The sequence below is a fragment of the Aegilops tauschii genome, chromosome 7 (genome assembly GCF_002575655.3).
Source record: "Aegilops tauschii subsp. strangulata cultivar AL8/78 chromosome 7, Aet v6.0, whole genome shotgun sequence".
Classification (NCBI taxonomy): Eukaryota; Viridiplantae; Streptophyta; class Magnoliopsida; order Poales; family Poaceae; genus Aegilops; species Aegilops tauschii.
In genome coordinates, this window is record NC_053041.3 from 81992412 (window position 1) to 82136590 (window position 144179).

General features: G+C 48.1%; 5 protein-coding genes and 4 pseudogenes across 6 annotated transcripts in view; 4 read left to right on the forward strand and 5 right to left on the reverse strand.

Moving 5' to 3' along the window:
* The window catches only part of LOC109739230 (F-box protein At5g07610), a 1895-nt gene extending 444 nt beyond the window's left edge, over positions 1 to 1451 (reverse strand). Inside the window, exons 1-2 of the mRNA XM_020298321.4 lie at positions 1308 to 1451; positions 1 to 1204 (exon numbers count right to left, since the gene is read on the reverse strand). The exon at positions 1 to 1204 is cut by the window's left edge and continues 444 nt beyond it. Of these exons, the coding sequence (XP_020153910.1) occupies positions 1 to 1178 (1178 nt within the window). The 5' untranslated portion in view covers positions 1179 to 1204; positions 1308 to 1451. The remainder of the gene's footprint in view (positions 1205 to 1307) is intronic.
* Positions 1452 to 32843: 31392 nt separating this feature from the next.
* Positions 32844 to 34000, reverse strand: LOC109739161 (F-box protein At5g07610-like; annotated as a pseudogene).
* Positions 34001 to 34385: 385 nt separating this feature from the next.
* Positions 34386 to 36424, forward strand: LOC109739152 (zinc transporter 10-like; annotated as a pseudogene).
* A 1768-nt stretch (positions 36425 to 38192) lies between these two features.
* Positions 38193 to 39502, reverse strand: LOC109739144 (F-box protein At5g07610-like; annotated as a pseudogene).
* Positions 39503 to 57230: 17728 nt separating this feature from the next.
* On the forward strand, positions 57231 to 61763 carry LOC109739073 (protein disulfide isomerase-like 1-5). The gene is made up of 12 exons (XM_020298156.4): positions 57231 to 57975; positions 58052 to 58181; positions 58303 to 58468; positions 58725 to 58843; positions 59027 to 59107; positions 59206 to 59292; positions 59452 to 59523; positions 59601 to 59669; positions 59915 to 59992; positions 60121 to 60255; positions 61224 to 61277; positions 61367 to 61763. Exons 1-12 carry the CDS (start codon positions 57482 to 57484, stop codon positions 61514 to 61516), a joined length of 1635 nt encoding a protein of 544 aa, XP_020153745.1. The 5' UTR covers positions 57231 to 57481; the 3' UTR covers positions 61517 to 61763.
* Positions 61764 to 62267: 504 nt separating this feature from the next.
* Positions 62268 to 62418, reverse strand: LOC120970048 (U4 spliceosomal RNA; annotated as a pseudogene).
* A 316-nt stretch (positions 62419 to 62734) lies between these two features.
* On the forward strand, positions 62735 to 76597 carry LOC109739065 (subtilisin-like protease SBT6.1). Of its 2 annotated transcripts, XM_020298147.4 has the most exons (10): positions 62735 to 63401; positions 63950 to 64078; positions 65236 to 65388; positions 65744 to 65860; positions 66535 to 66719; positions 67438 to 67701; positions 67895 to 68981; positions 70133 to 70645; positions 75827 to 75872; positions 75950 to 76597. In XM_020298147.4, exons 1-10 carry the CDS (start codon positions 62874 to 62876, stop codon positions 76039 to 76041), a joined length of 3114 nt encoding a protein of 1037 aa, XP_020153736.1. In that variant the 5' UTR covers positions 62735 to 62873; the 3' UTR covers positions 76042 to 76597. The 2 variants fall into 2 exon arrangements, with proteins under 2 accessions (XP_020153736.1, XP_045087884.1); XM_045231949.1 differs by lacking the exon at positions 63950 to 64078 and having other exon boundaries at positions 62739 to 63401.
* A 1553-nt stretch (positions 76598 to 78150) lies between these two features.
* On the forward strand, positions 78151 to 79891 carry LOC109739222 (peroxidase P7-like). The gene is made up of 3 exons (XM_020298311.4): positions 78151 to 78423; positions 78528 to 78725; positions 78884 to 79891. Exons 1-3 carry the CDS (start codon positions 78181 to 78183, stop codon positions 79445 to 79447), a joined length of 1005 nt encoding a protein of 334 aa, XP_020153900.1. The 5' UTR covers positions 78151 to 78180; the 3' UTR covers positions 79448 to 79891.
* A 5504-nt stretch (positions 79892 to 85395) lies between these two features.
* LOC109739214 (probable fucosyltransferase 8) lies at positions 85396 to 87682 on the reverse strand. Its single transcript, XM_020298300.3, has 2 exons — positions 87276 to 87682; positions 85396 to 87049 (listed from the first exon to the last, which is right to left on the reverse strand). Exons 1-2 carry the CDS (start codon positions 87505 to 87507, stop codon positions 85560 to 85562), a joined length of 1722 nt encoding a protein of 573 aa, XP_020153889.3. The 5' UTR covers positions 87508 to 87682; the 3' UTR covers positions 85396 to 85559.
* Positions 87683 to 144179: the final 56497 nt, after the last annotated feature.

Genomic DNA, 144179 nt, shown 5'->3' on the forward strand with positions numbered 1-144179 from the left:
TCTGCCAATGCCTCTGAGTACAAGGGAACATAAGGAAGATAAGGCTCCAGGGAATCATGTCCAAGATCGTGGATGAACTGCACTTTCCCACTATCCATTTCATAAGACATCAGTACTTTGTCATGACCATAAACCAAGAAAATCGTGTTTTGTTGTGGGTGGAGGGCGACAATATGGTACTCGTGTCCCAGCTGGACATTCTTCACTCCAAATAGATTCAAATACTTGACACCGTGCTCCAAGACCCACACTTCACTGGTGTAGTCCTCGAGAACCCAGATCGACAGTTTATAAGGATCATGCTGATCACTATTTGCCAAATACAAACGCCCTCGAGACAAATCAATGAACCCGTAATCAACATCTATTATGAGAGCATCCTCATCGTCTGGCATAGGAATAACCCTCCAAGTAGTTCCCTCCACATCCACTGCCAGCACCGCAGACTCGACAGCGAGCAAATGCAGAAAACCATTGACAAAGGCACTTTTAGAATCGCTCACTATCCTAGCAAAGCCCCAACCGTTGTCCTTGTGACTCCAGACCCCGGTTTTGGATGAGTAGATCTCAACCCCTTTGACGTGGCCATCACTATCATCGTCGTCGTCGTCCTCTGTATCTGCATTTGCATCTGCAGCCCCGTCCTCCATGAACTGGAACACATGGAAGTGCGAGGAGACGGCCGAGTCGAACCCCAAGCGAGCTGTCTGCATCTTGCTGAAGAAGCCGGGCAAGGCGACCCATTTCTCCGTGGCAGGATTGCACACCACGTAATCAAATGCCCCCGAACCAAAGGTCTCGAAGCGGCGGCAGAGGAGTAGGCCGTTGCAGCTGTCCAGAAGGTTGAATAGCTCGCAGTCAGGCAGGAAGGGGAGTGAAGGGCGGATACGAGGGCGGCCTCCCGCCGAGACATGGGCGAAATTGCGAAGTAATGAAAAATGGCCAACGCTGCGGTCGCGGCTCGAGTAAAGGAATCCGGCGAGGTCATGGAGATGGAACTGCGGCAGCGCCTTGCGGTGGTCGGGGTGGGAGATGATGCCGCGCCACTGCTTGGAGACGCACTTGAACCGGCACAGCGACTTGTACGGCACGCGCGACAGGATCTCGATGAGGAGGTCTTCCGTGAGCTTGTCCGCTGGATTAAGCCGCCTGCTGATGTCCCTGGAGCCGACCGCCATCGCCGTGGGGAGAGGAGGCGGTCAACCTGCGAACGCGGGCGGAGGAGGAGAGATTGGAGATCCATCGACATCGGTGAGGGGAGCAGGAAGGAAGGAAGAGAGGATCTATGGAGAATGTGGCGTACGTACCGGAGGAGAAGCGAGTGACGGCGAGAGAGCCTATCTGAGGTGCTCCCGTCCCCGCCGGCGAGGCTTTGGGTGCGCGGCGGCGGCGAGGCGAGGTGTGATGTGTGGCGTGGAACTGGAAGATAGGCGAAGTGAATGAGGAGTTTTGATGTATTGGGCTTTGTGTTGCTGTGTTGGGCTTTTGTCTAGTTTTCAGCCTGCACTTCAGCCGTGTTGCTGTGTTGGGCTGAATTTGCGGGATTTATTCGGGCCGGTAAAACGGCCTCCGTCCCGCGAACAGACGGTTTTTGCCGGATGGCACGGTTTGCGGTATCTGTTAGAGATGCTCTAAGCCTGCACTTTAGTTGTTCTAAAGCAAATTCATCAAAATTCTTTTTTTGCGGGGGGAAATTCGTCAAAATTCAACCTAGACGGTGCAGTAGCAACCAATGGTCATCGGTGAGGCTGTCCGCTGGCTTCCGCCGCTTACCAATGTCCTTGGCGCCGTCCGCCATCGCCGTGGGGAGAGGAGGCGGTAAATCTGCGAACAGGGGTGGAGGAGGAGAGATTGCATCGCCATCGGCAAGGGAAGCAGCTGGGAGGAAGAGATGAATCTACAGCGAACGTGGCGTACGTACCAGCAGAGAAGCGAGTAACTGCGAGGGAGTCCGTCCCCACCGGCGAGGTTTCTGGGTGCACGACGGCGGGGCGAGGTTTTGGGTGCCATGGCGGGGCGCGATGTGTTGGCTTTTATCTGGGCTGTAAGAGCATCTCCAACGGGAGCACGGGACTCGAAGACGGCGGGGCGAGGTGCTGAGCAATAATACTAAACATACAAAGGCTTACACGCAATTACACACTAACTAGGATTTTTTTCTTTCTAACTAACCACTCCCCCCTGATTTTCACGGGGGTGGGCCCCTCCTTCCCCTTATTCTCCAATCAAAACTCATCTGTTTGTAAAACCCGTGTAAACCTATGTATGTGTAGCATTACTCGGTGCTGAGTATGGGGTGGCGTGGAACTCAAAGACGGACGGGGGGAGGAGCAATCCGGCGATGTGTTTGTCTCCAACCGTCCAACGGGAGAGTACGGGACTCCCAAATGGGCCTCAAACACCGTTCCAATGGGCCTCAAACACCGTCACTATTCCTTTTTTTAGGATCAAGAGTAAACCTAATTACTCTAGGGGAAGGTTACATTCAGATTTGAAAAGGGAACATAGTTTGGCGTAGACACTCTAGGACGTCTGCAATCATGTATGAGTCCCCATTCTTCCCAGATGACACAGCCATTCATATGCTACTGCGTTGCATTTCCTCCTTGAGTTTTATGTGGGATGCAAATCCTTTTAAGGCCGTTTTAATGTCACTTATCAGGCCAACCAAATAGGGGAGATCTTCCTTGGGCATCAAGTTGTAACTCCCGGCCAATCGTGAGGCAGTCCAATTCATGTATTTTTGAATGTTGGTAGTGGACTGGTGGTCTACCAAATTCATTGATCGGGAGGGAAAAACAAAGTATAGGGGAGTCCCGGGAAAGGCTCAAAGAGGAAAGAAAGGAAAAAAAACCTAACATACATACAGAAACTCAGCCCGGGTCGAAAGGGATCCCAGCACCCGCCAAGTTCCAGAGTTTGACCTCGTCCCTTGTGAGTTGAATGATGAAGGGGTTAGAGCCCAAGGATTCCTTTTTTTAGAACCGGGCTTTACCCCTTTCCATTGCATAGAACGGAAATACAACAAGTTCCAACAGGAAAAGTCAGGGGGGAAAGAGGTAGAGCGAGTTCCAGCACTATCAGGAAACCCACCACACTCGCTCACCATCGAAACGAGTGTTATGGGGCGAAAGCCTGAGTAGCACGACATAAAGTCTAGCCTATTACATTCTCAAAAGATCAAACTAGAACAGACACAGTAACATGCCAGCCAGATAGAATCATCTTTCCCCGGGTAGAAGCAACAAAAGGTAGACGTCTCAAAGCATCAGGCACCTTGGATCGGTTGCTTGGCAGCATCACACATCTTCATCAGCTGCATTGTGCTAGCCCTGTGAGGGAGTCCTGGATTAAGGGGTCCTCGGACAGCCGGACTATGTACTTTTGCCGGACTGTTGGACTATGAAGATACAAGATTCAAGACTTCATCCCGTGTCCGGGTAGGACTCTCCTTTGCGTGGAAGGCAAGCTTGGCAATACGGATATGTAGATCTCCTCCCTTGTAACCGACTCTGTGTAACCCTAGCCCCCTCCGGTGTCTATATAAACCGGAGGGTTTAGTCCGTAGAACGACAATCAGAATCATAGGCTAGCTTCTAGGGTTTAGCCTCTACGATCTCGTGGTAGATCAACTCTTGTAATACTCATATCATCAAGATCAATCAAGCAGGAAGTAGGGTATTACCTCCATCGAGAGGGCCCGAACCTGGGTAAACATTGTGTCCCCCGCCTCCTGTTACCATCCGCCTTAGACGCACAGTTCGGGACCCCCTACGAGAGATCCGCCGGTTTTGACACCGACATTGGTGCTTTCATTGAGAGTTCCACTGTGCCGTCGCGATAAAGGCTTGATGGCTCCTTCGATCATCGACAACGATGCGATCCAGGGCGAGGCTTTCCTCCCCGGACAGATCTTCGTATTCGGCGGCTTTGTAGTGCGGGCCAACTCGCTTGGCCATCTGGAGCAGATCGAGAGCTACGCCCCTGGTCATCAGGTCAGGTTTGGAAACTTGAACTATACTGCCGACATCCGCGGGGACTTGATCTTCGACGGATTCGAGCCCATGTCAGGTGTGCCGCACAGTCACGACGAGCATGACTTAGCTCTGCCGTCGGACAGTGTCCGGGAGATCACACCTGCAGCTACTCCGGCCCTCAATCCGGAGCAGATCGTGCCGTCCGAGGATGGGTGGATAGACCCCGCCACGGAGGCCGCGCACTCAGCGGCGATAGAGCTGAACGTTGACTTCACCTCCTATGAGACCTGTGTTGTCGGACACTTGGATTCGTCCCCAGCCACGGGTTCTGAACCGCCTGCGTCCGTGCCTATCGAATCTGATTGGGCACCGATCATGGAGTTTTCCTCCGCGGATATCTTTCAGCACTCGCCCCTGGGCGACGTGCTAAATTCATTGAGGTCTCTCTCCTTGTCAGGAGACCCTTGGCCGAATTATGTCCGGCTTGAGTGGGAAGCGGACGACGAAGAAATTCGTTCCCCACCCACCACCCACTTAACAGCCACTGTCGACGACTTAACCGACATGCTCGATTTCGGCTCCGAAGACATCGACGGTATGGACGACGATGCAGGAGACGAACAGGAACCACCGCCCACAGGGCGCTGGACTGCCACCTCATCATATGATATATACATGGTGGACACCCCCAAAGAAGGCGATGGCGATAAGGCAATGGAGGATAATCCCTCCGAAGAGCAACCCAAGCACCGGCGTCAGCGGCGCCGCTCTAAGCCCCGCCATAGCAAAAGAAAGGATGCCGGCACAAGAGACAATAACGCTGCAGATAATGCCGAAGACGAAAACAATCCCCTCCAGCCAGGCTTCGAGCAGGAGGACGGGCAAGCTAGCCCTAAGGAACAGGCCGCTGGCGGAGAATCTGAGGACGACAATTACATGCCCCTCTCCGAAGACGAGGTGAGCCTCGGCGACGAAGAATTTATCATGCCCGAGGATCCCGTCGAACAGAACCGCTTTAAGCGTCGGCTTATAGCCACAGCAAAAAGCCTGAAGAAAAAAGCAGCAGCAGCTTCAAGCTGACCAAGATCTGCTAGCAGATAGATGGACCGAGGTCCTGGCGGCCGAGGAATACGAACTCGAACGCCCAACCAAGAGTTACCCAAAGCGCAGGTTACTACCCCAACTCAAGGAGGAAGCAGTAAAACCTACACTACCAGCGTACGATGCGGCTGATCGGCCACCTCGTGGCCGAGACAGAGCGACATATCAGCCCGAAGACCAGCCCGCACCCCGTCGCCTGTCAAACAAAAACACCAAGGCCCGGGGCAACACGCAGGACCTGCGAGACGTATTGGAAAATAAAGCAGGACATAAAAGATCGATCTACGGATCATGAGGGCGCCCCCCAACGCGTGACGACGACCGTCGCGCCGGATATAATAACAAATCCGGCCGGGCCGAATACAGCAGACAAGACTCATATGAACTGCGTCATGATATAGCCCGGCACAGAGGCGCCGCACACCCCCTATGCTTCACCGATGAAGTAATGGATCATGAATTCCCAGAAGGGTTTAAACCCATGAACATTGAATCATATGATGGTACTACAGACCCCGCGGTATGGATAGAGGACTTCTTCCTCCACATTCACATGGCCCGCGGGGATGATCTACACGCCATCAAGTATCTCCCGCTAAAACTCAAAGGGCCGGCTCGGCATTGGCTGAATAGCTTGCCGGCAAACTCCATCGGAAGTTGGGAGAACCTGGCAGACGCATTCCTGGACAACTTCCAGGGCACTTATGTGCGACCACCGGATGCTGACGATTTAAGTCACATAACACAACAGCCCAGATAGTCAGCCAGGAAATTCTGGACTCGGTTCCTAACTAAAAAGAACCAAATTGTCGACTGTCCGGATGCCGAAGCCCTAGCGGCCTTTAAACATAACATCCGTGACAAGTGGCTCGCCCGACATCTCGGCCAAGAGAAGCCAAAATCCATGGCAGCCCTCACGACACTTATGACCCGCTTCTGCGTGGGCGAAGATAGTTGGTTGGCCCGTAGCAACAACACAGCAAGCAAACCTGGCACATCAGAGGCCAAAGATAGCAACGGCACACCCCGACGCAACAAACACAAGCGCCGCAAATATGGTGAAAACGCCGAAGATACGGCAGTTAATGCCTGGCTCTAAGTCCGGTCAGCGGAAAGGGCCACCCTAAAATAACAATTCGGGTCCATCCAGTATGGACCGCATACTCGACCGCCAATGCCAAATTCATGGCACCCCAGGAATGCCAGCCACCCATACCAATAGAGAATGTTGGGTCTTCAAACAAGCCGGCAGGGCAGGCGCCAAAAACAGAGATGGGGGGTCTCAAAGCGATGATGGCGACGAAGAGCCCAGACCACCAAGCACAGGAGGGCAAAAGAAATTTCCCCCGCAAATCCAAACGGTGAACGTGGTAAACAACACCCACATTCCCAACCCGGACCGGATGCGCACCCTTAGGGATGCCGACTTAACGGAACTAGTCGTCCCACAATATAAACTACGGCCGGTCACCTTCAACTGCACGGATCGTCCGGCTAACGCCAAACAGGGCAATCCAGCCGCACTAGTCCTCGACCCAATAATTGACGGGTTCCACCTCACACGAGTCCTTATGGACGGAGGCAGCAGTCTAAACCTGCTTTACCAGGACACAGTGCGCAAGATGGGCATCGATCATTCGGTGATCAAACCCACTAAAGCCACTTTCAGAGGCATTATACCAGGTGTGGAAGCTAGCTGTACAGGCTCCATCGCCCTTGAGGTAGTCTTCGGATAACCAGACAATTACCGTACCGAAGAGTTAATCTTCGAAATCGTCCCTTTCCGCAGTGATTATCAGCCACTGCTCGGACGAACTGCATTCGCTCGATTCAACGCGGTGCCACATTATGCCTACCGTAAGCTCAAGATGCCCGGTCCACGCGGCGTCATCACGGTTAATGGCAAGGCCGAACTTTCCTTCGGCACCAACGAGTAAACCGCTGCCTTAACAGCAGAAGCAACGAGCAGCACCTTGCAGCCGAACCTCGAGTCGACAGCCAAGCTCCCGGACACCGTCAAAGGACTCCGAACTACTTCGCGGCAGGATAGCCCGGCTCGTCCAGAGCTCAATTAACACTCCGGCGAAGGACAGGACAGGCCGCACACAGCGGCTCAACCGCTCTCCGGCACACAAACATTTCTTACATTTCCTTTGCAGGTTCACCTTTGCGCCGACCAGGACGGGCGATATGGAGGCAGCTCGAACGCGCAAGGGAATCCATATATATTCCCCGCGATGACCATCCGACTATACTCCGGATCCGCACGCAGCTTCTTCCCCCCTGGTCTCAGCAGGTTCCACTGTCATATTACTTTTTTATCACATTACCTGTACTCATACGCATCGACGTACTATTCAAATACAACATGTGGATTCATATGACGCTTATTTGCTGTTATTTATTATTAAAATTCTTTTGTCAAGTGGCATCCGTACACCGTGATATGCCTTCAAATATACCAGGGGCTTCGTTTTACCCATAATACGGCAATAAAGTCTGAACACCTTCACGGAAGTTCGGCACCCCGAACCTATAGCATTATATGCATCAGCTCTGAATCATGTCTTGGGTCAATAGTTGGGTTTGCCCGGCTCCCATGTTTTGGTACCTTACATTCCACTATATCGGCTAAGGTAGCACTGGGAGAACTACTGCGATTGTGTCCCGGTTCTTCCGGACGAGCACCTCAGTAGAGAAAGCCGAAAACTGACTGTCATGATACGGCGAGAGCTGGTCAGCTATTCGAGAGGTTGTAAAATCTTTAAGGATGCATAATGCCATAACCAATGCAGCATGCGATGAATCGGTTTTTCTTCCGATCAGGTGCTTATAGAGCCCCTCGTGCGGTCTTCCGAACACCAGGGGCTGCGCCTACCTTCCTAAAGCTCCTATGGCTAAGTGAGAGTGATAAAGCCCTATAGTCCGATTGCCTGGTTCGTTGTGCTGAACACCTCCTTTGAAGGACCCAAAACTGGGATAAAGAGTGATCAGGTTTATCCTGAACACCCCCGTACTTCCTACGTGGGGGCAGAAGCCGACGACTGGCCAACTCTCAGGATTAATATATAAAACGGCAGCGCAGGAGGATAAACTTTTATATAACGGGCAATAAATAATATAAATGACCTTGTTCAAACATTACAAAGGACAACATGATTTGCATTCACGGAAATATAATGTCCTTGGTGCATAGCTCCGTTGCAAGGTAGGATCCTTTCAGGACATTTTCATAATATAATTCAGGCTTGCGGTGCTCCTTCCCCTCTGGCGGTCCCTCGGTCATTAGCTTTTCAGCATCCATCTTCCCCCAGTGCACCTTTGCGCGGGCGAAGGCCATTCGCACACCCTCTATGCAGACCGACCTCTTGATGACGTCAAGTCGAGGGCAAGCACTTACAAGCCGCTTCACGAGCCCGAAGTAGCTGCTTGGAATCGACTCAGCGGGCCATAGCTGGATAATCAAATCCTTCATGGCTAGTTCCGCCGCCTTATGCAGTTCGATCAGCTGTTTCAGTTGATCGGCAAACGGCACCAGATAATTCGGTGCCAGATACTGCGACTAGAAGAGCTTATCCGCAGTGTTCCTTTCTTCGGCTCGGTAGAATTGGGCGGCATCCGATATACTGCGGGGCAGCTCCGCAAATACCCCTGGAGAAATCCGAATTCAAAATTAGAAACATAATTTTCTCCTCAAATACTTGCTTTACATGGAAAAAAGCCTTACCCGCCGCGATCTTCCTCGCCTCTTGGATCCCCTGCAGGGCACTTTGGGTTTCCCCCCGGGCATCGCTCGTGGCCTGATGAGCCTTGGTGAGTTCGGATTCTTTCTCCGTTAAACTCTGCTCCAAGGTCTCACATTTCCTCACTGCCTCTTGAAGCTCCTGCTCAGCTTCAATAACCCTAGCCTCGTTCTTCTCACGAAGAGCCTGCTCTACGGCTGCCTTTTTCTCGGCCTCGGCCACAGCTTTCTTAAGAGCCCCGACTTCGGTCATCATCCCTAGCCTAAATCATGAAACATATTTTATCATACTGAAAAATTTATTCGCAATAAACGCGAACAAGACTTGTGCATACCTTGTTTATCTCCCAACTGCATTTTCAACTGGCCAAGTTCTTCTTTGGCCCGCTCCAGACTTTGATTCAGTCCGGAGACCTCCGCAGTATGAGAGGCAGCAGCCGCTACAGACGCCTGCTTATAAAAGAAGTGAGATAGATGTCATCAAATGAGTCTTCCTGCGAACATAAATTTGATCCTCTGTCTGGTTCTTTCTTTCATCGAACAGTGTATCAGGGGCTACTATCCATACCATGACACTCTTCGAAACCCCATAAAACATACCTCAAAACCTTTTATAAGGCTGATACAGGCTTCATTCAGTCTACTCCCAGCAGACTGAATCTTCTCAATCACCGCACCCATAAGGGCATGGTGTTCATCGACGATGGAGGCGCTCTTCAGCGCCACCAACAAAGCATCCGACACCTCTGGTTGGACAGAGGTTGCCGGTGGAACAGGCACACCCCCCCCCCCCAGCTGAGGGAGGCTGCCTGCTTGATCTGGAGCCGTATTGATCTCCGGAATTGCATCCGGCTGGGAGCCGAATTCAAGATGGCCCCCGCCGTCAGCTCCCATGGGAATCTTCTCCCCCATGTGTCTGGCCCCTGAAGTTTGACCTTCAGGCACCGCCTTCACGGTCTTTTCGTCTCCTCCTTGGCCGGGGTCCTTCTGGGACGAAGCCTCGGTGTTATTCACCTGTTTGGGGGAAGGGGCCTTCGGGGGCGTCCCGCTCTCCATAGCATTCGAGCTCAGCGAATCCTCTGATGAGGATTGTTTGGTACGGGACCTCGCCGGACTACAAAAATATGGCTTAGGTTAAAATATTATGCCATGATGAGTCTGGACGCATAAACGTACTCGGACTTTATATACTCACAAGTTCACCAGGGGTTTGGCCCTGGGATCCCACGTCGGGCCGCTGTCGGCGGCGGCAGTGGACTCCTCCGGAAGAGGAGCTTTTCCTCTTTTAGGCGACTCGGCCTCCAAGTGTGCGGAGGCCGTCCTCTTCTTTCTTCCCCCCGCGGGGGATTCATCTTCTTCCTCCTCCTCGTCCTCTTTGGAGGTGGAACGGGCATTGGAGCCTTCGGATATTGTGTCTGAAGTGCCGCGGCGACGAAGGCCGCCCCCGGTCTTTTTGGCCTCCTTCTCGGCTGTCTTCTTCGGCACCTTGTAAGGCGCCGGGACCAGCATCTTCGTCAGAAGTGGGACGGCCGGTTCTTCGGGCAGCGGGGCCGGACAATGGATCAGCTCCGCCTTCTTCGTCCAGCCCTAGGAGAGTTGTGGAAAACACATTAAGTGTTTCCTTTGGGTTATGCGGATAAAAAGTATGATGACTTACCGAGCTTGCAGGGCGGGACAGTTGGTACCCGCGGTCCTTGGCTGAGTCCGGCCATGATTTGCGGACTTGAAAAGCACCTTCCAGATGTCTTTGTGCAAGGAGCCAAAGAGCTCTCGTAGGGTTTGGTGCTTGGCCAGATCGAATTCTCATAGATTGCAAGTCCGGTGTTGACAAGGCAGGATCCGGCGAACTAACATCACCTGGACTACATTGACAAGTTCGATGTTCTTGTCTTCCATATCTTTAACGCACGTCTGGAGCACCGACAGTTCATCGGACAAAGACCAGTTCAGGCCCTTCTTGACCCAGGATGTAAGCCGCAGAGGGGCTCCGGATCAAAACTCGGGAGTAGCGGCCCATTCCGTGTCGCGCGGCTCGGTGATGTAAAACCACTGCTGTTGCCACTCCTTGATGGAATCATTAAAGGTGCCTGTTGGCCATGTGACGTTGGGCATTTTGCTCACCATAGCACCCCCGCACTCGGCATGCTCGCCGCCCACTACCTTGGGCTTCACATTAAAAATCTTCAGCCATAAGCCGAAATGTGGCGAGATGCGAAGAAAAGCCTCGCACACGACGATGAATGTTGAGATGTTGAGGAAGGAATTGGGGGACAGATCGTGAAGATCGATCCCGTAATAATACATGATGCCGCGAACAAACGGGTGGAGGGGAAACCCTAGCCACGGACAAAGTGAGGGGGAATACAACCCTCTCGTGGGGTTCCGGAGTAGGGACGATCTGTCCCGCCGTCGGGAGATGGTGGCTGATTTTCTTGGCCAGATACCCGGCCTCCCGAAGCTTTTTGATATCCTTCTCCCGGACGGTAGAGGCCATCCACTTGCCTCCTGCTCCGGATCCGGACATTTTTGGAAGGCCTTTGTGGGCGGAGAAGATGAACACTTGGGCGCTGGAGCTCGAGCGAAGGGGAATGGATCGGGAAGAAGAAAGCGTGGGTGCGTAAGGGAGTCCTTATCCCCTTATAAAGGCAGCAGGGATTCTGCGCCTCCCCACTTGCCTAGTAAACTTGCTTATTCCCCAAGCGCCGTGATTGATGGCACGGTTGGGTTACCCACACCCGTATTGATGAGAATCCCGTGATAAGGGGACACGATCTCTGCTTCGACAAGACGTGCCAAGAAAACCGCCTCGCAATATGTGCAGTAGCTGGTTGAGAAAAAGGTTCGAATAATGACCGGGCCGTGGCGTGATGTCATGCTATGAAACTTGTCAGCAGATTAGATTTGTGGAATATTATACTCTCTACGGTGGTATGTGGAATTTGTTTTGCAGAGCCGGACACGATCCTTGTGTTCAAAATCTTCCAGGGAGTATTCGGAGGAAGAACCCGCCTTGCAATGTCGAAGACAATCTGCGCGCCGGACTCATCGTCATTGAAGCCTCGTTCAGGGGCTACTGAGGGAGTCCTGGATTAAGGGGTCCTCGGACAGCCGGACTATGTACTTCTACCGGACTGTTGGACTATGAAGATACAAGATTCAAGACTTCATCCCGTGTCCGGGTGGGACTCTCCTTTGCGTGGAAGGCAAGCTTGGCAATACGGATATGTAGATCTCCTCCCTTGTAACCGACTCTGTGTAACCCTAGCCCCCTCCGGTGTCTATATAAACCGGAGGGTTTAGTCCGTAGAACGACAATCAGAATCATAGGCTAGCTTCTAGGGTTTAGCCTCTACGATCTCGTGGTAGATCAACTATTGTAATACTCATATCATCAAGATCAATCAAGTAGGAAGTAGGGTATTACCTCCATCGAGAGGGCCCGAACCTGGGTAAACATTGTGTCCCCCGCCTCCTGTTACCATCCGCCTTAGACGCACAGTTCGGGACCCCCTACCCGAGATCCGCCGGTTTTGACACCGACACCCTGATCATCTCTGCTCCTGTGCTTAGCTCCCTGGCATCGTCCCCTTGCTGTAGACCTGTCCAATAGAGCAGAAAAGAGCATAGAGAAAACACAATCTCAAAAGGAGTCTTGATTTGTTTCTTTTCAAAAGTAGCTTGATTATGCGCCAACCATATGGCCCAACAAGTGGCCACTAAGCCCACCGTGTAGAAAGTTTCTTCCCAGGGAGAAACTTGTGACACCACACGAAGTATTGCCAGTAATTCTTCCGATAATTGTCGTGCCTAAAACCACCCCAATGGATCGCCAAACTACACTGGCCACTGGGCAGGTAAAAAAGAGGTGTTGAGCTGTTTCCACCCCTTTGCAAAAAGATCAGCAAGGGTTTCCTGGCCATTTCCTTTTTTTCATCACTTGTCTAGTAAGCCCCGCGTCCTGCGATAACTGCCATAGGAACATTTTTATCTTCAGAGGGATTTTAGCTTTCCAAATCCACTTGTAATGGCATCCACTAAGGGGTTTTCCAGCATCTTATAAACTGATTTAGTGGTGAACTTGCCATTCTGATTTAGACCCCAAAAGATTCGATCATTCTTCTCGTTCAGAGGGATATTTTTAACTACAACACGTAGGTCTTCCCACTGTTTAAACAGTTCAGGGGTAAGCCTATGTCTGAATATAAAGGTGTTATCAAGCTCATCTCTCCTGTCCAGGGTGCTTTCCGGATGATTACAAATCTCAAACAGTCGTGGATATTGATCCTGAAACGGTAGCAGCCCATTCATTGAATCTTTCCACAATCTGATTAAGTTTCTAGCCCCAATCTCAATTTTCCTGCCCATCATATAGATGTCTTTTACCTTGAGCAAGGCTTTCCAGCATGGTGAATCAGAGAACTTAGGAGTAACTTCTGCAACATATTTGTTGCGAAGGTATCTGGCCCGGACGATGTCTTGCCATCGACCACTTTAAGTCTCTAGTTTCCACCACCATTTAACCATGAGGCTAATATTTTGCTTCCGAAGGTCTTTTATGCCTAACCCCCCTTAGTCTCTGGACCTACAGATTCTGCTCCACTTGACAAGATAGTATCTCTTTTTTTTGTAGCACCCTTGCCAGAAAAACCTGCGTTTGTGCTTATCTAGTTTCACAATGAAGGTTTTGTTCATGAGCCACATCGACATGTGGTATAAAGAGATATGTGTAACCACAGAGTCAAGGAAGGTGTGTCTACCCCCATCAGGCAGCATTGCCAATCCAGGCTTCGAACCTTTTTAAGTATTTGCTAACAATGAACTCCCAATCAGAAGTTTTCAGATTAGTATATCTGACAGGCATGCCCGGGTATTTGACTCAGAAACTGCCAACCTCACAGTCGAAAATCTCTGCATATTTATTGACAACAGTTTCATCCCCACCTACAGTAAGGATCTCACTCTTCTAAAAATTAACTTTCAGGCCAGACATCATTTCAAACATGTACAACAACAACTTCAGGTTGACTGCTTTGTCTATGTCATCTTCTATGCAAATGATAGTATCATCTGCGTATTGCAGGACGACCGCCACCCCATCAGGAATAATATCAGAAGCTAGACCCACAATCAGTTTATTTTTCTGGGCATTTTTGATCATTTTGGTAAGACACTCAACCGCCAGATTAAACAGGAAAGGGGAGTGGGGATCCCCTTGGCGAACCCCTTTTCTGCTTTGAAAATATGGGCCAACACTGTTGTTGAGTTTAATACTAACAGTCCCATTGTAAAGGATTTGTTTAATCTATCTGCACCAAGTATCAGTAAAGCCCCGCATCTTGTGGCATTCTAGAAGAAAGTCCCAATTAACCTTGTCATAGGCTTTTTCAAAATCTAGCTTAAGGACAATCCCCACTTTTTTCTTAACATAGAGATAGTTAAGAATTTATGGAGGGATAGGACACCATCCATAATGTTTCTGCCCTTCACAAAGGCATTCTGGGCAGAGCTAATGAGTTTGTCTGCGTAGATAGCTACTCTGCAGTCGAGAATTTTAGTAATCAGCTTATATGGGCATCTCAGGAGGCATATAGGCCTATATTGCTGGATTTTCTCAGCCCCAAAAATTTTCGGGAGCAGGGTGATGACTCCGTAATTAAGTCGTTGGACATCCAGTGTCCCTTGATGAAAATGCTTAAACAGGGCCATGATATCTTCTTTGACAATATCCCAGCACACCTGATAAAACTCAGCAGGGATATTATCGGGTCCAGGAGCTCTATTAGAAGCCATATCAAACAAAGCCTCCTTGACCTCCTGTTCCGTGAATTCACGTCAAAGGTCTAAGTTATCCTTCTCATTTAGTTTCTCCTCATCCGACCAGGTGTTTGGATCAAGGTGGATCTGGTTACCAGGTGCTGGGCCAAACAACTCTTTATACAAGTCAGTGGCGTGGGCAATTAAATTTTCTGTGCCCTCAATCACTGTCTCCCCCACCCTAAGCGATTGGATTGTGTTTTTGCGTTTTCGCCTATTAGCAATTTTATGGTAATAATCAGTGTTTAAATCCCCTTTGAGGAGCTAGCGCTCGTGGGATTGTGGAGCCAAAAGATCTCCGCATTCACCAGTTGCTCATAGAGCTCGGCACTGACATCAACTTTTCTACTGTAGAGGTTAGGAGGTAACATATCTTCCTCTTACAATTCCTCCAACATAGAAAGTTCTGTGCCTAATTCCTCTTTTCTTTCTTTATCGTGGCCATACCTATCCGAGCACCACCCCTTGAAGTAAGTCTTAAATATTTTCAGTTTGATATTCAGGACATCTATGGGGTCTGACGATGCAACTTTCCTAGCCCAAATTCTCCTAACTGTGGGCAAGAAGTTGTCATCTTTGATCCAGGATAAATAAAAGTGAAATTCACGAGGTTTCGGTGCTTCATGCCCTTCTTCCCCAGAAGAGAGTAGCAAGGGGTTATGGGCAGAAATTCCCCGGACTAATTTCCTCACAGAGACAAATGGGAAAGCATCTTCCCAACTTTCAGACATAAGGATGCGATCCAGCTTCTCTAGTGTTGGGTGGGCCTAATTGTTGGTCCAAGTGTATTTACCCCTGCTAATGTGGATTTCCGCAAGGGCTACGGTATTGATAATGGAGTTGAACAGATCAGTAGCTTTGTTGTTCACCATTTTCTTATTCTTCTCTCCAGGGTGCCTCGAGATGTTAAAATCTCCCCCCACTATGTAGGGTACACTCATGCCACTACAGGTAGCCAGCTCAATCAGAAATTCATCTTTGAATTCATCACGTGCCAATCCATATACCACTAGTAACCCCCATTGCATATATTTTTTGTCATGGAGCACCATTTAAAGCACATATTTGCCCTTAGAACAGGAAACTACATCTAGGGTATCTCTCCTCGCACCACACAGTATGCCCCTGGATTTGCCCATAGAAGGCACCCAATTCCACTGAAACATTTAGGAGTGAATTCTTTTTTCATAGTTTCTTGCAGACCCAGGAACTCCAGGGAATGGTCACTAATCATGTCTGAGAGGCAGGTGCCCATTCCTTTTTTTCCTACCCCCCGACAGTTCCAAATGAGACCTCTCATTTGGAATGCTTTTTATGGAATTTGGACCGAGTAACCCTACTAGGAGCCGGGGTAGGGTTACCTAACAGATCTTTTCTGAAGTATTTTTCTTCTGACTCCTAGTCACTGTTGGGGACGTAGTAATTTCAAAAAAATCCTACACACACGCAGGATCATGGTGATGCATAGCAACGAGAGGGGAGAGTGTCGTCCACGTACCCTCGTAGACCATAAGCGGAAGTGTTATGACAACGCGGGTGATGTAGTCGTATGTCTTCACGATCGACCGATCCTCAGTACCGAATGTTCGACACCTCCGCGTTCAGCACACGTTCAGCTCGGTGACGTCCCGCGAACTCACAATCCAGTAGAGCTTCGGGGAAGAGCTTCATCAGCACGACGGCGTGGTGACGTTGTTGATGAAGTTACCGACGCAGGGCTTCGCCTAAGCACCTCTACGATATGACCGAGGTGGATTATGGTGGAGGGGGGCACCGCACACGGCTAAGAGATCAATGATCAATTGTTGTGTCTTGGGGTGCCCCCTGCCCCCGTACAAAAAGGAGCTAGGGGGGAGGCGGCCAGCCAAGGAGGAGGGCGCGCCAAGGGGGAAGTCCTACTCCCACCGGGAGTAGGACTCCTTCTTTCTTAGTAGGAGTAAGAGAAGGGGGAAGGCAAGGAGAGAGGAGGAAGGAAAGGGGGGCGCCGCCCCTCCCTCCTTGTCCAATTCGGACTAGAGGGGGAGGGGGCGTGCGGCCTGCCCTGGCAGCCCCTCCTATTCTCCACTAAGGCCCAATAGGCCCATTACACTCCCCGGGGGGTTCCGGTAACCCCCCGGTACTCCGGTATATGTCCGAAACCTCCCGAAACACTTCCGGTGTCCAAACATAGTCATCCAATATATCGATCTTCACGTCTCAACCATTTCGAGACTCCTCGTCATGTCCGTGATCATATCCGGGACTCTGAACTACCTTTGGTACATCAAAACACAAAAACTCATAATACCGATCGTCACAGAACTTTAAGCGTGCGGACCCTATGGGTTCGAGAACTATGTAGACATGACCGAGACATGTCTCCGGTTAATAACCAATAGCAGAACCTGGATTCTCATATTGGTTCCTACATATTCTACGAAGATCTTTATCGGTCAAACCGCATAACAACATACGTTGTTCCCTTTGTCATCGGTATGTTACTTGCTCGAGATTCGATCGTCGGTATCTCAATACCTAGCTCAATATCGTTACCGGCAAGTTTGTTTACTCGTTTCGTAATGCATCATCCCACAACTAACTCATTAGTCACTTTGCTTGCAAGGCTTATAGTGATGTGCATTACCGAGAGGGCCCAGAGATACCTCTCCGACAGTCAGAGTGACAAATCCTAATCTCGATCTATGCCAACTCTACAAACACCATCGGAGACACCTGTAGAGCACCTTTATAATCACCCAGTTACGTTGTGACGTTTGGTAGCACACAAAGTGTTCCTCCGGTATTCGAGAGTTGCATAATCTCATAGTCATAGGAACATCTATAAGTCATGGAGAAAGCAATAGCAGTAAACTAAACGATCAAGTGCTAAGCTAACGAAATGGGTCAAGTCAATCACATCATTCTCCTAATGATGTGATCCCGTTAATCAAATGACAACTCATGTCTATGGCTAGGAAACTCAACCATCTTTGATCAACGAGCTAGTCAAGTAGAGGCATACTAGTGACACCATGTTTGTCTATGTATTCACACATGTATTATGTTTTTGGTTAATACAATTCTAGCATGAATAATAAACATTTATCATGATATGAGGAAATAAATAATAACTTTAATATTGCCTCTAGGGCATATTTCCTTCAGTCTCCCACTTGCACTAGAGTCAATAATCTAGATTACACCGTAATGATTTTAACACCCATGGAGTCTTGGTGCTGATCATGTTTTGCTCGTGGAAGAGGCTTAGTCAACGGGTCTGCAACATTCAGATCCGTATGTTCCAAATCTCTGTCTCCCACCTGGACTTGATCCCGGATGGAATTGAAGCGTCTCTTGATGCGCTTGGTTCTCTTGTGAAATCTGGATTCCTTTGCCAAGGCAATTGCACCAGTATTGTCACAAAAGTTTTTCATTGGACCCGATGCACTAGGTATGACACCTAGATCAGATATGAACTCCTTCATCCAGACTCCTTCATTTGCTGCTTCCGAAGCAGCTATGTACTCCGCTTCACATGTAGATCCCGCCACGACACTTTGTTTAGAACTGCACCAACTGACAGCTCCACCATTTAATATAAACACGTATCCGGTTTGCGATTTAGAATCGTCTGGATCAGTGTCAAAGCATGCATCGACGTAACCACTTACGACGAGCTCTTTGTCACCTCCATAAATGAGAAACATATCCTTAGTCCTTTTCAGGTATTTCAGGATGTTCTTGACCGCTGTCCAGTGATCCACTCCTGGATTACTTTGGTACCTCCCTGCTAAACTAATAGCAAGGCACACATCAGGTCTGGTACACAGCATTGCATAGATGATAGAGCCTATGGCTGAAGCATAGGGAACACTTTTCATTTTCTCTCTATCTTCTGCAGTGGTTGGTCATTGAGTCTGACTCAACTTCACACCTTGTAACACAGGCAAGAACCCTTTCTTTGCTTGATCCATTTTTAACTTTTTCAAAACTTTATCAAGGTATGTGCTTTGTGAAAGTCCAATTAAGCGTCTTGATCTATCTCTGTAGATCTTGATGCCCAATATATAAGCAGCTTCACCGAGGTCTTTCATTGAAAACCTCTTATTCAAGTATCCTTTTATGCTATCCAGAAATTCTATATCATTTCCAATCAACAATATGTCATCCACATATAATATTAGAAATGCTACAGAGCTCCCACTCACTTTCTTGTAAATACAGGCTTCTCCAAAAGTCTGTATAAAACCATATGCTTTGATCACACTATCAAAACGTTTATTCCAACTCCGAGAGGCTTGCACCAGTCCATAAATGGATCGTTGGAGCTTGCACACTTTGTTAGCACCCTTTGGATCGACAAAACCTTCTGGTTGCATCATATACAACTCTTCTTCCAGAAATCCATTCAGGAATGCAGTTTTGACATCCATTTGCCAAATTTCATAATCATAAAATGCGGCAATTGCTACATGATTCGGACAGACTTAAGCATCGCTACGGGTGAGAAAGTCTCATCGTAGTCAACCCCTTGAACTTGTCGAAAACCTTTCGCAACAAGTCGAGCTTTGTAGACAGTAATATTACCGTCAGCTTCAGTCTTCTTCTTGAAGATCCATTTAATCTCAATGGCTCGCCGATCATTGGGAAAGTCAATCAAAGTCCATACTTTGTTCTCATACATGGATCCCATCTCAGATTTCATGGCCTCAAGCCATTTTGCGGAATCTGGGCTCATCATCACTTCCTCATAGTTCGTAGGTTCGTCATGGTCAAGTAACATGACCTCCAGAACAGGATTACCGTACCACTCTGGTGTGGATCTCATTCTGGTTGACCTACGAGGTTCGTAGTAGATCTGAAGTTTCGTAATCAATATCATTAGCTTCCTCACTAATTGGTGTAGGTGTCACAGGAACCAGTTTCTGTGATGAACTACTTTCCAATAAGGGAGCAGGTACAGTTACCTCATCAAGTTCTACTTTCCTCCCACTCACTTCTTTCGAGAGAAACTCCTTCTCTAGAAAGGATCCATTCTTAGCAACGAATGTTTTGCCTTCGGATCTGTGATAGAAGGTGTACCCAACAGTTTCCTTTGGGTATCCTATGAAGACACATTTCTCCGATTTGGGTTCGAGCTTATCAGGTTGAAGCTTTTTAACATAAGCATCGCAGCCCCAAACTTTAAGAAACGACAACTTTGGTTTCTTGCCAAACCACAGTTCATAAGGCGTCGTCTCAACGGATTTCGATGGTGCCCTATTTAACGTGAATGCAGCCGTCTCTAAAGCATAACCCCAAAATGATAGCGGTAAATCAGTAAGAGACATCATAGATCACACCATATCTAGTAAAGTACGATTACGATGTTCGGACACAACATTACGCTGTGGTGTTCCGGGTGGCGTGAGTTGCGAAACTATTCCGCATTGTTTCAAATGAAGACCAAACTCGTAACTCAAATATTCTCCTCCACGATCAGATCGTAGAAACTTTATTTTCTTGTTACGATGATTTTCCACTTCACTCTAAAATTCTTTGAACTTTTCAAATGTTTCAGACTTATGTTTCATTAAGTAGATATACCCATATCTGCTCAAATCATCTGTGAAGGTGAGAAAATAACGATACCTGCCGCGAGCCTCAATATTCATCGGACCACATACATCAGTATGTATGATTTCCAACAAATCTGTTGCTCGCTACATTGTTCCGGAGAACGGCGTTTTAGTCATCTTGCCCATGAGGCATGGTTCGCAAGTACCAAGTGATTCATAATCAAGTGATTCCAAAAGTCCATCAGTATGGAGTTTCTTCATGCGCTTTACACCAATATGACCCAAACGGTAGTGCCACAAATAAGTTGCACTATCATTATCAACTCTGCATCTTTTGGCTTCAACATTATGAATATGTGTATCACTACTATCGAGATTCAACAAAAATAGACCACTCTTCAAGGGTGCATGACCATAAAAGATATTACTCATATAAGTAGAACAACCACTATTCTCAGATTTAAATGAATAACCGTTTCGCATGAAACAAGATCCAGATATAATGTTCATGCTCAACGCTAGCACCAAATAACAATTATTCAGGTCTAAAACTAATCCCGAAGGTAGATGTAGATGTAGCATGCCGACGGCGATCACATCGACTTTGGAACCATTTCCCACGCGCATCGTCACCTCGTCCTTAGCCAATCTTCGCTCAATCCGTAGTCCCTGTTTTGATTTGCAAATATTAGCAATAGAACCAGTATCAAATACCCAGGTGCTACTACGAGCTTTAGTAAGGTACACATCAATAACATGTATATCACATATACCTTTGTTCACCTGGCCATCCTTCTTATCCACTAAATACTTGGGGCAGTTCCGCTTCCAGTGACCAGTCTGTTTGCAGTAGAAGCACTCAGTCTCAGGCTTAGGTCCAGATTTAGGTTTCTTCTCATGAGCAGCAACTTGTCTGCTGTTCTTCTTGAAGTTCCCCTTCTTCTTCCCTTTACCCTTTTTCTTGAAACTGGTGGTCTTGTTGACCATCAACACTTGATGCTCCTTCTTGATTTCTACCTCCGCAGCCTTTAGCATTGCGAAGAGCTCTGGAATTGCCTTATCCATCCCTTGCATATTATAGTTCATCACGAAGCTCTTGTAGCTTGGTGGCAGTGATTGAAGAATTCGGTCAATGACACTATCATCTGGAAGATTAACTCCCAGTTGAATCAAGTGGTTATTATACCCAGACATTTTGAGTATATGTTCACTGACAGAACTAATCTCCTCCACCTTGCAGCTGTAGAACTTATTGGAGACTTCATATCTCTCAATCCGGGCATTTGCTTGAAATATTAACTTCAACTCCTGGAACATCTCATGTGCTCCATGACGTTCAAAACGTCGTTGAAGTCCCGGTTCTAAGCCGTAAAGCATGGCACACTGAATTATAGAGTAGTCATCAGCTTTGCTCTCCCAGACGTTCTTAACGTCGTCAGTTGCATCTGCAGCAGGCATGGCACCCAGCGGTGCTTCCAGGATGTAATTCTTCTATGCAGCAATTAGGATAATCCTCAAGTTACGGACTCAGTCCATGTAATTGCTACCATCATCTTTCAACTTTGCTTTCTCAAGGAACGCATTAAAATTCAATGGAACAACAGCACGGGCCATCTATCTACAACAACATAGACAAGCAAAATATTATCAGGTACTAAGTTCATGATAAATTTAAGTTCAATTAATCATATTACTTAAGAACTCCCACTTAGATAGACATCTCTATTATCATCTAAGTGATCACGTGATCCAAATCAACTAAACCATAACCGATCATCACGTGAAATGGAGTAGTTTTCAATGGTGAACATCACTATGTTGATCATATCTACTATATGATTCACGTTCGACCTTTCGGTCTCAGTGTTCCGAGGCCATATCTGCATATGCTAGGCTCGTCAACTTTAACCCGAGTATTTTCTGCGTGTGCAAAACTGGCTTGCACCCGTTGTATGTGAACATAGAGCTTATCACACCCGATCATCACGTGGTGTCTCGGCACGATGAACTTTGGCAACGGTGCATACTCAGGGAGAACCCTTGTACCTTGAAATTTAGTGAGAGATCATCTTATAATGCTACCGTCAATCAAAGCAGAATAAGATGCATAAAGGATAAACATCACATGCAATCAATATAAGTGATATGATATGGCCATCATCATCTTGTGCCTTTGATCTCCATCTCCAAAGCACCGTCATGATCACCATCATCACCGGCGCGACACCTTGATCTCCATCGTAGCATCGTTGTCGTCTCGCCAACTATTGCTTCTATGACTATCGCTACCGCTTAGTGATAAAGTAAAGCAATTACAGGGCGATTGCATTGCATACAATAAAGCGACAACCATATGGCTCCTGCTAGTTGCCGATAACTTTGTTACAAAACATGATCATCTCATACAATAAAATATAGCATCATGTCTTGACCATATCACATCACAACATGCCCTGCAAAAACAAGTTAGACGTCCTCTACTTTGTTGTTGCAAGTTTTACATGGCTGCTACGGGCTGAGCAAGAACCGTTCTTACCTACGCATCAAAACCACAACGATAGTTCGTCAAGTTAGTGTTGTTTTAACCTTCTCAAGGACCGGGCGTAGTCACACTCGGTTCAACTAAAGTTGGAGAAACTGACACCCGCCAGCCACCTGTGTGCAAAGCACGTCGGTAGAACCAGTCTCGCGTAAGCGTACGCGTAATGTCGGTCTGGGCCGCTTCATCCAACAATACCGCCGAACCAAAGTATGACATGCTGGTAAGCAGTATGACTTGTATCGCCCACAACTCACTTGTGTTCTACTCGTGCATATAACATCTACGCATAAACCTGGCTCGGATGCCACTGTTGGGGAACGTAGTAATTTCAAAAAAAATCCTACGCACACACAAGATGATGGTGATGCATAGCAACGAGAGGGGAGAGTGTCGTCCACGTACCCTCGTAGACCATAAGCGAAAGCGTAATGACAACGCGGTTGATGTAGTCGTACGTCTTCACGATCGACCGATCCTCAGTACCGAACGTACGGCACCTTCGCGTTCAGCACACGTTCAGCTCGGTGACGTCCCGCGAACTCACGATCCAGTAGAGCTTCAGGGAAGAGCTTCATCAGCACGACGGCATGGTGACGGTGTTGATGAAGTTACCGACGCAGGGCTTCGCCTAAGCACCGCTACGATATGACCGAGGTGGATTATGGTGGAGGGGGGCACCGCACATGGCTAAGAGATCAATGATCAATTGTTGTGTCTTGGGGTGCCCCCCTGCCCCCGTATATAAAGGAGCTAGGGGGGAGGTGGCCGGCCAAGGAGGAGGGCGCGCCAAGTGGGGAGTCCTACTCCCACCCGGAGTAGGACTCCTTCTTTCCTAGTAGGAGTAGGAGAAGGGGGAAGGGAAGGAGAGAGGAGGAAGGAAAGGGGGGCGCCGCCCTTCCCTCCTAGTCCAATTCGGACTAGAGGGGGAGGGGGCGCGCGGCCTGCCCTGGCCGCCCCTCCTCTTCTCCACTATGGCCCAATAGGCCCATTACACTCCCCGTGGGGTTCCGGTAACCCTCCGGTACTCCGGTATATGTCCGAAACCTCCCGAAACACTTCTGGTGTCCGAACATAGTCATCAAATATATCGATCTTTACGTCTCGACCATTTCGAGACTCCTCGTCATGTCTGTGATCATATCTAGGACTCTGAAATACCTTCGCTACGTCAAAACACAAAAACTCATAATACCGATCATCACAGAACTTTAAGCGTGCGGACCCTACGGGTTCGAGAACTATGTAGACATGACCGAGACATGTCTCCGGTCAATAACCAATAGCGGAACCTGGATGCTCATATTGGTTCCTACATATTCTACGAAGATCTTTATTGGTCAAACCGCATAACAACATACGTTGTTCCCTTTGTCATCGGTATGTTACTTGCCCGAGATTCGATCGTCGGTATCTCAATACCTAGCTCAATCTCGTTACTGGCAAGTCTCTTTACTCGTTCCGTAATGCATCATCCCGCAACTAACTCATTAGTCACTTTGCTTGCAAGGCTTATAGTGATGTGCGTTACTGAGAGGGCCCAGAGATACCTCTCCGACAACCGGAGTGACAAATCCTAATCTCGATCTATGCCAACTCTACAAACACCATCGGAGACACCTGTAGAGCACCTTTATAATCACCCAGTTACGTTGTGACGTTTGGTAGCACAAAAAGTGTTCCTCCAGTATTCGGGAGTTGCATAATCTCATAGTCATAGGAACATGTATAAGTCATGGAGAAAGCAGTAGCAGTAAACTAAATGATCAAGTGCTAAGCTAACGAAATGGTTCAAGTCAATCACATCATTGATCCCGTTAATCAAATGACAACTCATGTCTATGGCTAGGAAACTCAACCATCTTTGATCAATGAGCTAGTCAAGTAGAGGCATACTAGTGACACTATGTTTGTCTATGTATTCACACATGTATTATGTTTCCGGTTAATACAATTCTAGCATGAATAATAAACATTGATCATGACATGAGGAAATAAATAATAACTTTATTATTGCCTCTAGGGCATATTTCCTTCAGTCACAGGCCTAGGAACCTTGACAGCTGATTTATATTGCTTTTTCTTTTTAGTTTTAACAGAAGAGATATGTTCATATATATGTTCTTCTTGGTCTAACCATTCTAAATTCACAGGGGTGTTCCTACCCAAACCATCAACCACAACTAGGTCATCATGTTCCCGACTTGTAGTAGCATTCTTCTGTTTATCTTCTAATTCCCTTCGGACACATTCTAGCTCTCTAATAATGTCAACAGCAGTAAAGTCATCATCAGGTATATCTACCCCCCCCCCATCCTATTAGCCCTACTAATCAACTCATTGTTAGATAGGACATCAAAGGAGTTTTTGTGAGCAGGTGTTTCGTTACCTTCCAGATTTTTCTTGCTAGCAAGCTTTTTGGCCTTGTCCTCCACCTTGTCCTGCATTCCAGAAGCGTTACGCTTGCTGAATCTTAGTGGAGCCTTAGGTGCTAGTGGAGGAGTAAGGATGATCTCCTCAACGCTTTCAGGAGGTGGAAGTTGTACCATGTAACTGCTTGAAGTCTTTAGCCCAGGGTCCACCTCACCAGTTACCTCCACAATCTGAGATGAGTTAGTAGCAGTTTGGCAAGGCACAATTTTTTATATTATGGGCAACATTTTCACCTGAATATCTTGGACAGCAGTCTCAATAGTATCAGGGGTCCCGGAAACAATCCAGTTTGAGGAGTCCACAGCCTTTTCTTGAATTTTTTCATCAATTCTCTCTGCATTGTTTCGATAAGTAGGGAATTGTCTGCATCACTTTCAGAGGAGATAGATCCATCTTTTTCATCGCATAGCAGGCGACAGGCCTTGCCACTACGATAAGAACTCCCAAGGATGCCACGTCCAGCGGACTCAGAGTGTGTCTCTGCTTTATCTTGTTCAGCACACTTCCTTTTAGGGGTTTGGTCTGGTTTGGTTCTTTCATCAGGAATGGGGCCCACAATCTCTTCCTCAATAGGATTTCTAACCAAAACCTCCTAGATCTCATAAGTGAACCTGTAAAAGCGTCCTGCTAGCACTCCTTCAGCAGTGGCAGGAAGTTGGGCTACCCATCGACATCCAATTTTAGCTCTAACTGAAGAAGGACGATTTATAGTTGACATGTCTACTTCCAGGGTAATCCCAACCAAACCTCCCACATAAGCTACAGTCCTATCACATCTCTTGTTAAGTGGAATTTTTCCAATCCTAACCCAGGCAATCTCCAACAGTCCCTCGGAGTCGATGTCCTCGGACCAGGGGGAAAATTTGACACTGACACCACATTTTTCAGCTTAATATTTTCAACAAAAAGAGCTCTGTGTACCTCCCTAGGATTCAGCATTCTCATCACGAACTTTTGTGGAGCAAAGAATCTGGCAGAACAGCGCCATCCTTGTCCAACGTACACACTTAACTCGTGCTCAATATCTTTGGTTTGAGCAGAGCCATCAGTTATGGTAACCACAATGTTGTATACGTTTTCCCTAGTTTGCCTATCCACACTGAAATCAGGAATGTAAAAGAACCCCTGTCCCTTAGAGTGAAATGCACACATCGCAGGTGTGTGATCCCAAGGAAAGAATTCATTGCACACAATGGACAGGTGGCCTCTCTTCTTACATCTCTCACAAAAAGCTTGTGGGCATCTGACAGTAAAGTGACCAGGCAAGTGGCGGATCTGGCAAACATCACAGGGAGGAGCGATAGTACCAGAGGAGGAGTACTCGCGGTTCCTTGGAGAGGTGTTCTTCTTGTCGAAGACGCGAGGGACCTTGCCATTGTCGTTGTCCCCTCCACGTCTCTCTTGACGGTGAGGAGGAGCTGCCTGCTGCCCCTCGATCGCCGCCGGCTCGTGCGACTCCTGCAGATCACCATCGTCCCCATCCCATCGGGTTTGCCGAGTTCGAGTTGCCTGCAGACCACCGGCCACCTCCTCCCACTTGTCATTGGTCGTGGAGGAGCTCCCCATCTCCGTCTTGCCCTTCCACACATGGGAATCGAAACCGCGGCCGCGGCCACGATCGAATCGCCCAGCACCGCGACCCTGACGGCCCGCACCAAAGCCATCCCCTCTCATCTCAACAGGCGTGCTTTCTTTGGATCTATCAGGAGGATTTGTGGGGGAATGAGAAGCAACTACTTGAGCAAAAGAGTGGAGATCTCCATGGATTTTGCCTTCCCACCAGGAGAAGTTTGGATGAACCCTAGATCTGGCGAGAGGCGGAGCGCTCTAGAAGTGGGCAAAGCTCTCGTCGAGATCCAAAATGGAGGAAGGGGTAGCAACCGCACGTTTAATACCCGCGGCGCCCCAGAAACCCTAGGTCCATCCCTCTCATGGCGGTAGAATCCCCCCTCACCCACGTGGCACGCATCTGACCCATGGCGGACCGGTCCACGCCCTAACACCCCGGGGCCATCTGTCATATGTGGCGGTCGACGGTGCGCGCCCAGATCCATGCGCCCGCACCCGTGTACCGTGTAAGACCTCGGTGGGCCATACAGCGGCGCACCCTCGCCGGAAACCACATCGCTCGTCGGAAGTCGGTCACAAACCCTAGCAAAGTGGCAGGGGAACGAAACAATATCCCCGATGTCGACCGACTCACCAGATTTGAGGTAGCATGCATCCACCATGTGCCCTGTTGAGTCGATGAGCACGATCCGGAGCGCCTCCCTGCGCAGCCACAGTTCGTCGTCGTCGAGCGTGACGTGCCGCGCGGCCGCCAAGTCCGCCACGAACCGGACTCTCCAACTGACGTCACTCTCCATCGGGTCCTCTAGCCCAAGGATTCCTGTTGAAAGAGCTGTCTATTCCACTTGCGCGAAATCTCCCGAGTGACCAGGTGAATTAGCGATAACATTCCCTTCTTCCTTTCCTTCGTAGTGTGCGTGTAGCAAGTAGCAACCTTCCATCCAGCTCGCGATGCTTCTCATACGCGTCCATGATTGGGGCTACATCGCCGGCATTTTGGCCAGGGAAGCGATCGAGTCCCAAACGGTATGCGAAAATGACACTCGATGATGAGATGGGCGGTGTTTCCGGATTTCTCTCAGAGTGGGCAGAAATAGTTGTTCTCCCATCCTTGTCACGTCAGAGCATCCGCCGTTAGGATCTTCCCAATTATCGTCGTCCAGATAAAGAAGCGGCATTTGCCCGACGACCATGCTGACCAAATTAGCTTGTACCCCTGCATGGGAATCGTTCCTTCAAATTGCAGTAGGTAGGTTGATTTGGCGTTGTATTCACGATCCGCCGTGAAGCACCACAGGATGGTGTTGGGCTATCCGTCTTGCAGTACCACCTCATCCAGGAGCGCTGCAAGTTTAGAGAGTTTAGTGAGGATGTCATCTGAAAGCCCTGTCGCCAGGTCGGACAGCCAAGTCTCATTTAGCATCGCGTCGCGAACACAACGATTTTTGTGAGTGGAGATCTTGAACAGCATGGGGGTAACCACCTTGGGGAAATGGCTGTGCAGCCAACGGTCGCTCCAGAAATTAGCCAAGTGACAATCCCCAAGTGTGACCTCTGTTGCCATGGAGAACAACAAACGGCCAGCCTTGTCGCAAGGGAGTGTCGGCCGCGCCCATGGCCGCGTCGAAGAGCTGCACCAAATTTGGCAAGGTCGAGCACGCCTAGTCCACTTTTCAAACGTGCTTTGGCCGGCAAATGAGGCTCTAGGCCACTCTGCACTTTCCGGTGTTACAATCTAAAAAAGAACTCCATAGCCAAGCCCGACAGATTTGCACCAAGCGCTTAATCACCCAAGCCGACATCTTACGGACTGTGAGGTTAGTCCCAATTTTAATAGCACGAGGCGGCCAGATTTCGCCATCAGCCCTCCTTTCCGTCCAGCCGCCCTGTGTTTCAAACCTGGTCAGCAAAGGGTCAAGGTCGATCTTTGTGAGGTTTCTTAATGAAAGAGGCATTTCAAGATCCGCCCAGTGGAGCCAGAATGCGATGGTGGTCTAAAGCGTCATAACTCTGATTGTAAGTTCCCTTTGTGTAAAGAATCGGATAACAAGTTCTAAAATTCTACGGAACAAGACCTTGTATTCAAAAATCCACTTACAGCCTATGAGCTTCCGGTTGTCCGTAGTTGATATTAATAACCTTAAGCCCTTGTATATGACTTCAATTTTTCTAACACATATAATTCATTCTATAGTTACACCTGAACTCACAATCTGCAAAGTCTGTTATTTAATACACAATTGGACCAGTGGCACCAGCACATACATGGTCAGGGAGCACGGGGGCTGAAAGTCTGAGAGTTCTAATGTTATTATCCCAATAAATTAGCTGAATAAACTGTAGGTGACTCACCAAAAAAGATGGTACCAAACCTTGCGCGTTAATTAATCTACAGTTCGAACTTCAAAGCATCCACGGGCGAAGATCAGACATTGGCCCTAAATACAGCAGGAAGTGAATCGGGCAATTTTCTAGTAAAAACAACAAAAGGTTAATTAGTTTCAGACTTAGGATCCGACACTCCAACTGAATATGACACAGAGTGAGTCAAACAATTTTAATGATGGAATGGATAAAAAAAAATTAGAATCAGACTTATGATGCTTTAGACCCCTTATTACAACATCTGTTAGAGTTGTGTCGAATATTGTGTACAAGGTAGATTACAGTTGGACTCTGAGTAGTATTGTGTTTAGATAGGATATGGAGTCGTGTCATAATAGGACACTTATATCCTAGGCCTCTCATATATAGTGGGAGTAGACACACGATGTAACCTATGCCAACATAATAGCACATGCGCGCAGGGGGAGCCGGTGGCATGTGCCGGCGCCCGGGTGGCCGGTGTGCGGTATTGTGACGGTGTCACGGGGAGGAGCGCTCGTAGTCATGCCCCGATGATGTAGCCATATCGGTGGACCTCGTCAACAAATCTCGGTGTCGTGCTCGTGTGATTGCTTGGTCCTCAGATGATCGATGGTATGCCTCGGATTTATTCTAACAAGTGATATCATGAGCTAGGTTATTCGAAGGCTGTGGATTATTGATCTAAAGGTTGAAGCGAAACGTCAAGTTGGATCGTGGTTGCCAAGGCTTCCCACCCGAGCCATGAAGCTGAGACACGGCGACTTTGACGACGTGAAAAGCAGGGACCGGGAGATCGGAAGCGGCGACGTGATTCATGTCAGTGACGTAATAGCAACATACGGGCAAGAGGCAACATATCCGATTGAATCGGACGCGTACAGGCGGCTGCAGGACCAGATCAATCGTTTCGATCGGTGGCAATCTCGGCGATCTGTGTGGATGGCGAAGGCGGATTTGGCCGCGCGAGGCCGAACACAGAAGGTTGCGGTGCGCAGGCTGGGCGAGGGGTAGTGTGGCGCGCTGGCCCAGGCCGGGCAAGGAGGCTGGCCGAAACTAGGTCGTGGTCGTTGTGCTTGTGCATGCTGGCCGAGTAGTGCACATTGCAGGGTACGTGCGAGATTTGTTTGGACAAAAAGAATCGGCACAAGGACCAAAGGTCTGATTGTGAAGCCTGTCAAGAAAGAAAGAAAAAAGGAAAGTCCAGAAGCTACATACGTGTGGTTATTAGGACTATGCTGATCTCCTTTGGAGTATTCACACACGGGAAAAGCATGAAGGTTTTCTTTGGTTTTTTCTTTGGTGGTACATATTTGTGTATGGATGGCGATGGTCACAGAGACGACTTGAAGAGTCTGGAGTGTGTCGTGCAGCCAAAAAAGTTCAGCTGGGTTAGACTAGATAGTCTGACGGATCGACGTGAGTCGGTTGGAACAGAAGACAGTGATGGGATCGGCGATGACGAGATAGAAGCGTGATGCTGATGGTAACCGACTTCTGGGGCGTGGAAACACGTGGCGCAGGCCCGAGGGCTTGTGTAGCTTTGACAAGACTATGGCGCGAGGTTGATTCAAGACGGTGCACACGGAGCTTGAAGTTGACGGGGCACGGGGGTGGACTGATCATCTATCATGGAGTCATGTTGAAGGTGGAGCTGGATTGAGGGGCTACGGTGTAAGGATCTAGGGAATCGAAGCCTATTCAACAAGGGGGAAAAGCGAGTACACGTAGTTTGGACTGGAGCCCAGTGGTCTGATGGAAGCGTGAACCTCGTCATCGGTCGGTGATGATCGATGGTACTCTGCAGTGGGGGTTGAGTGGTGTGGGTTCGCAACCCTTGAGACTTGACCGAGACAGCAGAGGCTCGACGCGGTAATAGCGGCGAGGTGTGCGGTACGCACGGGACATGAAGACGGGCTAGGGCTTTGGTGGTCATACATGTGGTGAGACAACTGCGAATTTGACTCGGGATGACTACAAGCAACGGTGTAATTCTTTCAAGTTTCAGACAGACGGTCAAGAAAGGAGCGGTGATGTTGAGTTCAAGTAACTCTTATGTGTGACACCCAATATGTGAGTTGTTCATTTTTCACGCAGGTCAGTGATCAGTGTGATTGCGTTGCACGGATACTTTGGAAGTTGGGAGCACAAACTAGAGTAACAAGGAACTTAATTTTGCTCGAGTGTTGACTGTGGTCAAGAAAAGAAGGGACTATAATTAAGTTGCAGGTGGAGTCATATGGAGTCTTTGGAGTAGCAGCGGTGCTCATGCGATAAACTCAAGTCCAATGTACATGAAAGTTTGACGCATTGACGAATTCATGGCGGTGGAGAATATTCGCCAAGGTGGGGTTTGTTAGAGTTGTGTCGAATATTGTGTAAAAGGTAGGTTACAGTTGGACTCTGAGTAGTATTGTGTTTAGATAGAATATGGAGTCGTGTCCTAATAGGACACTTGTATCCTAGACCTCTCATATATAGTGGGGGTAGACACACGATATAACCGATGTCAACATAATAGCTCAGACGTGCAGGGGGAGCCGGTGGCGTGTGCCGGCGCCCGGGTGGCCGGTGTGCGGTATTATGACGGTGTCACGGGGAGGAGCACCCGTAGTCATGCCCCGAGGATGTAGCCATATCGGTGAACCTTGTTAACAAATCTCGGTGTCGTGCTCATGTGATTGCTTAGTCTTCGGATGATCGACGGTATGCCTCGGATTTATTCCAACAACATCTAATAGAAAATAGCTTTGCTTTTCTAACACATCTTATTCATTCTATAGTTACACCTGAACTCACAATCTGCAATGTCTATTATTTAATATCAAATTGGACCGGAGGCACCAGCAGGCACAAGGTCAGGGCACATGCAGGCTTAAAGTCAGAGAGTTCTAATGTAATTATCCCGATAAATTAGCTGAATATACTGTAGACGCCTCCGAAGAAGATGGTACCTACCCTTCTGTGTTAAATTAACCTCAAAGCAACCACAGGCGAAGATCAGACATTGCAAATAAATAAAGCAGGAAGTGAATCGGGCAATTTTCTAGATAAGATCAACAAAATGCTAGTTTCAGACTTTAGATCTGACACTCAAACTGAATATGACACACAGTGAATCAAGCAATTTTAATAATGAAATCGACAAAAAAAATTAGAATCAGACTTATGATGCTCCAGACTCCTGAGAGCATCTTATAGAAAATAATAACTTTGCTTTACCAGTGCTGATCATTTCAACATTTACAGGAGCAAAAAGGAACATAAACTCTCCCGCGCTCTCTTGTTCACTAGTATATCAAAGGTAGAAAAAGATGTCACTGCATTGACAAGAGGAAATGAACATATATTCCCTCCCATGTTTCATGGTATATATGATTACATAGTAGTTTGAATGCACGATAAAGTTCAACATAGAACACAGATACAATAATTGTAAGAGGGCATACGCCAACATCCCAGCACAACAATCTTGACAATCACAGACATCAATCATGGTATAAATAAACTATAGCTCCATAAAGTTAATAGTAAAGGCTGTTACCAACCATAAACACATATATGTTTACATAAGACAAGCAGCTAGCATTACCAAGTTAACTGGAACAGGTAGCCCCGTAAAGTGAGGTTACAGTGTACACTCGAGACCAAAGGAGAAGTAACACAACATGAGAAAGATCTAACCAAATAGCTGACGATATTACTTCAGACCTATGATTCAACATTATCTGAAAGGTCAACAACGGAGCAGTGATATGGGAGCCAGATTAACAATGCCAATCCGCCAATTCCTCTGAGTACAAGGGAACATAAGGAAGGTAGGGCAGCACGGAATCATGTCCAAGATCGTCGATAGACCACACTTTCCCACTATCCATGTCATAAGATATGAGTTCTTTGCGACGCCCATAAATGAAGAAAATCATGTTTCGTTGCGGGTGGAGAGCGACGATATCATACTTGCTTCCATGATGGGCATACTTCACTTGAAATAGATGCATATATCTCACACTGTGCTTCAAGACCCAGATTTGACTGTCATAGTCCTCAAGAACCCAGATCGATAGTTTATACTTATCATATTGATCAGTATGCGCCAAATACAAAAGCCCTTGAGACAGATCAATGAACTTGCCGCCAAGATCTTTTGGGGCATCCGGATTGTATGGGATAGGAATAACCTTCCAAGTAGTTCCCTCCACATCCACTGCCACCACCGCATCCCGGAAGGTAAGCAAGTGCAGAAAACCATTAAAAAGGTGCTTTTAGAATGATTCACTATCTTAGTTGGGAAGCCCCAACCGCTGTCCTTGTGACTCCAGGCCCCGGTTTCGGACGAGTAGATCTCAACCCCTTTGACGTGTCCATCACTCTCGTAATCATCACCGTCAGGATACCCAGCTATTTCGTGCTCCAGGAAGTGAAACACATGAAAGTGCGAGGAGACAACCGGGTCGAACCCCAAGCGAGCTGTGTGCCACATGCTGAAGAAGCCGGGCAAGACGACCCACTTCTCCGTGGCAGGATTGCACACGACGTAATCAAATTCCCACGACTCAGGGGTCTCGAAGCGGCGGCAGAGGAGCAGGCCGTTGCAGCTGTCCATGAGGTGGAAGTGATCACAGCCAGGCAGGAAGGGGAGGGAAGGGCGGATACGAGGGCGGCCTCCCGCCGAGACACGGGCGAAATTGCGAGCTAGGTAATGGCGCTCGTAGAGGAAGCCGGCGAGTTCATGGAGATGGTACTGCGGCAGCACCTTGCGGTTGTCGGGGTGGGAGATGATGCCGCGCCACCGCCTGGAGACGCACTTGGAACGGCACAGCGATCTGTACGGCACGCGCGACAGGATCTCGATGAGGAGGTCTTCGGTGAGGCTTTCTGCTGGTTTCTGCCGCTTATAGATGTCTTTGCGGCGGTCCGCCATCGCCGTGCGGACAGGAGGCGGCCAACCTGCGAACGGGGCCGGAGGAGGAGAGATTGCATCGCCATCGGTGAGGGAAGCAGCAAGGAGGAAGAGATGAATCTACAGCGAGCGTAGCGTATGTACCAGCAGAGAAGCGAGTAATTGCGAGGGAGTCCGCCACCGCCGAGGTTTTGGGTGCGCGACGGCGGGGCGAGGGGCGATGTGATGGCTTTTATCTGGGCTGCAAGAGCGTCTCCAACGGGAGTACGGGACTCCCAAATCGGTCTCAAACACTGTTCCTACGGCCCTTCTTAAACCGCAACTATTCCTTTCTTACCGCAGTTCGGATAAACTCAAATTTGTTCTAAATATGAGGAGGACATAGGGCTGTCCGAACATATCTGCCATGTTGACCCTGACAGGCCTCGCCACCGGGTTCGTGCACATGCTGCATGACGCTGAGCAAAAGTTGTCCAACCCGTGCCTCCCGAGTCCCGACCACGCCCTGGCGCTGGTTCCCCTTCCCGGGCTTCATCGGCATGCTTGCTGCCCTGGGGACGTTCATCATGGAGTTCGTCGGCACCTGCTTCTACAAGCGCAGGCACGGCGAGGAGGCTGCTGCCGCGGCCAAAGCCGGGCATGACGACACTGTTAGAAGGGAGAGAAAGGGAATTGGTGGAATATGATGGATGTATTATTGAGCCTCGAGGGCGAGTATATATTGAGTACAAGACTTGGAGGGCAAGACGCCTCTCCTGAAGATAAGGTAGGAGACAGATTACAAATTCTAGACTACCAAATACAAGTATCTCAAATATATCCCTAACAGACACGACGGCGCTGCTCGAGGACAGCTCTCTCGCAGGAGCCACTGCCGCCGCGATGAGCGGCGACGACGAAAAGCACACACGCGCCATGCACATAGTAGGGATGCGCGCATGCGGCGGCGCACCAGCATAGCCATGCACATGGCCATGACGCGTGTGATGGAGAAGCCGTGTATGACGCCCACGCGCACGCCCATGGGAGCGAGGAGAGGCCGTGCCAAGCTCGTTATGTGGTTGTCTCGCAGGCACGGACAATTTGTACATGGTAAAAAAAACGCATGCATGTCACATCTTGTATGCAAATCAAAATTTCAGAATCCAATAATATTGTAAAGTCAACCTCCCAAAGAAATTCAGTTATCCCAAAGAATTCGCATAATCGTTGTATTATTGTAATGGAGCAATTTGCATGTTGATGTTGAATCAGACATCCTTGAAGCAGTGAAGATGATTCATATTGGAGATATGAATAGATCAAAATATGCTTTTCCAATAGAGGAGATCAAAGCTAGTTTGATCGAGCATAATTCTTGTATTACTCATATTGTGCGCAGCAAAAATAATGCTAGTCACTTTTTGGCAAAATTTGGACGATCACAATGCCGAACTATTGTGTGGCTTGGATCAGGTCCTGATGAACTCCTCGACATTGCCGGTCATGATTGTAACCCTGGATAGTTTTGAGTAATACAAGTATTACCTGCAAAAAAGAAATTCTACCTTCCTATGGAGGTTATATATATAGCAGTGTATAGTGTATAAACACACAGTACACATGCTTAGTCTCTTATGTTTGAATTCTGGTCAGTGCAATTTCCTTTGCTTTATCTGAAATGCGCTATCTTGATAGATGATTTGAGTTTGGAAATCTGCAACGTATATGCTAAATAGTGATTTCCTATATTGTTAGCAAGATTCTAGAAATGGGGATTGTATCACATTCGGTGATCATTGGGCTCTCTTTGGGCGTTTCACAGAGCCCATGTACCATTAAACCTCTTGTTCTTCATGTCAATGTATGATTTTTGGGTCCGGTTTCCCTTATTAACCGGGCCAACTCACTTCTTCTTAATGCAATGCGGGAGCTCCCCGCTCTCTGACGAGGTTCCGTCAAAAAAAAAATTAAACCTCTTGTTGCTGCTCTCTCCTTCCACCAGTTCTTCGAGGGTTTTGCCTTGGGTGGCTGCATTTCTGAGTTAATTGTCCGCTTCATTTCTGCTTTATGGTGAGCAGTTCCTCACTTGAAGTTGGCACTCATGAACCCTTCATCTCAATTGCATCAATTCATTACATTTTGCATAAACAAATGCAGGCTCAGTTCAAGAATTTCACTGCACTCCTGATGGCTTTCTTCTTTGCTATCACAACACCTGTTGGGATCGCCGTGGGGGCGGGGATCGCTTCGTTCTACAACGCCAACAGCCCCAGGGCATTGGTCGTGGAGGGCATTCTTGATTCAATGTCGTCTGGAATACTGATATATATGGCTTTAGTGGATCTCATTGATGTTGATTTCCTTAGCCGGAGGATGAGCTGCACCCCGAGGTTGCAAGTGTGCTCATATGTTGCCTTGTTTTTTGGGGCTATTGCCATGTCAGCACTTGCTATCTGGGCTTAGTGAGTACTCTTGAAGAGGTGGCTTGGGACAAGCTAATTGACGTTCAATGCACTAGGATTTTTCCCTAGCTGCAAGTAATTCTGTAATTGAGTACAGGAATATACACGAGGCCTTTTATTTCTCTGTCCATTCTTCTGTTTGTTCTTCTCATGGTGGTGGACCGTGTGAGTTCTCATTGTGGTGGTAGAGAATTGAGGCGTGTCTATTAATACAAGGAGTTTTTGAGTCTGACCAGTCTTTGCAGATGTACATTTGATCCTCAGTGTTAGATAAGAGGACTGGTCTATCCCCAGGTATAATCTTGCATATATATATCAATGTGGATCTCCCGAACGCTGCTTCAACTGTTTGACTCCAATGGCAGGTGCTGTTTGAAACGAGGATGGTTGATATTGTAATGCCTTATGTTTAACATGTTTCGCGTATTAACTTTGTCAGAGAGGAGTAGCCAACCGAAGACCTATATTCTGAGAATGCTTTTGGATTTCCAGAGCCATTTGTATGCCTCATGCACTACGGTAATAACCCACTATGCCGACGGCTTTTTCTACACGACGGCTTTTTGTCGGGGCCGTTGGCATAGTTGGAGCTATGCCGACGGCCTAGGAAAAACCATAGGCACAGAAAAGCCGCCGGCATACCTACATCTATGCCGAAAGCAGGCATAGAAAGGCCGTCGGCATACCTCCATCTATGCCGAAGGCTGCAGTCGGTATAGAAAGACCGTCGGCATATCAGCGGCCCTCGTGACCTGGCCTCCAACGGCCTGCTCACGGTGTCAACTCTATGCCGACGGCCCTGGCGGTGCACGTCGGCATAGATTATATCTTTATTTTTAATTTAAATCGTTTTCTTTTTTAAGTTAAAATTTGATTAATTTAAATCTGACGAAAAACAACAACTGGCTAAGGCAAATAAAGCAACAACTGGCGAAAAACAGGACAAGATGACTAAACACCTATCATATTATTGGACCCCCATCCAAACCGGTTGTAGATAGCCCGTGCTACCGTCTCCCATCGGTTGCACCCAGTAACCAAAAGCTTCCAATAATCTGCATGAGTGAGTAACGATCACGTACGGATCCAAGCTATAGCTCTGTAAATAACCCGCAAGACGTATGTAAGATTTTTTTTCTATTAAAGATCATATCATTTCTGCAGTTCCATATACTCTCCCATGCTTTCTTGTTCATATGCTTTGCTTTACTAGTGTTGATCATTTCAACATTTACAGGAGCACAGGAACATAAACTCTCCCATGCTCTATTGTTCACTAGTATGTCAAAGGTAAAAACATAATGTCACTATACATTGACAAGAGGAAAAGAACATACATTCCCTCCCATGATTTACGGTATATATGATTACATAGTTTGAATGCACGATAAAGTTCAACCTAGAACACAGATACAATAATTGTAAGAGGTCATACACCAACAGCCCAACTCAACAATCTAGACAATCACAGAGAGCAATCATGGTATAAATAAACTGTAGCTCCATAAAATTAATAATAGTAAAGGCTGTTGCAGCTATGCTGCTACCAACCATAAATTGATAAATACATATATGTTTATACATATGACAAGCAGCTAGCATTACTAAGTTATTTGGAACAGGTAGCCCCATAAAGTGAGGTTACAAGGAGAAGTAATGCAACATGAGAAAGATCTAACCAAATAGCTGCCAGTATTACTTGGGACCTTATATGATTCAACATTATCTGAAAGGTCAACAATGGAGCAGTGATATGCGGAGCCAGATTATCAGTGCCAATCTGCCAATTCCTCTGAGTACACGGGAACATAAGGAAGGTAGGGTTGCACGGAATCATGTCCAAGATCTTGGCTGAACTGCACTTTCCCACTATCGATGTCATAAGACATGAATTTTTTGTCATGCCCATAAACTAAGAAAATCATGTTTCGTTGCGGGTGGAGGGCAACAATATGATACTTGCTTCCATGATGGGCATACTTCTCTCCAAATAGATGCATATACGTGACACTGTGCTTCAAGACCCACACTTGATTGTCATAGTCCTCAAGAACCCAGATCGATAGTTTATACTTATCATATTGATCAGTATGCGCCAAATACAAACGCCCTTGAGACAGATCAGTGAACTCGCCGCCAAGATCTATTGGGGCATCCGGATTGTATGGGATAGGGATAACCCTCCAAGTAGTTCCCTCCACATCCACTGCCACCACAGCATCCTCAAAGGTAAGCAAATGCAGAAAACCATTGAAAAAGACACTTTTAGAATGATTCACTATCCTAGTTGGGAAGCCCCAACCGCTGTCCTTGTGACTCCAGGCCCGGTTTCGGACGAGTAGATCTCGACCCCTTTGACGTGTCCATCACTCTCGTAATCATCACCGTCAGGATACCCATCTATTTCGTGCTCCAGGAAGTGAAACACGTGGAAGTGCGAGCAGACAGCCGGGTCGAACACCAAGTGAGCAGTCTGCCAGTTGCCGAAGAAGCCGGGCAAGACGACCCACTTCTCCGTGGCAGGATTGCACACGACGTAATCAAATTCCCACGAATCAGCGGTCTCGAAGCGGCGGCAGAGGAGTAGGCCGTTGCAGCTGTCCAGAAGGTGGAACTGATGACAGTCAGGCAGGAAGGGGAGGGAAGGGCGGATACGAGGGCGGCCTCCCGCCGAGACATGGGCGAAGCGGCGACCTAAGAAACAGCCCGTGACGGGGTGCTGGCGCTTGTAGGGGAAGCCGGCGAGTTCTTTGAGATGGTACTGCGGCAGCACCTTGCGGTTGTGGGGGTGGGAGATGGTGCCGCACCACCGCTTGGAGACGCACTTGAAGCGGCACAGCGATCTGTACGGCACGCGGGACAGGATCTCGATGAGGAGGTCTTCAGTGAGCTTGTCCGCTGTATTCCGCCACCTGCTGGTGTCCTTGGAGCCGTCCGCCATCGCCGTGGGGAGAGGAGGCGGTCAACCTGTGAACGAGGGCGGAGGAGGAGAGATTGCATCGCCAACGGTGAGGGAAACAGGGAGGAAGAGATGAATCTACTGCGAACGTGGCGTACGTACCAGCAGCGAAGCGTGTAATTGCGAGGGAGTCCGTCCCCACCGGCGAGGTTTCCGGTGCAAGACGGCGGGGCGAGGTGCTGAGTTAGGGGTGGCGTGGAACTCGAAGACGGACGGGGTGAGGGGCGATGTGTTGCGCTTTTATCTCGGAGCGTCTCCAACGTGAGTACGGGACTCCCAAATCGGCCTGAAACACCGTTCCAACGGCCCCCCCATTCCTTTTTTTAGGAGGATTAGGATACAAATTGGGTAATAAAAGGCCTTTTCCCTCAAAAAAAAGGAGGATCAAGAGTAAAACATACTAGTATTACTCTAGGGTAGGGATACATTCAGATTTGAAAGGGGAACGTAGACACTCTGGGACGTCTGCAGTCAGTAGACACTCTGGAACGCCTGCAATCATGTACTCCCTACATCCAAAAATAAATGTCTCGACTTTATACTGTATGGATCCCCATTCTTCCCGGCCGACGCAGCCATTCCATGTGCCAGTGCATTGCATTTTCTCCCCACTTTTGAGATTTTGTGCGATGCAAATCCTTTTAAGGCCGGTTTAATGTCATGTAAGGCATCTCCAACGGCAACCCACGAATTTCCTCCCGCATTCGTCCGCGGGCAGGTGGGACCAATCCGCGGACACGGATGCGGGAGACCACCATCCAACATTGCCCGCATATATTGCAAACATTTTTTTTCAACAAACCGAATGAAATTCATGCAAACATGGGCAACTTTCATACAAACTCGACGACATTCATGCAAACGCAGCGGATTTTCATTAGATTTCGAACATTTACAACAAACAAGAAACCGACTCGACCCTAAATCTAACCTACGGCGGCCGGCGTCCAAGCCGTGTTGTCCTTCATCCACCGTCTCCATGAGCACTGGCGATAAGACCGATGAAATGAAGCCGCAGTCTCTCGTGAGGAAGAGTAGAACACGGCAGACTGACTGGCCCACATGGGTCACAAGGCCCTGCTGCCTCCCATGCCCTACTCATCCTCAGAGAAGTTTGTGTCTTGTCTGTCGCCGGTGGACGTGAGATTCACGATGAAAATGGTGCCACCCGCATTGTCGTCGTCCCATCGAGCAATCGGATAGTTCATCGGTGGCGCGTATGAGGTGCAGCTGGCTTGGAGCTGCGCCTCGGTTGTCGCCGCTTCCTGTCGAGCGACAGCTTGAGCGCGGACGACATCACAGATGGCATGCTACGTCACGATGAAGTTGGGGTTCACCGTGGCCATGGCCTCCTCGCTCGCCGTAGATCTGGCCCTTCGCCAGCCGGTGCTGCTCCAGGGAGGAACAAGTTGTACCGCTATTCCTCATGTGCCTGTTGGAACGTTGACAAAGGCGTCGGCGCAGGCTGCACCTCCTCCATGGCGGTGTTGTAGTGCGCCTACGCCTGCTCCATGGTAAAGTCGGCGTGCACAGGCGCGGGAGCGGGGGCGATGTCGTCGGATCCCATCTCCATTGTGGGGTCGTCCTCGTCGTCGGAGACCTCGGGCACGGCATCTCTGCCAGGCGGAAACAAGGGTGGCCACCTCGTGCTTCATTTCCGTGGAAAGGCTCTCCCACAGAGCTTCGCCGCCCATAGTCATGGCGGATGCAGTGCAAGGGAGGAGGATGGGGATCGCCTTGTGTTGTGGCGTGGAGTTAGCCGAGTGAGGCCGCCTTTAAATAGCGGATTCCGGTGAGGCCAGGCATCTGGGTGCATCAATGCGCGGCGCCTAAGTGGGTTTCTCGGCCGACGAGCCTGCTTAATGGCGGCATACGAACGGACGTGGCATTCAATGGGCATGGTAGACATCTGTCTCGTCCCATCCAGTAAAGCGTCTCCGGCATTGAACAGGCGCGGACACCGGAGACGCGTCGCGGGCGGCGCCCTTGGCCGGCGCGCCGCTTCAGTGGCGGAGGCAGTGAGAGGTCACGTCCACCCTGAGCTGTCTTCAATGTGGAGTGGCGCGCCCTATAGTGGCATGAATGCGGGCAGCTGGCGCCAGGCAGGAATGAGCACGGGCGAGGGAGTGGGGGTTGGGCCCGGGTGGTCAGAAGCGGGCGTGGTTGATGTTCGAACGCCCGCAAAGCCCCCCATATTTTTCTCCGGTTTGCAGGAAAAAGTACGCCTGGACCGCCCCGCGGATCGATACAGGCCCGCGTTGGATGGCTTCCGCGATCCGGACAACACGGTCCAGACGTATGCGGGCGGTTTGAGGGTCAGCGTTGGAGATGCCCTTATCATGCCAAATAGGGGGGTTCTTGCTGGTGCATCAGGTTGTAACTCCTGGCGGCAGTCCAATTCAAGTATTTTTGAATGTTGGTAGTGGTCTACCAAATTCATTGATCGGGAGGGGAAAACAAAGTAGTACAGGGGAGACCCACAGAGTAGGTCGGCGCCAAACCAAGGAAAAGGCTCAAAGCGGAAAGGAAGGAAAAAACCTAACATACATACAGAAACGCAGCCCGGGTTGAAAGGGATCCCAACACTCGCCAAGTTCCAGAGTTTGACCTCATCCCTTAGGCTTTGTTTGGTAGAAGTGGATTGAGGAGGTTTGGGGATGTGGGGATTTCAAGGGATTTGGTGAATCCCTTCTGAAAGGATCGATATAGTTGACTAGAGGGGGGTGAATAGGCAACTAACAATTTTTAGCTTTTCTTTACCAATTTAAACTTTGCATCAAAGTAGGTTGTCTAGATATGCAACTAGGTGAGCAACATATATGATGCAACAACAACAAGCACACAAGCAAGCAAGGGATTTAACACAAGTAAGCTTGCACAAGTAAAGGGATGAGATAACCAAGAGTGGAGCCGGTGAAGACGAGGATGTGTTACCGAAGTTCCTTCCTTTTGAGGGGAAGTACGTCTCCGTTGGAGCGGTGTGGAGGCACAATGCTCCCCAAGAAGCCACCAGGGCCACCGTATTCTCCTCACGCCCTCAGACAATGCGAGATGTCGTGATTCAACTATTGGTGCCCTTGAAGGCGGCGACCGGACCTTTACAACAAGGTTGGGGCAATCTCCACAACTTAATTGGAGGCTCCCAACGACACCACGAAGCTTCACCACAATGGACTATGGCTCCGCGGTGACCTCAACCGTCTAGGGTGCTCAAACACCCAAGAGTAACAAGATCCGCTAGGGATTAGTGGGGGGAATCAAATTTCTCTTGGTGGAAGTGTAGATCGGGGCCTTCTCAACCAATCCCGAGCAAATCAACAAGTTTGATTGGCTAGGGAGAGAGATCGGGCGAAAATGGAGCTTGGAGCAACAATGGAGCTTTTGGGGGAAGAGGTAAGTCAACTTTGGAGAAGAAGACCCCTTTTTTATAGAGGGGGGAACAATCCAACCGTTACCCCCCTAAACAGCCCCGCAGAGGGCGGTACTACCGCAGGGGGCAGTGGTACTACCGCTGGGACCAGCGGCACTACCGCTCCCCATCGCGGTACTGCCGTGCAGTCTGGAAGGGCTAGCGAGAGAGCAGGAGTCGGGCCCAGTGCGGTACTGCCGCGGTGGTAGGGCGGTACTACCGCTCACGGGCAACACTACCGCTTCTACTGCCGCTGCTTAGTGCCGCACAATCCGACACGAGAAGCGACCCCCTCGAGTGGACGCGGTAGGAGCCCGGTACCGCAGCGGTACTACGGCTGAGGACCCATCGGCGGTACTACCGCTGCCGAGCGGTATTGCCGCCTGTGACTCTTAAGCGGTACTACCGCTGGGCACCGCGGTACTACCGCTAGGACCAAAATGAACTCACAAAGAAAGGGAGTGAAACCTCCATCGAGGCGGGAAGGCTAAGAGGGTGTGAAAAAGGATGTGTACGTGTTGATTCCATCCTAGCCTAACCAAAGCGGACCCCCTCTTGATAGTACGGTGACTCCTACGACACAAGTCCACCAAAATTGAACCGAAAGGGCTACACCGTCTTTGCTTCAAACTTCGAGGGGAGGGAATCGTCTCGTGCCAAAGGATGAATCTCTGAAATACTAAACGCACAAGATTAGTCCGCAAAAGCATTGTCATCAATCAGCAAAACACTTTAGGGATAAATATGCCCTTACAATCTCCCCCTTTTTGATGGATTGATGACAATACGGGATTCGCACAAATGGGAAAAAATAGGACATAAGCAAACCCCACATCTCTAAAATATAGACGGGCTCCCCCTAGATGTGTGCTATTTAGATTGGTGCTTTGGACTGCACGGCACGCATACTAGGATCAACACTCCCCCTATATTTTATAGATCATGCATATCATGCAAAAATAAGGCTAACACTAAGCAATAGTAAATAAGAGACAAAGTAAATAGCACATGATACCATAAGCTCAATACGATGCGATAGAGTGCATGTGTCTTACTCCATAAGATAGATCAGTCTCACGAGCACAAACCAACCCAAAGCAAGCAAGGAACAACATTGTAAAAGAGTTTGCGAGAAAGACAGGCAAGGCAAACACAAACACGCCACACAAACACACGCTCGCAACTTGACAACGACAAATCCCTAAACTCTCTCCCGCTTTGGCATCGAGACACAAAAAAGGCAAAGATCGAAGCTACGGCTCTAGGTGATAGCAAACTGAGGATCTCGAACATCATCTCCCAGCGGGATCGTCTGCACCGCCGTCATCGGTCGGAAACTGCTCGGTGTCTGAGTCAGTCCACGAACAGTGCTGTTGAATCCACTCCTCCTCCTCAGTGATCTGGCCCTCAGAACCGCTGGCAACGGTCGCACCCAATTGATGCATGAGCTCCTTGTGATGCCCCTTGGCCTGCTTCTCAGCCACATGAGTCATGTACTGACCATGAGACTCCATGCAGAAGAGCTTCTTCATCTTGCGCTTGAGCTTCTTTGCCCAAGAGGGCTATGCTCCAGAAGGCCCATAGTCCTCCTCATCATCATCGGCCTCAGCCTCGCCCTCGGTCTCCACGTCAGCGGCAGTAAATGGACCCCCAGATTTAGGAGCCGGGGTGCCCCAGTTGTCCTTCTTCCTCAGACGCTTGATCTCATGAGAAACCAATTCTCCAGTTTCCAGCATAACCTTGGGATAAACATGTGCCCAGGCCTTCTCAATGAGCAACATGATGAACGGACCATAGATCGGGCACTTGCGCTCAGAAACGGCAGATAGAAGTTCAGACCACATAACATGAGAAATGTCCAGGGACTTGCCAGTGTTTGCTTCCTTCTCATGCTGGCAGAAGAGAAGCATGTCCACGAGATAGGAGTGGACCATATCCAGATTCCCGATATGAGGGAAGAGAGTCTCTCGGAAGACGCGATGAAGGATGTCCAGAAAGGCAGACAGCTCATAGGTTTCCTTCTTAGTTACAGGGTTAACCTTCACAATACAATAGGGCCAGAGGGCTTGCTTGTGAGTGGAGTTTGCATTGCGGTGTGGGCGGAAGCCGACAGGAGTCTCAAGCCCGTGATCTTCCACCTCAAGTAATTCCATGAAGGCCTTCCACTTGACAGAAGCAACTTGCCATTTATCATCCAAGTCAGAGTCCTTTCTTCATCAGTTCCAAGATGGACAGTAGTATAGAATTGAGCCACCAAATCTGCATCAAAGTCCTTGTTGAACTGCATGATTCTGAGAATGTTCAGCTGAGAACACATCTGAAGAGCTTCGCCAAAGTACTCAGGGTCCTTTTCCATGGCATCTGTGTCGATGGAGCGTACATCAACATAGAGATTCTTCTTAGCCTTGATCACATCAAAGTAGATGGCAAACTGAAAGCGGTTCTAGAACGGGCGGTTGACCAAAGAGGGTTCTTGGTCTTCCGCATAGGGATTGTGGCGACGCCTTTCCCAGAACTCCTTGGCAGTCAACTCAGTCATAGTCTTGCCCCTTGGCTTCGGCCTGTTGGCGGACTTCTTCTTAAGTTGAGGTGGAGGTGGAGCACTTGAGGAAGCACCCGCTGACTCAGATGTGCGGTAGCGCTTTGATGTTGCACGCCCGGGGTTGACACGGCGGACTTGCTGCTCAGGATGTTCATCACCTGGAACCAAACACACGAGCAGAAGAAACAACACGAAAGAAAGAGCATAAGCCTCCAAACAAAACAACAAGGATCAAAGAGTGGTAAGAAAATGATGAAATTGGGCATTCAGCGGTAGTACCACGACCCAACCGCGGCAGTACCGTGCGAGCGGTAGTACCGCGCGACGTGAGCGGTAGTACCGCTCTAGACGGGGAACGGCGGTTCCCTACTGCCGTGGACAGATCCGGCACTACCGGGGATGCCAAATTAAAAAATAAACCTACCAAACATCAATCCAAACAGCCTAGAAGCCCTCTCCATCCTACTCAAGCCTCGACTTAGCCAAAAATCAAGAAAAACAATGCCGATTGCCCCTAACAACTAGATGTGAGATCTAGGCAAAGAGAGAACGGGAACGGGGGCAATACCGGCATCCATGGCAAGAGGACACGGCGGGGATCGACTCCACCGGAGGAACTGGAGAGGGACGGCACGAAGACGGCGGCCGGCCGAAGCCCTCCTGCGGCGAGACGTCGCTGGAGCGACGAAGAAGACGGGCGAGTGGAGCGAATGGGTATGGGGAAGAAAAACAACTCCCCCTGCCCCGACATAACCCCCCATCGCCCGCCCCATAGCGGTAGTACCGCTGGGGTGGGCGGTAGTGCCGCTTGATGATCATAAGCGGCAGTACCGCGCACCCAGCGGTAGTACCGCTCAACCACAAAAAGACTGGCCAGCACGGCTAACACACAAGAGAGGAAACCGAATAGAAAACGAGAGCAAACACACACACAAAGCCAAAGCAAAGAGGACGAGAAACACACACATCTCCAAGAGAGGGTGGTGGCCGAGGCCTCCTATGTTTGAGTCCGGAGGTATGGCGCCACGAAGATTTTAACCTTGGGCCCAAGACCAAAACTCATCTTTGAAGCACAAGTACCATAAAAAATGGCTAATGTGAAAGAGTTTGATTAGTTTATGCATAATGGGGGGAGGGAAAGTTCATTGAGAGAACAACACTCCCCCTATGTCCATGCCTACATCTAAACTAGACATCAAGTTGAGTATGGTGGGGTGTGCAATGGTTCAAGCAACATTACTTGAATCAATGATATTTAGCTCATGCCTTAACTCGCGAAATCTTGCTTCATCCAAGGGCTTCGTGAAAATATCTGCAAGGTTATCATGAGTGTTGACGTAGTTGAGCTCGATCTCCCCTCGCCTAAAGTGATCCCGGATAAAGTGATACCAAATCTCAATATGCTTCGTCTTGAAGTGTTGCACCGGGTTGAGAAAAATCTTGATGGCACTTTCATTGTCACACCAAAGAGGCACTTTGTCACAAATGACACTGTAATCCTTTAGAGTTTGCCTCATCCAAAGAAGTTGTGCACAACAACTACCGGCCGCCACATACTCCGCTTCGGTGGACGAGAGAGACACACAACTTTGCTTCTTGGAAGACCAACTCACCAAAGAGCAACCAAGAAATTGGCACCCTCCGGAAGTGGACTTCCTATCCACTTTGTCTCCCGCCCAATCCGAGTCCGAATATCCTACAATCTTGAAGTTTGCTCCTCTTGGGTACCATAAGCCAAAGTTTGGGGTATGAGCCAAATATCGAAAGATTCGCTTGACCGCCACAAAGTGGCTTTCCTTAGGTGTGGCTTGAAACCGTGCACAAATTCCCACACTCAACATGATATCCGCTCTAGATGCACAAAGGTAAAGCAAGGAGCCAATCATGGAGCGATATACCTTTTGATCCACCGCTTTACCATTGGGATCAATGTCAAGTTGGCACTTGGTGGGCATTGGAGTGGAAGCCGGCTTGACATCACTTAGCTTAAATCTCTTGAGCATGTGTTGAGTGTATTTGGCTTGGTTGATGAAGGTTCCTTCTCTTCTTTGCTTCACTTCAAACTCGAGAAAGAACTTCAACTCTCCCATGGAAGACATCTTGAACTTTGAGGTCATGAGTGCGGCAAATTCCTCATTGAAAGCTTTGTTAGGGGAACCAAAGATAATATCATCAACATATAGTTGGCACACAAACAACTCCCCTTTGACCTTCTTAGTAAAAAGAGTGGGGTCGATTAGCCCAACTTCAAATCCACGATCTTGTAACAACTCGGTAAGGTGATCATACCACACACGTGGGGCTTGTTTAAGGCCATAGAGTGCCTTATCGAGTTGATACACATGATCGGGAAAGTAGGGATCCTCGAACCCGGGGGGTTGCTTGACATACACCAACTCATTAATAGGACCATTAAGAAAAGCACTCTTCACATCCATTTGTTGCAACTTAAAGTTGTGATGAGAAGCATAAGAAATCAACAAACGAATGGATTCAAGGCGAGCAACGGGAGCAAAGGTTTCACCGTAGTCGATACCCTCGATTTGGGAGTAGCCTTGTGCCACCAATCTTGCCTTGTTGCGAACGATGGTCCTGTGAGCATCTTGCTTGTTCTTGAAAATCCACTTGGTTCCAATGACACTGTGGTTCCTCGTTGGCCTTGGCACCAATCTCCACTCCTTGTTGTACTTAAAGTTGTTGAGTTCTTCATGCATGGCATTAAGCCAATCCGGATCTTCGAGCGCCTCATATACCTTTTGGGGTTCAACACAAGAGACAAACATGTGATGTTCACAATAGTTTGCCAATTGTCTACGAGTGCTTACCCCCTTTTGAATGCTTCCAAGCACATTCTTCATGAGATGACCCTTGGTGGAGAGCTTGGAAGCAATCTTGGCGGCACGACGCTCCAATTCCTCCTCGGGGGAGAGTTGAGGAGCGGTCACTTGATCATCTTGAGCGCCGTCTTGAGCTTGTTTTTGATCTCGAGGAAGCTCTTGATCTTGAACTTGCTCGGAGGATAGAACTTGACCTTGGGCATCACTTGTTGTTACAACACCATCTTGAGATTGATCTTGCCCTTGGTCCTGTTCTTGAGGTTGAGGGCCTTCACTTTGTTCTTCGGAAGCGTGTGGGCCTTGGGTTGGTGATGGCTCCAATTGAGTGGAGCGTTGTCCTTCCCCTTCGGCCAAAAGGCGTTCCTGAATGGGTAGGATAAAACCAACACCCATTCTTCTTATGGCTTGAGGAGGAATTTCATCACCTACATCACAAGTGCCACTTTGCTCCACTTGCGAGCCGTTATTCTCATCAAACTCCACGTTACACGTCTCCTCAATAAGTCCACGTGAGGACACGGTAAGCATGAGAGTTTGTAGCATAACCAACAAATATGCCCTCATAAGCTCTAGACTCAAATTTAGACAAACAAACACCCTTTTTGAGAATGAAACACTTACACCCGAACACCCGGAAGTACTTGAGGTTGGGCTTGTTACCAGTGAGTATCTCATACGGAGTCTTGTTCAAGCCTTTGCGGAGATAGAGACGATTTGAAGCATGACACGCGGTGTTGATGGCTTCGGCCCAAAAGTTGTATGGAGACTTGAACTCCGCCATCATGGTCCTTGCCGCATCCATCAACGTCCGGTTCTTCCTCTCCGCTACACCATTTTGTTGAGGGGTGTAAGGTGCGGAATATTGATGCTTGATCCCCTCATCACTAAGAAACTCATCCAAGGTGTAGTTCTTGAACTCGGTGCCATTGTCACTTCTTATTGTCAAGATCTTTGCATTGTGTTGACGTTGGGCTTCATTTGCAAAGTCAATGACGGTTTGTTGGGTCTCGCTCTTCCTCTTGAAGAAATATACCCAAGTGTATCTTGAATAGTCATCCACAATCACCAAGCAATACTTCCTACCCCCAAGACTATCAAAGGATGGAGGCCCAAAGAGATCCAAATGAAGGAGCTACAAAGGCCTCTTCGAGTAAATGATAGTCGTGGGAGGGTAAGCCTTCTCATGTAGCTTTCCTTCGATACAAGCACTGCAAGCACGGTCTTTAGCAAAACTAACATTCGTTAGTCCACGGACATGGTCCCCCTTGAGAAGACTTTGCAAAGATCTCATATTGACATGGGCTAAACGGTGATGCCAAAGCCATCCCACGTCAACTTTAGCCATTAGGCATGTCGCGGTCTTAGTGGGTCGCTCCGAAAAGTTAATCACATAGAGACCGTTCTCGACATGCCCAACAAAGGCTACTTTAAGAGTCTTGCTCCACAAGAGGGCCACGACATCAATATCAAAGAAAGTGGCAAAACCCATGAGTGCAAGTTGACGAACGGAAAGTAAATTGTATGCAAGGGACTCAACAAGCATGACCTTCTCGATCATGAGATCATGAGAAATGACAACCTTGCCAAGTCCCAATACCTTAGAGGACGAGGCATCACCCCACTCAACATTGGTGGGCATAGATGGAATCTTGTGAACATCCACCACCAAGTCCTTGCTCCCGGTCATATGATTAGTTGCTCCACTATCGAGCAACCATGATCCTCCACCGGAAGCAAACACCTACAAGAAATCAATGCTTGGTTTTAGATACCCATTTTGTAATGGGTCCTTTGATGTTAGTAACAAGGGTCTTAGGAACCCAAATAGACCATTCAATGTACTCATAAGGAGAACCAACAAATTTGGCATAAACATGCCCATCACTAGCACGGCACAGCACATAAGAAGGGTTAAAGTCGCCGGCTTTGTTGGAAGGGGTGGCATTGCCTTTCTTGACATCACCACCCTTCACATTGTTCTTCTTCTCCTTGGAAACACCCTCTCCCTCCTTCACAAAGGTTTGCTTGAGAGGGGGAGGTCATTTGGTCTTGTCATTCTTCTTCTTGTTCTTGGGCATGGGTGCGAACCCAATCCCTTCCTTGGCCACAACTTCCTTTTGATTGCTCAAAAGGTCGTTGAGGTTCTTCTCACCTTGAATGCACGACACAAGGCCTTTCTCAAGTTGCTCCTTCAACTTAGCATTCTCCTCAACAAGATGCACATGCTCACAACAGGGGTTAGTGGCATTTGCATTATCAATTAACACCATATGAGGAAAGGTGGCTTTCTCCTTGGTTAGCTTCACTTGGAGTTGATCATGAGACTCCTTGAGGCTAGCATGAACACCTTTCAAGGCCTTGTGAGCCTTGTCAAGTATATCAAACTCCTCCTTGAGTCTAGCAAGATCAACCCCAAGTTTGGCCTTCTCAGAACTTAGCACACGAGATACAACAAGAGCATGATCACGATCTTTCTTTAATTTAGCATGATCATCGTTGTGTGACTCCTCAAGAGCCAAACGAAGACCACGCTCTTCCTCAAGAGCATTGGAAAGATCCGAAATCTCATCGGCATAGTCACGACTATGCCCCTCCATCTTAGAGATGGTATCTTCGTGAGCCTTGATCATGTCATTGGCTTCACCAAGTTGTTCCAAGAGAGCAACGAAGTGCTTCTTGGGTTTACCCTTGAGTTTGTTCATAAAAGACACAAACTCATTCTCCTCCACATTAGACCCCTCATGTTCATCAATGCAATCCGTCAACGAGGGATTATTAATGATGGTAGATTTGATGTTGGGGGTTACCTTGTTGGTGGCTTTAGCCATGAGGCACTTGGCGGTGATGTTCTCATTAGGTGAGTCGAAGAGAGAAGCCCGTGAAGTTGTTGCAATGGCAACGGAGGCCATGGCAACCGACTCACCATCTTCATCATCATCCTCATCCTCATTGTACTCTTCTTGTACCACCAACGCCTTGGGAGGAGTCTTCTTGGTGAAGTTGCTCTTGTTAGAGAAAGACTTGGCCTTGTCCTTCCGGATGAGCTTGCCACCATTGTCTTCCCTTTTCTCATATGGGCATTCCGCAACAAAATGGCTCACATTGCCACAATTATAGCAAGTCCTCACACATTGCTTGACCTTCGTGCCACTTGAGTTGCTCTTGTTGAAGTTGGGCCTTGTGTTCTTATTGCTCCAAAATTGCCTTGAAGCAAGAGCCATGTGTTCATGATAAGCATACTTTGTATCTTCGGGGTTGCTTTCCTCTTCTTCCTATTCTTCTTCTTCTTATTCAACGCAAACCTTGGCCTTCAATGCAAGGTTGGGCTTCTTTGCCCTTTGAGAGCGTAGCACCGCATTGTCGGCGGTCTTGTCCAAGATGCTCATAGCCACAAACTCATCCAACACTTCACTTGAGGACAAAGTGTGGAAGTCCGGCCTTTGACGAATGACGGAGGACATGGCCTTGTGGTAAGGCATCATTGCCTTGAGGAATTTGCGCTTGATCCAATTGTCATCCGTGTCCTTGCTTCCATGATCTCGGAGTGAAACCGCGAGTTTGGTTACTCTTCGATAAAGCTCACGAGGTTCTTCATCCTCTTTCATTGCAAACTCGTCGGCTTCATCTTGCACCACTTCATAGTTGGAGCGTTGAATGCTTGCGCTTCCACGGTAGAGGGAAACAACTTGGTGCCATGCATCTTTAGCCATGGCGTAGGGACGGAGGTGAGGAAGATCTTCGGGTGGAATTGCATCTTGGATGATGAAGAGAGCATTCTCATTGAATTGATTATCCGCGGCTTCTCTAGGAGTGAAGTTGCTTCAGTCATGCAGATAGAAACCTTCTTCAATGATTCTCCAAAGATTAGTATTCACATGATTTAAATGACGCTTAAACCGATAGACCCAAGAATCAAAGTCCTCATTTTTCACAATCTTAGGGGGAGGACCAGCATGATTCAAATGAGTAGAAGGAATCGGTCCACCATAGACAAGTGGAGGTTCCACATGGGCAAAGATGCCGGTGCCATTCTTCCCACTAGAAGAAGGAGCCTTTTCACTAGTAGCTTCCCCCTTGTCGGAGTTAGCATCCGTCACCTTGTTAGTGGGATCACCCACTTTCAACGGTGCGGTAGATAGTTTGAGCCCTTCAATGAATTTATTAAACATGCTTTCAACCTCGGTCGTCATGGAGGTTTTCAATGTGTCCAAAGCCACATTGAATTCCTCACGAGAGACCAAGGTTCCCCCATCACCCGTAGACGAGACCGGATTCGCACCAGAGTGCTCCTCCACTCCGTCTACGACGTCAACCATACTCTTCGGACGGCAAAGTCCTTAATAAAGAGACGAAGCTCTGATACCAATTGAAAGGATCGATATAGTTGACTAGAGGGGGGGTGAATAGGAAACTAACAATTTTTAGCTTTTCTTTACCAATTTAAACTTTGCATCAAAGTAGGTTGTCTAGATATGCAACTAGGTGAGCAACCTATATGATGCAACAACAACAAGCACACAAGCAAGAAAGGGATTTAACAGAAGTAAGCTTGCACAAGTAAAGGGATGAGATAACCAAGAGTGGATCCGGTGAAGACGAGGATGTGTTACCGAAGTTCCTTCCTTTTGAGGGGAAGTACGTCTCCGTTGGAGCGGTGTGGAGGCACAATGCTCCCCAAGAAGCCACTAGGGCCACCACATTCTCCTCACGCCCTCACACAATGCGAGATGCCATGATTCCACTATTGGTGCCCTTGAAGGCGGGGACTGGACCTTTACAAACAAGGTTGGGGCAATCTCCACAACTTAATTGGAGGCTCCCAACGACACCACGAAGCTTCACCACAATGGACTATGGCTCTGCGGTGACCTCAACCGTCTAGAGTCCTCAAACACCCAAGAGTAACAAGATCCGCTAGGGATTAGTGGGGGGAATCAAATTTCTCTTGGTGGAAGTGTAGATCGGGGCCTTCTCAACCAATCCCGAGCAAATCAACAAGTTTGATTGGCTAGGGAGAGAGATCGGGCGAAAATGGAGCTTGGAGCAACAATGGAGCTTTTGGGGGAAGAGGTAAGTCAACTTTGGAGAAGAAGACCCCTTTTTATAGAGGGGGAACAATCCAACCGTTACCCCCTAAACAGCCCCGCAGAGGGCGGTACTACCGCAGGGGGCAGCGGTACTACCGCTGGGACCAGCGGCACTACCGCTCCCCATCGCGGTACTGCCGTGCAGTCGGGGAGGGCTAGCGAGAGAGTAGGAGTCGGACCCAGTGCGGTACTGCCGCGGTGGTAGGGCGGTACTACCGCTCACGAGTGGCACTACCGCTTTTACTACCGCTGCTTAGTGCCGCACAATCCGACACGAGAAGCGACCCCCTCGAGTCGACGCGGTAGGAGCCCGGTACCGCAGCGGTACTACGGCTGAGGACCCACCGGCGGTACTACTGCTGCCGAGCGGTACTGCCGCCTGTGACTCTTAAGCGGTACTACCGTTGGGCACCGCGGTACTACCGCTGGGACCAAAACGAACTCACAAAAAAGGGAATGAAACCTCCATCGAGGCGGGAAGGCTCAGAGGGTGTGAAAAGGACGTGTACGTGTTGATTCCATCCTAGCCTAACCAAAGCGGACCCCCTCTTGATAGTACGGCGACTCCTACGACACAAGTCCACCAAAACTGAACCGAAAGGGCTACACCGTCTTTGCTTCAAACTCCGAGGGGAGGGAATCGTCTCGTGCCAAAGGATGAATCTCTGAAATACTAAACGCACAAGATTAGTCCGCAAAAGCATTGTCATCAATCACCAAAACACTTTAGGGATAAATATGCCCTTACACCTTCCTTCCACCCAATCCTCTCAATTCCCCTCGCATCTCCAAGTTCTCAATCCTCTTCCATCAAAACTTGTTTGATAGACAGGGTTTGCTATAACAAACTGAGATGGTAAAAATCCAATCTTTGCAACTTTTACAACTCATATAAAAAATCTTAGAGGCAGTTGATTCCATATTATACATAGTAAGACAAACTTGGTAAGTTGAACATTCTGTTAGGTAGACATTTTGCTACAGAACTTGTTTGGTAGGCATCTTGCTACCAAATTAAACTAGAGTAGAATATGAGTATTATGTAATTACCAGGAATTCAAACATAGGGTAATTATTTTCGATAACACATCATGACAAGAACAATGGGTCATGAACACATCCATAATAGCCATAACCGCCACAACACAACGCCATAACGAGTACTTTTGCAGTAGCTCAATGATCATCCAGCTTTTGAGTGGTCAACGTTTATCCATCCAGCTTGTTTAGTCTTGCTTCTTTGGGTGCCTAAGAACCTGATGAAACAAAAAGAGATGAACATGCTTGTTTATAGTTGAAACAATAACCAGGAAAGCATGTACATGAAGATACATTTTTCCTCACAATTTATCCCACCGATTTGGGCTCACAAGCATGTCCATCTAAAGCTAGATGTGAAAAAAATTCTAGTACTACATGGATACTAGTAAATTTTGCACATGGAAGCTGAAACGGATAACAATACTACTTTATTTATTAGCATGGAGCTGGGGAGGAGCTATTTATCTTACTACTAGTAAGTACCATGATGCTGACTGCATGGTACTTTTGCACATAAAAAATCATCATTGTTTCTAAAATGTCCGTGCATATCTTGCTATCCATACTAAAAAGAGATCATGGAATGTGATATTTTAGCACAATTATCATAAAAAAACATGTTCAATTTCTTTTGCCACGGTTAACCGGAGTGCTAGTACTTCTGAAGTGATCATGGCTTAGGTACACAGATTCAGTTTGGTACTGCTATCACAAAACTACACATAATACTGCTGTGGCAATTCGCAAAAGTTTCAACATGTGACAATATTAGATATGGTACAGATGGTGAGAATTGTACAAGAGAACCCCTTGAGTCCTGAGCAGCAATATCACACTAGAGAAGTGCTGAAAACCAAGTGTGTCTTGAGCTATATTGTAGTGCAAAATTGCTGATAATCATGTCTGCCTAGCCCTGTACTACAGTCACTTGCGATGATAAAAACACTTGCCTAAATAGCAGATGGATAGACACTTCTGCTGCAACAACAGTAAAATGATACTGCAAACGTAGCCAAGGCCTGATTGGAGCGGTGACATTTTCCCCCTCCTAATTCATGTGGACTATTAAACTGTTTCATTTTGGATTTTCTGAACATGAATGTGTCACCGCAGTAGCTATAGTGGTATGCATATTTACTTAAGAATCACTTGTTATATACAGACATAAATCATGAGATTTACAAAAATAAGCAGAGATAATCAACAAAAATAAGCAGGGATGATCATGGTAAGAATTGAGCATGATATATGTAGGCATGAAACAGATCAAGCAACCATTACTATTTCCTCCATACCAACCATAGCTACAAGGAGCACTCCATGGACGAGAGCTCCTAGACTCGATGCGCGAATGGGGACGTGAGGGGGCGACACGGAGGGGAACGGGGAGCGCGGCGCGGAGGGGAACGGGGAGCGCGGCGCAGAGGGGAACAGGAAGCGCGGCGCAGAGGTACCTACCGGGGTTAAATCTAGCTTTCCAGCCGGAGGGAAAATTTGCTGCTGTCCTACAAAACTCTGCACTTGAAGGCCTAACATAGTCTACAAGAAAAAAAGTTATGTAATAGACATCAATGTCCAAAGACTAAAACACCACCTTCCAAAGACTAAAACACCACCCCGTGGACACAAGTGTTTAGGACCCCGTGCACATGGGGTACCCAAAGGGTTGCGTGGTATCCCGTGTGCACGGGGTGACGAACAACTTTTGGGCACACACCCCTTAGACACACACAGAGAACATGAAGTGCAATGCATGCAAGGTACTTTATCGGTGGTAGGCATAGTAAGGCTAGTATATGAGTTTTAGGTGTTCCCACACCATCTTTCTACCACCTTGCTTCCTCTTGATAGTGTGGTTGTCATATGTCTCAAAGAAAACCGAAATAAAACCTTCGAGTCACCGTAAAACCAAGCCTTTGATCTTTTTGAGGGGGAGAGGGGGGGGGGGGGGTGCAACCATCTCCACAATAATTATCCAAGGAACCAACAACCTGATATAAATCTTAGCAATCGTCATTATTTTCACTAACCATATCATCATCACGCCAAAATTCCATTTAGAAAAAAATACACTTTCACTCGCCGAGGTATGGAGCTACGCTGCTCCGGAGCAATGCCACCAACATGATGAGGAATTGTGCAGCGATCAAGGAGGGCACCGACGCCAAACAAGGGAGTTGTTCCTGCTGCGTGTGGTTCTACTTGAAGGCTCTTGTTGTGCTGGACGTTCGATGTTGTTTTTTGGCTATGCTATAGTCTGAACACCGTGAGGTTTATCTTATCTCCACTAGGTTAGTTTTTGTTGTGCAATCAGGTTTTCATCCCATGTTGTGTGTGTCGATTGCGAGCACGTATAGCGGGTTTACTTATAGTAATTTGAACTAGCTTATCCCCTTTCTCGCTTTCAGTAATATCTTGCTCGATCTGGACAAATTGTATTTCCATTATGCCTTGTAACGGAAAGGGGTTTATGCCCGGTTGAAGAAGTAAAAACTCGACCCTTTCCCCCCAACCCCCCCATACTAGCCGACCGCTTTTGTCCCCTCCTCTGGTGATATCTTGGCTCACCCGCGCTGGCTCGAGCTTGGGGCCGCACCACTCTCTCCCTCCCTCCAAATCGACTGAAATATATATTTTTGTTTCCAGTTAACCGAGGAATAGCAAATGCGAAGAAATATTTCCACTGAATTTGAATCCAGCAAAACTCCTCCAATTATTTTAGCATTATTTTTGATCCGGACAAAAGAAGGCCTTTGACCTCGTTAGAGAAGCCAAGGAGAGCTGACCCTCCTTCTCCCATCACATGCAGACGCAGCTCCACCGATTTGAGCTTAGCTTAACCACCAATCACGCGGTCGCGATCCCAACCCCATGTGCTCCCGTCCCGTCTCGCCGACACGTCCCCGCTCGCCGGCCGCCCTCACCGACAGGCGGCCCCGCCGTCCACCCGGCCCCACCCGCCAGCCTCATCCGCGCCCGCCCGTGACCGCCGCGGCCGCAGCGGCGTGCGCTCGTCATTGCCGTTTGAACACTCGAGCTCGCTCGCCAGTCGCCATTAGCAGCACCACTAGTAATAGCGCGCCGCGGCCCCTTCCATTTCCCACACGCATTCGATCTCCCCTCCTCGTGGCGGCGTCGTGCGCGCGGGATTCCCTCGTCTCCTAGATCTCGGAGGAGGACGCGATGAGGGCGACGCGGCTCCTCGCGGCGGCGGCGCTCCTCGCCGCGCTGCTCGCGGTGTCCGCGGCGGCGGCGAAGCTCGATCTGGACGAGGTGGACGACTCGGAGGTGCTGGAGGCGCTGCTGGCGGTGGACGACGAGGAGGAGGCGGCGCCGCCTGGGGCGGGCGCGGGCGGGGGCGGGGGCGCGGAGGCAGTGCGGCGGACGCAGTCCATGGTGCTGGTGCTCGACAACGACAACGCGGCGCGCGCCGTGCGGGACCACCCGGAGCTGCTGCTCCTCGGCTACGCGCCCTGGTGCGAGCGCAGCGCCAAGCTCATGCCGCGCTTCGCCGAGGCCGCCGCGGCGCTGCGCGCCATGGGGAGCGCCGTCGCCTTCGCCAAGCTCGACGGGGAGCGGTTCCCCAAGGCCGCCTCCGCCGTCGGGGTCAACGGCTTCCCCTCCGTGCTCCTCTTCGTCAACGGCACCGAGCACGCCTACACTGGCCTCCACACCAAGTGAGCAAGCTCGCTGCTCAGCTGCCTTTGATATGCTCGACGAATTGACTAATTGGCTTTTGTATCTTGTTGATAGGGACGCGATAGTTACTTGGGTTAGAAAGAAGACTGGCACACCAGTAATTAGGCTTGAGTCGAAGGATTCAGCTGAGGAATTTCTTAAGAAGGGCCAGACATTTGCTCTCGGCTTATTCAAGAATTACGAGGTATGCGAAATGCCTGATGCAGATGTTTAATTTGCTTTGCTCTCTGGATAAAAACTTGAGAATGACGTTATACATTTGCTCAATTTTGTTGACTTTGTTTATTCATATCCGTTTTTGACAGGGAGCTGGCCACGAAGAGTTTGTGAAGGCAGCGACTGCTGAAAATGAGGTTCAATTTGTAGAAACAAATGATAGGAATGTGGCCAAGATTCTTTTTCCAGGGATTGCATCTGAAGAACAATTCCTGGGCCTTGTGAAAAGCGAACCAGAGAAGTTTGAAAAGTTCGGTAAGTATCTTTTATGCAGATGTTCCATTTTTAACTTATTTACATTCTAGCCTTGCATGCCATGATTTGATGAGTAACTTATTAATTGGAATCCTTTCTCATTATTGAAAATGCTATCAAAAAGAAAGATAATGCTGGGTTAACCTTCAATGGCAGTTGCTCATGCTTATCCATTTGGTGTACAATATAGTTATTGTAAGTGTAACAGTCATAAATATATGATTTGTCCAGTAACTCATGTAATGCCATTTTACAGATGGAGCGTTCGAAGAAAAGGAGATATTGCAGTTTGTGGAGCTTAACAAGTTCCCACTAATTACTGCATTCACTGATTTAAACTCGGCTAAAGTCTATTCAAGCCCAATTAAGTTGCAGGTTAGTACTCCCAGCCTTTCTAAATATTAACTAGTGCACCTTGGATATACATCACATTCTTCCCTAGTGGATTGAACTATGTAATAAGCCTTATAACTGTATAAAGTGATTGTAGGAAATTATAAATGTACGCTTGGTCTTTTACATGGTTAATTTGATTTAGTTTCTGCAAATTTGTTCTAGGTCTTCACCTTCGCAGAGGCTTATGATTTTGAAGATCTTGAATCTATTGTCCAAGAGGTGGCCAGAGGATTTAAGACAAAGGTGTGCAGTTTTGATATAAATAGATAGCTCCCCTCTGCTCTGTCCATTGTCGCCATATCATGCAAATGACTAAAACAGTTTTCTCTCTGGCACTGCAGATAATGTTTATATATGTGGACACTGCTGAAGAAAACCTTGCAAAACCATTCCTGACTCTCTATGGCCTTGAAGGAGATAAACCTACTGTACGTTCATAGTATTATGAATCTCATTCTGGAGTGATGTTTCCATATTATATATCTTTTTCCAGTAGATGCTGGTGTGCACATGTGTGCATTATGGTGGGAGTTGTTTCCGTATTGTTTAACGATATATCCTGTTGCTAAAATTATAAAATTTACCAGGTTACAGCATTTGATACGAGCAAAGGTACTAAATATCTGTTGGAGGCAGATATTAACGAGAAGAACCTAAAGGTAATGCGTTGTTTATTTGATTTTATGGTATGTTACTTGAGGCAAATTGATTAATTAGACCATGCACTGAATAACAGGAGTTCTCCTTAAGCCTTTTGGATGGTACACTCCCTCCATACTTCCGCTCAGAACCAGTACCACAAGAAGTAAGCTTTAATTTTGTCAAGTGTTGAATCTTGCAAGTTAATGTGTCAGGATTCAAAGTCCCTAAGCAGTCTAACTGAAATACAACTCATGTTAAGATGTGAGCAACATATGAACTTGTTACTCCTGACATGCATACTTAGTCTTTGCTCTTAATAACATCTGTTAACAATGCTGTGAAGATTTTGTAATTAGTATTCCTGGCATGTGTACTTAGCCTTTGACCCCCCCACTCACCATTTTGCAGAAAGGACTTGTTGAAAAGGTTGTTGGACGTACATTTGATTCTTCTGTCCTGCAAAGCCCTCACAATGTCCTCCTCGAGGTATTTGATCTCACTCAAAGTTATTTATCTGTAATTTTGTATACTCCAATACTGATGATTTGTCATTTTTCAAACTATTTTTATTTCTATCCAAGATCTCACACCTTTTTTTTACATTGAAACCATAGGCTCATGCACCTTGGTGTGTTGACTGTGAAGCCATCAGTAAAAACATTGAGAAGTTGGCCAAGCATTTCAGTGGTTTGGACAATCTTAAATTTGCACGTATTGATGCTTCGGTGAATGAACATCCAAAATTGCAGGTAATTCGACCTTTTGCTGTGCCATCACATATGCCCACAACATAGAGATCAAATACTTTCAACCTTGTACCAGTCATGCCATCCATTAAATTATACTACCTATGTAGCAAAATATAAGACGTTTTTGTAGGCTAAACTAGTGTACAAAAAAGTCTTATATTTTGATACAGAGGGAGTAATTTTTATTGAAGTATTGGGATTATGTGCTATTATTTACTATCTAAGTGCCTTCAGAAAAGAAAATCATATGAAAGACATTACTTTCGACACATTCACGTTATCTGTTGGATTGCTGATTTAATTAACTATTGTTGGAATTATGTCCATTGAATTACCACACTAAGTGTTTTTTAGACAATTTGTGAAACTTTAAATTAGATTGCTCTAAAAAGTAATAACTGTTTTTTATGAATTTATAAGCTTTGGACCGTGCATAGTTACATCCATGAAATTTATAACTAAGCCCATAACAATGTGTGCATAACACATGAATATTGACATACACGAGGGTGAGTTTGTTTGTTGTTTACTGCGAATATAAAATATTGATGTGGAGTTTATTTGTTGTTTCCGGCAAGAAAAAAAAGAGTTTGTTGTTCACTGCAAATGTTGCCATGCATGGACTTTCAAAGATAGCTCTGTGAATAAAGAATAATCAGAAAAATGACTTCCTATATGTTGAAGATGAGGTTCTGGTGGAATTGCTGCCACTTACGACTGTACATATAGGCTAACCACTATAAGGAAGAAAAGCTTAATAACTGGCATAAATGAATGGGTGATACCTAGGATGTTCATTAAAGTTAAATTTGTGAAAAGAGATCTGAAGGTTTCTAGTTCCTTTGCATTTGAGTGCTGGAACCTGGAAGCATAGTTTTTTGCCATTCTGAATGAATTGATCTAATAAACCTGCAGTGACCCATCAAAGGTATAACTTTAGCTTACAGTTTCCCCATGGTTTCTTACAGGTAAACAATTACCCCACACTTTTGCTTTATCCTGCTGAGGACAAGACCAACCCGGTAAGTCTACTGAAACAAATGCAAACACGCCACAAGTTACCCTTCGCCACGTTTGTGATATATTTGTTGCTCTCCTTTTGGAAATGCAGATCAAACTTTCAAAGAAATTAAGCCTGAAAGACATGGCGAGATTCATCAAGGAGAAGCTGCAGATTTCGGACGTCGAAATCAAGGAGAAGCTCCAAACTCCTGAGATCGAAACAGTAGCTGCCGCTGACAATGTCAAGGATGAGCTATAGTAGATTTGCTCGTTCAAGCACGCTGGGCGCGTTGAAGGAAAATGAGGCATATTTGCGTTGGAGCACGGCCTTATAGAGAAGGAAATAGAGTAGGGGTTAATCACGGTTACACAGTAGACATCTAAAATCAAATATATATGATGATGTACCACATGTTCTAACACGTCGGTTGGCAATGTATGATGTACCACATGTTCTGAATTAGCTTGTTCATGTATTAAATATGAAATAAAGTCAGGTACTCTAATATCAGATGTTGCATGAATGTCGAAGCTCAAGCAGATTTTCTAAAATGTTGGATACTACTTCCCCGTCCAGGTTTATAGGGCATTCGCGTAGTTCTAGGTCATTGATTTGAGAAACTAAATATGTGTTATATGTCATGAAAAGTATCGATTTGAGAAACTAAATATGTGTTATATATCATGAAAAGTATATCAGTAGATTTTCTAAGGAATGTAGTATGTTAGAATGATCGCAGTTTATGGAGTACTATTATTGGTTCAAAAATTCGTGTAAATTTGGCTTCAAAGTTCCTTATAAAGGTCCAACTGAACTATGTGGACTGCATTAGTTTATTTGGATGCAAAATTTTTTTGTTTCGTTATTTTCGTAAAATAGTTTGCTGCAAATGTTTTGAAGGTAGTACAAAGAAAGAGCTCACAGTTATAGGAGCGAAGTTGCTTGGCAGGTCTCACTGAAGGAAAATAGAACGACCAAAAGCATGGCAAACTTTGAATTAGTTTTGTAGGGCTTTCCCCTCTCCGAAGAGAGGGAGCCCTTCCAGAAATTCTCAGTGGCCCATAAGGGCCAAAGAGGGGGTTTGGAAATAGTTTTCAACCAGCAATTGACGCGCCTCGGTATAACCTCACTAGCTGCGTCATTGCCCCAAGCGCAAAGATGCCTTCTCCCGTCCGCCCACGCCTCCCTCTTATACCCATCTCGCCCCCTCCCACCCCCTCCGCGAGCGAGGTGGGACTAATCCCACCACGACCAGCAAGCCAACCGACGCACCTCGCTCACGGACCAGCAAGCCAGGAGCGGGAGCGAGCGTGGGCCGCCTCCCCACCTCTCGTGGCCTTGGGCCCCGATTCCAGTGGGCCTGGATAAGGATCACTGGATCAGGCAGCCGAATGACTCACCGAGCGACGCTCCACTCCAAGAAAAAAGCCGCCTTCTCTAAAAAAAAATGCTGCTTGTGCTCCCACCGGTCAGTGTGGTGGGCATCCGTGCGGTGCGGCCCCGTCATCGTAACACCCGCAGGCCTCGTGCTCTCTGCTTGTCCTGTCGACCCACCCACCGCTCATTTCCGGCGAGCCACCGCGCGGGGGCCGCCGATCTCCGGCGAATCGCGCCGATGCCGCCGGCCCCGATGGCGGCCGAGAAGAGGAGGGCCGCGTACGCGGCCTTCCTCCCGCTGCTCCTCCTCCTCGCGCTCCGCCGCCTCCTCCCCTCCTCCGACCCCCCGGCCCGGGGCGGGGAGGAAACCCTAGCCAGCAGGTACGTCGTGCGGTTCCTCGAGTACCGCTCCGCCGACGACCACCGGGAGTACCTGGAGGGCGGCCTCCCCCGCGAGGCCGGGCCGTGGCGGTGGGTGGAGCGGCGGAACCCCGCGGCCGCGCACCCGACCGACTTCGCCGTGCTCGAGATCCGCGACGCGCACCGGGACGCCTTCTTCGAGGCCGTCCGCGCGCTCGCCCGCGTCCGGGACGTGCACCCCGACGCCAGCCACTCGCGGGCCGCCCTGTCGGCGGATCGGGCGCGGGGCAAGCGCTTCACCGCCATGTCGTTCGAGGAGGAGGGGCGCGGCGACGACGACGACGCGGTTCCCAGCAATAATGCTAGTTCCTCTTCTGGTGGTCCGAGGCGGAAGCTTCAAATGCGGGTACATTTCTCTTGGCACAGTGCTGCTCATGGTGGAAACATCTACGCATGATCATTTGTTTGATAATTATTAGTAGTAGCTTGCAACGGGACCGGGGTACATAAAGATCGCCAGCACGGAAAAGGATTAGACCAGTCACATTCAGTGGAATTGAAGGCCATTCTCAACATCATTTATGTTCTTAATGTCAACTTCTTGTGGAAACCATTGGTATAGAACTAAATTTTTGATTTGTACTTCTATAGTTGCTAAGATTGGTCCAGAATGTTAACCTTATTGTTTTCTTCTTTTGTAAAAGGACTCCAGAACATTAGCCTTTTATATATAAACTGGAACTGAAAATGAATGAGCTATGCAGTTTATGCTCTGCATAATGCTTAAAGCTAGATCGGCTCCCAACTAGCATGATGCTATGGCACTAAGTTGCAACGCCAAAGCGACGTTCTAAGCAGTGGGTTGTATCATCTAGACACCTCGGATTTTGTGAATTTTCATGCAGCCTGCTTGTTGTCATGTTTTTTAGTACCGTAACACGTGTCCTTTGACAGAGACCACATGTGACATCTCTATTTGGAGCTGCACAACTATGGGAAAGAGGCTTCACTGGTAGGAAAGTCAAAATGGCCATTTTTGACACTGGTATTCGGGCAGATCACCCACATTTTCGCAATATTAAGGTATGATATTGAGTAAATTTTGTCACCGGTGATTTTGGTCCAGTATATGTGCACAAGAGGTAGAAAAACATGAATCTGGAGGAAGTTAGGCAAACAATTTTTCTTGTGGAAGTTGGTCTCTGCTCTTGAAAACACGCACAATATCTTAACATGCACTTATTAGCTATGAAGCACCGACACGGCGACATGGATACGGCGGTACGGATATGGTGACACGGGATACGGCAATCTCTAGAAACTGCCATACGGCGATACAGCGGCTATATCGATCGTTCAGAAAATGTCATGTAATAAAGACACAAAATAATTGAATGCATGAGATGAAATCAAAATACTGTCCCATGTGTTGCCTCTGTGCCTCTTTTCACTCCCTAGCAGCAACATCAGCAGGTCAGCAGCATGCAAGCAACATCATCAGCCCAGCAGCCCAGCGCCGGAGCACCCAACGGCCAGCACCCAGCAGCTGCCCAGCAAGCACACGGGGACTAGGGAGGACCTTACCGGTGACGGGTGGCGGCGGCAAAGAAGATTTGAGGTGGCGACATGGGCGACTCCAGGCGTTAGCGAGGTGAATCCACATGGTGGCGATGCGATTCCAGGCGGCAGCGTGCGTGTGCGGTCGCAAAGATCCAATCATCTGCCTTGGTCCTCCTGTGGTTGTGGGAATAGAGAGGGAGAGAGCTGCTTTTAGGGTTTGCACCGGGCTTCTATTGGGCTCGGGCTGCGCTCCCATCATCCCACGTCCCACGTCCGCATAGTTTTTTTCTTTCCTTTTTTAATCGAAAGAAGCGACATTCTGGGAATACGCGTATCGCATCCGTATCCGGCGTATCTGTCGCGTCTTGGACGTGGGTACGCCGGACCCGGCCGTATGGTGCTTCGTAGCTTATTATTGTTATTACCTAACACTGTTGTCCTGACTAAAGTACTTCTGAGATGTTGCAACATTAATTCATGTCTGCCTGTCACAAAACTATGATGGCAATGCCTTGGGGAAACTGCTATGTATGCTTGTATTATCTCTCATGGAAAATGAAATTAGAGCTTGCTATCCTGATTAACTGTGCAGAACAAATTAAAGTTACACCATTTTCTTGCATATGAGATAAAACTCCCCCCAAAAAGTGAAGTCTTTCTAAGATAGCATAACTGTGCAGGAGCGCACAAATTGGACAAATGAAGACACATTAAATGACAACCTTGGACATGGAACATTTGTAGCTGGAGTGATTGCTGGTCAAGATCCAGAATGTCCTGGATTTGCACCAAACACTGAGATATATGCATTTCGAGTGTTCACAGATGCTCAGGTACTGGACTTGGTTGCTATATATGAAGCGCATCCACCATCTTTTTGCACCATCATAATTACTTTCCATCTTCTTTGTATTTGCAGTTGCAAATGCCCTCAAAACTAAGGAAACCGAACTGTAACTTTTTGGAAAGACAAACCATGAGTTTTACAGTGTTTTAATGCTCTCAACATGTCTTCATTTTATAAATGTAAATACAATTTAGAATGGCCATACCTTGAGATGCTTATGTTACTAGTATCTGTGAAAATTCTGCGAGCAATTTTTACTATTTATTTGAAGCAAATACAACTAATTATGCCAAAATTTGTGCTGGTAAGATTTTGAGAATTACCTTTTGCTTGCAGTGCAGATATCCTACACATCATGGTTCTTGGATGCATTTAATTATGCGATGGCAACTGGTATGGATGTATTGAATTTGAGTATTGGCGGACCTGATTACCTGGATCTCCCCTTTGTGGAAAAGGTAGAACTTGGTTATGATCACTAAACTCCAATTTCTTTCGTTTGCCTTCTCACTTATTAGTATTACATGACTTTTGTTTTTTTACTGCATGTCGTTGAAATGTGACACCTCTTGCAGCTACTAAGTAATGATAGTAACTCATAGCTCCCTAGTGGGCTACTAGTAACTGGCAGTATCCTTGATAACTACAGAAGTCCTGTCTTTCTTTGTAAATTAATTATCATATTTTTTTAGGTTGTAGATAAATAGGTGAGCTTATTGACCTGCCAATAATGGGAAGAAGGCCCACTTATCGACCAAATTAAGGACTTGCTCTGAACGAAGGATTTTGTAGTAATTTCGTAGCATTGGAATTCACTAGGAACACATGTACTTCCGTAGCTATCGAGTTTTAACCAACTATGGGTTTATATTCGTTGGCAAATCTCCTCTATGAATGTTCGCGGTCATTGACTTGAGCAACACCAACTGTTGCTGTCTTCTCTTATTTTTGGTTTCAATGCATTTCCCCTTAATTGTGTAGTTTTGTGTACTTCTCTGCTTACTGAAATAAAAAAAGAACCAGTCCAAGTTACCAGTGCTAACAAATGTTTTCTGCTGCTAATGAGTAAACTTTGGGGATCTTAAATAATTTTTTATCGGGGTCTTGAAATCTTTCTAAATTTGTTCTGTAGGTCTGGGAGCTCACAGCAAACAACATTATTATGGTATCAGCTATTGGAAATGATGGTCCTCTCTATGGCACATTAAATAACCCAGCAGACCAAAGCGATGTCATCGGCGTTGGTGGTATTGATTACAATAACCACATAGCTTCATTTTCCTCTAGAGGCATGACTACCTGGGAACTTCCCCATGGGTACATTTTTTAACTTGATAGTGTACTGTCTTCTTGATATGTCACTAATTTTCTAATATCTCCGAAGGCAATTTTGCTGGGCTTTGTCGGTCTCCTGAAAAAGCCAATATTGGTTAGGAATGCATTAGAACAGCGTGCGAAGCCTATAGAAGCTGTAGCATAGTTGTGATCTTGCTATATCTGTACTATCCTGAAATTATATTGAAGGTGTAGGTTATGGGTATCTCATATTTTCCTCTCTGTTATGGAATTAAAGGTCTTTGCTAGATTTTTGCTTACTAAACTTGGCCAAAGTGCACACGAAAGATGGGAGTTTCTCTTAAAACATAATATCGTCTTTGGGGTCAAGGGAAATTAATTCATGTCAAGTTCTAATCTGATGACTGTATTTATGCTGTTATAATTACACCTCTTTTGGTTTTAGTGTGAAAATTTTCAATTTTTGTACTTTCTGTGTGAATTTCTTGCTTGGGATGTTAGTGCGACATATCTGTGTTTTCTGTACCTCTAACTGCTATACATTATTAGTCATAGCTAGCTTGTAATTGATACTGAAAAAAAACTGAAGCAAATAATTCGATGTTGGAAAGGTGATGCATGTTCATTGTTTTGTGGTGATGGATTTTTTGACAGCGCTAAGCAACTTTACTCTTACACTCGTTTCATTTCTCACATTTTAGAAATAGCATCCTCAGAATTTGTGTCTTCAATTCTGCAGATATGGCCGTGTAAAACCTGATGTTGTCGCATACAGTCGTGATATAATGGGTTCGAAGACCAGCACAGGCTGCAAGACTCTTTCAGGTACAAGTGTTGCAAGCCCGGTGGTTGCTGGAGCAGTATGCTTGCTTGTTAGTGTTATACCAGAAGACAAGCGAAAATCCATCCTTAATCCTGCTAGTATGAAACAGGCCCTTGTTGAGGGTGCTTCTAAGCTTGTGGGGCCAAATATATATGAGCAGGGTGCAGGCAAGCCTGATCTGTAAGTTTCTTGCTTTTGTTCTACATATCTCTTCATAGGTGTATCATGTATGGTGTGTTGGACATATCAGATGCATTCCAGTTGTAAGGTGCAACGGTTCAGAAACCAGGGAATGTATCCTGTCATCCTTGCCTGCTCTTTTGTTTCATTGTTTGCTCAAGTCACGCTCATTTATTCTACTATCCATTTCCAGATGGCAATCATATGAAATATTGAAAAATTACCAACCACGAGCAAGTGTATTTCCTAACATGCTTGACTTCACCGACTGTCCCTACTTCTGGCCTTTTTGTCGGCAACCTTTGTATGCTGGAGCCATGCCAGTAGTATTCAATGCTACAATTCTTAACGGGATGGGGGTGATTGGTTATGTTAAGGATCCACCTGTATGGCAGCCATCTGAAGATGTGGGCAATCTTCTCACTGTTCACTTCACCTACTCGGACACCATCTGGCCTTGGACAGGGTACCTTGCCCTGCACATGCAAGTTAAAGACGAAGGTTCTCAGTTTTCAGGCATAATTAGTGGCAATGTTACCCTGTCGATTTACAGCCCAGCTGCTGAGGGGGAAAGCAGCCCACGGAGTAGTACGTGTGTTCTTTACCTGAAGGTCAGGGTGGTTCAAACACCTGTTAGGTCAAGGAGAATACTGTGGGACCAATTTCATAACATCAAGTACCCATCTGGATATGTTCCGAGGGATTCACTTAATGTGAATAATGATATCCTTGATTGGCATGGTGACCACTTGCACACGAATTTTCACATACTGTTCAACATGCTGAGAGATGCAGGATACTATATTGAGACCCTTGGGTCACCACTTACCTGCTTTGACGCTAGCAATTATGGTACACTGCTCATGGTTGATCTTGAGGACGAGTACTTCAGTGAAGAGATTCAGAAACTCAGGGATGATGTTGTACACAAGGGGCTCGGCCTTGCTGTTTTTGCTGAATGGTATCATGTTGATACCATGGTGAAGATGACATTCTTTGATGAAAATACCCGCAGTTGGTGGAGTCCGCTTACTGGTGGTGCAAATATTCCTGCGCTTAATGAACTTCTGGCCCCATTTGGCATTGCTTTTGGGGACAAAATATTGAGTGGTGATTTCTCAATCAATGGTGAGCAGTCCCACTATGCTTCTGGGACTGATATAGTGCAATTCCCAGCAGGAGGTTTTTTGCATGGCTTCGAACTCCAGGAAGACCCCAAAACTGCACAGAATAGCTCAACTCCAGATACACAGAACTCCCAGTCCCAGGAGAAGAGCAAGGTTAGCATCCATTGCCTGTTTAGTTGGACCCCTTCTTTATACCATACCATTTCTCCGACAAGTATTTCCGGATGGAGTGTCGCCCTTTGAACTTCCATAAAGCAGTTTGTTGGCCAGACATAAGCTCTAGGTAATAAAATGCGATAAACAAATGTAAGAGACTAAGAGTGATTTTGTGATAGAGATAGCAGTCTTGTCATGTCAGGCATGCCAGGAGTTGACTCTGGTTCGCCATTGCCAAGTGACGCTTACTTGAGAAGACAGCAGAGGAGGTGGTGTCTTTGTTTAAATTTTCCACATCATTTTCCAGTTGTCATCCAGTGGGTCAAAACTGCTTCCAAGTTCCAACACTGGATTAGGGTTTGTCGCTTTGGTTTTGGAAGTTCTGGTCGTAGGATATACAGCTTTAAATTCAGGGGGTTAGGTGGCTTTAGAATCAACCGGGAGTTTTTCCCTATTGAAATTTATCTTCCAGCTGATCTCTTTACACGTCCAGCTATATAAGTGGTTTTTGTTGAAGATGATTTTTGTAGAGAACATGAAAGCTTTCACATCTTTTCCTTAAGTAGGAAAGCAAAACAATGTCAGAGATTTTTCATCAAAAGAAAGTAAAAGTCCAATTAAAACCATAAGCAACACACACACACACACAATAGGCTATATCTCAGGGTGGTTCTTGCGACCGTCTGCCATACGCTTACTTAGTCCCCAGCTCTATGCCTCCCCGTTGTTGGCGTCAAGGAAGATGATAACAGCTAACTCTTAAAACAATACAGTTAGAGCAGATAGGTAACATATTTATTGCGACGCTTTGACCCTTTGGTATGGTTCAGTAGTCGCTTAAGCAGCTATCCCATTAATAGAATGCTAGTGAGTGTGCTGCTGGCCTGTTCGTTCTCCATGTAGATGCAAAGTTATATTCTGTTTCGGACTTACAGTTTTATCCATGAGAATAGTTTGATCGATCGTTTATTACTTGCATTGAATAATATATATTTTCAAATTTCAAATCATACTCCCTCAGTATCAAAATATAAGACGTTTTTGTATGCTAGTTTAGCCTACAAAAACGTCTTATATTTTGGCACAGAGGTAATACAATATCGTCATATGGATTTGGTATCCAAGGCTTATTGATTTCTTCATGTCAGCTCTCCTCGATTCTTGGTATGCTTGAAGCAGGCGAAGGGCGAATTGCAGTATATGGGGATTCAAATTGTCTTGACAGTAGTCACATGGTAACAAACTGTTATTGGCTTTTGAGAAAAATTGTGGAGTTTGCTGGCAATGGACTCAGAGATCCTGTCCTTTTCTCAGAAGCAACTCGGTTAAAATTTCCAGTTTTTGAGAACACCCAGAAACCCTTGCGTAGACCTGATGTAAATTTTTCAATGTTTTCATCTGTCATTGGCAAGGAATTGATATGTCACCAGGATTCCCGATTTGAAGTTTGGGGTACGAAAGGTTATGGTATCCAACCAACAGGCACAACAAGAAAGCTGCCAGAATACCAAAAGAATGAAGTTTCTAGTAGTCCCAATCGATTAATAAAATCGTCTTACAAGAGACAAGATGAAGCTGGCTTGCAAAAATCCATTTTAGCACCGAGTGCTAATAAATTTGATGATAAAAGAGATTATTTTGGCTTTATCAGCCATGAAGAGGTATCATATCTTGCCTTTCTCTGTCAATTAACAATTGCCTTCCTTTCCTGTCTTCATATTGTTGGTTCAGTGATCCCTTTGAGCTGTACAATTTATGTAAACACTAAACACTGACTACCATCAAGGTTAGCATGCTATTAATATATAACAGTTTGCCGTTTTTTCATGCCGAAAACAGTTGCCAAATATTCTCTGCAATAGCCTAAGTTTATTGCCGATATAGTTCTTTCATTTTTCGCTTAAAAAATATAACTCTTTCATGTTTAGTCTATAATTCAGCACTGTTGGGTTATTTGAATTGGGGTAGTTCTGGCTTCTTGAGAGAAGCAGCAGCTGAGCTTGTGGTTCAAAATGATATACTATGATCCACTATAGTTTTTGTAGTCCATCTTCAGTTTCAATGATTTTTTTGTTATACTTATTGCCATAAAGTTAGTTGCCACACCTTGCCACACCACAAATTAGGCAAGTTTGACTGAGTTAGCCCCTTGTTTGGTTTGCAGCCTCACTTGTGGCAAGATTCTTTTCATGCAATGTGTGGCAACATGTGACACCAATTTTTTATTTTTAAAACTGGAGCCCTTAGGGCTCAATCTGTTACTCCCTCCTGTCCTTTTTTTCTATGCGTGTAAGGTAGAGCCCAGATACCAAGGAGAGGATTTCTTTGTCAAAATTGGAATTTTGCCCCTGGTTTGTTACAAATGACTGCTATGTAGTTATGATGTACTCCCTCCGTTCCGAATTACTTGTCTTAGATTTGTCTAGATACGGATGTATCTAGCACTAAAATGAGTCTAGATACATCCGTATCTAGACAAATCCAAGACAAGTAATTCGGAACGGAGGGAGTACATGCAAACGATTGGCTCTCCTTGCCCCACGCCTCAAATCTCGCGCGCACGTAGTACTCTTCTCTCTCCATCTCTCTGCATGCGTCTGCAACTCTCTGCATGCGCAGAATCTGTCTCTCCCCGTCCCATGCACTTCCATGGTGCCCGTTCCATGACGCTACACTTCTTCATGATGTTTGCATATGAGGAGGAAGGAAGCATACGAAGAGACGCTGAAAACTGGTGGAATTGGAGCCAAATTTTTTGGTTTGATCAAAACACTTTGTGCTCAAATTTTCCAGTTCCCTCCGAAACTGAACTGCTGCCTTGTGACCATGAGGGGGTTCAAGTCCTAGAAATAGCCTCTTGCAGAAATGTGGGGAAAGGCTGCGTAGAATAGACCCAAGTGGTCGGACCCTTCCCCGGAGCCTGCACAAGCGGGAGCTACACCTCCGAAACTGAGCTGCCCACCATAGTTTAGCACATCGAAAATTTGCTTACCCCTATGGTCTTTGAAACTCAGAATTAATGTCTATAATTTCATACACCATGAACAGAACAATCCCCTCACTCTCTTTGTTCTTCTCTCCCACACCATGAGCATGCATGCAATGGCTAGCCTAAACCTCAATTCTATGTACATATTCGAGGAGAGTGGGAGAGCGACGTCGCTATGAATTGATTCTTTCCATGTTCGATGTTTCCAATTTTTATCTTCTTTGTTGATTGCGCTTCGACGTGTTGACCAACACTAGGTGGACGACGCCATCCGCGAGCACGCCGTCGTCAAGGTGGATACCGCCCTCCACAAGCACACTGGCGTCGGAGTGGATGTCGCCCTCTGTGAGCATGTGCACACCGTCTTTCCGGAGCATGATGTGGTTGAGCACGTGCACACCGCCTTTTGGGAGCTCGTTGTGGTCTGGGTGGACGCCGCCGGGCCATCGCGTGGACGCCGCCTTCAACGAGCATGCGGTGCTCCCGATGAACGCCACTTTCAGCGAGCACGCAGCTGGCGCGTGGTCCTCTGAGTGGCCGCTGCCGTCCGTGAGCATGCCGTTGTCCTCTCCGACCAAGCTCTCCACCCACAACCATGCATGCATTTCGTCCATGAGGAGCAGGGAGTGGAGGAGAAGGGGGAGTGATATGTGGAGGACAAAGGGAAGGCGGCGAGACGTACTAGAGGGTGAAGGGGAAGAGCAGATGGGATTGCTGGAGGTGGGAGAGGAGACGAAGAGATAGAAGAGTCGTAGAGCGGAGAGAGAGAGAGAGAGAGAGAGAGAGAGAGAGCGAGAGAGAGAGAGAGAGCGAGAGAGAGAGGGAGGGAGGGAGGGAGGGAGGGAGAGGGAGGGAGAGAGAGAGGGAGAGAGGGAGAGGGAGGGAGGGGAGGGAGGGAGGGAGGGCGGGGGAGGGAGGGAAATATGCAGACAAAAAAAGGAACGAAGGGAGTCATTAAGAAGAGAATTGCCCGCCCAGTTAATTAATAGAAACCATGCGAAAACAGGCACATCACACCCGCGATTGCGAGCAAACTGTTATCATCATCACTTCTCGAGCATGCGGCTCCTTCACCGCGGGAAACCAACCAAGAGCACTCGCTGCACGCAACACGTGAAATCTTTGTCTGGCTATGCCAAAAATTCTACCAAAGATGTCGAGGACTAGGCTACTCCGATTTCTGTGACGAGTCTTGCAGGAGAAAGAAGCACACATTGCACCAACAAAGCCCGACCTACACCGCTTAGCATCATCGCCACTGTGTTGCTACAACTCCACGACTCCTTCACCGCGGAAAACCAACCAAGATCACTCGCTACACGCAACACGTGAAATCGTTGTTGGCCGATGTCAAACAATCTGCCAAAGATGTTGAGGACTAGGCTACTTTGATTTCTATGACGAGTCTTGCAAGAGAAAGAAGCACACCTTGCCCCAACAAAGCCCGACCGCCACCGCTTAGCCTCGTCACCACCGTGTTGCTCTATGCTGCTACAACTCCGATTTCACGCTCAGGGATATGGAACGGTCGATGACGAAGGACATGCTTCTACCTTGCTCCTCTTGTCACGATCATCTTCGCCACATGAGTTGCAACGTCACCGGAACCCCCTGCACCGTTGACCACGATGTTGTGCACGCCCAACTACAGAAAAGCACAAACGGAAGGCATGGTCTTCAAAACGACCCTCCAAAGAGGGAAAATGACGGTGAACCACCGTCGCCGCCCGACCCTGCAGTAGGATCTAGCATTTTGCCTAAAGACATAACTTGGGGGGGGGGGCACAACACTCCTCGATGGCGTCTCCAAGGAGAACAACGACGCCCATGGGCGCTGGTGCGCCCGTTGAGCCGTGCATCACCAGTGTAGCGACGGCCCCAAAGCTACACTTGAGCCACCACCTCCCTTGCCTCCATTCATCTGAGGGCCAGATCTGGACGAGTCCGCATGGACCCGATGACCATCCCTGCCAGTGCCGCAGGAGGCAAACGTTCTGACACGCCATCACCGGAGCTAGGAGGCTGGGCTGCCACCCCGCCACACCAAGCCATGCGAGCAGCCAGATCAAAACCACACTGCTCCACTGTCGCTGTGCCCGAACCCACAACTGCTGGAAATTGCGCCTCCGGGACGAGCAGCTGGGAAGATCGGGATGAGCCCGAGCCTCCTCCATGATGAGCAAGTGCCGAGACGGGAGGCGAAGGGCCTCGCCACCGCAACTCAGCCCCTCGGGTGGATGCGCCAGCACATGCCCCATTGAGTGCCACCACCACCATCCTATGGCCGCCGCACGAAGACCACAGGAAATCCCCCCCCCCCCCCCCCCCCCCCCCCCCCGGTAACAGGGCCCACCAACACCACGGCAAGGGCTTGCGGCAACGCCAGCGGGAGGAGATGGTGGAGGAAGGCCAGGGGCTAGGGTTCCCCTGAGATGTCAGGGAGTAGCGGCGCAGGGGTCAGGCCTGAAGTTATTGTGTCTGATTTTGTGGCGCCAATTTTGATTGCCTAACCTTAGGCATGTATGGCAAAAAAAGTGTGGCAAATGTTGGCAAACTTGGTCTATGAACCAAACAGGCCCTGAATCTTAGAAGGCAGAGCTGCTGCACAACTATTTTTTGTGCCAGGTTAATGTCTATCCTGAAAAGCACATTAGGAATTAAGACTAGAGAACACAGAGCTTTTGTGAATAGAAAGGCCATATAAGGACGCGGGCGAATGGAACTCGGCGGCACCTAGTCCTGAAATCATGATTTGTGGCTAGAGAAGTGTCTGGACGAATACGTGGTGGCATGAAAGCGCAAAACAGATTTATACACAGATGGACCTGTTCCATACAACGGCTGGCACTTGAGTAAACTTGATTTGTAACGGTGTGTGGTTGCGGTGATCGCTTCTCCCTATGGTCTGCATTGAAGACACAGCTTGTTCGAACAAGGCTCTCTGACCTGCATTTTCTGTCGGTGAATACGGGAAAATGTGTCACCAATTTATAGAGCAGCTCCCTTAGGAGGAGCGTTTCAATTCAGATTTGCACGTACATGTTATAGAACAGGAAGATTGTTTTTTGAATATGTGAATATTTTATTTTTCATACCATATATTCAAAAACCTTTTGGAAAAACAAAATATTTTGACATGAACATTTTTTATATATGGGATGCATATTTTTTCCAAAATGTATGAATATTTTTTAACAAGGAATGAACACTTTTCTGAAATGTAAGAACATTTTCCCCTAAGGAACCTAGTATGTCATAGAGCGTGCAAATCGGTAAAGGTTGATGTGGTAGCTGGTCGTTGGAAGCTGCCTGGCTCCTTGGCAGGAATTAAATGAGATGAGACCCACAGCGGTACAGGATGCAAGGAATCTAATATGTCAGAGTTAACAGGAATGAATGTCTGAATACTGATGGAAGATGGAATGTAGATATAAAACCAGGACCTATCCCTAGGAAAGTGGTTGATGAGATATGGGGGCGGGTTGAACCCAAGAGAAAACTACAATAATATTCTTGCGCATGTAGAGGATAGAAAGTTAGTTCTAGAGTCTCTTCGCTGGAACAGAACAGAGGGGAAGATTGCTATCTAGTTATTGTTAGAAGATACTCCCTCCGTCCCAAAATAAGTGTCTCAACTTTAGTACAAAGGGAGTATTACTTAAGGCTGATCTAACCAGTAAACTGTTGTGAGTATTTCTTAGACAAGCTAGTTTGGGCTGAAAAGGCAGTCAATCTTATCCTAGGCTAATGTTATATGGCCATTGCTTTGAGCAGTTAATTATCCTGGTCAATGTTATATGGTCATTGCCTGGAGTGTGCTGACTTTTAAGGTGATGATTTTACTATTATGCAGGTCGCAAGCCAATGGATGGTACCTGCTTGCTTTGCTGTCACTACTTGTAAGTAACGGACACATAGTTTCATATGTATGAGGAAGGCGTGTGATTTCTCATTTGATTCCTTCTCGAACACACAGGCATTCTGGTGTACCTCAGTTGCAGAGCGCAGCAAAGGCGACGTCGACCAAGGAAAGGGTCCGCAACCGGCCGTCTGTCAAGTTCGGTATAATATGGAAAGTTGTGTGGTGCCAAAGAAGGTTTTGGCTCCAGCGTATCTGGCCATCTGCCATGGTATATGATATAACCGAAGCTACATCGGTCCACTGACTGGACATAAAGAAGCTCGCAATGGATGTCAATCGAGGTCCAAGTCGTGGTGGCTCATGTTTAGTCTGTGCGAAGAGAGCCCAGTCAAACACCTCTGCAACTGCGTGGCTATGTTCCAGCATTTCATGTCATGCGACATCGCCATCGCCATCCAGTTGTACAAAACTCTGTGTCTATAATAATAATGGACTGCTTTCGGACATAAGAGGCGAGAGCTAATTCAGTAGGAAGAGGCTAGAATTGACGTCTTTCTTTCTTTCTTCTTTTTCATCTCTTCTTATTCTTCTTTGTTTTTTCCTTTTGCAAAAGGATGAGTTGCTTCTTGTAGGTCAGGACTTGTAGGTGAGCAAGCCTTTCGAGTTTTCAGGGTGGCTATGCTTCAGCTTGTAAGTACTGGACGAGCTCATCTGAAAACAGAGGAAGTCCTCAGCAGTTTATGAGGGTTTTTTCTGGGGAAATGCTGCCAATCGGCGTGAGAGTGGTGGTGTGCGAAGCTGCAACCGTTTGTGAGCGGAGCTGTGATCCTTGCCCATGCGACATGCACTGCTACGAATCGCCTGAGGCGGCGGTGCTGCGTGTGTTGACGGTGGGGCGCGGTGAACAGAGAGCAGCTGTGCTGCAAGCGGCAACACAGACTGCTGGTTGTGCTGCGAGGCCGCATGCTGGAGTTTTTTTTTTTTTTTTTTTTTTTTGCGAACAGGGTGACAAGGCCACTCGACAGTGCTGCGAGGTCTAAGGGCCGTGTCGGGGCTACGACACGGCGTGGTGGGAGGTGGAAGGTGGGAGATACAAGGGGCCACGACACGGCGAGGTGAGGAGGGAGAGAGAAGCTTTTTTTTGGCTGTGATACAATGGTGCCGAACAGGGGAGGTGGGAAAGAGAACGGTTTTCTGGCTGCAATCCAATGGTGTCGACGAGCCTGTCTTGCTAAGCAATGAGTAACTTAATGTGCCACTCGTCGCGCCGCTGTTACCGCACAGCGGCGCAAACAGAGACCTCCTGTAAGCCAAACAACAACTCCTGAAATGCTTCATGGGAAAATTCGCTGCCCGTCTGCCCTGAAATGCTTCAAATCCTCCACCCTGCTCCTACGCTAGTCAACAGCCTGCCCATATATTTATTCAACTAGAGCAACGCTATTCTTACGTACGAGTTTTACTCTAGGTAGTTATTCATCCTTTTGACGGCACGCACGATTTAAGTAAAACTTTTTATGTAGTAATAGGATTTCTGGTTCAACAATGGTACTATCGTCGATCGATCATAGCCCGACCCCCACCCTTTACTATTGATTGAATCATGTATTACCATGCTTGTATGAACAAGCTAGATAGAGGGGGCTACGTACGTGTAAAGTAGTGGCCTCCGGCTCCGGTTGTCTTGCTCACCCTGTAGACTGAACATTCGTCGTCGTACTGTTGCGTAATGTGCGCTTACATGTGCATGCTGTTGACTAGTGCTGATAATAACACCTCAACGACATTCTCATGGTTAGTTGACCGCCAGTCGCGCCCGCTAATTAAGCTTCTACCGTACGGCCAACACATCTCACGACCGATATATTCCTGCCTCTGCCTCTGCCGAGGCTACGCGTGTCACCGCCACTCTGTTCCTATGCAACATAGAGCGCGCGGTGTTTACTTGCAGTCCCTACGTCCTCCAGCCCCGTTGAAAGTTTGGCATGCCATCGTTTAACTTGTACGTGTGTGCCGGCAACTGCCCGTAGTTGCACCAAACGACGGTTGACTAATTTCAGGAATCTAGCTAGGACGAAATTACTCCTAAAAACATAGGTAGTACATACATGAAACTTATCGTGCCACCTTGTCAGCATATTCCCACATGCATGGCTGGGGGAATCAGCTGGCAGAGGCAAAAAATTAGAGCTATGTGTGCATGGACGCGGAAGAGCATTATAAATAGGGCATCATCTATGCACAACACTTCATCAGCTCAGCTCTCAGCTCCAAAGAAGCCTACCTAGCTAACTAGCTCTCTTGAGACATAAGAGCTTAACTTTGTTGTGACTTGTGAGCTCCCCATGGCTTCGTCCACTGTCTGGCAGTGCCTTGTTGCTCTCTCCTTCTTGTCCTCCGCCGCCTACGGCTACGGCTACGGGCAGGGCAATGGCTATGGCAACGGGCAGCTGGATCCCATGTTCTATGAAAAGAGCTGTCCCGCTCTGGGGTTCATCGTGCGCGTGAGCATGATCAAGGCCGTCCTCACGGAGCGCCGCATGGGCGCCTCCCTCCTCCGCCTCTTCTTCCATGACTGCTTTGTTCAGGTCAAATATATATACTCGTCAATCATCCAGAGCTGCTTTCAATTCCTCACGTACGACGGTACGAGGTCTAAGCTGAGACCGCGGCATGCATATATTTTTCTCAGGGCTGTGACGGATCCATTCTCCTGGACGACGTGCCGGCGAGTAACTTCACCGGCGAGAAGACCGCCTTCCCCAACGTCAACTCCGTCCGCGGCTTCGAGGTCATCGACGATATCAAGAGGAACGTGGAGTACGTCTGTCCGGGCGTCGTGTCCTGCGCCGACATCCTCGCCTTGGCCGCACGGGAGGGCACAGTCCTGGTACGTACTTTTTTTTTGAGGGAAAGTCCTGGTACGTACTACTACGTTGCACGACGCACACCTTCTGCATGCATGCATGTGTATAGTAGAGTAATGTACTCCCTCCGTTTCTAAATATAAGCCACTGACCACGCTCTGCAATCTGCATGCGTGCACAGCTCGGCGGGCCAAGCTGGGCGGTGCCGCTGGGCCGGCGGGACTCGACGACGGCGAGCCTGGACGGCGCGAACAGCGACCTCCCCGGGCCGACGCTAAACCTCACCGAGCTCATCCAGTCGTTCGCCAACAAGAGCCTGAGCCCGCGCGACCTCACGGCGCTCTCCGGCGCGCACACCATCGGCTTCTCGCAGTGCGTCTTCTTCCGGGACCACATCTACAACGACACCAACATCGACCCCGCGTTCACCGCGGAGCTACAGCGGAACTGCCCGGCCCCGGCGGGCTCCGGCGACACCAACCTGACGCCGCTCGACGCGCAGACGCGGTTCGTCTTCGACAACGCCTACTACCCCAACCTCGTCGCGCGGCGGGGCCTGCTGCACTCCGACCAGGAGCTCTTCAATGGCGCCGCCCAGGACGATTTGGTGCGGCAGTACAGCTCGAACAGCGCGCTCTTCTTCGCCGACTTCGTGGTCGCGATGATCAAGATGGGGAACATCAGCCCGCTCACCGGAAGCGCCGGCGAGATCAGGCGCAACTGCAGGGTCGTCAACAGCAGCTGATCCCTCCCAGAATTTCAGGTTGCAGAACAAACTACATACGGGAAAGCAAGGAATGTGTCTTAAAACGTTTGTGTAACTAATTTTTATTTTCGTTTAAATATCACCTCTGTAATAAGTTCACTGTACACCGAGAATTTTCTGTTATCAACCACTTGTTGTTACGTTTTGGCAGAATTGAGTTCAGTTTATTTGATTAAGTTTCAAATTTGGTTCTGATAGAATTTGAACTTGATTCTGAAATATTCCAACAACTTTTATGTTTGTATGCTATATGAAAATGTAAGTTATTCATTCTACAAAATTTCGTTGTCTAAATCTGAACCTCATTGTCACACATCAAAATTAGCTCAAATTAAAATAGCTCGGAATCGGACATGGAGTATCTAATCTTGAGCACAAATGCACCCGCATGAACAGTAAGTTCCGAAAAATAGTAAAGAAATTTAAAATATATTATTTTTTTGTATGAACATCAATGAAAGTTCTAACATCCTGCAAAATTTCACTTTGAAAAGACATCCTTGGAGGCCTGTACAAAGAAACAAAATTTGGGACTAAAAAAGGATTGGAGTGCACTTTTTTGTTTTTCTTGCACGCACCTCGGGATGTCTTTCCGGAGCGAGATATTGCAGGATGTTGGAAAACTTGTTGATGTTCATTCACAAAAAAAAAACAGATTTTTAAACTGTTTTAACTATTTTTTTGAATTTACTGTTCATACATGTGCATTTGTGCTCAAGATTGAAGTAACACTTTTGCTTCGTGCAAAAAAAAAAAGTAACACTTTCGCTTGGAATAATTATTATTTTTTGAATACACCGTGAAAGGGCGTATCATTTCTCATATCACGATAGCCAAGCGGCTAGTAGAACGCCCTTCGGCATACAACACTAATCAGAGATTATCCACCACTCACACCACGACAACATGACAAGGAAATGACTTTCCCAAGTAGAGTAGCATGGCCGCGTCTCAACCAATGTTGGACACTCCTGTACCACGAGCATGTCTTTGGGGTCAACATACCGCCCCCACCCGTAAGAGCATCTACAGCGGGGTGTCTCAAATCCCTTTCATATGCCCGGGCGGGCCGTCCGGTCATTGTCCGGTCACGATTTCTTGATCCAGACAACCCCCTTAAACGGCCCTCAAACGCCCGGACTGACCGGCACCCCTCAAATCCATCTCAAATATGAGGCGGATATGGGACACCCGGACGTATCTAGGCACGTCCGCCACGTCGGACCCGACAGCCCGACTCCACCCCAAATTGCATCAAATCCACCCCGAAGACCAGTCGGATCCATTTGCTATCTCCTCTCTTCTTCCTCCTCAGCGTCCTCTGTCCCGCACTCCTCCGCCGTGCCCGATCCACAGGAAGTGGCTAGGAAGGATGTGGAGATGACATTTGGTGTGCTTCAGACTCATTGGGGAATTGTGCGGAGCGCTGCAATGATGTGGAAATTAGAAACTTTGTGGCAGCTGATGACATGTTGTGGTATTCTGCACAATATGATTGTTGAGGATGAGGGTGATGGTGTAGCCCAAACCCATGATTTCGAAGCACTTGAAGAACAAGTTGGAATTCCAAAAGATGAAGATGCGGCATAGCTGATGAACATTCTGCAGATGCATCAGAATCTTCAAGATTAGCAGGTGCACATGCAACTACTCAATGATCTTGTGGAGCACATGTGAACCCACAATGGCAACCAAAGTGCCAACGCTGAGTTTGACACTTAAAATATATTTTATGTAAACACTATCTATGCTTCGTACCAACATTTTCTATTTACGTGCGACATTGGCTTGTATGATTGACGTGCACGTATTTACATGGATTTGGGAGTCCAGATTTGAGATATGTGAATACCGGGACAGAAATATGAGTGCCCGTCCGACGGGCATGCCCGGACGCGTCTGCAGATAAGGGGTCAAATTTGCCAAGTAGATGCTCTAAGTGCCTAAGTGCCTAGAAGATTCGGAGGATTGATGGCAGGATCCAACCAATCCCAAGGGAGGCGACGTGTGGGAAGTACCGGCAACGGCGTACTTTGCGCTCCTGGAGACTCACGCCTAATAAGCAACAAATAACCGCTGAGCGACGCGCTACCACCACTGGCCTCCTCCGAGGCGCTCCACCACAATGCCATGTGCCCAACGAAGACAGGGAAGTAGTCTTTCTTCCAAAACGATGCTAAGGAATGACTTGGAGGACGCCACCATCACCAATCCGGCTAGCCGAATCTTGATTTTCACGAGGAGCCAACACCCTAAGGGTTCAATATCCTTGGGCTTGTGCCCGAGAAGCCAAGGGGAGTCCCAAAAAGGATCAAGGAGAAAGAATTGAAAGGTGAGGGAGGCTCTCAAAAGCGATGCATGGATATTCAAAATCAACTTCAACACCGTCGTCTCTGCTGATCACATCCGGGAATTTTTCACTCTATGGATGCTTGTGAATGACGTCCACCTTGATGAGCAGCTTGACGATGAAATTGTTTGGAAGCACTCGAACGATGAGATCTACACGGTGGCCACCGCGTACAAGGCCCAGTTCCTTGGATTAACTCTCTCCCCTATGGATCGCATGGTTTGGAAAGTTTGGGCTCCTCGAAGGCAATTTTTTTCCGCTTGGTTGGCCCTCCAAGATAGGATCTGGAATGCCGATCGTTTGGAGAGACGGGGTTGGGCAAATTGTGGCCTCTGCCCTCTTTGCAAAAGGGAACAAGAAACTGGTGCGCATCTCTTTTTCAAGTGCCGCCGCACGCTTAAGCTATGGAGGTTAATCATCGCCAGGCTTGGCCTTACTCACATGGACACCTCTGACTGGCACCTTGCCAACTCTGTCCACGAATGGTGGGACAAGCGAACTAGCAACCATGTCCCCAACCAAAGCGCCTCGGCCTCCCTCACCATGCTTGTCTCTTGGACCATTTGGAATGAGCGCAATGCCCAGGTGTTCCGGCACAAGTGCACGCCGCCGCCTATCCTTCTTAACATCATCATGGACGAGGCAAAGCTTTGGGTTACTGCGGGTGCTAAAAGACTAGGGGCTATTATCTTGCATGAGTAATCGTCATACCGTGTATGTGGGTGTTATTGTAAAACTCTAAACTCTGTTCCTCTCTTATTTAATTGACGAGGCAAATTTTTTACCTCCATTTCGAAAAGAAAAATAACCTAAGGGTGGGAAAGACCATTTGATGGATGGCTTTCAAATAGTACTCCAGTATACCATTTGGTGGATGGCTTTCAAATACTATATATTTAGAGATGAGGGTAACTGTATCATGCAAATACCCTAAGGGTGGGAAAGACCATTTGGTGGATGGCTTTCAAATACTATATATTTAGAGATGAAGGTACTGATAACGAGTACTCCAGTATATCTCACACTGAAGAATTTGAAAGATTTTCTACATGATGCTTTTCACTCCTTCACATCATGTCTAAGTTCTTATGTATGTTTGATCGCATGTTTGTCACCTGTGCTACCTGTACGCTTGCTTAGTTTTGCCTTGATGACTTTGTCTTCATTCTGAACGGCATACATAGTGCAGCTTTTCTTCTCGCTGTGTATTTCATCACTCTGATATTCATCAAAACCTCACTTTTTTATGAATTTGTAAAAATCTACCATTCACCTCCCGTCTGGTCGATAACTTGCACTTTCAGAGATCCTGCCCGGGAGAAGGGCGATAAGGTTTTCGGAAGTATCTCGGCGCGACTGCTCCCAATCCGTCCCCGTCTCCATCCTCCTTTGCTTCGACTACTTCCTATGCATTGACTCCAGGAAGAACGACGACAAAGCCGCCAAAGAAGAAGGCCACAAACAATGTCGAGTCTGCTGTTGCCGTCGCTGCATTGGTCTGGCCAGCCCAAGGGTATGTTTTGTTCATCCCCAACTTGCTCATTCATGTGCTAGCCGTATATACTGTGTTCATAGAAGTTTCGGTTCTATGTACTGTGCATGCTCACAAGCTTAGATATCGGTATGAGTTGCGTACTGTGATTGCCATATTTATTATCTACTCGTGGATTAGATTAATCGAAAATGTGCTAATATATCCAACACACACATCATTTTCATGTTGTATGGCATGTGAAAAGAATTCTATATATCAAATATATTTTATCATTTCTACACGTTAAGCATTTACGTATGTGTGTGTATACAAAGCAAGAGATATATGAATTAGAGAACCGAGGATTGTCGCTCAGCAGGTTAGGTCATTTGTGGTGGAGCCAACGCACCAGGGTTCAAGTCCTAGACTTCATTCATTGGGTGTGTATGTGAGCATCTATGTTCATATTGTGTTAAAAAATCATGAATCAAAAAAATCATAGTGCTATGACCGAGCGTGGGAATGCAATGGTGAAGTTCACCGCACGTCGGAGCATGCGCGGGCTGGTGGTGTCGCCGTGGGCAACATGGCGTGAGACCAAGGTCCTCTCCGACTTTGATGTTCTGCGTGTCTTACGATCAACGGCTATGGTTTATTTTCCTCCCTGGTGAACTCCCGCCGCCGAGTCCCTATCGATCTCGAGTTCTATTTGAGGCCAACAGGGGTTTTCCCCTGCCTTGGTTCTCTCTTGTCGACAATCAAGACTGATGTCGCCTGCATGAGATGCACGCTTAGCTACCGAAAATGGCACAAAACGCCGTTTGACAAAGTCCGTCAGTCGTTGACTTGTGTGCGCCTCCAACTACCTTCTCTCTCTTCCACCAAACTTCATGTTTCCTTGTATGTGATGATTTCGTTTCATGTTTAGATCATTTGGTGCGGAAACACATTAAAAAAAGGATATCGAGATCTCTCACATTCATTAGTCATTATTGACAATATCGAAGAGATTTTCTAGGAAATCTCAGGATTACCCGATTTAACCAACGGTGTGATGAGCGCAAAAATATCCCTCATCACGTTGTTTGGTTAGTTGCTAAACCACGTGGATTGCCATGGATTTGGCCCAATCCATGTGGGTCATCCAAGCCGGGGACAATTCCATGTGGTTCACAATTTCACTGTTTAGTTTGGGCAAAGGCGGGTGAAATCCCGGCCCAAACCACGTCGATCCGCTCAATTCGACGTTGTCCAGAAGAACCAAGTCCCCGTCATGGAATGAGTCCATCAGAGGCAAGCGCAATAACCTACGAAGAAATAGGAAGTGTGGCGAGGTGGTGCCTCTGGCGACGACGACAATGAGCGGCGACACGGGCCACCGACAACGACGACGGCTTCCTTCCGTACAAGGGGTCTTCCCGCAAAACATGCGAGGCCACACGGCAGCACCGCGGTGCTAGAGCATATGAGGGGTCATATTAGGGACCATATTAGGGACCGCAAATGTTACATATTTTTGTGTATAGTGACCGTATTTAGAGGTTTTCAGGTACAGGAGCACATGTGTAGTGTGCCAACAAGTTGAGGGACGAATCATGTGATTTTCTCTATATGGGTCGAGCTATTAACGAATGTTGGCGGGCTCGATCGAATAAACTTGTGAGCATCTGTGCGTCATACATAGATTGTCAGTGTGCACGGTACTTTCTGTCTTGATTTATTAGTCCCCTTATATATTTAGGGTCATATTTTAACCATGATTTTAACTCATAAAATATAAGTTATGCATAGCCGAAATAATATTATCAAAAACTACATTCAAATTTGAACCAAATGATATAAATTTTGGTGATATGCATTAATATTTTGCTAGTTAAATCTAGGTAAAAAATTGACACAAATACGAAGGGGACCAATAAACAAGGACAAGGATATTACTATTAGAACATGGAGTAGTATGTAAAAAAAAGTGACTTACCCAAAAAAAATCAGGCAACTATACATATCAAAAGTCACTTGCACTTGAGGTTCAAAAAAAAAGTCACTTAATGAGTCGTCTGCAACTGTTGTGGACAAATGTGCAATTATAACTTAAATGTGCAATTTTAGAGTTATAAATAGATTAAATCGATCGAAATCACTACAAAAACTAGCTACAACAAAAGTTTCAGTCGACTCTTAATTAGAAGCAAAATTGCAGTAATTTTGTCTTACTAATTTGAGAAATGACTATCCCGGCCGGGTTGATGACCAGTTGGTTTTTCTAATTAATCAAATAACTTGATACCTTTGATCCATTTAATCCCTTTGCCTACATCCTCACACTCCTTGACGTGGCGAGACAGCTCCTCCTTGTTCACCGCCTTCCCCCGGCACTCCACATCGGGCATCATGTGGAAGCACGGCTCCATGGACACGGCGCGCACGCACGGCGGCTCGGGCACCTTGCCGTCTTCCGGGACCATCAGCATCGTGGGCCGCAGCCCCGCGAGGCTGCTGCTCATGTAGCCGAACGTGGACGCCCCCGTGGTGAGCAGCACGTCGGAGAAGCTGAGCAGGTAGATCTCGGCCAGCGCCTTCTGGTTGTGCGGCCGCTGCCCCATTATCTGCCGCTCCTCGTGGCTCGGCTGGAACACCCCCACCATGCCGCCGCCCTTGGCCGCGTGCTCGTAGTACGTCGACTTGATCCTGTCGTAGTAGTCTGCTTGCAGCGACGCGATCAAGATGGCCTTGGATTTGGAGCCGCCGTGGACGTGGCTACTGCTCGCCGCGGCGTCGCCATCGACGACGTCCGGCAGTATGTGCTCCTGTCGGGAGCACGCCATGATTTGGCCGTACATGTCGTCCACAGGGATGGTTGCCCAGGAGAACATCCTGATCTGCACGCCGATCCTCTCCTCCGCCTGGGCCATGTACGTGTGGTAGTACCTGGTGATCATGCCCCAGACGGAGTTGGACGGGTGGAACAGGTACCGGCCGAGAAGGTGCGCCACGCTCTCCTTGGCCGGGAACAGCTTCCGGAGCTCAGCTTCAAACTCGGCCATGTCGTACAGCGCCGGCACGAAGTAGAAGTCGTTCTGCACCAGCAGCCAGTTCACCTTGGCCAGCACGAGCTGGTCGTCGTTGCAGTAGAAGAGCCGGTCCGAGCGCCGGAGGTCGTGCGCCAGGTGCAGGTACACGTACGGCGGCACCGATTGCGCCGTCGCCTTGGCCGGGTCGTCGGCGATCTTCTTGCCGTCGAGGAGGTTCCCGTACGACTGGTTGGAGCCTACCCCGAGCCAGGACATGTCGGCGACGGGGAAGTCCGGCGGGAGCACCCAGGTCGCGTTCGCACCGGGGAACGGCTCGCAGAAGAGGCCGGTGAAGTCGTCCGTGGAGTGGACGAGGAGGACGCGGTCGGTGAGGAGCGCGTAGAGGAACGTGCTGAGCAGCGACAGCATCCGGTTGCCGAGGCCATTGTAGGGGATCCACACGACGTAGTTGCACTCCGCGTCCTCCTTGCTGCTGCTGCCGCCGGACCGGAGGTGATCGACGGACTTGGCGTACGGCCGCGTGCCGGGGGCGCACCTGCTGTGCCGCGCCTCGTAGTCGCGCAGCTTCCGCAGGAGGTGCGGCGAGGGCGCGTACGGGGAGTGCTTGTAGTAATGCGGGGACTGGTAGCGGCTCAGGCACGCGCGCCGGTCGGAGCCCGGCGAGAGCAGGCCGCCAAAGAGCTCGTCCGCACCGGCCGCGCTCTGACGAGAGACGTTCAGTAATCCTGAGAAATTACCAAACACGAGAACTTGTAACACATGTTTAGCAGTTTGATGTGACGATAGATAGACGATCATGAGATGATTAGATTTTGTTCATGTGCCCAACCCCAAATTCGATCAAGCATGAGCAAGCTTGTGTTGTGGGGATCGGCAAAGCTGGACGACTTTGCACCTAATCGTGAGTATATCTATGCAAAATCGATCACGAGAGAGAGAGCTTGCTTGTACCTCCGCCCATGACGGGCAGCTTGGCGGCGTTCTGCCACACGGCCAGCGCGCCCGCCCGGCCGCCGAAGAGGAGAGCCATGAACGGCAGCGTGAACAGGCACACGATGAGCAGCACGCCCGCCCTGCCCATGCCGTCCTTCCTCCTCGCCGCGCCGGCGCCCCTCGCCGGCCACGCCGCATCCGCCACCGGATGATCTCCCGCCTTCTTGCTGCCGCTCATGTCCTTGATCATCTCCCTAGCACAACCAGATAGGGAGTATACGTCACCCGATCGAGCCACGAAAGCCCCACGGTTTTAGCAAGATCCGTAAGCTTGCCATGGATGGATCGATTAACGTCTCCGTAGAGTTGCGTCGCGTGATCCGCGGCGATTCGCTTTGGCGTGCAGGTGGGGTTGACCCGCGGTAACCGAGCCAGCATGTCGTGGGAGCATCGTGGCTGGAGGCTTGGAACCAGCATACGACGGGCGCACGTGTTTTTGGGAGTACCGGCCACGATATGATGGCCACTCTTCGGACACTAGCCCATTTTATTTACTCTCATCTCAATACTAGCTTTTCTTAAGTCCAACTTTGCAAACTTTGGCCCAAGGTTATAGAAAAATGTATTAATAACATTTACAATATCAAATTAATACCATTTGAGTCATCGTTGAATATATTTTCACATTACATATATTAGCTAAATACCCGTGCATTGCTATGGGATGAAACATTATTTGAAGAGTGGTGTCATGTGACAGATTGTTCTTGGCTGCGGTGACGTTGATTGTGTTGTGACATGTTGGTGGCTAATTATATTGGATGCATGCGAAGCGATAGATTATGGACTGTTTTAAAAAGAATCTCTACTATTAAGGAAAATACGATCTTTTAAATCTCTACCACAAATAATACTAGTAAATGACTACGTACAATGCATGTTAATATTAGGCAGTATATTATTTACACGCATATATTAGGTAGATATTATTTGTGTGTTAATTATATGATTACGCTGGCACTAATATTTGATATGGTATTAATTCACACTAAATATGTTGAGCACTCACCATTGAGGAACCGGAGTTGTTGGATTGATCAGGTTTGATGGCCTAGATTAGTCCGATCTGCCCTTTTGAGTCTTTTTATACGTGTATAGATGGAAGCCTAGTTAATTGTTTGACAAATTAGGCTGGCCGTAATGTTAGTCTCATAACTAGTATCATGCATGTCAACTAGACAATTTTGATGAGGTGTCCTAGAAATAAATGAAGAAAGAGAGGGTTGAGTATCATATCATAATACCATATCATAATAAATGTTATGTTCCTATGTGTCATGCATGACAATAAATAAAGTACTACATGATACTATGCATTACAGAGGTAGTATCATGCACTAGTATCATATGCATGATACTAGTATATGATACTCCCCATTACAACCAGCCTTAGTTAATTGCATTAATTGCTTGGTTTTTCAATTGATTTGGCGTGAAAAAAATCACTACATTCTCTTGCTAATTAATTGCATTAATGACTTGATTTTTAAATTGGTTTGGTGCTCGTTTTCAAATTTATTTTATTTTTCCATTAATGAATGTGTGCCGAATGACGATATACCAACTCCCCTTTTACGATGACTAGAGATACGCTGCAACGTATTTATATTTTTTTATCATTCTATACTATTATAGTATCAATATTGGATGTTTTCATATGCAATTATATTTAATTATATATCATTTTGGGGATTAACCTTTTAACCTAGTGCCCAGTGTCAGTTGCAGTTTTTTTTGCTTGGTTTTGGCTTTTTAGGAAATCAGTACCAAACGGAGTCCAAACGCTACGAAACTTTTTGATGGTTTTTTGGACCAGAATGGACCCTAAAAGTTTCGGGAGAAGGCCAGAAGAGTCACGAGGGAGCAACAAGCCTGCCAGGCGCGCCCCCGTTGTTGTGGGCCCCTCGTGGTACCTCTTGACCTAATTCCAGCTCTATAAATTCTCAAATATTCCCAATACATTAGAAAGCCACCGGAACACTTTTTCTGCCGCCGCAAACCTGTGCTCTTCTACAATCCCATCTGGAGGCCTTCTCCGGTACTCTGCCAGAGGGGGAATTGATCATGGAGGGCTTCTACATCAACCTTGTCGCCCTTCCGATGATGCGTGAGTAGGTTTGAGTAGCTCACCACAAACCTACGGGTACATAGCTAGTAGCCAGATGGCTTCTTCTCTCTCTTTGATCTTCAATACAATGTTCTCCTCGATGTTCTTGGAGATCTATTTGATGTAATTTTCTTTTGAGGTGTATTTGTTAGGATCCGATGAATTGTGGGTTTATGATCAAATTATTCATCAGAAATATTTGAGTTTTTTCTGAATTCTTTTATGCATGATTGTTATAACTTTGTATTTCTCTCCGGTCTATCTGTTTGGTTTTGCCAACTAGATTGATTTATCTTGCAATGAAAGAGGTGCTTTGTGATGGGTTCGATCTTGCGGTGTTCAATCCTAGTGACAGAAAGGGACATGACACACATTTTATCGTTGCCATTAAGGATAAAAAGATGGGTTTATTCATATTGATTGGGTTTACTTGGTCTACATCATGTTATCTTGCTTAGGCGTTACTCTATTTTTATTGACTTAGTACCCTAGATGCACACTGGATAGTGGTCGATGGATGGAGTAATACTAGTAGATGCAGGCAGAAGTCGGTCTATTTGTCTCGGACGTAATGCCTATATACATAATCATTGCCTTGAATATCGCCATAACTATGCGCTTTTCTATCAATTGCCCAACAATAATTTGTTTACCCACCGTATGCTTTTGTTCAAGAGAGAAGCCTCTAGTGAAAACTATGGCCCTCGGGTCTATTTTTATCATACATAAAATCCAAAAATACCTTGCTGCAATTTATTTACCATTATTTTATTTTGTGTTTTATTATATCTATCTATCACTACGAGATTCGGTCCTTGCAAGTAACTGCCGAGGGGATTGACAACCCCTTGTTTGCGTTGGATGTAAGTATTTTCTTTTGTGTGTGTATGTGCTGCTAACGAGGTTCTGTGTGGTTCTCCTACTGGATTGATAACATTGATATTAAATGAGAAATACTTATCTCTATTGTACTGATTCATCCTCTCCTCTTCGAGGAAATCTCAACGCAGCTCACAAGTAACAATTAGTAGAACGGCCATGCATTGCTATAGGCTATAACACATATATAAATGAATCAAACAAATGATTAAGATCATTTCCAAGGTCAAAGCTCATTTCTCGCTCATACGTTCGGCCGTGTTCGGACATCAAACGATGCCCAGTAGGCTCCCCAAAATTCAACCGTTTGAGCAGTCTGGACTCCCCCAAATTCAGACCACATATGGGGTAGTGTCCGGACTATGCAATATGTTATCTCGAAGGCGCGAGTTCAACATAGAAACCCAACCCCATGACGCATCCTTCCTGAATATTCTTATCATGTGTTTTACGTATTTATTAATTATATAAGTCAAAAAATCTTGGTATAACTATTATTGAAGTAAGAATATTATTTTGTTAATGGTAAAAATTTATATTATATTTTGAGTCTTTTAATATTTTACCTTTTTATGTTTGCAAATGGTGAACACTTTTATTTTATATGTTTTGAGTCTTTTATTGGTTTTTGAGTCCTTTTATTATTATTTTCCGTCTTTTAGTTATTAAGTAAATAATAGTAGTTATTTTGAATATTATATTTTTTGAGTCCTTTAGTTATTAAGAATATTTATTTACAATATTTATTATTTTGAGTCTTTTTATTGCTTTTTGAGTCTTTTTATTGTTTTTAGGTGGTGGCATTGCTTTATTTTCTCTTCTGGCCCATTGGTCTATTGGGTTCACATTTAATTTGATGGTCAGAGGCAAATTGAAACAATGTGTCTGACGCAGGTCAAAACCAAGGGGGTCACACCCCCTCGCCCCACCTCTCTCTCTCTCTGCCTGGTAGCTCGACGCCTCTGTCGATCCCCTTCTGCCAACGGTCGTCACTGGCCAATTCTGGCCATTTTCGGCGATATCCGGTGTTGAGATACACATCTACACCTCCCCCCTCTCGCTGTCATATGTCGTAGACCAAGTCGATTAATTTTTTCCACGCCCTGAGGTCAACCCGTTTGATTCCCAATGCTAGGGTTTGGGCAATAGCTACGAAAATGATGACAGGCGAAGGCGACGGAGACGCAAGCAGACGACGATGCACCTCGGCTCCAATCCTTGGTGAGCATCTCTCTCAGATTTTCCAATCAACGCCATGGTCATTTAGGAGCCACGGCCATTTATGATTAATTAGGTTCAAATAGCTTAATTAGTTGCAATCCTTTGGTGATTAAATATAAAATATATGCAAAAAATCATGCTATTATATTATTATTCTTTGCATACTACAAAAGCTGCAATTTCAGTACAAAGTTCTGTGCGAGTTTTTCTTCTTCTTCTTCTTCTTCTTCTTCTTCTTCTTCTTAAAGCGTAATATCAATGCCCTAAATAATTTCTCCTTATAAAACTTCATTAATTTGATTTTTGTCCTAGCAATTATTTCATTTATTTCTTGTTTATGGCTAATATCATTGTCACTAGTTCGTTTCTTCTTAGTAAACTTATCTTAACGAAATTTCACTACTATATGCTTATTCTTGCATATTTCAAAAAAGTGCAATTTTTGTGTATGTTGTGTGCAAAAAATTTGACCGTTTGTGTTTCATTTTATTTTTTCTTAATGGGTAATACCAATGCCACTAATTCATTCTTCCATAGAAAACCTCATTATTTTGAAAAACAAACTTTCGTATTTATTTCATTTTTTCTTTTTAAATGGTAGTACTGAAGGAAATATGCCCTAGAGGCAATAATAAAGTTGTTATTTATATTTTCTTATATCATGATAAATGTTTATTATTCATGCTAGAATTGTATTAACCGGAAGCTTAGTACATGTGTGAATACATAGACAAACAGAGTGTCACTAGTATGCCTCTACTTGACTAGCTCGTTAATCAAAGATCGTTAAGTTTCCTAGCCATAGACATGAGTTGTCATTTGATGAACGGGATCACATCATTAGAGAATGATGTGATTGACATGACCCATCCGTTAGCTTAGCACTATGATCGTTTAGTTTATTGCTATTGCTTTCTTCATGACTTATACATGTTCCTATGACTATGAGATTATGCAACTCCCGAATACCGGAGGAACACTTAGTGTGCTATCAAACGTCACAACGTAACTGGGTGATTATAAAGTTGCTCTATAGGTGTCTCCGACGGTGTTTGTTGAGTTGGCATAGATCGAGATTAGGATTTGTCGCTCCGATTGTCGGAGAGGTATCTCTGGGCCCTCTCGGTAATGCACAACACTATGAGCCTTGCAAGAAATGTGACTAATGAGTTAGTTACGGGATGATGCATTACGGAACGAGTAAAAAGACTTGCGGGTAACGAGATTGAACTAGGTATGGTAATACCGACGATTGAATCTCGGGCAAGTAACATACCGATGACAAAGGGAACAACGTATGTTGTTTTGCGGTTTGACCGATAAAGATCTTCGTAGAATATGTAGGAGCCAATATGAGCATCCAGGTTCCGCTATTGGTTATTGACCGGAGATGAGTCTCGGTCATGTCTACATAGTTCTCGAACCCGTAGGGTCCGCACGCTTAACGTTCGATGACGATCAGTATTATGAGTTTATGTGTTTTGATGTATCGAAGGTTGTTCGGAGTCCCGGATGAGATCACGGACATGACAAGGAGTCTCAAAATGGTCGAGACATAAAGATTGATATATTGGAAGGTTATATTCGGACACCGGAATGGTTCCGAAGTGTATCGGGTATTTTCCGGACTACCGGGGGGTTATCGGAACCCCCCGGAGGGTTATTGGGCCTTCATGGGCCTAGTGGTGGAAGAGAGGAGGCAGGCCAAGGTGTGGCACGTGCCCCACCTAGCCCAAACCGAATTGGACTAGGGCTAGGGGGGCCGGCCCCCTTTCCTTCTCTTCTCCCTCTCCTTCCCCATTCTCCTGTGGAAGTAGGAAAGGGGGGGCCGAAACCTACTTGGAGTAGGACTCCCCCCCTTGGGCGCACCTCCTCCTGGCCGACCTCCTCCTCCCTCCCTCCTTTATATACGTGGGAGGGGGGCACCCCAAAGGCACACCAAAGTTTCTCTTAGCCGTGTGCGGTGCCCCCCTCCACAGAAACACACCTCGGTCATATCGTCGTAGTGCTTAGGCGAAGCCCTGCGCCGGTAACTTCATCATCACCGTCACCACGCCGTCGTGCTGACGAAACTCTCCCTCGGCCTCAGCTGGATCAAGAGTTCGAGGGACGTCACAGAGCTATATGTGTGCAGATCGCGAAGGTGTTGTGCGTTCGGTACTTGATCGGTTGGATCGCGAAGACGTTCGACTACATCAACCGCGTTACTTAACGCTTCTGCTTTCGGTCTACGAGGGTATGTGGACACACTCTCCCGGGTCGTTGCTATGCTTCTCCTAGATAGATCTTGCATGATCGTAGGCAATTTTTTTGAAATACTACGTTCCTCAACAGTGGCATCCGAGCCAGGTCTATGCGTAGATGTTATATGTGAAGGAAATATGCCCTAGAGGCAATAATAAAGTTATTATTTATTTCCTTATTTCATGATAAATGTTTATTATTCATGCTAGAATTGTATTAATCGGAAACATAATACATGTGTGAATACATAGACAAACAAAGTTTCACTAGTATGCCTCTACTTGACTAGCTCGTTAATCAAAGATGGTTAAGTTTCCTAGCCATTGACATGAGTTGTCATTTGATTAACGGGATCACATCATTAGGAGAATGATGTGATTGACTTGACCCATTCCGTTAGCTTAGCACTCGATCGTTTAGTATGTTGCTATTGCTTTCTTCATGACTTATACATGTTCCTATGACTATGAGATTATGCAACTCCCATTTACCGGAGGAACACTTTATGTGCTACCAAACATCACAACATAACTGGGTGATTATAAAGGTGCTCTACAGGTGTCTCCAAAGGTACTTGTTGGGTTGGCGTATTTCGATATTAGGATTTGTCACTCCGATTGTCGGAGAGGTATCTCTGGGCCCACTTGGTAATGCACATCACTATAAGCCTTGCAAGCATTGCAACAAATGAGTTAGTTGCGGGATGATGTATTACGGAACGAGTAAAGAGACTTGCCGGTAACGAGATTGAACTAGGTATTGAGATACCTACGATCGAATCTCGGGCAAGTAACATACCGATGACAAAGGGAACAACGTATGTTGTTATGCGGTCTGACCGATAAAGATCTTCGTAGAATATGTAGGAGCCAATATGGGCATCCAGGTCCCGCTATTGGTTATTGACAAGAGAGGTGTCTCGGTCATGTCTACATAGTTCTCGAACCCGTAGGGTCCGCACGCTTAACGTTCGTTGACGATATAGTACTATGAGTTATGTATATTGGTGACCGAATGTTGTTCGGAGTTTTGGATGAGATCACGGATATGACGAGGAACTCCGGAATGGTCCGGAAGTAAAGATTGATATGTGGATAGTAGTGTTTGATCTCCGGAAAGGTTCCGGAATCCATCGGAAGGGGTTCCGGATGTTTCCCGAAATGTTTGGGCACGAGAACACTTTATCTGGGCCAAAGGGGAAAGCCCACGAGGTTTTTGGAAAGCGCAAAAGGAAGTTTTGCGGAGTCCAGGGGCCAGACGCCAGGGTCCCTATCGTCTGGGTCCAGACGCCGGGAACCCTGGCGTCTGGCCCTGGAGTCCGAGAAGGACTCTTGCCTTTCGGGTGAAACCGACTTTGTGGAGGCTTTTACTCCAAGTTTCGACCCCAAGGCTCAACATATAAATAGAGGGGTAAGGCTAGGACCCAAGACAGATCAAGAAACACCAAGCCGTGTGCCGGCAACCCCGTCTCCTCTAGTTTATCCTCCATCATAGTTTTTGTAGTGCTTAGGCGAAGCCCTGCGAAGATTGTTCTTCACCAACACCGTCACCACGCCGTCGTGCTGCCGGAACTCATCTACTACTTCGCCCCTCTTGCTGGATCGAGAAAGCGAGGACGTCACCGAGCCGAACGTGTGCATAACTCGGAGGTGCCATGCTTTCAGTACTTGGATCGGTCAGATCGTGAAGACGTACAACTGCATCAACCGCGTTGATATAACGCTTCCGCTTACGGTCTACGAGGGTACGTAGACAACACTCTCCCCTCTCGTTGCTATGCATCACCATGATCTTGCGTGTGCGTAGGAAAATTATGAAATTACTACGTTCCCCAACAGTGGCATCCGAGCCAGGTTTTATGCGTAGATGTTATACGCACGAGTAGAACACAAGTGAGTTGTGGGCGATACAAGTCATACTGCTTACCAGCATGTCACACTTTGGTTCGGCGGTATTGTTGGATGAAGCGGCCCGGACAGACATTACGCGTACGCTTACGCGAGACTGGTTCTACCAACGTGCTTTGCACACAGGTGGTTGGCGGGTGTCAGTTTCTCCAACTTTAGTTGAACCGAGTGTGGTTACGCCCGGTCCTTGAGAAGGTTAAAACATCACTAACTTGACAAACTATCGTTGTGGTTTTTGATGCGTAGGTAAGAACGGTTCTTGCTTAGCCCGTAGCAGCCACGTAAAACTTGCAACAACAAAGTAGAGGACGTCTAACTTGTTTTTGCAGGGCATGTTGTGATGTGATATGGTCAAGGCATGATGCTATATTTTATTGTATGAGATGATCATGTTTTGTAACCGAGTTATCGGCAACTGGCAGGAGCCATATGGTTGTCGCTTTATTGTATGCAATGCAATCGCCCTGTAATTGCTTTACTTTATCACTAAGCGGTAGCGATAGTCGTAGAAACAATAGTTGGCGAGACGACTACGATGCTACGATGGAGATCAAGGTGTTGCGCCGGTGACGATGGTGATCATGACGGTGCTTCGAAGATGGAGATCACAAGCACAAGATGATGATGGCCATATCATATCACTTATATTGATTACATGTGATGTTTATCTTTTATGCATCTTATCTTGCTTTGATTGAAGGTAGCATTATAAGATGATCTCTCACTAAATTTCAAGATAAAAGTGTTCTCCCTGAGTATGCACAGTTGCCAAAGTTCATCGTGCCCCGACACCACGTGATGATCGGGTGTGATAAGCTCTACGTCCATCTACAACGGGTGCAAGCCAGTTTTGCACATGCAAAATACTCAGGTTAAACTTGACGAGCCTAGCATATGCAGATATGGCCTCAGAACACTGAGACCGAAAGGTCGAGCGTGATTCATATAGTAGATATGATCAACATAGAGATGTTCACCATTGAAAACTACTCCATTTCACGTGATGATCGGTTATGGTTTAGTTGATTTGGATCACGTGGTCACTTAGATGATTAGAGGGATGTCTATCTAAGTGGGAGTTCTTAAGTAATATGATTAATTGAACTTTAATTTATCATGAACTTAGTCTGGTAGTATTAGCATATCTATGTTGTAGATCAATAGCTCGCGTTTAGCTCCCCTATTTTATTTTTGATATGTTCCTAGAGAAAAACTATGTTGAAAGATGTTAGTAGAAATGATGCGGATTGGATCCTTGATCTGAGGATTATCCTCATTGCCGCACAGAAGAATGATGTCCTTGATGCACCGCTAGGTGACAGACCTGTTGCAGGAGCAGATGCAGACGTTATGAACGTTTGACAAAAGCTCAGTATGATGACTACTTGATAGTTTAGTGCACCATGCTTTACGGCTTTGAACCGGGACTTCAAAAATGTTTTGAAACGCCACGGAGCATATAAGATGTTCCAAGAGTTGAAATTGGTATTTCATACTCATGCCCGTGTCGGGAGGTATTTGACCTCTGACAATATTTTGCCTACAAGATGGAGGAGAATTGCTCAGCTAGTGAGCATGTGCTCAGAATGTCTGAGTACTACAATCACTTGAATCAAGTGGTAGTTAATCTTCCAGATAAGATAGTGATTAACAGAGTTCTCTAGTCACTATCACCAAGTTACTGGAACTTCGTGATGAACTATAATATGCAAGGGATAACGGAAACGATTCCCAAGCTCTTCGTGATGCTGAAATCGACGAAGGTAGAAATCAAGAAAAACATCAAGTGTTGATGGTTGACAAGACCACTAGTTTCAAGAAAAGGGCAAATGGAAGAAGGGGAACTTCAAGAAGAACGGCAAGCGAGTTGCTTCTCAAGTGAAGAAGCCCAAGTCTGGACCTAAGCCTGAGACTGAGTGCTTCTACTGCAAAGGAACTGGTCACTGGAAGCGGAACTGCCCCAAGTATTTGGCGGATAAGAAGGATGGCAAAGTGAACAAAGGTATATTTGATATACATGTTATTGATGTGTACTTTACTAGTGTTTATAGCAACCCCTAAGTATTTGATACTGTTGGGGAACGTAGCAGAAATTCTAGCATGTGTGTTGGAAGAGACGATGTGTGTTGGAAGTGGTTCCAAGATTGATATGATCATCATCGCAGACTCCCTATACTTTCGGGATTAGTGTTAAACCTAAATAAGTGTTATTTGGTGTTTGCGTTGAGCATGAATATGATTTGATCATGTTTATTGCAATACGGTTATTCATTTAAGTTAGAGAACAATTGTTGTTCTGTTTACATGAATAAAACCTTCTATGGTCATACACACCAACGAAAATGGTTTGTTGGATCTCGATCGTAGTGATACACATATTCATAATATTGAAGCCAAAAGATGCAAAGTTAATAATGATAGTGCAACTTATTTGTGGCACTGCCGTTTAGGTCATATTGGTGTAAAGCGCATGAAGAAACTCCATGCTGATGGGATTTTGGAATCACTTGATGCTTGCGAACCATGACTTATGGGCAAGATGACTAAAACTCCGTTCTTCGGAACAATGGAGCAAGCAACTGTCTTATCGGAAATAATACATACTGATGTATGCGATCCGATGAGTGTTGAGGCTCGCGGCGGGTATCGTTATTTTCTGACCTTCACAGATGATTTGAACAGATATGGGTAAATCTACTTGATGAAACATAAGTCTGAAACATTTGAAAAGTTCAAAGAATTTCAGAGTGAAGTGAAAAATCATCGTGACAAGAAAATAAGGTTTCTACGATCTGATCGTGGAGACAAATATTTGAGTTACGAGTTTGGTCTTCAATTAAAACAATGGGGAATAGTTTCCCAACTCACGCCACCTCGAAAACCACAGCGTAATGGTGTGTCCGAACGTCGTAACCGCACTTTATTGGATATAGTGCGATCTATGATGTACCTTACCGATTTACCACTATCGTTTTGGGGTTATACATTAGAGACAGCTGCATTCACGTTAAATAGGGCACCATCTAAATCCATTGAGACGACGCCTGATGAACTGTGGTTTGGCAAGAAACCAAAGTTGTCGTTTCTTAAAGTTTGGGGTTGCGATGCTTATGTGAAAAAGTTTCGTCCTGATAAGCTCAAACCCAAATCGGAAAAATGTGTCTTCATAGGATACCCAAAGGAGACTGTTGGGTACACCTTCTATCACAAATCCGAAGTAAAGACATTCGTTGCTAAGAATGGATCCTTTCTAGAAAAGGAGTTTCTCTCGAAAGAAGTGAGTGGGAGGAAAGTAGAACTTGATGAGGTAACCGTACCTGCTCCCTTATTGGAAAGTAGTTCATCACAGAAACCAGTTCCTGTGACGTCTATACCAATTAGTGAGGAAGTTAATGATGATGATCATGAAACTTCAGATCAAGTTGTTACTTAACCTCGTAGGTCAACCAGAGTAAGATCCGCACCAGAGTGGTACGGTAATCCTGTTCTAGAGGTTATGTTACTAGACCATGACGAACCTACAAACTATGATGAAGCAATGGTGAGCCCAGATTCCGCAAAGTGGCCTGAGGCCATGAAATCTGAGATGGAATCCATGTATGAGAACAAAGTGTGGACTTTGGTTGACTTGCCCGATGATCGGCAAGCCATTGAGAATAAATGGATCTTCAAGAAGAAGACTGACGCTGATGGTAATGTTACTGTCTATAAAGCTCGACTTGTTGCGAAAGGTTTTCGAAAGTTCAAGGGATTGACTACGATGAGGCCTTATCACCCGTAGCGATGTTTAAGTCTGTCCGAATCATGTTAGCAATTGCCGCATTTTATGATTATGAAATTTGGCAAATGGATGTAAAAACTGCATTCCTGAATGGATTTCTGGAAGAAGAGTTGTATATGATGCAACCGGAAGGTTTTGTCGATCCAAGGGAGCTAACAAACTGTGCAAGCTCCAGCGATCCATTTATGGACTGGTGCAAGCCTCTCGGAGTTGGAATAAACGCTTTGATAGTGTGATCAAAGCATTTGGTTTTGTACAAACTTTTGGAGAAGCCTGTATTTACAAGAAAGTGAGTGGGAGCACTACAACATTTCTGATAAGTATATGTGAATGACATATTGTTGATCGGAAATAATGTATCTGCAAAGCATAAAGGAGTGTTTGAAAGGAGTTTTTCAAAGAAAGACCTCGGTGAAGCTGCTTACATATTGAGCATCAAGATCTATAGAGATAGATCAAGACGCTTGATAAGTTTTTTCAATGAGTACATACCTTGACAAGATTTTGAAGTAGTTCAAAATGGAACAGTCAAAGAAAGAGTTCTTACCTGTGTTACAAGGTGTGAAATTGAGTAAGACTCAAAGCCCGACCACGGCAGAAGATAGAAAGAGAATGAAAATCATTCCCTATGCCTCAGCCATAGGTTCTATAAAGTATGCCATGCTATGTACCAGATCTATTGTATACCCTACACTGATTTTGTCAAGGGAGTGCAATAGTGATCTAGGAGTAGATCACTGGACAACGGTCAAAATTATCCTTAGTGGAATAAGGATATGTTTCTCGATTATGGAGGTGACAAAAGGTTCCTCGTAAAGGGTTACGTCGATACAAGTTTTGGCACTGATCCAGATGACTCTAAGTCTTCATCTGGATACATATTGAAAGTGGGAGCAATTAGCTAAAGTAGCTCCGTGCACAACATTGTACACATAGAAATTTGCAAAATACCTACGGATCTGAATATCGCAGACCCGTTGACTAAGATTCTCTCACAAGCAAAACATGATCACACCTTAGTACTCTTTGGGTGTTAATCACATAGCGATGTGAACTATATTATTGACTCTAGTAAACCCATTGGGTGTTGGTCACATGACGATGTGAACTATGGGTGTTAATCACATGGTGATGTGAACTATTGATGTTAAATCACATGGCGATGTGATCTAGATTATTGACTCTAGTGCAAGTGGGAGATTGAAGGAAATATGCCCTAGAGGCAATAATAAAGTCATTATTTATTTCCTTATTTCATGATAAATGTTTATTATTCATGCTAGAATTGTATTAACCGGAAACATAATACATGTGTGAATACATAGACAAACAAAGTGTCACTAGTATGCCCCTACTTGACTAACTCGTTAATAAAAGATGGTTAAGTTTCCTAGCCATTGACATGAGTTGTCATTTGATTAACAGGATCAAATCATTAGGAGAATGATGTGATTGACTTGACCCATTCCGTTAGCTTAGCACTCGATCGTTTAGTATGTTGCTATTGCTTTTTTCATGACTTATACATGTTCCTATGACTATGAGATTGTGCAACTCCCGTTTACCGGAGGAACACTTTGTGTGCTACCAAACGTCACAACGTAACTGGGTGATTATAAAGGTGCTCTACAGGTGTCTCCAAAGGTACTTGTTGGGTTGGCGTATTTCGAGATTAGGATTTGTCACTCCGATTGTCGGAGAGGTATCTCTGGGCCCACTCGGTAATGCACATCACTATAAGCCTTGCAAGCATTGCAACTAATGAGTTAGTTGCGGGATGATGTATTACGGAACGAGTAAAGAGACTTGCCGGTAACGAGATTGAACTAGGTATTGAGATACCTACGATCGAATCTCGGGCAAGTAACATACCGATGACAAAGGGAACAACGTATGTTGTTATGCGGTCTGACCGATAAAGATCTTCGTAGAATATGTAGGAGCCAATATGGGCATCCAGATCCCGCTATTGGTTATTGACAAGAGAGGTGTCTCGGTCATGTCTACATAGTTCTCGAACCCGTAGGGTCCGCACGCTTAACATTCGTTGACGATATAGTACTATGAGTTATGTATGTTGGTGACCGAATGTTGTTCGGAGTTTTGGATGAGATCACGGATATGACGAGGAACTCCGGAATGGTCCGGAAGTAAAGATTGATATGTGGATAGTAGTGTTTGATCTCCGGAAAGGTTCCGGAATCCATCGGAAGGGGTTCAGGATGTTTCCCGAAATGTTTGGGCACGAGAACACTTTATCTGGGCCAAAGGGGAAAGCCCACGAGGTTTTTGGAAAGTGCAAAAGGAAGTTTTGCGGAGTCCAGGGGCCAGACGCCAGGGTCCCTGGCGTCTGGGTCTAGACGCCGGGAACCCTGGCGTCTGGCCCTGGAGTCCGGGAAGGACTCTTGCCTTTCGGGTGAAACCGACTTTGTGGAGGCTTTTACTCCAAGTTTCGACCCCAAGGCTCAACATATAAATAGAGGGGTAGGGCTAGCACCCAAGACAGATTAAGAAACACCAAGCCGTGTGCCGGCAACCCCGTCTCGTCTAGTTTATCCTCCGTCATAGTTTTCGTAGTGCTTAGGCGAAGCCCTGCGAAGATTGTTCTTCACCAACACCGTCACCATGCCGTCGTGCTGCCAGAACTTATCTACTACTTCGCCCCTCTTGCTGGATCGAGAAGGCGAGGACGTCACCGAGCCGAACGTGTGCAGAACTCGGAGGTGCCGTGCTTTCGGTACTTGGATCGGTCGGATCGTGAAGACATACGACTACATCAACCGTGTTGATATAACGCTTCCGCTTACGGTCTACGAGGGTACGTTGACAACACTCTCCCCTCTCGTTGCTATGCATCACCATGATCTTGCGTGTGCATAGGAAATTTTTGAAATTACTACGTTCCCCAACAATATGCACGAGTAGAACACAAAGAGTTGTGGGCGATAATAGTCATACTGCTTATCAGCATGTCATACTTTGATTCGGCGGTATTGTTGGATGAAGCGGCCCAGACCGACATTACATGACCGCGTTCATGAGACTGGTTCTACCGTCGTGCTTCGCACACAGGTGGCTAGTGGGTGTCTGTTTCTCTAACATTAGTTGAATCGAGTGTGACTATGCCCGGTCCTTGTTGAAGGTTAAAACAGCACACTTGACGAAAAATCATTGTGGTTTTGATGTGTATGTAAGAACGATTCTTGCTAAGCCCGTAGCAGCCACGTAAAATTTGCAACAACAAAGTAGAGGATGTCTAACTTGTTTTTGCAGGGGCTTGCTGTGATGTGAGATGGTCGAGAAGAGATGATATATAAATTGTTGTATGAGATGATCATGTTTTGTAAAAGTTATCGGCAACTGGCAGGAGCCTTATGGTTGTCGCTTTATTGCATGAAATGCAATCACACTGTAATTTCTTTACTTTATCACTAAGCGGTAGCGATAGTTGTAGAAGCAATAGTTGGCGGGACGACAATGATGCTTCGATGGAGATCAAGGTGTGAACCCGGTGATGATGGTGATCATGACAGTGCTTTGGAGATGGAGATCAAAGGCACAAGATGACGATGGCCATATCATATCACTTATATTGATTGCATGTGATGTTTATCCTTTATGCATCTTATTTTGCTTAGTTCGGCGGTAGCATTATAAGATGAGCTCTCACTAAATTTCAAGGTATAAGTGTTTTCCCTAAGTATGCACCGTTGAGACAGTTCGTCGTGCCGAGACACCACGTGATGATCGGGTGCGATAAGCTCTACATTCACATACAACGGGTGCAAGCCAGTTTTGCACACGCAGAATACACGGGTTAAACTTGACAAGCCTAGCATATGCAGATATGGCCTTGGAACACTAAGACCGAAAGGTGGAGCGTGAATTATATAGTAGATATGATCAACATAGTGATGTTCACCATTGAAAACTACTCCATCTCATGTGATGATCGGACATGGTTTAGTTTATTTGGATCACGTGATCACTTAGATGATTAGAGGGATGTATATCTTAGTGGGATTTCTTAAATAATATGATTAACTGAACTTTAATTTATCATGAACTTAGTACCTGCTAGTATTTTGCATGTCTATGTTGTTGTAGATCAATGGCCCGTGCTACCGTTCCTTTGAATTTTAATGCATTCCTAGAGAAAGCTAAGTTGAAAGATGATGGTAGCAACTACACGGACATGGTTCGTAACTTGAGGATTATCCTCATTACTGCACAGAAGAATTACGTCCTGGAAGCACCGCTAGGTGCAAGACCCGCTGCAGGAGCAACGCCAAACGTTGTGAACGCCTGGCATAGCAAAGCTGATGACTACTCGATAGTTCAGTGTGCCATCCTTTATGGCTTAGAACCGGGACTTCAACGACGCTTTGAACGTCATGGAGCATATGGGATGTTCCAGGAGTTGAATTTAATATTTCAAGAAAATGCCCGGATTGAGAGATATGAAGTCTCCAATAAGTTCTACAGCTGCAAAATGGAGTAGAATAGTTCTGTCAGTGAACATATACTCAAGATGTCTGGGTACCATAATCACTTGACTCAACTGGGAGTTAAACTTCCGGTTGATAGTGTCATTGACAGAGTTCTTCAATCACTGCCACCAAGCTACAAAAGCTTCTTGATGAACTATAATATGCAAGGGATGGATTAGATAATTCCCGAGCTCTTCGCGATGCTAAAGGCTGCGGAGGTAGAAATCAAGAAGGAGCATCAAGTGTTGATGGTCAACAATACCACTGGTTTCAAGAAAAAGGGCAAAGGAAAGAAGGGGAACTTGAAGAAGAACGGCAAGCAAGTTGCTGCTCAAGTGAAGAAGCCCAAGTCTGGACCTATGCTTGAGATTGAGTGCTTCTACTTCAAAGGGACTGGTCACTGGAAGCGGAACTGCCCAAAGTATTTGGCGGATAAGAAGGATGGCAAAGTGAAAGGTATATTTGATATACATGTTATTGATGTGTACCTTACTAATGCTCGCAGTAGTGCCTGGGTATTTGATACTGGTTCTGTTGCTCATATTTGCAACTCGAAACAGGGACTACGGATTAAGCGAAGATTGGCCAAGGACGAGGTGACGATGCACGTGGGAAATGGTTCCAAAGTCGATGTGATCGCCGTCGGCACGCTACCTCTACATCTACCTTCGGGATTTGTTTTAGACCTAAATAATTTTTATTTGGTGCCAGCGTTAAGCATGAACATTATATCTGGATCTTGTTTGATGCGAGACGGTTATTCATTTAAATCAGAGAATAATGGTTGTTCTATTTATATGAGTAATATCTTTTATGGTCATGCACCCTTGATGAGTGGTCTATTTTTGTTGAATCTTGATAGTAGTGACACACATATTCATAGTATTGAAGCCAAAAGATATAAGTTTAATAATGATAGTGCAACTTATTTGTGGTACTGCCGTTTGGGTCATATTGGTGTAAAGCGCATGAAGAAACTCCATGCTGATGGGCTTTTGGAATCACTTGATTATGAATCACTTGATGCTTGCGAACCATGCCTCATGGGCAAGATGACTAAGACTCCGTTCTCCGGAACAATGGAGCGAGCAACAGACTTGTTGGAAATAATACATACTGATGTATGCGGTCCGATGAGTGTTGAGGATCGCGGCGGGTATCGTTATTTTCTAACCTTCACAGATGATTTGAGCAGATATGGGTATATCTACTTAATGAAACATAAGTCTGAAACATTTGAAAAGTTCAAAGAATTTCGGAGTGAAGTTGAAAATCATCGTAACAAGAAAATAAAATTTCTACGATCTGATCGTGGAGGAGAATATTTGAGTTATGAGTTTGGTCTTCATTTGAAACAATGCGTAATAGTTTCATAGCTCACGTCACCCGGAACACCACAGCGTAATGTGTGTCCGAACGTCATAACCGCACTTTATTAGATATGGTGCGATCTATGATGTCTCTTACTGATTTACCGCTATCGTTTTGGGGTTATGCTTTAGAGACGACTGCATTCACGTTAAATAGGGCACCATCTAAATCTGTTGAGATGACACCATATGAACTGTGGTTTGGCAAGAAACCCAAGTTGTCGTTTCTTAAAGTTTGGGGCTGCGATGCTTATGTTAAAAAGCTTCAACCTGATAAGCTCGAACCCAAATCAGAGAAATGTGTCTTCATAGGATACCCAAAAGAGACTGTTGGGTACACCTTCTATCACAGATCCGAAGGCAAGATATTCGTTGCTAAGAATGGATCCTTTCTAGAGAAGGAGTTTCTCTTGAAAGAAGTGAGTGGGAGGAAAGTAGAACTTGATGAGGTAACTGTACCTACTCCCTTATTGGAAAGTAGTTCATCACAGAATCAGTTCCTGTGATTCCTACACCAATTAGTGAGGAAGCTAATGGTGATGATCATGTAACTTCAGATCAAGTTACTACCGAAACTCGTAGGTCAACCAGAGTAAGATCCGCACCGGAGTGGTACGGTAATCCTGTTCTGGAGGTCATGTTACTTGACCTTGACGAACCTACGAACTATGATGAAGCGATGATTAGCCCAGATTCTGCGGAATGGCTTGAGGCCATGAAATCTGATATGGGATCCACGTATGAGAACAAAGTGTGGACTTTGGTTGACTTGCCTGATGATCAACAAGCCATAGAGAATAAATGGATCTTCAAGAAGAAGACTGACGCTGACGGTAATGTTACTGTCTACAAAGCTCGACTTGTTGCGAAAGGTTTTCGACAAGTTCAAGGAGTTGACTACGATGAGACCTTCTCACCCATAGCGATGCTTAAGTCCGTCCGAATCATTTTAGCAATTGCCGCATTTATGATTATGAAATTTGGCAAATGGATGTCAAAACTGCATTCCTGAATGGATTTCTGGAAGAAGAGTTGTATATGATGCAACCAGAAGGTTTTATCGATCCAAAGGATGCTAACAAAGTGTGCAAGCTCCAGCGATCCATTTATGGACTGGTGCAAGCATCTCGGAGTTGGAATAAACATTTTGATAGTGTGATCAAAGCATATGGTTTTATACAGACTTTCGGAGAAGCCTGTATTTACAAGAAAGTGAGTGGGAGCTCTGTAGCATTTCTAATATTATATGTGGATGACATATTGTTGATTGGAAATGATATAGAATTTTTGGATAACATAAAAGGATACTTGAATAAGAGTTTTGCAATGAAAGACCTCGGTGAAGCTGCTTATATATTAGGCATCAAGATCTATAGAGATAGATCAAGGCGCTTAATTGGACTCTCACAAAGCACATACCTTGATAAAGTTTTGAAGAATTTCAAAATGGATCAAGCAAAAAAAGGGTTCTTGCCTGTGTTACAAGGTGTGAAGTTGAGTCAGACCCAATGCCCGACCACTTCAGAAGATAGAGAGAAAATGAAAGTCATTCCCTATGCTTCAGCCATAGGTTCTATCATGTATGCAATGTTGTGTACCAGACCTGATGTGTGCCTTGCTATTAGTTTAGCAGGGAGGTACCAAAGTAATCCAGGAGTGGATCACTGGACAGCGGTCAAGAACATCCTGAAATACTTGAAAAGGACTAAGGATATGTTTCTCGTTTATGGAGGTGACAAAGAGCTCGTCGTAAATGGTTACGTCGATGCAAGCTTTGACACTGATCTGGATGACTCTAAGTCACAAACCGGATACATATTTATATTGAAGGGTGGAGCTGTTAGTTGGTGCAGTTCTAAGCAAAGCGTCGTGGCGGGATCTACGGGTGAAGCGGAGTACATAGCTGCTTCGGAAGTAGCAAATGAAGGAGTCTGGATGAAGGAGTTCATATCCAATCTAGGTGTCATACCTTGTGCATCGGGTCCAACGAAAATCTTTTGTGACAATACTAGAGCAATTGCCTTGGCAAAGGAATCCAGATTTCACAAGAGAACCAAACACATCAAGAGATGCTTCAATTCCATCCGTGATCAAGTCAAGGAGGGAGACATAGAGATTTGCAAAAGACATACGGATCTGAATGTTGCAGACCCGTTGACTAAGCCTCTCTCACGAGCAAAACATGGTCAGCACCAAGACTCCATGGGTGTTAGAATCATTACTATGTAATCTAGATTATTGACTCTAGTGCAAGTGGGAGATTGAAGGAAATATGCCCTAGAGGCAATAATAAAGTTGTTATTTATATTTCCTTATATCATGATAAATGTTTATTATTCATGCTAGAATTGTATTAACCGGAAACTTAGTACATGTGTGAATACATAGACAAACAAAGTGTCACTAGTATGCCTCTACTTGACTAGCTCGTTAATCAAAGATCGTTAAGTTTCCTAGCCATAGACATGAGTTGTCATTTGATGAACGGGATCACATCATTAGAGAATGATGTGATTGACATGACCCATCCGTTAGCTTAGCACTATGATCGTTTAGTTTATTGCTATTGCTTTCTTCATGACTTATACATGTTCCTATGACTATGAGATTATGCAACTCCCGAATACCGGAGGAACACTTAGTGTGCTATCAAACGTCACAACGTAACTGGTGATTATAAAGATGCTCTACTGGTGTCTCCGATGGTGTTTCTTGAGTTGGCATAGATCGAGATTATGATTTGTCACACCGATTGTCGGAGAGGTATCTCCGGGCCCTCTCGGTAATGCACATCACTATGAGCCTTGCAAGCAACGTGACTAATGAGTTAGTTACGGGATGATGCTTTACAGAACGAGTAAAGAGACTTGCCGGTAACGAGATTGAACTATGTATGATAATACCGACGATCGAATCTCGGGCAAGTAACATACCGATGACAAAGGGAACAACGTATGTTGTTATGCGGTTTGACCGATAAAGATCTTCATAGAATATGTAGGAGCCAATATGAGCATCCAGGTTCCGCTATTGGTTATTGACCGAAGATGAGTCTCGGTCATGTCTACATAGTTCTCGAACCCGTAGGGTCCGCACGCTTAACTTTCGATGACGATCGGTATTATGAGTTTATGTGTTTTGATGTACCGAAGGTTGTTCAGAGTCCCGGATGAGATCACGGACATGACGAGGAGTCTCGAAATGGTCAAGACATATAGATTGATATATTGGAAGGTTATATTTGGACTCCGGAATGGTTCTGAAGTGTATCAGGTATTTTCCGATGTACCGGGGGGTTACCGGAACCCCCCCGGGGGGGGGGGGGGTTATTGGGCCTTCATGGGCCTAGTGGTGGAAGAGAGGAGGTAGGCCAAGGTGTGGCGCGCGCCCCCCTAGCCCAAACCGAATTGGAGTAGGGCTAGGGGGCCGGCCCCCTTTCCTTCTCTTCTCCCTCTCCTTCCCCCCTTCTCCTTGTGGAAGTAGGAAAGGGGGGGGGGGGCGAATCCTACTTGGAGTAGGACTCCCCCCCTTGGGCGCGCCTCCTCCTGGCCAGCCTCCTCCTCCCTCCCTTGTAACGACCAAACCTCGAAGGATTTGAGTCTCTTTGCTTACCATGCTAGTCCCTGGATCGAACTCGCTAGCACACACAGTATAGATGAATACCAGAATAGCAAGTACATCATTTATTACAACATATGATCCAGAGTATATAAAATAAAACAATCTGCATAGCACTTGGCTAGCTTTATTCAATCAAACAGCGAAAGTAGCAGAAAATAACGATGAGTCCCATCATAGCCCACTGGCGATGCTGAGTGCAGACTCGCGACCCTAATGGTACCTTACTCTTCGTCTGAATATCCTGCAACATGAGACATTGCAGCCATATAGGTCAATACTTTGAATGTATTGGCAAGTTACATAGGAGTAATAATAAAGTAGACCTGCATGTATATGCATAGTATAACAAAAGGAAGGCTTGAGGGTTTATTTTTTTGCAGAAAGCTGATTTTATCCTAATAACTACCTAATAGTCAAATTTTATTTAGTTCTTTTATTACTACAATTAAATACACAAGGTTGAGTTGGCAAAATCAATTCCAACCTACCCTTTATTAAGTTTTCCCACAAATTTATTATGTGTCACATCTGTCAAGATCATCCAACAACTGTAATGGCATAGCGGCTCAAATTTGCCCATAACCGGGGACACGGCTAATCATGATTAGTTTTTAATACTCTACAGAGTTTTGTACGCTTTACCCACTGGACCCAACCTGAAGATTGAGACGAAGTCTTTCAGAAGCAGTCCCCTAGTCCCAACAGGAGGCCCATCCCAACTATTATATCTACATCTGCTGGCACATCCGGGTAAGGGTTCCACAACTGATCAACTAACCCAGAGCCCATTTAGCCAGTGGTCGCACATGGAAGCTACTAGTCACTAAGTCTGTCTGATCTTTTTGAGCCTGGCGGCCGTCCACTTACATTCAGAGGGTATAAACCATGATGTTCTTGAAACCACCCTAGCAATACCACTTCCGCCTAGAGGTGAATTAAATCCTGAGTTACTACTCAAATTATTATATATATATATATAATCCTCACATAAGCTCAATGAATACATGAACCAACCCCGTCTACAAAGCATAGCAAAACTACAACTACCACGATCTGCAATGACGGGAGATAGCTCAACAGCATAACCAAAATATATAGTACTCCTATACATGCATATATTCATAGTGTGATATAACTACATGCATAGAAAACAATAGGTAAAGGATGATCAACATGTAACTTGCCTTGGTTCTGGTTCAGAAAGTCACACTCTTGACAATAGCTCGCGTCGCACTCCGGACAATTTACACGTTTCACACAATTCAACAAATCAATCACCGGAACACGAATAGAACCAAAACAAAACCAACAGCAAGAAAACCATTTCTAAAACTCAACAACAGAAGCTTAACAGCACCTAAATTGCACTATGGTCACAACACAAAAAGAATCACAACGGTTTGAAAGATACGGCCTCCGGAAGATTTATTTCAAATTCAAACGAAGTAAAATTTGAAAAGTGCAAACATGTGAAAAGTTGGTACTGTGAAAATGTGCTGATTTTTGTGAGATCATAGGAAAAAGAATCTCCTAATTTGGATATGTAGACTAAAAGATATAGCTAGTTGAATTTTGGACGAAAATCTGTGAAAAACAAACAGAAACATAAATCTCTTGGGCACTGTAGCAACTCCTGTGCGTGTCCTGTAGCGAACTGCCACGTGTCAGCCCGTGATTAGCCGGGGTTTGCTGTGTGTGCGTGCTCACTGGAAATAGAGGAAAAACGGCGGTGGCTTCGGGCGTCGGCGGCGGCGCTCCTCCGGTGGGTCTCCGACGAAGACAAAGGGACGGACGGGTGCCGTGTTGAGTGGCGGAGGTGGTGGTGGTGTTGAACGGCGACGGGGCTCCCTCGAGTGGCGACGGTGTGCTCCAGCGATGTCGGCGCCCTCGCGCTGCTGCGATTCCAGCCACGAAAGTAAGTCAAGCAAGTGCGGCGCGGAGCGGCGGATTGAAAGGAGCAATCGTTGTGTCTCTGCGGGTCCTTACGGCAGCGGTGGCGTCAGGCGAACGGCGGTGGTCGGCGAAGCTCCGCGGTGAGATCCAACTCGACCCAACCGAAGCGTGCGGCAACAGGAGAGATCGGATAAGCAGAGAGAACTAACACACTCGCTCATCCGCTCCCGCGAGCGGCCGGGCGAAAACCCCAACCCGCCGCCGCAGCCCCCCTCCACCCTCGCCCCCCTCCCCCGCCGCCGCCAGGGGACGGCGCCGGGCAAAGCCCGCGTGTACGGCGGCGGCGGCGGGGCCCTTCCTCTTCCTGCAAGGCGCCAGGACGGCGCGGGACGGCCGGCTTCGCGGCGGGGCGCGGCCCGATGGCGGATCTCCTCGGGTCGGAGGCGCTCTACGGTTGGCTGCAGGGGGAGGCTTAGTCGGGCGATGGGCGGCTGTTCCGCGGCTTGCGGCGTCGAGCGGCGCGTCCATGCGAGCGGATCTGGTGCGGCGCCCGAGAGATGGCGAGGTGGAGGAAGAGGGCGCCGAGAGGGGTCACGGTAAAGGAGGAGGAGGGCGCGGGGATGAGGGCCGGTGCGGATCTGGCCAACGTAGGGCTGGGCAGCGGTCCGGCGGTGGCAGTGGCGCGGATCTGGCGCGCGGCCGCCACGAGGGCCCGAGTTCCGCCCCGTGCTGCTCCTGGCCTGGCGCGGAGGTGGGCACCACGGAGGGCGGCGTCGGCACTGCACCGGGCGGCGAGTGGAGGGCGTCGAGGGCACTGATGGGCCGCGCTGGATCTGGGAGGGCTGCGCTTGCTGGAGCATGGAGGCTCCAGCTGTGGTAGATGCGGGATGCGGGGCCCGATCTGGCCTCTGCATGCTCGCCGTGGGGAGGTGGACCATGCCTTCACGGCTTCAACAACAAGGTGCTGCGGCGGCGGCGGTGTGAGACGACATGGACGAGCTCCGTAGGGCTTGAGCGGAGGTGTGCGACGATACGGACGAAAGTCCTGCACAACAAGAGCCGGTGCCGATGGCGCCTGAGGGTGTCATTTTCCTCCTTGGAGGCGCCACCGAGGTGTGTCGGCATCTTCCTCGGGCTTGGTTGGTAGTGTCTCCGGGCGAAAGCCTAGGTCCGGTTGGATCGGCGTGATGACGGCGTCTCCGATGTCGTTCCTCTGTTGGGAGCATTACGTTTTTGAGACACTACTTGGAGGTTCTATGTGGCACTCCTCCGGTGCTCGCCGCTGTTTTTGGTGAAGCTCCAGGCGCAATGTACGCCATCACTGATAATTCCAAGACGAAGCTTTGTCTGGGACCGACCGAGTTCCGCCATCTGCCTGCACTCTGCTTCAAGGGTGGATGGTGCGTTGACAAAGAAAGTCTTAGTTGGAGCTGCTGCTGTCTTCGGAGGATACCGGCGTTGGTCAAGTGACGCGGCGGTGACGCTTAGCCTAGGACAGGCCCTTTTTGCTTTGTAGTCGTGTTGGCTGTGATGGTAGCTCGGCAGCTAATAGGGCTGTCGTTTTCTTTTTCTTTGATCTTCGGATCTTCATCATGTTGTTCTTCCACTGCTTCCTGGTAAATCGAATCAAGCCAGCATTTTGCTGGATCTTTCAAAAAAAAAATTAGGAGAGATCGGGAAGGGCGTGCGGGGTTTCCTCGAGGGGTTTTGCCCGCGTACGGGGTCTCGGGCGTGCACAGGATGGCCTGGGCGCTCGATCTCGATCCGGCTCGACGTCGGGTGAACGGGGTGCGGCGGTGTCCGGCTCGGGGTGGAAGAAGTGGTGCGGGGTCCACCCGTCAGCGAGAGAGGGTCAGCGGGCCGGGTGCGGGTCGGGCGAGCGGTGCGGCGGCGCGTACCGCTTCGCGAGGAAGGTGGGCCGCAGCGGTGTGGTGTGGCGCTGCTGGGCCGGCTGGCCGGCTGGGCCGCTGGCTAGCTGGCTGGCCGGCTCGCTTCTTTGTTTTTAACAGAAGCAGCAGCAGTAAAAACTAAAATAAAAACAGCAGTATAAAAATAAATAAAAATACATAGACACATAGTAAAATATTTACTACTAATATAAACTACATGAACACTAGTTCCTCACCTAATGCAATTTTTGAAAATTCATTTTATGCAATAGGCCACACAAAACAGTAATAAACACTCAAATAAAATATGTTGAAAATTGCAAATATTACCAGAACATATCAGATGAACTGAAAATAATATTCTGCACATTATGAACATTTATAAAACAGGGGAGAAGTCTTGTTGTCTCCACTCCAAATAAATTGCCTTTTGTTGCATAATGATTTGAATATTCTGAAAAAGAAAATAATGCAATAAAAATATGATATGCGTATGAATGATATATTAACATCCTAATTTAGGAAAATTGGGATGTTACATCCCTCCTTTATATACATGGGAGGGGGGCACCCCAAAGGCACACCAAAGTTTCTCTTAGCCATGTGCGGTGCCCCCTCCACAGAAACACACCTCGGTCATATCGTCGTAGTGCTTAGGCGAAGCCATGCGCCGGTAACTTCATCATCACCGTCACCACGCTGTCGTGCTGACGAAACGCTCCCTCGGCCTCAGCTGGATCAAGAGTTCGAGGGACGTCACCGAGCTGTATGTGTGCATATCGCGGAGGTGCCGTGCATTTGGTACTTGATCGGTTGGATCACGAAGACGTTCGACTACATCAACTGCGTTACTTAATGTTTCCCCTTTCGGTCTACGAGGGTACGTGGACACACTCTCCCGGCTCATTGCTATGCTTCTCCTAGATAGATCTTGTGTGATTGTAGGCAAAATTATTTACGTTCCCCAACAAGTACCAATGCCACTAAATAAGTATTCCTTCGAAAACTTCATTATTTGATTTTGTTTTAGTTTTTCTTTCATTTTCTTCCTTCTTAAAGGCTAATGCCAATGTCACTAATTCATTCTTTCTTGAAAAACTAGTACATTATTTTGATTTTGTTGTAGATTCTATTTGATTTTCTTTCGTCTTGAATTTTAATAGAAATGCCACTAATTCATAATTTCTTAGGAAACTTCATTATTTCAATTTTGTCAAGTTTTTATTTAATTTCTTACTTCTTTAATGGTAATAACAATGCCAATAAATCACTCCTTCTTAGTAAAATTATTTTCTATAAAAAATCCACTATTATATAATTATCCATGCATATTATAAAACATGCAATTTTTGTGTAAATTGTGCAGAAATTTTGTAATTATTTGTTTTAACCTTTTCCGTTTTCTTTTTTCTTAAAGAGTAATATCATCAATACTACTAATTCATTCTTTCTTAGAAAACTTTATTATTTTAGCTTTTATATTTTTCCTTTCCATTTTAAATGTAGTAGCAATACCACTAATTCATTCTTTTTGGGGAAACTTCTGTTTTGCATAAATTTCACTAGCACGTGCTATTCTTGCATGTTATAAGAAGTGCAATATATTTTTAAATTGTGTGCAAATTTTATCTTCATATATTTTTATTTTCCTTCATTTTCGTTCTTCCTAGAAGGTAACTCCCAACACAAAAGAAGAATTGAGAAATCTTTTTGGGTTTTCTTTTAATGCTACAACTAATTAAACTAGAAAGAAAAACCGAAAAGAAGAAAGAAATATTTTTGGGTTTTCTCAAAGTTTTTCAAACACACGAGAAGAAAGCAAGAAAATAATTCTAGCATGGATAATACAATGAAAAAGTGTGGATACCGACAACTGGAATGAAATGTGCAAACATGAATGTAAGAGCATCTCTAGCAGACCCCGTATATCGCCCCAACCCGCCTAATTCCGGCGAGTAAACGGGCTCGGCCCAATTTTCTGGCTAAAACAGAGCCCGTATACTCGTCCGACCCGTAAAAAAATTTACCGCAGCCCGCAAACCTCACCCCTGAAGCCGTATATCTACGGGTTTGCATGGCAGATACGGGCCGAAACCCCATACCGCCGCCGCCGCATTGCAGCGCGATGCCCCACTCTCTCCCTCGCATTTCTTGCCGCCGACGAGCCCTCTTCCACCTCCAAACGCCATGTGGGGCCGTATGTGGAGCTCCAACAACACACGCCACGACGAGGAGCTCGAAGACCTCATGCTCAAGGAGGCGATCGCGGCCAACCTCACCGCAAAGGACAAGGACGACGAGTGGCAGCACATCTGCGAGGAGCAGAGGGAGAAGTTCGTCGATCCCGTCGACTCCGACAACGAGGACTGAGCTCCTCCACCGCGTCGTCCTCGACCACGAGCTCCTCCATTTTGGTACATCGACCTCGGCCTCGCCACGCAAGATCCCCTACCCCCCTCTAGTAGTAGTAGATTGTAGTATGTATGATCGTGTAGTTTGTGATGAACTATGAATGAGCATGTAGTATATGATGAACTAGTGTGGTTGCAATTTCTCCCATGAAACTTTTTTTTTCAAATTATGCGGATTCATATACGGGGTCTATTCTGCAGCGAATGATTTTGCCCCGCATAACCTATCTTCGTCGAACTGTAAACGCCTTATGCGGGTCCGCATTATACGGGGTCTGCTAGAGATGCTCTAATGTCGGTGGGAATATGTACTCCCCCAAGTTTAGGCTTTTGTCCTAGCTTGGTAATCACCATCCGCGGCCTGGATAATAATCTGAGTGATAGCCCACAGAGGCTCTTGGTGCAGCCTCCTCAGCCCGTCTAGCAGCATCGACCTCCGCATTGTACGCGCGTGCCTTGCTCTCGAGAACGTAATATCTTCTTTTGCTGTGATAATCAAAGGGAGCAGGCGCAGGCAAAGCAACATGTGCAATGGTTTCTTTATTGAACCTCAAGTTGTAAGTATAATTAGTGATTGTGCCCTTAAAGAACTTAAGGCGCTTCATGGCCTCAAAGCCTAAGTACTAGGTAGGTAGAATGGGATCGTTAGGACTAGGTGAAACACCCAACTCCTTAGCTACACGGGAAGCATAAATCCCACCATAAAAGTGACCACTACCAGCATTGTGTTGCAATCTCCGTGCAACGATCACTCCAAGATTATAACATTTAGTTTCTGTCAGAGCAATGTGTAAATTAAAGGCTCAAGTCAGGAGCACACACTGTGCTGCAATCCTACTTGCCTACGATGCATTTTCCATTAAGGAGTGCAGAGTAATGTATAGATGGAAAACAAATACTTTTTATTCTACCTTGTGTCACTCCCCTATCTTCACCAAAGCAAAGATTAATAAAAAATGACTCATACTCAGATTTTGGTGGTTTGTCGGGTGGTAGGTGCAACATATGCCAACGGGTGGCTTATCATTGTGGGAGCCAGTAAGACATCGCTGGTGCCTGGAAACGGGATAAGGCGAAGATACGCACGCCGGCGGATCTTACCCAGGTTCGGGGCTCTCCGCATGATCACTAGATCAACACAAGTAGCTACAGGTGCTCCTTGAGCTGTTTGGCTAGAGGAGGAAGAAGGGCAAGGCTAGCTCTCCTCTTCTCTTTATGTGGTGTGTAAAACTATCTCAGAGATCCACCCTTTGCATGGGTGCCCTGGGGGTTTATATAGGCCTACCCCCAGGGATACAATGGTAATCCGGCTGGGTGCGGGCCCCAGCCGTCAGTGTCTATGTTCGCCGGCTTCTCCGCCGGCTGTTGGGGCCCGCCGACTGGTGGGTCCCGCCGGCTGCCGGCCTCTTGGCCGACAGGCCGGCCCCACCGCCTGGGGGTCTTGTCGGTGGCTGGTTACTGTTGCCTCGCCCCTGATGACGAGGGCTTTGTCGAGGTAAGCATGGCTACAGTGCCGCCGCCTGGCGGGCTCTCACTGTAGCCTTACCTTGTCTTGTCTTCCTTAATGATACACATACTTCGAGGGAGGGGGTAGCCGGCTATTGGGAGCCGGCTACGCCCCAGGCCGACTAGGGGAGGCCTGGCCGCCTTCGAGCGTCTCTCTGGCTGAGGGGCCTGCTGCCCGCGGGCCGTACTGGCGCCTGTCGTGGGTGGCTCCACGGTCAACATGGCAACAGTGCCGCGCCGGACGGGGGATGGCTGACCCATATGGCGCACTGTGGCCATGCATGCTCCGGGATTTGGGGGTGGCAGGCTGTACTGTGGCCACGCCCCGTCTCATCACCGTTATGTGGGTGCAACCCTTGAGGGTGCAGTCTTGGCCGGCTTCCGAGAGTCGGTCTTCTTGCGGCCGGCTTCTGGGAGTCAGTCTTCTTGTGGCCGGCCTCTGGGAGTCGGTCTTCTTATGGCCGGCTTCTGTGAGTCGGCCATCTTATGGTTATCTTCGGGAAGGTTTTTGAGGTCGGGTCGCCTTCCGGTAGTCGGCCTGTGAGATAGCCGACCAAGGGAAGGCGGCCCTGTGTTTTGGATGCTTGAAGGCCCGATCTGCCTGATAATTTTTCAAAGAGCCAGGGGGAGTCGGTTAGGCTACCCGTGGCCATTTACTCCGACAATAGTCCCCGAAGCTGGTTAGGCTTCAAGGCTGAGAAGAGGACGAGAAGCTCGGTCAGCTTCCTATCTTGAAGAGCGAGCAGCTAGGAACTGGCTTCGGTTGGGTGTGCCGTTTTGGCGAGATTTTGAAGTCTGAAGGAGGGAGTCGGCTGGTGCGCACGCCGGGTTGCGGGCCGGCTGCTCGCCGCCCGCGCGCCACGTGGCACCCTCCAGCTGAAAAAAGCCTGCCAGCCCACGCGCGCGACGGGACACCGCCGCAGGCCGGGGCCCACCACTCCCACGCCTAGGCCCAGGCGCGGATTCTCTGTGGCCCAAAGCGGGCCGCTCGCCTTCCGACGGCAGTTTCTGCACGTCATTAGGGCGCAATAATCGCGGGACGTAGGGGAGTGGGCGCAGTTAATCCCACGTTCCCCCCACGCCTCGCCTCCTCGGATTCGCCGCACGAGGCTATAAGTAGGGGGAGGAGGGGGAGCGGCAGGCGCTCGCACGCTCACCCTCGCTCCGCCATTTTCTTCCTTTCCTTCTCCGCCGCAGCAGCCCTTCGCCGTCGTGCCGTCCCTCTAGTCTTCGCACTACCCCGCAGCTTCGCCGCCGCGGGGCCATGGTTTCGCCGTCGCCGTGCCCTTTCTCATCAGCTTCCTGCCGTCATGCAGCACCGTGGAGACTGGGACGACTCCAACGTCCACGCGGACCACATCGACTTCCTCTGCAAGACGCGGCGGCTGCCCGGCGAGGACCAGGTGCGGGTCTGTCTTGCGTCGAAGAAGGAGATCTCGCCGGCACCGGAGGAAGGCGAGCGTGTAATCTTCCGCTCGCACTTCCTGCGCGGCCTCGGCCTGTCCGCGAGTGCCTTCTTCCGCTCCTTCCTCGAATTCTACCAGCTCCAGCCGCACCACCTCACTCCGAACACGGTGGTGCTGCTGGCCGCTTTCGTCACTCTGTGCGAGGGCTTCCTCGGCGTCCTTCCCACCCTCGAGCTCTGGGGGGGGGATTCTTCCAATCCAAGCTCGGCACCCGCATGCAGGGCGTGCCGGCTCAGAGTGGCGCCTTCATCGCGGTGCGGAGGTCGGCAGCCGACAACCCCTTCCCTGCCATCACGCTGATCCAGTCGGTGAAACTCTGGCAGAAATCGTACTTCTACGTGAAGAACGCCGCCCCACAAGGCGACTACGTCAATTTGCCGGCTTACGTAGCCGGCCCGCCGGCTGGGAGGCGGCCCCAGTTGTCCTATCAGGCCAGGACGCTGTCGCCGGCTGGAGCCGCCGTCGTCGCCCGACTCCGGGTAATGATCCAGTCGGAGGGCCTGACTGGCCTGACCTGCTGGCCGCCTTCATGGTGCGCCGGGTGCTCCCGCTTCAAGGCCGCCCTCATTTGATCTATCAAATGAGCGGACAACTCGATCCTAGTCGGATGTGCACCAAGGAGATGCCTCATGACGAGGTGGCTCACATGGTGAACTATCTCGCGAACTGCAAGCTCTCCGCAGAGTGGCAGTTTGGCAAGGAGCCGTACTCCCGTGCCGATCCCCCGCCTATGGTATGCTTTCTTTATCTTCTCTTCTTTAGTTTTGTCACCAAGTTTTTCTTGGCCGACTCTGACCAGTCGGCATGTCTTGGCAGAGCCCTCTCCTTCGACATGCAGCCGGGTCAGCGGGGGCGGATCGCCAATTTCTCCCGACCGGGCGGAGCATGACTTGGAGGACCCCGACTTGGGGGGCGGCCGCTATGGACGATAACACTGAGGCAGGAGGCGGCAAAGCAGGCGGCTCCGGGCTTGGAGCCAGCTTCGGCGACTGGCTGGATGACGACGAGGCGGAAATCATCCCACGCCGCCAGCCGGCGTCCGACCATGGCGCGGGTTCATCCGCCGCGCCGCCTGCTCGAGGTGGCGCGCATAAGTGCCGGGCCGCGTCGGGCTTTTTCGGCAGTCGGCCGAAGAAGCCCAAGAGCGGGGCGGCGGCGACCAGGCGGGATGAGGCGGCCACGAAGGCAGCCCACTTCCGCAAGGTGGTGAATCAGCCGCAAAAGGTTTCGGCGTAAGTGTCGATTCTCTTGCATATTCCTTCTTCTTTTCTTGTCGATTTCTGAATCCTTGTCTTGACTTATCAAACAGGGCTCCGCTCTCTCTTGAGCGGATCGCTGCCGCCTCCGTGGTTGGATTGGCGGGAGGATCCGCAAGCACCCGCCGCGTGGACCCCTGTGCTGAGCTTCAAGAGGCAACGGAGCGGAACGCGCGGGAGGCGCGGGAGGAGCGGGAGGCGGAGGAGCTGAGGGCGGCCGCTGCCAAGGCGGCGCAGGAGATGGCGGAAGAGTCGGCGAAGGCACAAGCCGACGCGGCGGCCAAGGCTCAGGCGGAGGCTGCAGCCGCAGCGGCAGCGGCGGGGGCCTTGCTTGTCACCCCCCTGCGCGCCGTGGCGCCTGAGATCCCGGAGCCCTCGCTGGAGGAAGCCGGTGGCGACCTGCCGGGGATGGAGAGGGAGGAGGACGACGACGTTGTCCGGGGGAGGGAGGCGGCACTGCCATCGCCGACTGGGGCGGACCAAGGCAGCCGGCTTGACGCGCCGCCCGTGCGGCTGGCTGGAGGTGAGGCGGCTGTGAGGACGGACCTGGTGGTCCGGTCGCCATCACGCCAGCGCGCGGGGAAGGCGACTTCGGCGCCGGACCCGCAGAAGGCCGCGGGCTCTAGCTCGTCGACCCAGGATCTGGAGACAGCCAGCGCCAGCTCGGGGTGGACGTCGGGTGGTGGGACGGCCGTAGTGAACGTGGCAGCGCAAGAAGTCCGGAACCGGCTTCAGTCCCAGGCCGTCGTGCTGAGGCAGTACAATGAAGAGTTCCTCGCGACACGGGCGGCCATTCGGGTGAGTCTTCCCGCTTTTCTGTTTCTTGATCTTGATTTCTTCCGTGGGGGCGCGTCAGCGCACCCACTAGGTGTAGTCCCCGAGTTCCGTGTCGGTTGCTGAGCAGGCGGCTTGGAACTTCTTAGTAGACTTTGCTTGCTTATCTTGCTCTTGTTCGCTTCTTTGTCCGACTTGCAGGACTACCATAACCACCACGCGGCTGCCTTCAACTCCCAGGCTTGGGAGTTGACCCAGAAGACCACTGATCTAACTGAGAGCCGGAGTAAGTGCTTCATCTTTTATCTCACGTGGGGGCGCGTCAGCGCACCCACTGGGTGTAGTCCCCGGGATTCGGGCCGACTGCTGAGCAGTCGGGTCGGATCTTTCCTGGCGACTTCTTTCTTATTGCTTTTTTCTTCTTTGCCATATCTGCAGAGGCCAATGCCAACCTGAGGGAGCAGCTGGGTGGGACCCAGACCGCCCTTCGCGCCAAGGAAGCCGAGTTTGACGCCTTGGTTCAGGAGCGTGACCGCTTGGTCAAGAGGCTGGCCGACTAGGAGGAGAGCCACAAGGCGGCCCTGAAGGCGGTGCAGGACAGCGAGGCCGCCCTCCAGGCCGAGTACGAGACCGAGGCGGCGAGCTGGGCTGAGGCAAGGCAGTCGCTGATCAACGGCTACAGCCAGATCGAAGACTTGGTTGACGGTAGGCCGCCTTCTTCTTTGTTTCTTGCTTGCCGCTTGCCATTTGGTCCATTCTCTGACTTTGTGTTTTTTCTCTTCTTTTCTTTCTTGTGCAGAGTACTTCCCTGGTTACTCTACCGCTGCCAACCAGGTCGTCGAGGCCCACCGCGAGGCACGAAGGCAAGCCGGTGTGGAGATCGCGCCGAATGCTCGTCGGTCGCTTGAGGAGCAGCTTCTGGCGATCCAAGCCCGCCTCAAGCCGGCTCACCGCATGCTCCGCCGTCTTCAGCGTGTTGGGCCGCAAGTGCTGGCCGCCCTCTGGCCCGGCGAGGCGATTCCCCGTACCCCTAGTCGGACTGCCGACTGGCTGGAGGTAGCGGTTGGCCGCTTTGAGGCCTGGAAGGCTTCTGCAGCTCGGTCAGGCGCCAGGCGGGCGCTGGAGTTCGTCAAAGCCTGGTATCCCGAGTTGAGCTTGGACCAGCTGGCCACCTGGCGGCAGGAGGTCGACGAGGAGTTGGAGGCGGTGCGGCCGGATATCATCCAGTGCACCTCGGCAATCACCGACTACACCAACACCAGTGCCTTTGCTCCTGAGGTGGATGATAACGGCATTGCTCAGCCGGAGGAGTGGTTCGGGCTGAACCCGGCGGATGGTGAGGACTCGGCGGAGGAGATCGATTCCAGCGACGAGGGCGAAGAGGAGGAGGGAGAGGATGGTGCCGTGCCAGACGGTGGAGTAGCCGGCCAGCCTCAACTTGATCGTGCCTCCAGCAATGAGGCGCGTGCAAGCGCGCCGCCTGCAGCCGGTGATAATCAAGCCGAGACTCGCCAGCCGGCCACTCCTCCCGCCGGTACTGCCGCCTCCACCAACCAGCCCGGCTCGCCTGTTGCGCCCTTAGCCTGATCCGCCGCCTTTGCTTTCCTGTTTATTGCTCTTCGAACAATATTTTGTTAAGTTTGCGCAGTTCCACCCACTTGGGGTTTATTCAAATTATGTTGACTGCCGGCCTGTCGAAGGCCTTTTGTGTAAATATAATCATGCATGTGTTTGGCTTCCAATAGTTCTTGCTTTTCATCCTTTGGCTGTTTCCTTTGCCGCCCTCCCTTGGTCGCTGCCTTCCCAGCCGGACAGCTGCTCTGCAGTCTGTGGCTGGAGAAGTGCTTGGCCGGTTGGGAGGGCGAGTACTCTAGCTTTATTGGATTGTAGCAAAGTGAATGGGAAGCCGGCCAGCCGGCTATTCTGTCAGCCGGTAGGCGTGGTGGGAGGCCGGCTTGTGTTATATAGGTTCGTTAGTCCTTAGCCATTTTTCGTGTGGGCATCCTTTCCTGCCTTTGGCTCTTGCCAGTCAGACAGTCAGTTCTTCGAGCTGCGACTTTCACTAAGAGAGGGCTCGGGTGCCGGCACACTACTTGTCTGACTGCAGGTAGAACTTTAATATAACTCAAGGCGACAAGTCCCCGAGCCGACTTGTCGAACCCGGTGCCGGACAGAAAATCAAATGTAATAGTACATTCATAGGTATGACACTCGTCATTCATAGATAAAAGAGGGTAGTCCCCGAGTGCGCCTCGGGGGGCCCGTTGTCTTGTAGTTAATACAAAAGGTAGCGTGGTACATACTGCTTTTAACTGTAAAATCTTCTCAGGAGATTGGCGTTCCATGGTCGTTCCGACTCCTTGCCGGAATCATCCCTCTTGCGTGCCTTCGGCTTCTATGCGTCGATCAAGTAGTAGGAGTTGTTGCCTAGGGCCTTGCTGATGACGAATGGGCCTTCCCAAGGGGCCGAGAGCTTGTGCTGGCCGGCTGTTCGCTGGATCAGCCGGAGCACAAGATCGCCTTCTTGGAAGGATCTTGGCTTGACCTTTCGGTTGTGGTAATGGCGCAAACCCTGCTGGTAGATGGTAGACCGGCTGAGTGCTAACAGCCGGCCCTCTTCCAGCAGGTCAACACCGTCTTCTCGCGCTTCCTTGGCCTCCGCTTCTGTGTACATGGTGACCCGAGGCGAGTCGAACTCGATGTCAGTTGGGATGACAGCCTCGGCACCATATACAAGGAAGAAAGGAGTGAAGCCGGTTGACTTGTTCGGGGTAGTACGCAGACTCCAGAGGATACCCGGCAGCTCATCGAGCCAGCAGCCGGCCGAACGCTCGAGTGGTACGACCAGTCGGGGCTTGATGCCGGAGAGGATGAGGCCGTCTGCTCGCTCGACTTGGCCGTTTGACTGCGGGTGGGCAACGGACGCTAAGTCTAGTCGGATGCCCTGTGCCGCGCAGAAACGTGCCAGTGCTCCCTTGGCAAAATTCGTGCCGTTGTCGGTGATGATGCTGTGTGGTATACCATACCGGGTGGTGATATCTGCGATGAATGTCATGACAGTCGGCCCGTTCAGCTTCTTGATTGGCTTCGCTTCAATCCACTTGGTGAATTTGTCCACGGCGACAAGCAGATGTGTCATGCCGCCGCGCACCGTCTTGAATGGGCCCACCATGTCCAGCCCCCAGACGGCAAAGGGCCAGGTGAGGGGGACGGTCTTGAGTGCAGAAGCCGGCAGGTGTTGCTTGGAGCTGAAGACTTGGCACCCTTTGCAGCATTTGACTAATTCCTTGGCGTCTTCCAAAGCAGCCGGCCAGAAGAAACCATGGCGGAAAGCTTTGGCGACAAGTGATCTTGAGGCCGCGTGGTGGCCGCATTCGCCTTGGTGGATATCCTTGAGGATTGCTATGCCCTTCTCTGGCTCGACGCAGCGCTGGAAGACTCCAGTGACGCTACGCTTAATAAGTTCTCTGTTTATTATTGTGTATGCTCCGGCTCGGCGTTGAACTTGTCTTGCCGAGATCTCATCAGTCGGCAGCTCTCTGTTTACTAGAAAGTTGAGGATGGGTTGGGCCCATGATGGAGCTGTGACTTCTTCTATTGTCAATACGGCTACCGTGACCCGGGTGGGTGGGTTGGGTGGTGAAGAGTTGGAGTCGGCCACCGCCTGTTGTGTCGTTGCAGTCCCCGGGCCGACAGCTGCAGTCTGTGGGCCGGGTTCTGAAGTCCCCGAGCCGGGTGCGACTACGGCAGTCCCCGGGCCGCCTGTCGAAGTCCCCGAGCCGCCTGCTGGGTTCCCCAAGTCGGATCCGACTGCATCAGGGGCAGGCGGTACGAAGATGGAGTCTGATTCTGGGGACGGCTTGACAGACGGTTTGAGGAGGCGTTGGAGAGAGACGCCAGTTGGTATAGCTTGTGGGGTGGAGCCGATCCGTGCCAGGGCATCTGCTTGCTCATTGTCGGCCCATGGCACGTGGAGGAACTCGCATCCTTCAAACTATCCGCTGATTTGCTGGACGAGGAATCGATAGCTCGCCATGTTTGCGTCCTTGGCGTCCCAGTCGCCGGATGACTGCTGGACTACCAAATCCGAGTCGCCATAGCACAGGATCCGGCGTATGCCGAGCTCTTTGGCTAGCCGGAGCCCGTGTATGAGCGCTTTGTACTCGGCCACATTGTTGGAGGCGGCAAAATGAATTTGCAGTGTGTATCTGAGTTTGTCGCCCTTGGGAGAGGTGAGGACGATGCCGGTTCCCAAGCCGGTGCGTATCTTGGATCCATCGAAGTGCATCCGCCAATGAGTGGAGTCGGGAGCCGGCGGTAGGTACTGGGTCTCAGCGCAGTCGACAAGGAAGTCGGCCAATGCTTGGGACTTGATGGCGGTGCGAGGCTGGTAGAAGAGCGTGTAAGGAGCCAGCGCAATGGCCCACTTAGTCACCCGGCCGGATGCATCCCGGCTGCCTATGATCTCGGCAAGCGGGGCAGTGCATACGACCGTGATGGGATGCTCCTGAAAGTAGGGCTTCAGCTTCTTGGCGGCAATGTACACTCCATAGCACATCTTCTGATAGTGCGGGTAGTTTTGCTTCGAGGTGGACAGTACTTCGCTCAAATAATATACCGGCCTCTGGACTAACTGAGCCCAGCCTTCTTCTGGGCGTTGGACCACGATAATTGTACTGATCACTCGGCTAGTCGCGGCAATGTAAAGGAGCATGGGCTCTTTCTCAGTCGGCGCTGCCAGGACAGGCGGTGTGGTCTGCATCTTCTTCAACTCGTGGAAAGCTTGGTCTGCTTGGTCGTTCCACTCGAAGTGGGTGGACTTCTTCATGAGTCGGTACAGGGGGAGAGCCTTGTCCCCTAGCCGGCTGATAAAGCGGTTTAGGGAGGCCAGGCACCCGGTAAACTTCTGAACGTCTCGCAGCTTGGTAGGAATCTCCATTCTCTTTATGGCCTTGATCTTCACTGGGTTGCACTCGATGCCACGTTCGGAGACCAAAAAGCCTAGAAGCTGGCCGGCTGGTACTCCGAACACGCATTTCTCAGGGTTGAGCTTGATCTGAAACCGGCGCAAGTTGGCAAATGTTTCTCTGAGGTCTTCCAGCAGGGTGCCGCGCTTCTCCTTCTTCACCACAATATCGTCTACATAGACGTGGGCATTTCTGCCGAGTTGCTTGAGGAGGCATTTCTGCATGCAACGCTGAAAAGTGGCACCGGCATTTCTCAAGCTGAATGTCATAGTCAGGTAGCAGAAAGCTCCGAATGGTGTGATGAAGGCGGTCTTCAGGCGGTCGGCTGGATCCAACTTGATCTGGTGGTAGCCTGAGTAAGCATCCAAGAAACTCAACAGCTCGCATCCGGCTATGGAGTCTATCACTTGATCGATTCGTGGTAAGGCAAACGGATCTTTGGGGCAGGCTTTGTTGAGGCTGGTGTAATCTATACACATACGCCATTTATTGTTTTTCTTCAACACCAGGACCGGGTTGGCAAGCCATTCTGGAAAAAACTCCTCCATAATGAAGCCGGCTGCCAAGAGCCGGGCTATCTCTTCTCCTACCATCCTTCTCTTCTCGTCTGACAGTCGGTGGAGAGGTTGCTTGACTGGTTTTGCGTCCGCTCGAACGTGTAGCTTGTGCTCGGCGAAATCCTTCGGAACACCCGGCATGTCCTTTGGGGACCATACAAAGATGTCCCGATTCTCACGGAGGAAGTCGACGAGCTCGCCTTCCTATTTGCTGTCCAGGTTTGCACCAATGACAGCAAACCTCTCCGGGTTCTTCGGGTCCAGAGGTATCTTCTTTGTTTCCTTGGCCGGCTGGAAGGAGCCTTGAGCATCATATTCCTTGGGGTCAGGGGACAGGGCCGGCTGCTTGTCGGCCATGGCCACGACTCGGTCCAGCATCTTCTTCTCTTCAGCAATCACGAGGGACTCGGCCAGCCGGCTGCTGGCTGCAGCACACTCGGAGGATTTCTTGTAGTCTCCGGCTATGGTGATGATCCCCTTTGAACTCGGCATCTTCATCTTGAGGTAGGCGTAGTGGGGCACAGCCATGAACCTGGCCAGGGCAGGTCGGCCAAGAAATGCGTGGTAAGGGCTCTCTAGATCCACTACTTCAAACCAGACCGCTTCTCGGCGGAAGTGATCCTTGTCTCCAAAGAGAACATCCATCTTGATCTTGCCGATTGGGGAACAGGACAGGCCGGGTACGATGCCATGGAACACAGTCCGGCTTGGCATGAGTTGCTTTGTCTTGAGGTTCAACTTCTCCATGGTGTCGCGGTACAGTATGTTGATGCTGCTTCCACCGTCAATCAGCACACGGGAGAAACGGGCAGCTCGCCTTTCTGTCACGAGGGTGGCGTCCAACACCAATGCATAAGAGGCGGGAGACGGCACCACATCTGGGTGATCAGCCCGGCTCCAGCTGATAGGCTTCTCAAACCAATGCATAAACTCGGGGTTGCTGGAGGCGACCGCGTTGACTTCTTGGTGCTGTCGGCGCCGACTGCGCCTGTCTTCAATTTGGCTTGTGAAGACGACGTAGGCGGCGTGCTCATCTGGGAACTCATCTTGAATGGCTCCGACTGCTGGCCGAACAGCCGGCTGCTGAGGGGATGGAGGCGGCGGGCCAGCAGGTGGAGGCGGCAGCAGCCCTTCGCCCTTGGAGATCCGCGTGAGCCAATGGCACTTCCGGGTCGTGTGGTTGGACGGCTTCGCGCCAATGTGGAACTTGCAGGGGGCATCAAGGGTTTGCTCGTAGGAGAAAGCCGGCTGCCAAGCCGGCCTGCCGCCCTTCTACTTCTTGGGCGCGTGCCGCTCTTCGGGCTGTTCGTCTTCGACGGTGGCTACTTGCCGACTGGTGGAAGGTGGCATAGGGGCCTTGCGCTTGTTGTCATTCTCGTAAGGGCGTCGGTTGGAGTCACCAGCCGGCGTCTTGGGAGCCGGAGCGAGCACCTTTCCAGAGGCATCCACTCGAAGCTCGGTCTTCATCGAAGAGTCGGCCGTGGCGTACTTGTCTGCTATGATCAGCAGCTCGTCGAGGGTAGTCGGCTCGTCGCAAAGGAGTCAGCGCTTGAGGAGGGTGCCCTCTAGGCACCCGGCGGTGAAGTACTCTATGGCTTGAACCTCGTGCACCCCCTCGCAGGAGTTGCGGAGCTCGGCCCAACGCGTGAGGTAGTCGCGAGTTGATTTGCTGGGCCCTTGGATGCACAAGGAAAGCTGGCGGGGCTTGGGAGGCCGCTTGTATGTGCTGGTGAAGTTGCGGATGAAGACTTCCGTGAAGTCTAGCCAGCTGTTGACGCTATAGGGCTTGAGGCTGTTCAACTAGGTGCGTGCCGTGCCTTGAAGCATGAGCGGGACGTACTTCACGGCAACGCGCCCGTTGCCGTTTGCTATGCTGACTGCGGTGGAGTAGTCGATCAACCAGTCTTTCGGCTTGACGGAGCCGTTGTATTTTGGCGTGTCTCTTGGGAGCGAGAACCCTTTGGGGAAGGGCTCGTCGCAGATGCGGGGGCCAAAGCAAGGCGGGCCGACATCATCTTCTTCTTCTAGCGCCAGGGATCGCGCTAGGCGGTCGATCCGGTGGCTGGCATCATTCTCGCCGACTCCTTCGCGGTGGCCTAGTCGGCCGCCGAGAGTCGGATGCGTGACAGGCGGCGGGGTGGGATATCTCTCCCCACGAGGCGGGGGAGGAGGCGGATTGCCTTGTCATTCCACAGCTCGGGGGCGGCCTTCTGCGTCGCGCTCAATGGTGAGCCGAGTCCGACTGTGGTTAGCAGCCGACTCCTTGTCTTTTCTTGCGCAGGCGCTGCTTGCAGTCGGCGTCCGGGATGTCGCGCCGTGCTCTCGGCGTGGGGGAGGACTTTCAGCGCGGGCGCCGGCTTCATGCCGCTCTGCGGCCGCGTCGATCAGCTGCTGGATGCGTCTAGTCATGTAGGGGAGCTCATCGGCCCCCAGCCCGTTCAGCTCGTCTACGGCCGCCTGAGCGGCACGCAGGTTCTCGAGTGGCGTGGCGTAGACTGGGCGGTCTACTCCCAGCATGCTGGCGATGGCCGCGCCGCGCTTCTTGACGATGCCGGCTCGGCTCGGCCCGCCAGGAGGCGGTGTACCGAAGGCGGCGCGGTCGACTTCGCGCTGGTGAGCCTCAGTGAGGCGTCTCATGGATGCTATCTTCTGGCCTTCCGCGACGAGGGCGAGGCGGCGTGCCTCCAGTGTCTCGGCGTCGGTGTCGGCCGGGATGGGGACGGACAAGTCGTGCAGCGCCGCATGTAGGGCGTCGTGGGCGTTCTCGCCTGAGACGGCACCGTGGCTGATGACCAGCACCTCAGTGATAGCGCTGCTAGCACTGTCGGCTCGAGAGAGAGGGTCGTCGATGATCACCACGTTGGTGGGGAAGGCGTCAAGCGATGCCGTGTCGGAGTCGACCAGCATCGGGTCGGTGGAGCCGACCGACTCCAAGTCCACAGCAAGCTCGCTGGAGACGTGAAGCTGGTCGAGGAGGCTGACGAGGCGGCTCTTGGGGCAGTCTGTGCCCGCGTCGGACATAGGCTCGTCGGAGATGCGAGCCTCTCCAAGAAGATCGACGAGGCAGCTTGCCGCACAGGCGTCGTTGACGCCTTGCAGCGTGGCGGGCTGGCTACGCTCGCGGGGGAGGAAAAGGGTTCCCGTCCAGAACAGGTCTCCAGACGACGGTGCACCTGGCCCCACGGTGGGCGCCAAATGTCGAGTGGTAGGTGCAATATATGCCAACGGGTGGCTTATTATTGTGGGAGCCAGTAAGACATCGCCGGTGCCTGGAAACGGGATAAGGCGAAGACATGCACGCCGGCGGATCTTACCCAGGTTCGGGGCTCTCCGTGGAGATAACACCCCTAGTCCTGCTCTGCGGGGTCTCCGCATGATCACTAGATCAACACAAGTAGCTACAAGTGCTCCTTGAGCTGTTTGGCTAGACGAGAAGAAGGGCAAGGCTAGCTCTCCTCTTCTCTCTATGTGGTGTGTAAAACTATCTTAGAGATCCACCCTTTGCATGGGTGCCCTGGGGGGTTTATATAGGCCTACCCCCCAGGGATACAATGGTAATCCGGCTGGGCGCAGGTCCCAGCCGTCAGTGTCTGTGTTCGCTGGCTTCTCCGCCGGCCGTTGGGGCCCGCCGACTGGTGGGTCCCGCCGGCTGCCGGCCTCTTGGCCGAGAGGCCGGCCCCACCGCCTGGGGGTCTTGTCGATGGCTGGTTACTGTTGCCTCGCCCCTGATGACGAGGGCTTTGTCGAGGTAAGCATGGCTACAGTGCCGCCGCCTGGCGGGCTCTCACTGTAGCCTTACCTTGTCTTGTCTTCCTTAATGATACACATACTTCGAGGGAGGGAGGTAGCCGGCTATTGGGAGCCGGCTACGCCCCAGGCCGACTAGGGGAGGCCTGGCCGCCTTCGAGCGTCTCTCTGGCTGAAGGGGCCCGCCGCCCGCGGGCCGTACTGGCGCCTGTCGTGGGTGGCTCCACGGTCAACATGGCAACAGTGCCATGCCGGACGGGGGATGGCTGACCCGTACGGCGCACTGTGGCCATGCGTGCTTCGAGATTTGGGGGTGGCAGGCTGTACTGTGGCCACGCCCCGTCTCATCACCGTTATGTGGGTGCAGCCCTTGAGGGTGCAATCTTGGCCAGCTTCCGGGAGTCGGTCTTCTTGCGGCCGGCTTTTGGGAGTCGGTCTTCTTGTGGCCGGCCTCTGGGAGTCGGTCTTCTTATGGCCGGCTTCTGGGAGTCGGCCATCTTATGGTTATCTTCGGGAAGGTTTTTGAGGTCGGGTCGCCTTCCGGTAGTCGGCCTGTGAGATAGCCGTCCAGGGGAAGGCGGCCCTGTGTTTTGGATGCTTGAAGGCCCGATCGGCCTGATAATTTTTCAAAGAGCCAGGGGGAGTCGGTTAGGCTACCCGTGGCCTTTTACTCCGACATGGTTCGTCTAGCGAACTCCAATATGGAATTTTGCATGCATCACATAACACTCCTAAAGGCATGGTAAAGGGATAATCATAAAGGCTTAATGAAACTCTAGAATCATGAGGAAAATATTTAAACTTCTTTGTGAATGTTTCTGTAAGGTTGAGATATTGAATGCACTCATCTGCGATGAAGGGAGCGAGCTCGGGGTTGTGAATAAATTGCTCGAATTCCTCCTTGATACCCGCACCTTCCATGAATTCATTACATGGCTATAAGCATGATTTGGTAGCGGCATCCTGCATAGAGCTTGCACTTGGCTCGACATAAGACCGTCGTATTGAACCACTACTCGATGATGCCTCCGAGGATCTCCTCCATGAAGAACTTCTTCCAAAAGGTACATTTTATTCGCGTACAAATTTCTGAAATATTTGGTCACAAAATTTTGTCAACAAAACTTCGCAAGATTGATAGCAACTACTCATAAGGACGCCTAGAGGCCATATCAAGCATTCAAACTACTTAGAACTCTAAGAATTCAACATGCAAGACCATTTACAGCAGCACCAAGAGTAGCTAGTTATTCAAAATATAAACCACTAAAGCAAAAACTAATTGGAGCAATGGAGGTGTCACATACCAAGTAGCAATCCCCCAAAACAGTTTCGGAAATGGAGCTTTGAACAAAAGAGATCGAATCCACGGGTTTGAGAGCAAGAGCACGAGGGAGAGAGCAATGGTGATTTTTGTCTGGAGGTAGGAGATGACATGGGCAAAAGGGATAAGTGAGGGCACCCACGTGGGGACCACAACCCACCAGGGCGTGCCTGAGGTTGCTGACGTGCCCTGGTGTCTTGTGGAAACCAGGTGCACCCCCCTCTGATGTTATTTGTACCAGAAATTCTCAAATATTCTGAAAAGATTTGTATTAATTTTCAGGGCATTCTGAGAACTTTTATTTTCGACCATTTTTTTACTGCATGGAAAAATCAGAAAACATGCTAAACATGGCATTTTATTTTAGTTGACCAATAAAAAACAGAAAGCGAAAGGTGGGAGCAGAAGATTGTGCCTACTAAATTCATCAACTTCATACCTCTTGCTTCCTCTTGAGCATGCGCTGGGTTTCCTTGAAGAGGAAAGGGTGATGCAGCAAAGTAGCGTAAGTATTTCCCTCAGTTTTTGAGAACCAAGGTATCAATCCAGTAGGAGACTACACGCAAGTCGCCTAGTACCTGCACAAACAATCAAGAACCTTGCAACCAATGCGATAAAGGGGTTGTCAATCCCTTCACGGCAACTTGCAAAAGTGAGATCTGATAAAGATAATAAGATAAATATTTTTGGTATTTTTGTTGTATAGATTGGAAAGTAAAGATTGCAAAATAAAATAAATAGTAAACTAGAATTGTAGATCCGAAACTTATATGATGGAAAATAGACCCGGGGGCCATAGGTTTCACTAGTGGCTTCTCTCATGATAGCATATATTACGGTGGGTGAACAAATTACTGTCGAGCAACTGATAGAAAAGCGCATAGTTATGAAAATATCTAGGCATGATCATGAACATAGGCATCACGTCCGTGTCAAGTAGACCGAAACAATTCTGCATCTACTACTATTACTCCACACATTGACCGCTATCCAGCATGCATCTAGAGTATTAAGTTCATAAGAACAGAGTAACGCATTAGGCAAGATGACATGATGTAGAGGGATAAACTCAAGCAATATGATATAAACCCCATCTTTTTATCCTCGATGGCAACAATACAATACGTGCCTTGCTAACCCTGCTGTCACTGGGAAAGGACACCGCAAGATTGAACCCAAAGCTAAGCACTTCCCCCATTGCAAGAAAGATCAATCTAGTAGGCCAAACTAAACCAATAATTCGAAGAGACTTGCAAAGACACTAAATCATGCATATAAGAATTCAGAGAAGAATCAAATGTTGTTCATAGATAATTTTGATCATAATCCCACAATTCATCGGATCTCGGCAAACACACCGCAAAAAGTATTACATCGAATAGATCTCCAAGAACACCGAGGAGAACTTTGTATTGAGAACCAAAGAGAGAGAAGAAGCCATCTAGCTAATAACTATGGACCCGAAGGTCTGTAATAAACTACTCACACATCATCGGAGAGGCTATGGTGTTGATGTAGAAGCCCTCCATGATCGAATCCCCCTCCGGCAGATCACCGGAAAAGGCCCCAAGATGGGATCTCACGGGTATAGAAGGTTGCGGCGGTGGAAAAGTGGTTTCGTGGATCTCCTGGATCTTTTCAGGGTATAAGAGTATATATAGGCGAAAGAAGTAGGTCGGTGGAGCTACAAGGGGCCCACGAGGGTGGGGGGCGTGCCTACCCCCCTGGGCGCACCCTCCTGCCTAGTGGCTGCCTCGTTGCGTCTCTGACCTCCACTCCAGGTCCCTGGATTGCGTTTGTTCCAAGAAAGATCCTCGCGAAGGTTTCATTCCGTTTCGTTCCGTTTGGATTCCGTTTGATATTCCTTTTCTGCGAAACACTGAAATAGGCAAAAAACAACAACTGGCACTGGGCTCCGGTTAATAGGTTAGTCCCAAAAATAATATAAAAGAGCATATTAAAGCCCATGAAACATCCAAAACAGATAATATAATAGCATGGAACAATAAAAAATTATAGATAAATTGGAGACGTATCAGCATCCCCAAGCTTAATTCCTGCTTGTCCTCGAGTAGGTAAATGATAAAAACAGAAATTTTGATGTGGAATGCTACCTAACATAATTTCCAATGTAATTTTATTTATTGTGGCATGAATGTTCGGATCCATAAGATTCGAAATAAAAGTTTAATATTGACATGAAAACAATAATACTTCAAGCATACTAATAAAGCAATCATGTCTTCTCAAAATAACATGGCCAAAGAAAGTTATCCCTACAAAATCATATAGTCTGGCTATGCTCTATATTCATCACACAAAATATTTAAATCATGCACAACCCCGATGACAAGCCAAGCAATTGTTTCATGCTTTTGATGTTCTCAAACTTTTTCAATCTTCACACAATACATGAGCGTGAGCCATGGACATAGCACTATAGGTGGAATAGAATGGTGGTTGTGGAGAAGACAAAAAGGAGAAGATAGTCTCACAGCAACTAGGCGTATCAACGGGCTATGGAGATGCCCATCAATAGATATCAATGTGAGTGAGTAGGGATTGCCATGCAATGGATGCACTAGAGCTATAAGTGTATGAAAGCTCAACAAAAGAAACTAAGTGGGTGTGCATCCAACTTGCTTGCTCACGAAGACCTAGGGCAATTTGAGGAAGCCCGTCATTGGAATATACAAGCCAAGTTCTATAATGTAAAATTCCCACTAGTATAAAAGTGACAACATAGGAGACTCTCTATCATGAAGATCATGGTGCTACTTTGAAGCACAAGTGTGGTAAAAGGATAGTAGCATTGTCCCTTCTCTCTTTTTTCTCTCATTTTTTATTTTTTATTTGGGCCTTTCTCTTTTTTTTATGGCCTCCATTTTTTCGTTCGGAGTCTCATCCCAACTTGTGGGGGAATCATAGTCTCCATCATCCTTTCCTCACTGGGACAATGCTCTAATAATGATGATCATCACACTTTTATTTACTTACAACTCAAGAATTACAACTCAATACTTAGAACAAAATATGACTCTATGTGAATGCCTCCGGCGTTGTACCGGGATGTGCAATGAATCAAGAGTGACATGTATGAAAATCAAGAACGGTGGCTTTGCCACAAATACGATGTCAACTACATGATCTTGCAAAGCAATATGACAATGATGGAGCGTGTCATAATAAACGGAACGGTGGAAAGTTGCACGGCAATATATCTCGGAATGGCTATCGAAATGCCATAATAGGCGGGTATGGTGGCTGTTTTGAGGAAGGTATATGGTAGGTGTATGATACCGGTGAAAGGTGCACGATATTAGAGAGGCTAGCAATGGTGGAAGGATGAGAGTGCGTATAATCCATGGACTCAACATTAGTCATAAAGAACTCACATACTTATTATAAAAATCTATTAGTTATTGAAACGAAGTACTACGCACATGCTCCTAGGTGGATAGATTTGTAGGAAAAGACCATCGCTCGTCCCCGACTGCCACTCATAAGGAAGACGATCAATAAATAAATCATGCTCCAACTTCATCACATAACGGTTCACCATACGTGCATGCTACGGGAATCACAAACTTTAACACAAGTATCTCTCAAATTCACAACTACTCAACTAGCATGACTCTAATATCACCATCTTCATATCTCAAAACAATCATAAGGAATCCAACTTCTCATAGTATTCAATGCACTTTATATGATAGTTTTTATTATACTCATCTTGGATGCTCATCATATTAGGACTAATTTTACAGCCAAAGCAAATTACCATGCTGTTCTAAAAGACTCTCAAAATAATATAAGTGAAGCATGAGAGATCAATAATTTCTATAAAATAAAACCACCACAATTCCCTAAAAAGATATAAGTGAAGCACTAGAGCAAAATTATATAGCTCAAAAGATATAAGTGAAGCACATAGAGTATTCTAATAAATTCTGATTCATGCGTATCTCTCCAAAAGGTGTGTAACACAAGGATTATTGTGGTAAACTAAAAAGCAAAGACTCAAATCATACAAGACGCTCCAAGCAAAACACATATCATGTGGTGAATAAAAATATAGCCTCAAGTAAAGTTACCGATAGACGAAGACGAAAGAGGGGATGCCTTCCGGGGCATCCCCAAGCTTAGGCTTTTGGTTGTCCTTGAATTTTACCTTGGGGTGCCTTGGGCATCACCAAGCTTAGGCTCTTTCCACTCCTTATTCCAAAATCCATCAAATCTTTACCCAAAAACTTGAAAACTTCACAACAAAAACTTAAACAGAAAATCTCATGAGCTTCGTTAGTGTAAGAAAACAAACCACCACTTTAAGATACTGTAATGAACTCATTCTTTATTTATATTAGTGTTAAACCTACTGTATTACAACTTCTCTATGGTTCATACCCCCCGATACTAGCAATAGATTCATCAAAGTAAGCAAACAACACACGAAAAACAGAATCTGTCAAAAACAGAACAGTCTGTAGTAATCTGTATCAAACGAGTACTTCTGGAACTCCAAAAATTCTGAACGAAAATTTTGGACGTGAGTAATTTGTCTATTAATCATCTGAAAAAATAATCAACCTATAAACACTCTCCAGTAAAAAATGGCAGATAATCTCGTGAGCTCTAAAGTTTGTGTTTTTTACAGCAAGATCGCAAAGACTTCACCCAAGTCTCCCAAAGGTTCTACTTGGCACAAACACTAATTAAAACATAAAACCACATCTAAACAGAATCTAGATGAATTATTTATTACTAAACAGGAACAAAAAACAAGGAACAAAAATAAATTGGGTTGCCTCCCAACAAGCGCTATCGTTTAACGCCCCTAGCTAGGCATAAAAAAAGAATTGATCTAGGTATTATCATCTTTGGTATGCAATCCATATGTGGCTCTCATAATAGATTCATATGGTAATTTTATTTTATTTCTAGGAAAGTGTTCCATGCCTTTCCTTAATGGAAATTGGAATCTAATATTTCCTTCTTTCATGTCAATAATTGCACCGATCGTTCTAAGGAAAGGTCTACCAAGAATAAGAGGACATGTAGGATTGCAATCTATATCTAGAACAATGAAATCTACGGGCACATAATTCCTATTTGCAACAATAAGAACATCATTAATCCTTCCCATAGGTTTCTTAATGGTGGAATCCGCAAGATGCAAATTTAAAGAACAATCATCAAATTCACGAAAACCTAACACATCACACAAAGTTTTGGGAATCGTGGAAACACTAGCACACAAATCACATAAAGCATATCATTCATGATATTTAATCTTAATTTTAATAGTAGGTTCCCACTCATCATAAAGCTTTCTAGGGATAGAAACTTCTAATTCAAGCTTTTCTTCATAAGATTGCATTAAAGCATCAACGATATGTTTAGTAAAGGCCTTATTTTGGTCATAAGCATGAGGAGAATTTAACACGAATTGCAACAAGGAAATACAATCTATCAAAGAGCAATTATCATAATTAAATTTCATGAAATCCAAAATAGTGGGTTCATTGCTATGTAAAGTTTTGACCTCTTCAATCCCACTTTTATTAATTTTTGCATCAAGATCTAGAAACTCCGAATCATTGGGACGTCTTTTAACTAAAGTTGACTCATATCCAGTCCCATCTTTATAAAGATTCATATTGGAAAACAAAGATTTAATAGGATACACATCAATCACTTTTAGATCTTCATCATTATTATCATGAAAATTAGGAGAACACGCTTTCACAAAGCAATCCTTTTTAGCACGCATCCTAGTGGTTCTTTCTTTGCACTCATCAATGAAAATTCTTATGGCTTTGAGGGACTCATTGATCTCATGCTTAGGTGGAATAGATCTAAGTTTCAAAGAATCAACATCAAGAGAAATTCTATCCACGTTCCTAGCCAACTCATCAATCTTAGGCAATTTTTATTCAAGCAAAGCATTGAAATTCTTTTGTGAATTCATAAATTCTTTAACATTAGTTTCAAAATCAGAAGGCATCTTATTAAAATTTCCATAAGAGTTTTTGTAGGAATTACCATAATTATTAGAGGAATTACTAGGGAACGTCCTAGAATTAGAGTTTCCTCTATGCGCGTTATTACCAAAGTTGTTCCTACCAACAAAATTCACATCCAAGGATTCATTATTATTCTCAATCAAAGCGGACAAAGGCACATCATTAGGATCAGAAGAAACACTCTTATTAGCAAACAATTTCATAAGTTCATCCATCTTTCCACTCAAAACATTAATCTCTTCTATCGCATGAACCTTTTTACTAGTGGATCTTTAGGTATGCCATTGAGAATAATTAAGCATAATATTATCTAGGAGTTTAGTAGCTTCTCCTAAAGTGATTTCCATAAAAGTGCCTCCCGCAGCCGAATCTAAAAGATTTCTAGAAGCAAAATTCAATCTGGCATAATTTTTTTGTATAATCATCCATAAATTCAAACCATGTGTAGGGCAATTACGTATCATTAATTTCATCCTCTCCCAAGCTTGTTCAACATGCTCATGATCAAGTTGCTTAAAATTCATAATATCATTTCTAAGAGAGATGATCTTAGCGGGAGGAAAATACTTAGAGATAAAAGCATCTTTGCACTTATTCCATGAATCAATACTATTTTTAGGCAAAGAAGAGAACCAAGTTTTAGCACGATCCCTAAGCGAAAATGGAAATAGCTTCAATTTAACAATATCATTATCCACATCTTTCTTCTTTTGCATATCGCACAAATCAACAAAGTTGTTTACATGGGTTGCGACGTCTTCACTAGGAAGGCCAGAAAATTGATCTTTCATGACAAGATTCAACAAAGCAGCATTAATTTCACAAGATTCAGCATCAGTAATAGGAGCAATCGGAGTACTAATAAAATCATTGTTATTGGTATTGGAAAAGTCACATAATTTAGTATTATCTTGAGCCATCGTGACAAACAATCAATCCAACACACAAGCACAGAAGAAGCAAGCGGAAAGAAGCGGACGGAAAAGGCGTATAAAACGGCAAAGGTGAAGTGGGGGAGAGGAAAATGAGAGGCAAATCGCAAATAATGTAATGCGAGGGAGAAGAGTTTGTGATGGGTACTTGGTATGTCTTGACTTGAGTGTAGATCTCCCCGGCAACGGTGCCAGAAATCCGTCTTGCTTCCTCTTGAGCATGCGTTGGTTTTCCCTTGAAGAGGAAAGGGTAATGCAGCAAAGTAGCGTAAGTATTTCCCTATGTTTTTGAGAACCAAGGTATCAATCCAGTAGGAGACTACACGCAAGTCGCCTAGTACCTGCACAAACAATCAAGAACCTTGCAACCAACGCGATAAAGGGGTTGTCAATCCCTTCACGGCCACTTGCAAAAGTGAGATCTGATAAAGATAATAAGATAAATATTTTTGGTATTTTTGTTGTATAGATTGGAAAGTAAAGATTGCAAAATAAAATAAATAGTAAACTAGAATTGTAGATCGGAAACTTATATGATGGAAAATAGACCCGGGGGCCATAGGTTTCACTAGTGGCTTCTCTCATGATAGTATATATTATGGTGGGTGAACAAATTACTGCCGAGCAATTGATAGAAAAGTGCATAGTTATGAGAATATCTAGGCATGATCATGAACATAGGCATCACGTCCGTGTCAAGTAGACCGAAAGGATTCTGCATCTACGACTATTGCTCCACACATCGACTGCTATCCAACATGCATCTAGTGTATTAAGTTCATAAGAATAGAGTAACGCATTAGGCAACATGACTTGATGTAGAGGGATAAACTCAAGCAATATGATATAAACCCCATCTTTTTATCCTCGATGGCAACAATACAATACGTACCTTGCTGCCCCTGCTGTCACTGGGAAAGGACACCACAAGATTGAACCCAAAGCTAAGCACTTCTCGCATTGCAAGAAAGATCAATCCAGTAGGCCAAACTAAACCGATAATTCGAAGAGACTTGCAAAGATATAAAATCATGCATATATGAATTCAGAGAAGAATCTAATATTGTTCATAGATAATCTTGATCATAATCCCACAATTCATCGGATCTCGGCAAACACACTGCAAAAAGTATTACATCGAATAGATCTCCAAGAACACCGAGGAGAACTTTGTATTGAGAACTAAAGAGAGAGAAGAAGCCATCTAGCCAATAACTATGGACCCGAAGGTCTGTGGTAAACTACTCACAGATTATCAGAGAGGCTATGGTGTTGATGTACAAGCCCTCCGTGATCGAATCCCCCTCCGGCAGATCGCCGGAAAAGGCCCCAAGATGGGATCTCACGGGTACAGAAGGTTGCGGCGGTGGAAAAGTGGTTTCGTGGCTCTCCTAGATGTTTTCAGGGTATAAGAGTATATATAGGCGAAAGAAGTAGGTCGGTGGTGTCGGCGTCCTAGGAACGGGGGTCCCCAGAATTGCCTGCATGCGGCCCACGGCGTTGCTCCACCGGCGGCCCCTGTACGGCCCATCTTCACCAGCAAGCACTCAAGACCCTCGCGAGGGGCCAAGCCTCGCGAGCTGGACGACACAAGACCTCCTCGGGGGTGGCCTCACTAGGCTGGCTCGCGACGGGCAGAGAGATCAAGGCGAGGGGCACCTCGCGAGGTCCCTGTGATGGAATCCATGAAGACCAAGGCCAGGCGGGCGCCAGCGTGCGCAGTGCACTCGTTTCCTCTTTGGTGCTAAAGAGGCAAGCACAGGCGAGGAGTCCCGAGGCATCAGGCATATTGGTGCAACAAGACCAAGACCAGCAGGACGGCAGGATGGAGGTCACCATGGAGCCTAAGACGGCGTCACCACCAGAGCCTTTGGAAGGCGAAGACCACCTTTAGTTAGGATAACTTGCACTAGTTGTATCCCTTCAAAATTGGCCGTTGTTGGATCCCTTCCCGCTCGATATTTGGGAAGAGGACCAGGGCCTCTATAAATAGGACTAGCCACCATAGTAGGAGGCAACTGATCCAGACTCAGGTCATCCTCATCCACACAAGCTCACCGAGCTCAAGAACACCTCTCCTCAGGAGGCTTTTCTTCCCTTGTACTTGTTCATCCTCAGCCCGAGAGGCAATCCACCACACAACACTGGAGTAGGGTATTACACCACATCGGTGGCCCGAACCAGTATAAAACCTGTGTCCCTTGTTCTTCGAGTTTGTTACACTGAGCCTTTAGATCGTGGTGAGCGTGTGAGCTAGGGGGAGGAGAGATCTTCGTGCGCACCCCAGAGTTTGAACCTTAAGGGTTTTGCCGGAACCCGCAATCCGACATTTGGCGCGCCAGGTAGGGGTGCGCTAAAGCTTTCCCTCCATCGATCCACATTCCACCGCACCTGTGGCAGACGCGCGCCGAGCGCCGAGCCGCCCTCGCCGCCCGTGTTGCTCAGACCGCTCCTGTCGGCGGGCCTCCCCGTCGTTCTCCATCACCTGCTGCCAACGCTGCCACTGGCCCGGCGGGAAACGAGCAGCAAGCATCTTCGCTGCACCCCTCGGTGCGGCGAGACGGCCGCACCTCCACCCCATCACTGACTCCGGCCGGCTCATTGTCCCACGCTCGTCGCGCGCCCACAGACGCGCAAGCCGCGCTGCTCATGGCACGCGAGCTCCTGCGCTACCGCCCAGTCGACGACCTCTACGAGGACTGGCTGGATCGCATCGCCGAGCTCGTCAGCGCCGCTGGGGGCTCTCCTGTTCCGTCTCTCTCGCTGCCACGCCCTCCTCCAGCCACGGGTGACGTAGGCCACGGGGCGCCTCTGCCACCTCCGAACCAAGATGACACCCTAGCGCCAAGGCGCGCGCCCCCCGGCGCGACCCACCACGCCAGGCGCCCGTGTGAGAAGAAGGAAGCTGCCAAGAAGTTCCCCGGCCGCAAGAAAACGCTCCTGCGCTCTTGGCGCCACCACGACAAGACCGTGTGTCGCCTGCGGTGGCGGTGCGCGGACATCAAGGGCAGGCTCCGCCCCTGCAAAGGGCCCCGGTGGCCACAGCAGGCTGCCACACCTTCACTCCAGAGCTGCATAGCGTCGTCTGGCCGGGCAAGTTCAAGCCAGACCTGCCTCCTCGCTACGACGGCACCCCCGACCCCACGGAGTTCTTGCAGCTCTATGAGCTGAGCATCCAGGCGTCCAACGGTGACGAGAAAGTCATGGCGAACTGGTTTCTCATGGCTCTCAAGGATGGTGCTCACTCGTGGCTCCTGAACCTGCCCCCGGGTTCAATCTCCTCCTGGGGTGAGATGCGTGACCGCTTCGTCGCCAACTTCCAAGGCTCTCGCGACCGCCCGCCGGCCGCGGGAGACCTACACCGTATCAAGCAGCAGCCAGGGGAGACTCTGCAGAACTACATCCAGCGCTTCAACAACATTCGCCTCAAGATCCCCAAGGTGACGGACGAGGCCATCATTTCAGCGTTTTCCGACGGCGTCCATGACGTCAAGATGAAGGAAGAGCTCGCCATCCACGAGGAGCTATGCACGGCTCTGGAGCTGTTCAACATGGCGACCAAGTGCGCAAGAGCTGAGGAGGGGCGCCTTTCCCTGCTCGAGCTCCCAGCTACTAACCCATAGGAGAAGAAAGCCAAGGCCAAGGACGTGAAGCGCAAGGGGGTGGCCATGCTCGCGGCGGAGCCACATGAAGCGCTGTCGGGACCACCCCGAGTAGTCCAAGAGAAGCCGACCGTTCTACGCCTTCCACAACGTACACAGCCACAACACCAATGACTGTCAAGAGCTCTGGGCCATTCGAGATGGACGCTTCGGTCGACGCCCCGAGCGCAACGACCGGGGCTACGGCCGAGGAGGAGGACAAGGCGGAGGACGCTGGGATGATTGCGGCCCACGCCAGGAGTGGCTCGACCGGCCTCGTGAGGACCGCTGGCAGGACAAGCCTCATGAGGGCGCATGGAGGGATCAGCCTCGCAAGGACTGCCCTAAGGGCAATGCTGGCCTCCCTCCATTGCCGCCACCGCCAAGAAGGAACGATGACCACCATCAGGACGAGGGGGCTGGGGGCTTCTAGGAGCCACGCGCTATTGCCTGCATCTTGGGCGGAGCTCAGGCCCCAACATCCTAGCGCATGTTCAAGTAGTTTGCTCGCGAAGTGAATGCAGCCCTTCCCAGGCTTGAGGCCACGCGCCGGCTCAGGTGGTCCAAGTGCGCCATCACCTTCAGCTCGGCGGATCAGCTCAAATGCGCGGCCACCGCTGGCGCCCTCCCGATGTTGTGCTCGCCCGTCATCAGCAACTTCCAGGTCACCACGACCCTCATCGACAGTGGCGCAGGGCTTAACGTCTTGTCCGTCGAGACATTCGATAGCCTCCAAGTGCCATACGATCAGCTACAGCCTACCAAGCCCTTCTCAGGAGTGACCGACGGCTCCACCACCCCGATAGGGCAGGTCCGCCTCCCTGTCACCCTCGGCCAGCGCGACAACTACCGCACCGAGCTCATCGAGTTCGACGTCGCCCACATCCGTCTGCCGTACAATGCCATCCTCGGGTACCCAATATTGTCCAAGTTCATGGCGGTGACCCACCACGGCTACAATGTCCTCAAGATGCCGGGAAGCGGCGGAATCATCACAGTCCATGCGAAGAAAGAGATGCGGTGTGCTCCCTCGAGCACGCCTTCCAGGCCGCAGCAATCGAAGACCCTGGCAGTGAGGGCACACAGTACCCTCCTGAGGCCATCTCCAAGAAGAAGAAGCAACTACTCCGTGCAGGGCCTCAGGGAGGTGGTGTCTCTAGCAGCGCCGCCTCAGGATCAGTGCCTGCGCCTGGGGCGCCTCCTTCCCTCGCATAGGAAGGCGCGCCCGGCGCTCTCCTCAGGCTGGGCTCAGGGGCTCTCTTCTAGAAGGCCTCAGACCTAGCCAATGTCACGAGGGAGGCGCTCGGGCACCATATGGAGGCGTGCTTTGCTGCATGTTTCCCTCAGGAAGGCCCCAGGCGAGGAGTGCCTGGTGCTCAAGAGTTCATCATCAAGACCACTCAGGAGCTGCAGGATACAAGTGCCATGCGCGGTGACCGCCGCCCACCACCGGGCGCCCCCCCCATCCCGGCGAGGATGGCGGGCTGCGCGTCTGCGTCGACATCCCAGGGCTCAACCGGGCCACATCTCAGGAGCGCTTTTGGCCTTCGCGCGTTGGGCGTTGCGAGGGCCCACCTCACAGCTATGTATGCATGCCCTTTGGCCTGCCGAGAGTGGCAGCCACCTTCCAACGCAACCTATGAAGCATCCTGGCAGCTCGGGAGGCCAGACATCATGCAGTCCTGGCAGAGATGGAGACGACCCTCAAGGAACCACCCGAGCCCCCAGAGCCTCCCGAGGCTCGGGGCCCTGATGGCTCATGAGGAGCGACTCCTTCGTCGCGCGCCATTGGCTACTTCAACACTCCTTCGACAACGGAACTAGGTGACATTTTCGAAGTTTATCCAGCTGGGAGCGCCCCTCGGGCTGCATTATTCCCAGGTCGCATGGGCCTGTCCCTGCGGCATGTATCCTTTTGCATCTTTAGCTTACTCTACTGGGGGCGCCCCTCGGGCTGCATCATCCAAAGCCGCTCGGGTCCGTCCCAGTGGCATGTGCGTGTATCGTTCTTTCATCTATCTAAGCTAGTTTGCTTCCTTGCATGAATTATCTATGGTTATCACTCGCCTGCCTGGTACTTCGATACCGTGAGGGTCGTACGCCCTTGCAAGCCCACCCACGACCGCCTCATGATCGAGGACTGGCACGGCGTCTGTGAGGGCCTGTCCCTGCAATGTTGCTAAATCCAAGAGGCCGAGCTCTGGCTCGCGGGCCTGCCCCGCACACGTCACCTCCCGTGGCCCTTGGTGCCTTGTTCTCACGCAAGCCAATCATGGATGGGCAAGCCAGGGCGCGCGGCCCGGCGCCTCGCCACCACGGGAGCCGCGCGCCGATCGTCTTTCTTCAGGATCCTTCGCATGAGAAGACTAGGCACGGTGCCTGTGCTCGGGTCCACCCCTGCAGCGTCGATAAACCCAACGGCTGAGCTCTGTCTGGCGGGCCGGCCCCGTTCGCGTCACCTTCTGGGGTCGTTGGTGCTTGGCCTTCTCATGCGATAGCCTCAGGAGCTTCGCTCGGCGCAGGTTGCCTAACCATCTTGCAGGACCACCGCAGTCATCAAGAATCAAGACCAGGCGCAACCCGCCTTGAGGTAGGGCCTCATGAGTCCCGCGCTGGCTCATGAGTGCCCAGACACACCTCGTCTAGCCCTGCCATGCAAGCCACGTGCCAGGGCGGGGCTGTACACGCCCCAGGGGCTCCACTCAGAGGGAGCCCTCACCCACGCACCAGTGGAAGCACCATGCTCCGCGCTGGCAGTCGACACGGCCGAGGAGCGGTTATGCCCGTGCAAGTGCGGAAGCGCTATGCTCCGCGCTGGTGATAAACAGCTGAGGGTGGCCCCATGGCCGTATCAAC

Coding starts and splice junctions, on each gene's coding strand:
- LOC109739073 (XM_020298156.4), top strand. CDS start 57,482: ATGAGGGCGACGCGGCTCCTCGCGGCGGCGGCGCTCCTCGCCGCGCTG. Junction 57,976..58,051: donor TACACTGGCCTCCACACCAA/GTGAGCAAGCTC, acceptor TCTTGTTGATAG/GGACGCGATAGTTACTTGGG. Junction 59,108..59,205: donor CCAGAGGATTTAAGACAAAG/GTGTGCAGTTTT, acceptor CTGGCACTGCAG/ATAATGTTTATATATGTGGA.
- LOC109739065 (XM_020298147.4), top strand. CDS start 62,874: ATGCCGCCGGCCCCGATGGCGGCCGAGAAGAGGAGGGCCGCGTACGCG. Junction 66,720..67,437: donor ACCTGGGAACTTCCCCATGG/GTACATTTTTTA, acceptor TCAATTCTGCAG/ATATGGCCGTGTAAAACCTG. Junction 75,873..75,949: donor TTGCTTTGCTGTCACTACTT/GTAAGTAACGGA, acceptor TCGAACACACAG/GCATTCTGGTGTACCTCAGT.
- LOC109739222 (XM_020298311.4), top strand. CDS start 78,181: ATGGCTTCGTCCACTGTCTGGCAGTGCCTTGTTGCTCTCTCCTTCTTG. Junction 78,424..78,527: donor TCCATGACTGCTTTGTTCAG/GTCAAATATATA, acceptor TATTTTTCTCAG/GGCTGTGACGGATCCATTCT. Junction 78,726..78,883: donor CACGGGAGGGCACAGTCCTG/GTACGTACTTTT, acceptor ATGCGTGCACAG/CTCGGCGGGCCAAGCTGGGC.
- LOC109739214 (XM_020298300.3), bottom strand. CDS start 87,507: ATGATCAAGGACATGAGCGGCAGCAAGAAGGCGGGAGATCATCCGGTG. Junction 87,050..87,275: donor GCTGCCCGTCATGGGCGGAG/GTACAAGCAAGC, acceptor GTAATTTCTCAG/GATTACTGAACGTCTCTCGT.